Source organism: Carica papaya, chromosome 6, assembly GCF_054855325.1.
Source record: "Carica papaya isolate Zhongbai chromosome 6, ASM5485532v1, whole genome shotgun sequence".
In the NCBI taxonomy this organism is placed as follows: Eukaryota; Viridiplantae; Streptophyta; class Magnoliopsida; order Brassicales; family Caricaceae; genus Carica; species Carica papaya.
In genome coordinates this window covers 2,925,176-3,043,752 of record NC_142314.1, presented here as the reverse complement: position 1 = coordinate 3,043,752, position 118,577 = coordinate 2,925,176, and the positions used below count along the sequence as shown (strand labels likewise).

Here is a 118,577-nt window from a genome sequence, read left to right as displayed (position 1 = left end):
CACGTGGCAAGATCGCGTCACTCCGAAAGGAGCCACGTTGGCGATCCGCGTGGGTGCGATCCGACGGCCCAGATCAATCACGCGATCGGACGGCCCAGATTCAATCGCACGGACGGCCCAGATTCAATCAAAAACGAACGGCCCAGATTAAAACAAAATGAACGGCTGTGATCAAAAGGCAAGGGGTTATAAATAGAACCCCCACACCAGACCACAAACCCTAGCCGCCAGCCGCTCGCCGGAGAAGACGAACCAGAGGCCGACCGCCGCCACCCGCCGCCACTCGCCGCCGCACCGGGGAAATTTCCGACCGCCGATCGAGGTAAATTTCATACCCCCGACTCGTTTTTCCCCACTGATTCCTCCTATGGCCAAATCGAAGCCGAAATCCCGGCCAAACGGCCGGAATACGCGGCCGAAGCCCAGCGGCGCCGCCGCGCCCCCTCTCGGTTTTTGCCTCCGACGAGGCCCTTCCCGGCCTCCGTTCGATGCAATTTTTATATCACCGTGATCACCATTCTTTTCTCTACAGGTTGACCGGAGCCGAATCACCAAAACACGAACCTCGCCGGAGAGCCGCTGCACCCGAGAGCGCCGCCGCCGGTAAGCTCCGTTTTTTCCGTGATTTTTGGCCCCCCGAGGGCCCTAGGGCTGTTTTCTGACAAGGACCAATGCGAGTGTGGCCGAATTCGGCCGAAAACGGCCGAAAACAGTCAACCCGAGGCGACTCGCCGCCGCCAGCGGCGGTGCCGTCGCCGGAGCACGGCGGAGCCGCCGTGCCGGAGTTGCGATTTGGTCCGAAAGGGGCCCTGGGCCTAATTTGGATTTTTTTTGGAACACGTGCAGGTACTGTTAGTGTGTTTCAGTTCCCCGGGAAAAATTCAGGGAAAATTAGGGAAGGCCTGCAGGCGCACTGTGAATCGTATTCGGATCTCGAAAACAAGTAAGGACCCCTCACCCTATTTCCTATCACGGTATTAAAGTTCAAAATGATAAAACGGTATTTCTTGAATTAACGCATGTGTGAAATTGCTTAAGGTTGCTAATGGAGCCCGAGTCTAGTGTGATTGATGATTTACTGTTATTTGGCCTGTTTACAGCTTTAAATGCAAAATGAGGTTTGATGTGTTCATTTTACAGATTTGTGTGCATGTACTACGTTTTTATTAATTATGGGTTGAATGACTGAAAAAAAAACTGATATTGTATGTTGTCTGTTGGTATGATTTAAGATTTGCTTGTTTAAATGTGAATTGATGATGTTGATTGAGGAAAAGGAAAATGAAAGATTGTATAGACTGATAATTGTATTATGGGGGTCAGCCTGACTAGATATCCTGGGAGATGGTGGACGGACCGGGTCCGTAGGGAACCCTACCGGGATTGTGGTCTCACATGCCGGACGGGGTATGGAGATCTTATGGTTTTGGCGCCCATACCGGACGGGGTATGGGGACGGCCCGTTTCACCCTCATACCGGACGGGGTATTGAGGTTTATGGTTTTGGCGCCCATACCGGACGGGGTATGGGGACGGCCCGTTTCACCCTCATACCGGACGGGGTATTGAGGTTCATGGTTTTGGCGCCCATACCGGACGGGGTATGGGGACGGCCCTGGAAACTGATTATGAATGTTAAAGGTTAACGGGTAGCGGAACTCCTATGGACCCCCACGGATACTAGTAGGCTGGTAAATGAGAAAAAGATATGTTGTACAATGATTGAATTACAAGAGGCGTGATAAGTGTTATGTTTTACAGCTTAGATTATTCAATGATTATGATGATGTTATTGTTTTTCTCATATTGTTTTCATAAATTCCACCAAGGTAAGTGGATGGTAAAAGTTTTATTATTGATAAAAGGTTTTATTGTAAATTATGCTCCATTGGTCTTTTGTGTTTTTCTACCCACCTTTACCTCCGTGACGGTGAGATATCGTGATGTTCTTACTGGGCTAGTGTAGCTCACTCCTTATTTAACCATTTCAGATCAGGAAGACATGGTTCCCGAGCCCGTTCCGCAGGAGGATGACGAAGGGGATACCTAGAGACTCTGTAGTCATACTCATAGTTTTATTTTCGAGTTTCTCTCTTAGTTAGTTTAATCTTTTATATTTTAAGTACGTTTCTGGTTTTTCGTGTAAGGGATGTTAACTGAAATTTTGATCTCGCTTCCGCATTTGATATATTTAAATACTCATTTCATTTTAATATTTACGGGGCCGTTACATGATCAAGATTCAGATCCCGATCAATAAGAATGTTGTGAATAGTTCACTACCCGAACTCCTTCAAAAGTTAGTGAAGATTGTCTTATGATACTCAGTTGTTTACTTTTTGTTTATTTTTTTTATTTTCGTTTCTTCGTTTGGAACGGACATTCTCGTAGTGCTATTATGTATTTTAAACTATTGTGTAAGTAATGTAAACTCTAACTCTATTATTTCGCTTCTACATTCAATTTATGACTTTATTTTTTAAAAAATTTTAGGTCATTACAAAATTAACTCGGTAGTAGACTCGTGAAAAAATATAATTTTTATTTTTGTATTTTAGAATTTAATTTCGTAAGATAATATGGGACAGTTAAATAATAAAAAATTTTAAATTTAAAATTAAATTCTTTTATACATAAATGATATGAATTATTTAAATAAAAAAATTTTAAAGAGCGAACAATCAAAGTTATTACTCGCTATATCAGATCAAGAATTTTTCATTTGATTCTATTGGAACAACATTTATGTATACTTTCATTTGAAGGTTGCATTCAACTATATTTTGATTGTTGTTAACATGTAATAAGGGAAGAGGACCAATAATCAAGATTTATTTATCATGGAAAGTAAGAAAATAAAGTTTCAACAGGCCCTAATTTGTGCACAAAAATCCATATACGTATACATAGATATAGTCAATACTTGTGTGTGTGTGTGTGTGTGTGTGTATAATGTCCTTATGGTGGTACCTTCAAAAGAGTTGCGTTACACAAAATCATGACCTCCACCACAACATGCATGGCCTTTAGGTACAGTCCATGACTTCAGCAGAAGGATCCCATTACTTTTATAGATTGAATGCCATTACCAAATTAAGTTGAACAAATTTTTCTGACTCTGACATGATTGATGTCTTTTAATACAGTCGAATCTATAAGAATAATTCTACTTTTTTTTTTTTTTAAATGGGAAATTATCAATTTATCTACTGAATTATTTAAATTATGTTATAAACCCAAATTTTTAAAATTTAATCAAAAGAGTTCAAAAATGTAAATTTTTTTTTAATTAATAGTAAATTAAAAATCCAAAAAATATATATATTAATGCAAACTTTTTTTTGTTATATTAACTTCTAATTTATTATTATAAAGTTGATCAAGATTATTCTTTAAATATCATAACATTATGATAAAATAAAACTTATATTAGCATGAGGAATAATTTAAAAATCAAATAATATATTGTTCACTTTTTAATAATAATTAATGATTAATTGGATTTTTAAAAAATTAATGAAAATAATTAAAAGAAAGAGGAAACTGGGGACAGAATTCACATGCAGCTGTTGGAGAGGAAAGAGCAGAGTGTCAAGTCTTTCAAATCACCCTTTCACATAATATGAGTTGTAAACTCGTTAATTCTGCTTCTGCAATATTTGTTCCATGTAAATTTCCCAGAAACATTCCACCACCGGTGAGATTACATGTTTGTTTATAATGTTCTATTTCGTACCGATTAAAATTTAATTTATTAATATATTAATAATATTATAGTGATTAAATTAAATTTTTTATTTATAAATTATTATAATTTGAATAAAAATAGTATTCGATAACAATTCAGATAAAAATAATATTCAACTGATAATAATATTAAACGGTAATTATATTTTTTTAATTATAATAGTTATAATAGGTTAATACCCGATTTAAATTTTGTTAGTAGATCCTTAATCCAAGTATTTCCCACCACTCAATTACTCTCATATGGTCCCATTTCAAATTAATATACACAATAAATATACTATTTTAAAAATTAATACATTATGCAATTAATATTATAATTAAATGCTAATGAAGAAACAATTATGGAGCATTAAAAAGAGGATGATAAGGACATTAATCAACGGTGGTTGAAGAATCAACTCTCACCCCAAAAAAAAAAAAAGTATGATCAAAACCTACCCCAGCTTTAATATAACATATATATATATATATATATATATACACGTACATATATATATACACACACTATTTTCCATGTCATTTTGAAAGTACATCCACAGTTCTTTAAAGAAAAATAATTGTTCCACAGTAAATTAAAGCATAGAGTTGACACCAATGAATGTTTAGGTGTTGATTTCGTCTTCCCATAATTTCTTAATTATTTCATATTATCATACCATATAACATGAACGTATCATCACTAAGAAACGTACACACACACACATATATATATATATACTGCGTAAAAACACGTTGATCTCACTTCATATACTAACGAGAAATGATGTGCATATACATTAAAATGAAAATATATATATATATACTGACACCCATAACAATTCCTAACTAGGATTCGACTACATTTGTAGTAAACTATGTATATGATTACTCACACACACACACACACACACACACATATATATATATATTTCATATACACATAATATGTATGTAAACATATGCCAATCACAAAGATTAGACCTGCGACATTATTATTTACGAGTGTCAAGTGATCTATATATCCATAAACTGCACAACTGGCCCTCCTGTGTTTTATCAATGTCGGTTCATTCGTATGTATGTATATGATATATCTATATATCCCATCAATTAGTATTAAGAAAATACTAATGAAAAAAATAATAATAATAACTCTCTTTCAAGTAGAGCATATTTTATATAAGAAAACTCCCATCAAATAATAGATAGAATTCGAATTAGATAATCCTCCTAGAATTAAGAATCTAATTATTGATTTTGATGCTTTAATTATATTTAGCTAGCTAGATCCCACTAAATGCCAGCAATGAACTAAGAAGCAATATGGATAAACTCATAAAAAGTACTTAATTATAGATATTATAATATTATCTAATAATATATAATTAGGTCTAAAATTAAGATAACTAATGGTTATTAGTAATTAAATCATTTAAGTTGGGTTTCTTAATATCACCTTTAATTCTTGGACTAGAACAATAATAATTAATTAATTTTTTTGTATAAATTAAATGAATGCATGAAGAGTGTCTGTATATTTATGCTTATAATTGGTTGCCTTTAGAGTTTGTGATGTATATATTTTTTTTAATTTATAATTAAATATCTATATATATGTACGTGTATGTATAGGTGAATATCGGGTCATTTTCTTGGGAAAATTCGGTGAAGAGAAACAAGTGATATAGAGAGGTGGGGATGGAGAAGACAGGTGGGACTCAAAATATATTCTGAAGAGATACTATGTGTTGTTTTTGTCTCCCTCCTTGTTGGGATCTTTCTCTCTTTTCATTTTCCTTTTATACATATACATATATATATATATATATATACATCTTCCCTTTTCTTTTTCTGAGAGTGTATGTATATATTTTGATATTCTCCACCCACAAATTTATATATACATTAATTTACTAGTAACATAACTGATATCTCCTGATCAATTCCAAAAAGAAAATGCAGCTGTCTTTTTCTTTACGTATACATATATATATATATATATTACAATTAATTTATATGTAACATTAACATCCTCTGTTGCTAAGTACTTGTCCTAGATCCAGATATATATATATATATATATATATTTGTATATGTACTATAGCCATGTGGGGGCGTTGAGTGGGTTCCTCCTTGCTAACCTTCCTACACTCCTCAAAGTAACTATGTATAGACCACAATTATTCATCATATAATAATTAATAAATATGAATATATATATATATATATATACACTACCCTTTTTGGAAAATAATTCAACAACGTAAAACCCATATGTATAAACACATGAATGTATGTAAATATAATAAATTTTATACAAGGACGTTATGGTATATGTATATATTTTCTGTTGCAAGTCCATAACATTTCGTATATATGTAAATTTATCAAAAAAATTATATATAGAAAATTTGAATGTACAACTATGTACCTTACGTGTACAATTCTCATTAGCTGTTTTCCAAACCAATGTAAGGTTCGTATTTAATATTAGTCAGTTTTTTTTCTGGATTAGGTACGAAACGGCCCCGTTTCAGCTTCCTGTGTGGTTCTGCGTGCCTGGTCTCGTCCTCAACTTGCCTTTGCGACGTCGTTTTCACACGACAGAATATTCTTTTCCGCTTCTACCCAAATTGTCCCGACCACTGCATGAGGCCAGGCTTTGATAAAACCCCATCTCCGCTGGGGACAAAATCGTCTTAGTACCAAAGTACGAATTTGTACTGTGCGGCGCATGACATTTGTAACTTAATTAATTAATTAATTAAAAACAGAAATAAATAAATAAACAACGAATTGCTGTCGGGCATTGATACTCTCACCTGCCGTCATCTTATCACAACGGTTACCGGCAAAATAAATGGCCGAGCCAAAACGGCAACGTTATGTCAGTGACATGGGTAGGATGGTAGCGGTGGTATTAGCATAGTTAATACTTCTGGATGTGGGTCCCACATCTTCATTTAACGATTTATGGGTGAGGAGCACGTGATCGATACCCCACGTTGCCTTTTTCTTTTTCTCAATGATTTGGACGTGCTATGTGCCTCCACGTGGCCTTCCTGCTGCGCCCTAAGACGTATAGCCATGCATGCATCATTTCCATCCATGCATGCATGACTCCATATATTTAAGGAAATATAATATGTATACGTATATCTGGTAATTTGGTGGGACCCATTTAACCTCTTTTTTTTAAGTTTTGGAAAAAAAAAAAAAAAAGGGTTGGGATTAGCCACAAGCAATTCCATCAAACCCAATGGTGGTCCCTCCTTAATTACAAAGGTTTATGTGGCTTACTGGCTTTAACTGTCTGTACCGTTGCTTCATGCCTAAGCTTCTATTACTTGTACTTTCTGTACTCTTTTGTGGGCCCCTTATCTTAATTTTTTTTTCCTTAAATTTTCTAAATTTAAGTTGGGTACTCTGAGAAAATAAAGAGAAAGTACTAATTAGGAAAATTTTATTAAATTTTTAATCTTGATTAATAATAAAATTTTAAACTTTAGGAGAAATAAAATCTTATTATTTTCTTAATTTAAATTTTTACCACAATATCACATATAATTTTTTTTTTTTAAAAATCCAATTTTCCAGGGAGATTGAAATTTACCTTCATAGAAGAGAAGATGTGAGGAGAGACAATAACTTGATTGATGGTCACATCTATTTCATTATGGGGGATAAGATATGTTCTTCATCTCCTTTAATTTCAACCTATTTTTTTTCCTTTTTAAAAAAAGTTTATACTAACAGATCAAAAAATGGGCTTTAAATCATCCCATTTCTTATTGGGTTGCATTATGTAAGGCCCATAAATTACAAAATTGGTTCGAATCCTAATTCTAAAGAAGGAACAATACAATTGACATATACTAAAAAATTTGTTTATTAATTTTATGTTGAATTTAGATCTTATATTTTGTTATTTATTAATGACATATAAAAGCATAGTGTAACGACCCCGAAAATTCAAAAAAGAAATATATAATAATTTAAATGCGGAAACGAAATAAAATGTTAAAGTTTACATCCCTTATACAATAACTTAAAAGTATTAAACAAATATTACGAAATGAATTCTCTAAAAGGAACACGAGAAATAAGAAAAGTAATGAAAAATAGAAAGTATCTAACATCTACTTGCAATCTTCCTGCGGATCGGGCTTTGAAACCAGATCCTTTTGATATGAAATTGTTAAATAAAAGATGAGCTACACTAACCCAGTAAGGAAATCACACTATATCACCCGCACAAAAGTAAATGTTTGTATAAAATCAAATCAACTAATTGAGCACTAAATTTAGCAAATTCGTTTATCAATCATAAAATCATTTATCATTCACTTACTGTAGTGGAATTTATGAAAACAACCTATAGAGACAATAATATCATACAGATCATAACTTTATGAACAATCAGCAACATAAAACATATCATAAATTCATATCCATTAACAATAAACTAAATCATAACTTTTTCTCATTTCACCAGCCTACTAGTATCCATGGGGGTTCATAGGGATGTCTACACTACACATGAACCATTTCTTTTAACAATCTCAATTATAGGGGCGTTCCCATATACCATCCGGTATGAGCGCCAAGACATTAAACCTCAATATCTTGTCCGGTATGAGGGTAAAACGGGTCGTCCCCATAACCCATTCGGTATGAGCGTCAAATTACCAAATCTTTATACCCCTTCCGATATGAGACAACGTTCACGGTAGGGTTCCCCATGTACCCGATCCGTCCACCATCTCTCAAGATATCTAATAAGGCTGTCATTACATATGTTTATTTGATCACACCTCTTTTATGTTTTTCTTTAGTCTCTATTACCAAATCAAACATAATCACATAAATAAATAAACATGCATCCGGTAATACAATCATGTCTCAAATCCCAAATCAAAGAATGGTCCAGTAAGACACTAATACATGCATTTAAACCATAAAATAGATAAATCATATATTATCATGCTTTTAGATTGTAAAATAAATCAATAGAGAACAATGTCCGGTTCGGGCTCCATTAGCAATTCGAAATTAGTTATGCACATCTATTTAATTTGTACAAAATACTGTATTATTATATATTTAAACTTCAATTCCATTATAGGGAATAAGGTGAGGAATCCTTACTCGATTTGACGTCAAAAAGTTAAACGGTTTAATGTGTAACACCCAAATTTTTATTTTTTATTATTATTGGAATTATTTTGATTTTATTTTATTTTAATAATTAATTTATTAGGTAATAATTATATAGTTTTAATTTAATTTAATAGAATAAAAATAATAATAATGATAAAAATGGGTAAAATTATTTTTTGGATTTAATTGAAAATGATTTTAGAAAAAAGGGGTGAAAATTTAAATTCTGGGGGTGTTTTTGAAAAGAAAATCGAAAACTAATGGTCAAAACGCAATTTAAAAAAATTACACCACGTCAGCAGCCACGTCAACAGCCCGGTCAGCAGCTTCGGCCAACCAAGACACGTCGTGTGGCAGAGACGCTGACGCAGGAAGGCCGCGAGGAACGGGCCACGTGGGCGATCCGCATGCGCGCGATCGGACGGCTGAGATCCGTTCCCACGCGCACGGACGGCCCAGATCAAACGCGCGCACGAACGGCCCAGATTGCACGCGTGCGAACGGCCTAGATTTAATCACGCACGGACGACCCAGATCGCATCGCGATGGACGGTCCAGATTCATTTTTAATTTAATCGCGATCGGACGGCTCAGATTAAATCGTGATGGACGACTCAAATTAAAAGGAAAGGGTTATAAATAATCTCATCCACATCCAACCCCAAACCCTAGCCGCCAGAGCCCTCGCTAGAGAAGACAGCCCTGCCACCGGAGGAACCGACCGCCGCCGCACCGAGGCACTTTCCGACCGCCAAACGTGGTAAAATTTTTCCTCTTGGCTCAGATTTCGATGTTGAACCCTCCCTGTGGCCAAATCAAAGCCAAACCATTGACCAATTGGCTGGAAAGTGCCACTGAAGCCCAGCGGCGCTGCCGCGGATTTTTTCAATTTTTGCCTCCGATGAGGCCCTTCCCGATTCCCGTTTGATGTAATTTTTATACCACTATGACCACCGTCTTTTCCTCTACAGGTTGACCGAAGCAAAACACCAAATCGTGACTCGCGCCGAAGGAGCCGCTGCACCCGAGAGCTTCGCCGCTGGTAAGTATCGATTTTTTGAGTTTATTCGGCCCACCGAGGGCCTTACGTGTGTTTTATCACATGAACCAATGTAAGTTTGGCCGAATTCAGCCAAAAACAACCAACTCAAGGCGGATCGCCACCGCAAGCGACGACGCCGTCGCCGGAGCACGGCGGAGCCGTCGTGCCGAAATTTCGAAATTGGTTGAATAGGCCCTGGATCTTATTTGGGGTTTTTTGGGGACATGTGCAGGTACCGAAAGTGTGTTTCAGTTTTCAAAAAAAGATTCAGAGAATCTAGGGACTGCCCGTAAGCGCAGTGAGAACCCGATTTCAGACTCCGAAACAAGTAAGGATCCCTCACTCTATTTCTTATCACGGCATTAAAGCTTAATAAATGATTAAACGGTATTTTATGAATTAATAGATATGTATAATTAATTATGATTGTTAATGGAGCCCGAACCTGATGTATTTGTCGGTCTGTTCCTATTTGATGTATTTTACAGTCTAAATACAATATAGTATTTGATTGTTTATTCTGTGATTACGTATGCATGAATAACTGTTTAATCGATTATGGTTTGAATTATTATGAACCCGATGTTGTGTTGCCTTATTTGGTGTGCGTTACTGGTTTACGTATACATGTTGATTAGGTAATTGAGACTAAGAAAAATAAGGATGGTATGTGAATTTATAAACGAATAAGTCGACAGCCTCACTAGATATCCTAGGAGATGGTGGACGGACCGAATCCATATGGAACCCAACTGGGAACGTGGTCTCTCATATCGGACGGGGTATGGAGATTTTAAATGCTTTAGCACTCATACCGGATAGGGTATGGGGACAACCCGCTTCACCCTCATACCGGACGGAGTATTGAGGTTTATGGTTTTGTCGCTCATACCGGACGGGGTATGGGGACGGCCCTGAAATTAAGGTGAATGATTCACGTGTAACGGGGACCCTTATGGATACTAGTAGGCTGATAAAAGAGGAAATATTTTGCCTGATGATTGAAATACAAAAGTATGATATGTGTTATGTTACAGAGTGTGCATGATCTTATGATGCTTATAATGTTATTGTTTTCATAAATATCACCAAAGTAAGTGGACAGTAAAGGGTTTTATTATTGATAAATGAATTTGTTATAAATTATGTTCCATTGGTCGTTTTTGTTTTCTACCAACCTTTACTTCTGTGATAGTGAGATAGTGTAACATCTTTACTGGGCTAGTGTAGCTCATTCCTTACTTAACCATTTCAGATCAGGAGGACTAGGTTCCCGAGCTTGTTTTGCAGGAAGACGGCGAGTAGAAGTCTAAAGATTTATTAGTTTTCCTTATAGTATTCATTTATAGTATTTTTTTAGTTAGTTTATTCTTTCATATCTTTAATACGTTTTGATTATTGTGTAAGGGATGTTAATCATAATCTATTTTATTTCGCTTGCGCACTGAGAATAAATATATACGTTTTCTTTTAATTTCCGGGGCCATTAAATACTGCGCCTACGAGCGGTCCCTAGGTTCCCTGATTTTTTTTCGAAAACTGAAACGGCTTATAGTACCTACAAATGTTTCAAATAAACTCAAAATTAGTCTCAGGGCCTGTTTGGCCAATTTCAAAAATCCGGCACGGTGGCGGGGCTCTCCAGTGCGACGACTCCTCCATTTCATATTGCAGTTTGGTGTTTCGCTTTGGTAAACCTATAGAGAAGAAAACAGTGATCACAATGGTGAAAAAATTACGCTAAACGGGAATTAGAAAGGGGCTCATCAGAGGCGGTTTGTGGAATTCCCCGCAGCGGCACCGTCGGACTTCGTCAGTATTTTTTGGCCAATTGACCAGTTCTTTCACTCCAGTTTGGCTATGAGTGGGTTTAAAATTGAATTTTGTGCAAAATGAGAAATTTTTATCTTTTTTGGCAGTCGGAAAGGGTTCCGGTGCGACGGCAGGTGGCGGCGGTCAGCTCCTCGGCAGCTGGTTGTCTTCTCATGCGAGGAGTTCTGGCGACTAAGGTTAGGGTTTGAGTGCGGATGGGGTTATTTATACCCATTCGCTTTTGATCTAGACCGTTCGTCACGTTTGATCTGGATCGTCCGATCGCGATTAAATAAGGAGTGAATCTAAACCGTTCATTGTGATCTAATCTTGGCCGTCCGTGCGTGATTCACTTTGGGCTGTCCGTGCGTGCAGGAACGGACCTGAGCCATTCAATCGGACGAACGCAAATCGCCCACATGGCTCCCCCCGCGTCAGTGCCTCTTCCACTTGGCGTGTCCTGGTTGGTCGGGACTACTGACCGGGTGTCTGACATTGCATAATTTTTTTAAATTACGTTTTGATCTTCCGATTTCTGATCTTTCTTTCAAAAATATCACCCGAACCCAATTTTTCACCTATTTTTTCTAAAATTATTTTCAATTTAATTCTTAATAATTTTTACTCCTTTTTTATTAAATTAAAATAAAATATAATAAAATAAATTAAATTAAACAAATAAATAATTGTGTTTATTAATAAAAAAAATTAAAAAAAAAAAGTTCTGGTGGTTGTTACACATAGAATATGTATTTCTATCATTAAAATAGTTTATATGAATGATGGTTCATCCTAAAGGGAAAAATAATGATTGTTCATGAACTATTACTTTTTTATAAAAAAACTGTCCATTGTCTAAATTGTAGTGAAATTAATTCGTGTACTTTTGAAAAGTTGTTCTTTAATGAGCTTTGAACATTATTAATTATGATATCACAAGTTAATTTTAATAATATGTGATATTTTTTAATTAGTCTCTATATAAATAAATATTATATTAGATATCATGTTATATTTTACATGATATTTAAAAAAATAAATATGAATTAATTTTAATTAGTCTAAAAAATATTTTCTACTAAAATTCTTCATATTCTATTATATTCTGCATCTTTATGTAGACCACCGTTACAATCGATAGAGCATCCATCTAAAGAAGCAACCTGTGAGTCCTGAAGGACCTTGTGGCTCTCAAACGAGCCTTCCGATTATCGGCCCATCCCACTCTTGATTCGGACAAGTCGTTCCTGGAGATTTTCATCGCTATGGGAATTCTTATCATTTGTATTTGCTACCAACTAAATCTACCTGGATCGACATGATTTTAAATTAACGAATTATCTTATAACAGGAGTAAGAAAAAAGAAGATAGACACGTGGGGGAGTATTTTTTTAAAAGTATCAAGTTGAAACGTCATATGATATCTGATATAACATTCACTTACACATTGTTCAATTATATGTTATATGGTGTTAGATTTAACGTGTAACGCGTGTCCTAACAACATTAAAGATGGATCAAGAGAGACTAAATCAATAATTTTTTTTTTTTCAAAACATAAAGACTAATTCAATCAAAAATTGGGGTTGAGAACTAATCTAAATACATTAACAAAATCAAATCATTTTTTTTTAAATCTAACATTAAGTGTAATTAATTTGGGTGGTTAAAAATATCAGGGGGGTTGATGCCAGTTGGCGTTGGTGAATAACCATGCTTTCATGCACCACAAGTCTACAACAACTATGAAATATTGAATGTAACACCAACAAGATTAAACACAAATTGATTAAATTACGTTGATTGATTTATAATATTTAATTATTGATAATTTATTTTATTAATATATTAGTAGAATTATAATAATTAAATTGTCTTAAGTAATAAATATTTTATGGTGATTAATTTTTTTTTTAATTTAAGTAATCACAATAGATTAAAATTTTAATTTTATCTTTTAATTTTTAAAAAAAAAAAAAATTGTGCTGATGTTATATAAGTTGTCAATATGCCATGTCCAGCTAATCACCACGGAATATTGGTAATTATAAAATAAAGAAATTTAATTACATTGGGAAATTAATTAATTTACACATAGCTACCTTATCTAATATTTATTATATAATCAATAAGGTTGGTTTAATTGGTGGCTTCTTTTGACTAATGAAACCATGATGGGAGTATTATAAATATATATATATATATATATATATGTATGTATGTTATTATTATATAATTGCAATTATAAATTAATTAACATTAGAGCATGAAGGTTGCTTTCGTGATATAAAGCTAAACATAATCAAACACCATTTGCCCTTAATTAGAGCCTGACCTAAATATAAATCAAGAGTCGATTGATTACACATGAATTTTTAAATATTTGAAACTAAATTAATTTAGTTTACGATCTTTAAAACAGTCAATTTAGTATTTAATTGACAATTTAAATCGTAAATTAATCTAAAATTTGTGGATTTGAGAAAAGATTAGGCCTTAATCAAAGCTTATATTATTATAAAATAGATTGTGTAAGTCTCATAATTTTGGTTTTATTAGAGTGATTGAGACCCAAAATGGGTTATGTTAAAAGAATCCGCCCCTCACCCACGCTCTTCTTTTACAAAATTATATCCTCCTTTGTCAACTCACTTAAATAACTCAAAATATTAATTTAAATTTAATTGTATTTTGTTTATATTATTTTTTTTAAAAAAATTAAATAATTATGTCTAATGTGTAAATAAAAAAATTATTTTTATATTATGTAATTAAATAATTAATATTTATAAAAAAGTATAGATTTAAATCAAATAATTCTTCATATGTATAATGTATTTAAAATGATTTATATTATATATATAATTTTATAAATGAATCTACCAATGGGCCTGTGGCCTATACACATGCACAAGGAGTATCTAAAAAGCCTAACTTTTTTTTTTTTTTTTTTGAGGGCACAAAAGCATAACTTTTTGGGTGTGATTAGTCGCCAATTCTTCCTTTTTTTAATAATAATAATAATTATTATTATTTAAAACAAATGCGACCGTTTAAAGAGGCTTAATTCCACTTTATTATTATTATTTTTTTTTTAAAAAGAAAAGTTTAATATTACTTTTTAAAATAATTATTATGAAAAATAAAAAAAATGGTAGGGTGGGAAAGGACAACTTTCCGTGAACACTATCATCATGGAAGCACTTTTTTCAAGATGCATAGGTACAATACAATTGATCACTTGGTCAAATTTTTCTAAATTGGCCCCACCTACAAAATCTTAATTTAATTTTAATATCATGATTATCATAATTAAAAATAAGGGTACTAATTTCATTAAATGGGTATTTTAAAAATAAAAAAAAATTAAATTAAATAAATTTTTTTATGTAAATTAAATTGTTCTTTTGGTTCAATTTTTAGAGTCTAATCAAATTAATCCGATAATCTAAGTTAAAACATATCATTAAGTGTTAATTATGATTTACAAATCATGTGGTTGGTGTTTTGATGAGTAACCGAGCATCGAGTATGTAAATATTTAAAAAAAAAAAAAAAATTCATTACATAATGTAAATTAATAATTGACAGAAGAAGAAGAAGCACTATGTGGGATGATTATAAAGTTCTTTTTTTTAATCAATGCCTTTACCCTTTCTATTACTATTTTTTCAACATTTTATCACTACTCGAATCTTATCTTATCTCGAGTAAAAGATTTTCAATATTAAATTACAATTTTATTATTTAATTCTCTCATCTTTACATACAATTTTCTTTTTTTAAAAAAAAATAATAATAATAATCATAAATACAAAATACCCAAAACGTAACATAAAATAATAACAATCATAATTGCATCCTAAACCATATCATATACATATAACATAAAATCAAAAGGAAAAAAAAAAAAAAGGTAATTAGGGATATTATACTAAAATTAGTTAAATCGAATTGCTGAATTTTTTACATTGAACAACTTCTTCTTTTCATAATTTTCTCCGATTCAACTCGGGATGACTCGGATACCGGAAAAAAAAAACACCCACCATTTGCCATCTCCTTCAAAATCCAACTATATGATTCAACGTTAAAAAGTTCGGATCTTTTCTCATCTTTTTAACGCCAAAAAGAAGTTGGAAATTTAAAAAAAAAAAAAAAAAAAATCTGCTAAAATAAAAATTTGTTAGCAAGCACCATGAACTCAACTCACTGACTCGGTTGAATCTACCCGACACGTTCGATTAACATACTGACTTATCGGCGAATCCATAAAGCAAGGGTCGAGATTCATTGAGAAGATCGAGTTTGTTCTTCACATCGACGTGACAACATCGCTGAAAGTCTTCGAGACTGAATGAACGGCCCGATTTGGTCGGGTCAGATCGGGATACGACTCGGACGATCTCCTCGAAGAGTGACTCGTCGCAGGGGATAGTGAGCGGCCCTACGTTGGCGAATCCGTATTCCTCCTCGGCGCGTACAAGGAGGCGCTTGAAGATCGGGTGGTTCAGGTGCGTCGCAGGAACGATGAACCTCCGGCAACTGGAGCCAACGCAGACCGCGAGGTGTCCGGCGGGGACATCGGAAGGCGTTCCACGCGCCGCCGTGGTGTGAGCCTTTCTGCGCCAGCGTTTCAGCATTTGCCGGATGCGAACAATGTGACGGATCTTCTGGGAGTTCGCTGTCTCGGTCGCCGGCATTCTGTTTGGTTCGAGGGAAAGTGATGGGAAGTTGAGTGGAAACGGAGCGGCGGTTGGTTTGGTCTGGTGGATGGCTGCTGAGAGAGAGAATTATATATAAATATTTTTTGAAAGTTTTGATTTTGAGGGGAATATTGCTGGGAGTTTGGGTATTATAAGGTTTTTTTTTTTGTTACGGAAATGCCCTTGAAGTTTTAGATATTTACGAGATTGTGTCTGTTGTATTTGATGCGGTCACGTACATGTGACCAAACAAGGCTGTGACAGTAACGTGCGTCTTCAAACCTTCTGTTTTTATTTATTTAATAAAATCATTAATTGATTTGCAAATTAATATATGCTTTTTTATTAAATTAATCTATAAAAATGTTATCTTAATATTTTTTTTAAAAAAAAAAATCAGTCTCCTTGTATGAATTTACGAAAAATATAATTGTTATAATAAATTTATTTTTAAAATAATAATTATCAATAAAATTAAGTAATTTACATAAGAAAAATATTTTAGAAAAAACAAATACAATGAATCGTGTAAAATTTGTTTATTTCAAAATATGATATTTATAAATATTTTTTTTTTCCTTTAATGTCATGTCATGAGATTTTGCTTGCAAAATCCTCTCTTTTAACAGCTGATATCCATTACAGCTACCAATTTGCTTAACTTTTTTTTTTTTTCCCCAATTCAGTATTTTCTTTAATCTTGTGGAATAGAAAATAAAATTTACCTACAATAATATATTTATAATCCTAAATTTAACATGAGATTACAAATTACAACAATTACTGGAAATGACCAAACCCATAAGTACATATATTATTTCTTATATTAATTCAAATTATTACGATAAATTTCATCTATAAACTTACTATAAATAAGTGTCTACTCTGAATGTTTTGAATAAATTATAATTTAATATAATATTGTGTCTATTAATTTATTAGTTTATAGTTCTTTTTTAATTAAAAAAATATTATCATGTGTTTTTATTTTGTTGTAATTATTTTAATTAATGAAACGTAACTGTCACATAATGTATAGTTCGTTCGGATGCATCATAATTTAATAATATTAAATTTAATTTAATCACTGTAATTATATTAATATATTATTAAGTTGAGTTTTTAATATCAATAAATTTTACCAATATATTATATATTAGTACTTATAATATATTTATAAAGTGACAAACTTTATATTTTAAATAAAATTCGAACGTGTGATTATCATGTTACTGGTTATATTAATTTGGAGTTGTTAAGTTACGATTAATTTTCTTATTTTTTTAAAAAAAAATTTTAATATCATAAGACATATTTAATATAACATAATAATAATGTGGATATACAAATGATTTGTTTAGATTCTGTTTGTCTACAAATGCAAAATCCAATGCGATATGAAAATCAACTGCCTTTTGTTTGCTTGCTCTTAATCCTCCCTAAATAGATCCTTAATTTGACCTTTAATCAAGGCACGTATAAGGGAGACCAGCACGCTAATTACCAATCATCATATTCTAATTACTTTTACCTACCATAGACAATCATAATTTTTTTTAAAAAAATTTATAAATTTATATACTTCAATAATTATATATAATATATATATATCAACTATCAATGTAATAAATAATTAGTAGATAAATGTATTATTTGTTTCATATCATAAATTAAATTTTTTTATTAATTTCATAATTAGTTAGTTTAAAAATTAGAAGATGTAATTAAGCTTAATTTGGCAGCTATTAGTCACTAATGTTTTTTTTTTTTTTGTTTCTTTTTGCAAATGGGCAACTAGTCAATGTGTTTAGTGTTAATTATATGGGTGAACAAAAATGATTAGTTTGGAGAAAGTTATAGATTAATCGAGACAATGACACACACACACACATATATATATATATATGTATGTACACTGAATATGTAATATATATGTATATATATATATATAGATATATGTAGATGTTATATTTTTGTAATTTTGTTTACGAATGGTGGGTTGATGTGTTGTTTACTTCTACTGCCATGATCTCTTGTCTCCCACACTTTTTTTTAATCTTGATTAATTTGGTTAATAATGCAAGATTTAGAGAATATATGCTGGGACCTGCTTGTAAACTTGATTAGAAATGGGTCCATTCTCATTTTCATATTTAATATATATATATATATACATACATACATATTTATATATACACTTTTTTCCATCACGAAGTACATAAACTAGTCCTTTTTTCCCCCACGGATGAATCAAATGAAACTTTATACTGTTCGATATCAATCATACATATATATATATATTCGATTACATCATATCAAATTATCAATTTAGTTTCCAAAATTTGTCATTTATTTTGATTTATTTTAATAAATTGTCCGTCATAATTTAATATATTACATTTTTTATTCATTCTAAACGTTAAATTTCTTTTATTTTTTAATAAAAAATATTTGAGTGCATTCAAAAATATATCTCAAAACTGAATTTAACAAATTAATTAAATTTAATAAATTAACAAAAATATCGAGTGTATTTTATTAGTAGTTTAGTTAATTAACAAAAATTATTATTTTTTAAATACCCATCAGTAAATTAAAAAAAGAGAAAATAAATAAATAAACATTTTTAGTAATATTAGAAATTAAAATTTAACGAGTAATAAATTTTATATACTAATTTAATAATTTATAGTAAATATAAACATCATAAAAAAGAAAAAATTATATTAAAAAAAGTTATTGGGTCATATTATTAATTTAATTTATTTTTTAAAAAAGATAAATCTAATTTTATTTAATTTAATATTTTTGTAAGTGGCAACCGTACTAACCAACATGATGTCTATTTTTGGGAACAAAAGCAACCTACTTGATCAACCATCATAACCATAACGTACAATTGCTTGCAGTCTGTAATAATAATGCTTTCCCTCTCTTTAATTTTAAGACTAATTTGCTGTTAATCTGCCGTTTTCATTTATAATAATCATGTTTTATTTTCATAATTACATTTTCTAATTAACAATTTTTATAATTTAATATTTTAATTTTAATATTTTAATTTTTTTTTTTTAAAAGGACCCAATCATATGGTTATTTAAAACGTCAACAATTTCAATTTTCCATTTTAATTTTTGGTGGGTGTATATAATTAATAAAATTGAAAATTGGTCAAATAAAAATAAAATAAATAAATAAATAAATAAAAGTGGGAGTTGAATTTAGGATGTCCATTCCAATTTGGTCCGTGTTTGGGTACAGGGATAGCGAGGAGACAGTGACTGCACAATTCACAAAATTAGAGCATGTGGGTAGGGTTTCATTACTATCCGCAGTTAACGCTTGACTAATAATAATCGTGTTTGGGAAACTGCACATGCTATATATCTATCCTACGCTACATTACATATATTGCCCTGTATATACGTCTATCGACCTCTTTTATTTTCTTCCATATAATCTATATTTTTAAATTAAAATATACTTTTATTCAATAACAATAAAAAAAATATAATTTAATTCGAATTTATAATTTTTTATAAATAAAAAAAAAATTAGTCACTAGAAAACATATATAAAAAATAAAATTTACCATTTAAATATCATGTATACATATATTGTAGTGACTGGAAAAAAAAAATGGAGGAAACAATGCCGTTTTAAAGAGGGGGAAAACGACGTCGTTTTTTGAAGGAGAAAAACGACGTTGTTTTGAGTAAGCTGGTAGAACATAAATAGGGGTCGGGAAAGGGAAGAAAAGGAGAGGAGAAGAAAAAAAAAAGGAAAAGAGAAAAGCAGAGAAGGAAGAGAGCGGGAAGGAGAAAAGAATAGAGGAAAGAAGGTTCCAGAAAGAGAGAGAGAGGGGAGTCGGAGCAGAGAGGAGCGAAAAGGGAGAGAGAAGAAGGCTGCGAACAGTGACGGTGATATCGGCAGAAGGAAGGAAGATGGAAATGGGAGGTACGGTAAAAGTTTTGGTTGCGTAGGTGTTGTGTGAGTTGTAAAATTGTTTGCAGGTTGCGGAGGCCAGGTAGTCCGTATGTAGCATGGCGGAGCTGAGAGGTGGAGGTAGGCGGTGGAGTGTATGACTGAATGGCAGAAACGTTTGCGGAGGAGGCCGTGGGAAGGGAGAGGATGGCGATGTTGGGGCATACGGGAGATCCGTGGGAGAGAGTGGAGGTTGTGTGAGCACAGAGGGAAGGCCACTAAGAGGAAGAATGAATGAGGAATTTGGCGTGTGTGGGGGATCCGAGATGACGGGGAGAGTTGTGTGCGTGAGTGGAGGTGCGGAGGGAGTTGCGAGCGGAAGGAGAAGGAAGAGTGTCTTCGGTGAGTGTCCAGTGAGAGGGATGAGTGTAGTGATGGTGACGGTGTGAGTCGGGATGCTTCGAACAGCCCCTGGGGAGGCAGAAGAATAAGGGAAGCGGGGCGTGAGGGCTATGAGGGAGATGAGAGTTCCGGATTGTGCGATGGAGGAGACTATGATATAGGAATTGATGTGTATGAAGAGATTCGGGTGAGGGAAGAGGCGTATTATAACAGTAGGGAGCGGTAGGTTTGGAGGGGGCGGAGAGTGTAGTTGCTTGATATTAGGATGACACAGGAGGGGATTATAGAGTGTGGTTTAGGATGGGAGAGTAGGGGCATGTTGGTAGTTGTGTAGTGTGAGTGTGTGGATGGGAATAGATTGGTATAGCTGCTGTAAATTTAGAGGTTGGCGAGGGAACCTTGCCGGCGTATGCGTGTAATGGTACCTGTGTGTGTGTGTGGTCTGATAAGGTCGAGAGGTAGAAGAGTGAGTATGAGTCACCGATGTTGGTGACGTGTGGTAATGGTATTTGTGTGTGTGTGTGTGACCTAATAAAGTCGAGAGGTAGAGGAGTGAGTATGAGTCACCGATGTTGGTGACGTGAGATAATGGTACTTGTGTGTCTGTGTGGCCTAATAAGGTTGAGAGGTAGAGGAGTGAGTATGGGTCGCCGATGTTGGTGACGTGAGGTAATGGTATTTGTGTGTGTGTGTGGCTTATTGGGGTCAAAATGTGGAGGAGTGAGTATGAGTTGCCGATGTTGGTGATGTGAGATATAATGGTGTCCGTGTGTGTGTGTGGCTTATTGGGGTCGAGATATGGAGGAGTGAGTATGAGTTACCGATGTTGGTGACGTGAGATATAATGGTGTCCGTGTGTGTGTGTGGCCCATTAGGATCGAGGGGTAGAGAATTGGGTATGGGTAGTCGATATTGGTGATGAAAGTGAACATGGGTGCTCAGGGTATGGCTTCGGCCAAGGGGGGCCACATTTGATATGTAATATGAATAGTCTACCGAGATAAGTGAGGCTGGTGTTGTACTATGGCAGTGTTAGAGCAGGATGTAGGTGGTATAGATAGGGTACCTATGGGAGTATTAGATTTGTTATTGTTGTGTGTGCTATTGATAACTAGAACTGGTCTTTTAGGGTAGGTTATTGACGGCTAGTTGTAGGGAGGTTCTATGGTATGACTTGGGTTGTGTAGGAGAAATGCATATAGACATTACTGAATTTCTTGTCACTGCATACTATACCTGCAACTTGATTTTTATCGTATTGAGTTATGTGAACTCACTTTTTATCATTAACAGATGAAGTAGAAATGGAGCCGGGATCTGAATTGCTAGTTACGGAGCCTAGTCTTTAGTGCCATAGGGCACGGGTTTTCTTTGTGGCGGGTTGTAGTCTATAAAAGTTTATCTTAATATGGATACTGATTGCTGGAGATGTATGATATAGTTTTGTCATGTGATGTATATGTAGAATTGTAAGTTTACGTTAGGTTTGAACAATGAACTGTGGATAAATTTCTTTTATGTGTGATTAAATTGACATGAGATTTGCGTGTTGGGTCATGAGATTGTTTTATCTTACGCCGTTAAAAAAAAAAAAGGGTGTTACATATATATATATATATATATATATATAAAGGGTTATTTTTTATTTTATAGTGTCTAATTTTGATTAATATTTTATACTAAGTATCCATTAAGTTATAAACTAAATTCATTATTAAAAATTCTTGGTGTTTATAATATCAAATTTTCAATGGAGAATTTTATAGTTATGACGTGAATAATGATTAATAAAATTTCGTGATAATTTAGTATCAGGTGCACAATAAAATAAAATAATTATTAGTTTAGTTTTAAACTTATATAGCATAAATTAATAAAAATTACATTTGCTTGTATTTAAAATGGGTTATATATATATATATTAACCAACACGTATATAGATTTGGATTTTGATAGGAAGACGAAAGACAAGGGTTAGACAAATATTTTGATGGCGAGGGATTTAGTTCATGTAATCAATCACATGAACTAAAACGTATTAATTATTAATATTTGGTAATTAAGTAAAGACATGGAACTAATAAAGATCAAATCTTTTATATAGATTTGTTTTTCATATATATATATATATACACACACAAGTGGTTCGAATATATAAATAGGTTCTAAATATGCTTTGTTTTAATTATATTTTTATATTATGGTTGTATTTTTTTAAAATAACATAATATTATTTTTAAATGATTGTAACTTAAACAATGACAGTACCAAAATTCATTAGTTAAATTATTAGAATCAACTCAAACAAGTTCCTGAAAAGAAGAGATGGAGATCCAGTAAACTGACCACCACGTTACGTTAATTTTTTAATGGCTTTAATTTATTTTATAACATATACTTATTTGACTGGTCACGAACCTCTTACTGTTTTTCTCTAATAACAAACACATATATGTTATATATATAAAATTATCATAAAATATTTATTTCCTTTAATAATATAATATAATAAATTCAGTGAGATTTAATTAAAATTATACTAACACACTATTAATTAAGAGATTATTCTAATAATTTCACATTTAAGTTTTTTTTTTTATTATTCAGTAATTATGCTTTTTTTTTCTATAAAATAATTTTATTTTTTATTAGTTATTAAATAAAAATTAAAATAGTAAATAAAATATATAAAATAAATCAATACATATAACACTATAAAAAAGAGAAAAAATATTACAGTAACAAGATAAAGAAGAAGCCCAAGTGACTGGTTCAAGCCCACTAATTAGGGCACAGGTGTAATGAGTTCATAACTGAATTTACCGAAATACCCTCAGATATATTTTGCTGAAATTCTCTCTTCAATCCACAAGAAGAGATATTGAAAATGGAAAATTTAGAATTAAAACAGAAAACAAAAAAGAAGCTCGACGAATTGAAGAAGAAGAAGAAGAAGAAGCAGAGGAGTAATCCAGTAGAGCAATGCCTCACGTACTTCTCCACTATCGCCAACCTTATCTTGCGGCTCATCACCTCCACTCTGTGCCAACACCAATCACAACCCTCAGTTCCAATTCGTCTCGCATCTTCACCTTGAAACCAACGGTCTCGATTCGCTTCCGCACCAATACGACGATAGGCGGGAGTGTACAATGCATGGCGAATCCGAGGAGAGTGAAAATGGTGGCAAAGCAGATAAGAAGGGAACTCTCGGACATGCTCCTCACAGACAAGGTATTACAGTACGCTATCTTACCAGAAGCTGCCTTAGGCGCCGACCGTTACCTCTCTTCGCTCACCACCATAAGCGATGTAGAAGTTTCCGCTGATTTACAGGTATCAATCATGTTACATGTATATATATACGCTCTTATGTAAAGAAATCTTTTCTGGATGTGCATTAGTTTTTCGATTAACTTGAGATTTTGAGCTAAATTTAGTGTATTTCAAGTTAGATTTAGTGCTTGAATTAATTTTTTTGGCACCATGCTATTTGCTCGCTGGCATAATTGTGAAAAAAATGAGAATTTCTGGACAGTATTATAGTTTGGGAATGGGTTTTTTTTTCTTAATAGGTAGTGTTGTTTTTGTTTGTAATGCAATAGGTTTTGTTTATATTGGACATGTGAATGTAGGTCGTGAAAGTGTATGTATCTGTTTTTGGAGATGATAGAGGGAAGGAGGTGGCTATTGCAGGGTTGAAATCAAAGGCGAAGTATGTTAGGAGCGAGCTGGGGAAGCGAATGAAGTTGAGGTTGACGCCAGAGATTCGGTTTATTGAAGATGAATCTTTAGAGAGAGGAAGCAGGGTAAGATTTTATCACTTCTTTCCATTTTATTTATTTTTGATAGTTTAATATAAGGGCAAGAATGAGAATGTATTATAATGAGAGAATGCAAGGTAAATGAAATAGAAATCTGAATCAAACTAGTATTCCAGTTCCAAGTAATGCATACTCGATTCAAGTTAGCTTTTTATTTTTTTGTGGTTCTTTCTTTAACTAGTGGAAAATACAAATTCATTATTGTGGAATTAAATATATAAGTGAAGTTCATTCAATTGTGCATCAAATATAATAAATCATGACTTCCACATATCAATAACTAGGATTTAGAATTAAATAAGAATAGAATAACAATTTAATCAAAGTTATCCTATTCGTTGTACACACCTCTTTGATCAAGATGATCTAGGGGATCTTATTCCATATGAATTCATAGGAAAAACTGGATTGAGATCTGATTTTGGACCTAGAGGTGAGTTTATCAGGCAACAAATATTATCGAGATAGGGCTTCTGGTGTAAGGCCTTGAGATTCTTGCTGGTTATGTAGATTTGGTTTGTCCCCTTTGGTGGGATTTTATGAGATGTCCCTTTTAGAACAACTATGGCCAAGAAAGAGTAACGTTTAATTATGGTGTTTGCAGGTGATTGCAATATTAGATAGGATAAAGGCTGAGAAGAAAAGTGCAGAAGATGAAGGAGAAGAGCAGTTTGGAACATCTGACTTACCTGAAGTGGACAGAGATTGGGAGGGAGATGATCTGGATGACGACATTATCTATGTGAAGTGATTGCCTCCTTAAGCAGCAGCTGTTCAAATGCTTTGTGCTGAGCATCATCTCATGTTGTTAGAGGTGATTCCTATACTTTTCTCAGTTTAGGTTCAGTGCGACTGCGCCTACTCACTTTGATATATTGACTTAACACTTTAGAAGAATCTTGAGATGAGTGTTTGAATGCCAATAGTTCTAGTTTATAGGCTAGAATATTGCTTTCCCTATTGAAATGAAATTTGAATTTGTCCCCAATAGCTTAATTACCCTCAAGGATTTTGTATCTATACGAGCCTACATATATAGGTATAGTAGTCATACATATGCAATGTGTCTCAGTGATGAGTTTTAATAAATTTGCATAACCTTAAAATCTGACTCCAAGTTAAACAGAAGTTGAAGTTAGAACACAAACTTGGGTATATCAATGGTAATTTCCATTATCCAGAATCATAAGTTTTGTTGGTACGAAATGCGTTGAATCTAGGGTTTCTGCTCTGGATCTATTCTGTCTTACGAGGATGGTTATGTCTAAATTACTATTTGCCTATATTTATTGGTATACTCATAAATATATATAAAAATATTTCTAGTTGTTGAAATGAAAACAAAATTTAGAAACTAGTGAAATTATGAATAGTTTTGTACTATTATTTTTCAAACCCATGTCATACTTTGTAGTATTATGTTTCATTTTCAATGTGGGTTTTCTTTTAAGTATCAAACATAAGGAGTCAAAATTGTTTTTGGGGGGAGGGGTTAATATTAATGAATTGCCTAATGTACGATCATTTTGCTGGATGTAGATGATTAGCTCTAATAGGTGGCTAACAAGGATGTTACTTTTAGTCTTCCACTCGCTCCAGCACTCTTATGTTTAAACTATATCCCTTTCGAAGATATTGAGACTTTGCCATCTGCTCTGGGTGTGGTTGTCTACTACTGTCAAATGTCAAAGCCAGCTTGATGGATTCTCTGGAAGTTGAGAAATTTTACTTCTATCATGTAAACATTTGTTAGTATCCAACAAAAAACACTTGTCTCAGATAATATTTGTAGAATTTTTTTTTCAATTCTGTTCGGAACATTTTTTACATCAATGCAAAGTACTAGCCATGAAAAATGTACAAAAACTTTAGAGAAGTTCTTGTGAAATTGTTCCTTGTGTCGAAGTCAGTACTTTTTTTTCAGAACATTCCAATCTTTAACCTCCTAGAGAAGAATATGAAAAAGTAAACCACTTGGTGTAAATGTGTTCCAGCTGTTTTATTTAGTTTGTAGTTAACAACAAAATAATATTATATTTATATTAAGTAAATTTTTAAAAGAATAATTAATCAATTATTTTATATTTCCTACAGCAGATTTAAATTAACAAGGTAAAACTTTCTTCCCTTTGCTATATAAAATATTGGGAATAAACCAATTCTAAACCAAACTCAATTAATATCACCTAATCATGTTTTGCAAAAACAAAAAAGATAACATGAACAGAGTGGGGATTCTAAACTTTACATGCTACCGCTCCTTATTCAAGTCTCCATTCACAAATATAGCTAGATGCAGGATGCCCACATTTAGCACAAAAATTTCAGTCCTTCAAAAGAAAATGACAGATACTTCTGAGCTGAAAACCACCACACCAACAATCCTTCATGCCAACGCCATCAACAAGCTCAGGCTGAGGCCTGATGAAGAATTCATGGACTAAACTATAGAAACACTTTTTTTTTCAAATGGAATGATGTCACAGTATCCCATTCCATTACTGCAAGGTCAATCGATGCGGAAATGAATGACAAGAAGCATGACAGATTTTTCAAGCCAAAAAGTAATTGAAAGAGTATTATTTGGATAAGGGAAGGAGTATCCCCATTTTTCACCCGAGCTTTGAAACTAAAACATCAATGGCATGGGCCATCCGCAACTAATTGAATAATTCTCGAATGACTAAGCAAGTACAAAAAATTGCAAAGATGAAAGGTTCAGGTCTATAATACTGATCAGGCCAAAATGGGAACATGGTAGAATTCCAAGCTGTGATGCATTATTTCTATATCTAACTCAAATCCAAAGAATTCATCCAGATCCCACAGCTTCAAATTGAAACCACATTCTCAATGATGCGCCTTTGCTTCAGCTTTCTTCTGAGACTTTGCTTTCGCCTGCAGGAGGAACCAAAGCAGTGTTATAAATTTTGGGTTCTTTTTGAGAAGTATAAGCACATAGGATATGAGTTTGAAAACAGATAGAAAAGATAATTATAGTAAAACGTAGTTTCATGAAGTTATGGCAAACAGAAATAGTGTTAACTACATTTTCTTGTTACATCAGCCAACAGATGTTTTTCTACCAAAAACAAACAGACAATAAGAAAAATAAACAGAAGGGGAGCATGAAGGTTAAGAGTCTTTGGCTCTCCACCTGAAGCAGGGTTCTGAATATTGGTACCCTTTTCGGAAAACAAAACCAAACAAAACACTCCACTTCACACACTCGTAGTCATTCAGGCATTTGATAGTGAATATCTTGAAGCCCACAGATAGACTCCATGAAAAGCCCCGGCAGTTGAACAAAATAATAACTTCCGCTGGACCAAGTTCAGTTGGAATAAGGCATTAATCACATTTCTCAACGCATATTTCCAGCAGATTAAACGTAAAGTAATCTATATAATATGGAATTACCTCTGTTACCTAACAAGAAACTATAATCAATCAGCAGGTTACTTCAAAATCAGCTAGGTTTAGGGATGAAATTCAATCAGCTAATAAGAAGTTTGAGCCATATTCTTAACTAACGAAACTCCGAATTCCAATATAAGGTAGAAAGACACATCAATTCACTCTGCATTACCAATAATCTCACCCGGGATTCATCAAATGAACTTATAAACTTCTGAAATGCATTACACATCTAACCACAAAGAATGCATCACAACAATGCCATAAGTTTCTAGAAGTTTCTAAAAGTTAAGCAATGAAAGAGACTACCTTGAGGTACTTGAGTTTCATGCTGCCATAGACGAGACCAAATGAAAAAGCAGATGCACGAGCCACCTATTGGCCAAAAGACCAAACAAAAAAAGTCTCATCAAATTACTGTTGATATTAAATTCTAATTACAAACTGATTTGATTTCTTAGAAGGGGGAATTTAATGGAATCAATCGAGATCTGAGATCTTTGTTAGAATTTCACGCTCGTTTTCCTCCATTTCCTAGGGCAGCAAACAGAAGGATGATGAGAAAATTTACCAGAGCCAGAGTGCTGGTGCCGGAGTATGGACCTAGAGGCGGCGTCATCTATACTTTTACTCTGATTCGCTGTGCTGGGTGCTTGTAGGTTGATGAGAAGACGAGAGCTATGAGAAGAATCTGCAAAGGCTTAAGCCCTAGAAATTGGGATTGGGACTAATGAAAACCATGGGCTGTGTTTGGCTACGGTCGAGTTTAGGGTTAGTATTTCTGGACCTTCGCTATCGACGGTTCGATCTGCAACATGTACGCTACGAATATCTCCTTAAACCATGTCACTCGGACCTGGTCGCTTAAAAAATCCTTTTTTGTTTAACCTTCTTTGCAAATAATTAAATTTAATTCTTCAAATTTAATTTTTGTAGTTTAAGAAATTTTGTTTTATTTTATTATTGTTTATAATTTATATTTTCATATTTATTTATTATTATTAATATTTAAGACTATAATAATTCATTGATAATAATTTATAATTAAATGGTAACAAATAATAATTTAAATATTTCCAAAGTATAAGTAAACTATAGCAAACTACAAAAAATTTATCAAACAGCCAAATAGTCAAATATATAATAAAAAGAATAATCTATATTTATAAATGTCTTGAAATAAAAATTTGACTAAATAATTTGGTTTGAATCTACAAAAATTGTATTAACACATGGTGTAAATAATTATTATTTATAGATGAACAAAAATGATGTAACGACCATGAAAATTCTAAAAGAAATAAATTATAAATTTAGTACGGAAGCGAAATAAATAGTTAGGGTTTACATTTATTACACAATAACTGAAAGTACCAAATAGGGCTTATGAAAATAATATTCTAAACGAACAACTAATAACCAAAGAAATAGATTAAAAATAAACAACTAATACCTGATTGATTGATTTTATAGTTTTGAATGCATGTATTGCTTGACTTATGTGATTACAGTTAAATTAGAAAACTGGGATGCGATTGTATTCCTTTTATGCATGTTTTACTTTATTTTATATGATTACGGTTGAATTGGGAAACTGAAAATTAAAGGTAAATGAAAAATTGTTTGATTAAGTAAATGGATAAAACGAAAGTCTTACTGGATATCTTGAGATATGGTGGACGGACCGGATACATAGGAAACTCTATCGTGAACGTTGCCTCATGCCGGATAGGGTATCGAAATTTGGTAATTTGATACTCATATCGGACAAGGTATGAGGACAACCCGTTAATTAAAAATGTTAAAGAAAAATATTCACGTGTAGTGGGGACATCCTTATGGACCCCATAGATATCAGTATGCTGATAAAAGAGAAAATTTACTGTTCCAACTGATTGCATATGAAATTATGATATATGTTATGTTATTGACTCTATAGGTTGTTTTTGTAAATATTATTACGGTAAGTAGACGGTAAATAATTTTATTTATGATAAATAAATTTGCTTAATTAAGAGCTCTATTAGTTATTTTTATGATTTCTATCAACTTTTATTTTTGTATCGGTGAGTAGTGTGATATTCTTACCGGGCTAGTGTAGTTCATTCTTTCATTAACAATTTCAGATTAAGAGGACGAGGATCCAAAGTCCGATCCATAAGAGGATTGCGAGTAGGACGTTCAGTTTGTTTATTTTTAATTTATTTCTTTATTATTAATTGCTCTTTTAGAATGGTTATTCCCGTAAGCCTTATTTGGTACTTTCAGTTATTGTGTAAAGAATGTAAATCCCAACTATTTAGTTCGCTTCCGCACTAAATTTATAATTTATTTCCTTTGAAATTTTCGAGATCGTTAACAGTTGGTATCAGAGTCGCGTTCTTCAGAACCATTTCTTACACAAAATCTTTAGGAAACACAAAAAATAATGAACTATTACTTAACCATTCCTCGTGAAATGCAGGTATAAATAGCTGAGGAGAGGAAGACCCCCACTAAACCGAGCAGTCTGGGAGGGTTCGCTTTGAGAGGATGTTGACCTATTATTTGAGATGCTAAAGAAACTCATCGCTACCCAACAGGCCCAGAAGGAAAGGAGGGAGCTACTTGATCCTCCCTCGCTGCCACAGGTTGAGCCACCCCTACAGCGAGAGGATCCCGAGCCACCCTAGTACTACCCTGCTCCTTCACAGTACCACCCGACACCACCATAGTATGATCAAGTGGTTCAGCCATAATACCCTATGGCACCACCACAGTGTGGCCCGGTGCCCCAACCGCATCATCCAACACCACCACAGTACAATTCAGTGCATCCACCGTATCATCCATTACCACTGCAGGGCCATCTAGTCCATCCTCAGTACAATCCAGTCTCTCTTCCATGGGATCCAGTTCCTCCCATGATGGACCCAGGCTATATTGAGAGGTATAAAAGACTAAACTCATCTACTTTTATGGGGGATCCTCATTTGAAAAGACTGAGCACTGGTTAGCTGAGATAAAGAAGACATTCACGACTCTTTGGGGTGATTCCTGAATAGAGAGTCATCCTTACTACCTACATGCTGGTGGGAGAGGTAGACTGCTGGTGGCAACTCTAGCAGGCCACCCTACCTGTTCCAGTCACTTGGGAACAATTCTTGACGACTTTGCATGCAGAATACCTTCCAGAGCATCTTCGACATCTGAAGGAAATAGAGTTTGCATACCTGGTCCAGGGGGACATGAGTGTATCAAAATATACTCGAAAGTTTCTAGAGTTGAGCCGGTATTCTCCTGAGAGCATGATGGATGAAGGCAGGAAGAATGGGGTCTCCATCCTAAAATCAAACAATAGTTATATGTGTTTGAGCTCAGTACTTACTCGGCTGTTCTGGCGAAGGCACAATTAGTGGAGAGGAATCTTCGCATTTTTTCCTCCAACAGTGGGGAACCTCAGGCCCTCGGCTCCACACCGCAGACCAGCACCTATTGCACCTGTTCAAACGAACAAGAGACCTAGGCCGATGACTCAGGCTCCCCCTCAGCATGTGGCAAGGATCATGGGGACCGACCCTGCTATCGTCTCAACAACACTTACCACCTATGTGGTAATGCCCAGCATTACGCAAAGGAGTGCCCAAGGAACCAGAACTAGGGTAGACCTCCTATTTAGGGCAGGGTTTACAACTTCACTCAGAAAGATGCAGAAACTAACCCAGACATGATACAGGATATGTACACTATTTGTAATCATCTTGTACATGTTTTGATTTATACTAATGCGTCACATTCATTTGTTTAACATGTTTTTACATTTAAATTAAATGTATTAGCTGAAAGACTTGATTATATATTGTTTGTGCCTACTATTGAGAGTAGGACACTACTAGGAGAGATTATATACAAAACTTGTATCATAGATATAACAGATAAAAAATTAAGTGTAGAGCTTATAGAAATTGACATGAGAGATTTTGATGTAATTTTAGAAATGAACTGGCTAATAACGTATCACACCACCGTAGAATGTTTTCATAAGATGGTTGTATTCAACCCTCCTAATGAGGAGTCATTTATAAATTAATAAAATTCTTTAACATTTACTCCCTTATAGCAAATTTTCTTATTATCAAGTACTTTAACCCGACTGTTTTCTCTAATTAGGCAAACTCAAGAAAGAAATTTGTATTCAAGAGATTCTGGTAATTCGAGACTTTTTGGATGTATTTCTAGATGAACTGCATGGACTGCCAGTGGACAGAGAAGTTAAATTCACCACAGACCTTCAGCCAGGCACCCAGCCTACTTCAGTTGCTCCTTATTGCATGAGTCACGTTGAGATGAAGGAGCTGAGAAAACAGATAAATGAATTGCAGGACAATGAATTCATCAGATATAGTGTGTTTCCTTGGGGTGCGGGAGTCACATTTGTAAGAAAAAAATATGGGACATTGAGGTTATGTATTAATTACAGAGGTTTAAATGGGATCACGATCAAGAACAAGTACCCCCTCCATTGGATCGATGACCTTTTTGATCAGTTACAGGGCGCTCAAGCTTCTCCAAGATAGACATGCGTTCAATTTACCATCAGGTAAAGATCAGAGTAGAAGATATTCCCAAAACAACCTTTTGAAGTAGGTACAGATACTATGAGTTCTTGATCATACCATTTGGGCTAACTAATGCACCAATCATCTTCATGGATTTAATGAATAGGATTTTCAGATAATTCCTGTATCAGTTCGTCATTGTATTTATCGATGATATCTTGATTTATTCTAAATGCAGAGAGTAACACGTTCACCATCTGACTCAGGTTTTTCAGGTTCTCAAAGAGAAGAAACTGTATGCAAAGTTGAGTAAGTGTGGGTTCTGACTTGAGCAGACTACCCTAGAGCACATCATATCAAAGGATGTAGTGTCAGTGAACCTCGAAAAAGTTGAAGCAATGCTCGACTGGGAAGAATTGACCTCAGTCAAGGAAATTCGTAGCTTTCTAGGGTGGTAGGTTATTACTGCAGGTTTTTGGAAGGATTTTCTAGCCTAGCTGCTCCTCTGACTCAGCTAACAAAAAAGAACGTCAAGTTTGAGTGGAACGAGGACTGTGAAAGAAGTTTTTCATAACTAAAGAAACAATTGACTACTGCACTTGTGTTGGCTTTGCCGAGCGGATCAGATGGATATACAGTTTGTAGTGATACCTTCTATCTAGGGTTGGGTTGTGTTCTGATGCAGCATAGGAAGGTCATAGTCTACGGGTTCAGACAGTTGAATAGTCATGAGAAAAACTACCCACCCATGACTTAGAACTTGCCACAATTATCACGCCTTGAAGATTTGGCGTCATTACTTGGGAGGCCTTTCATATCTATACTGACTATAAGAGTTTAAAACATATATTCACTCAAAATGATCTAAATATGTGTCAAAGAAGATAGATATAACTCCTCAAGGACTATGATTGCAACATTTTATATCACCCGGGTAAGTGCAACGTAGTAGCCAACGCACTCAGTAGAAAAAGTGCAGGTATATTAGCTCACTTGATGGTTTCAGAATGCAGGGTAATAGAGGCCGCACAATAGGTACGACTTCAGGATCTGAAGAGTGTCACATGTTTGACCCACCTGACTGTTCAACTTGAGTTGATCCAAAAAATAAAGGAAGCTCAGTCTGCCAGTTCCACCTTAAAAGTTCTCAAGAAAGATGCAGAATAAGGAGTTAATTCAGAATTTCGAGTCTCTGCCGATGGGTTGGTTAAATTTCAAGACAGGGTATATGTTTTAGGTAACAATGAGTTGAAAAGAGACATCATGACAGAGGCCCATAACTCAAAGTTTATCATACCAATATTTGTTTGGTAGCTGTTGTTGTAGGCGAACTCTATCAGGGGTAGAAGGTCATTCCAATGGCCCCTGAAGTCAAGAACGCAAGCTCAGAGGATATCCACAAGGGTGCGGATCGTCCTTTCTGATTGTCCATCAGTCTGAGGGTGAAATGCAGTACGAAGGGACAGTTTCATTGCCATGGCTTGCTGAAAGCTAGATCAGAACCGAGAAGTGAACCTGGGGTCCCTGTCGGACACTACTGTCATTGGCACTCCATGTAATCTGACTATTTTCTGGATGTATATTCTTTCCAACTTGTCTAAGGGATCGGTTATCTTGATGGACAAGAAGTGGGAAGACTTGGTAAGTCGGTCAACAATTACCTAGATGACATCATGTCCTGAGCGTGCCTTAGGCAATCCTGTCACAAAATCTATAGTGATATGCTCCCACTTCCACTCCAGAATTGATAATGGTTAAAGCAGCCCACCTGAGTGTTGATGCTCTGCCTTGACCTGCTAACATACCAAACACTTGGAAATAAAGTTAGCTATATCTCTTTTTATCCCATTCTACCAAAATCGAGATCGTATAATTTGAAATATCTTAGTGCTTCCAAGATATATGACAAATTTTGAGCTATAGGTCTCTGTCATGATGTCCCTTTTTGACTCACTATCACCTGAAACACATATTATGTTCTGAAATCTGAGCAATCCATCGGCAGAGACTCGAAATTCTGAGTTAACTCCTTATTCTGCATCTTTCTTGAGGGCTATTAGGGTGGAATCGGCGGATTGAGCTTCCTTTATTCTTTAGATTAACTCCAGCTGAATAGTCAGATGGCCCAAACATGTGACTCTCTTAAGGTCTTGAAGCCGTACCTGTTGTGCGACCCCTATCTGCCTGCATTCTGAAACCATCAAATAAGCTAATGTACCTACATTTTTCCTGCTAAGTGCGTCAGCTACCACGTTGCCCTTACTTGGGTAATACATGATGTCACAATCATAGTCTTTGAGGAGTTCTATCCACCTTCTCTTACGCATGTTGAGATCATTTTGAGTGAATATGTGTTTCAAGCTCTTATGATCGGTATAGATCTGAAAGGTCTCCCCATACAAATAATGGCACCAAGTCTTCAAAGCGTGGACAATTATAACAAGTTCTAAGTCATGGGTGGACTAATTTTTCTCATGAGTCTTCTACTGCCTAGACCCATAGGCTATGACTTTTCCATGCTGCATCAAAACATAACCCAACCCTAGGTAAGAGGCATCACTGTAAACTGTATATCCACCCAATCCACTCGGCAAGGCCAACACAGGTGTGGTAGTTAATCGTTTCTTTAGTTTTGAAAAGCTTCTCTCACATTCCTCATTCCACTCAAACTTAATGTTCTTCTTTGTGAGCCGAATCAGAGGAGCAGGTAGACTAGAAAACTCTTCCACAAACCTATGGTAATAACCTGCCATCCTCATAAAGCTACAGATCTTCTTAATCGAGATTAATTTTTCCCAGCCGAACACTACTTCAACTTTTTCGGAGTTCATTGATACTCCATCATTTGATATGATGTGTCTTAGGAAGGTAGTCTGCTCAAGGCAGAACTCACATTTACTCAACTTTGAATACAACTTTTTCTCTCTGAAAATCTATAAAACCTGAGTCAGATGGTGAACATGTTCCTCTCAACTTTTTAAATAAACCAAAATATCATCGATAAACACAATGATGAACTAATATATGAATCATCTGAAAATCCTATTCATCAAGTCTATGATGATGACTGGAACGTTAGTTAGTCCAAATGGCATGACCAGAAACTCATAGTGTTTATACCTGGTTTGAAAGACTGTTTTGGGAATGTTGCCCTGATCTTTACTTGATGATAATCTGAACGCATGTTTATTTTGGAGAAGATCTGGGCACCCTACAACTGATTAAAGAGATCATCGATTCTAGGGAAGAGATACTTATTCTTGATCGTGATCTTGTTCATACCTTCGTAATAAATACATAATCTCAACGTCCCATTCCCATTTCTTGCAAATAGGACTCCGGCACCCCAAGAGGACACATTATGTCGGATGAATCCTCTGTCATCCAATTTAGTGATCTATTTCCTCAATTCCTCCATCTCAATGCGGCTCATACGGTAAGGAGCAACCGAAATCGGGTAGGTTCCTGTCTGAAGGTCTACGGTGAATTTGACTTCTCTGTCCACTAGCAATCAAGGTAGTTCATCCGGAAGTACATCTGAAAAGTCTCGGACTACCGGAATCTCTTGAATATGAATTTCTTTCCTGGGTTTGCCTAGTTAAAGAATATAGTTGGGTTAAAATACTTGATAATAAGAAAATTTATCATGAGGGAACAAATATTAAACGATTTTATTAATTTATAAATGACTACTCATTATGAAGGTTGAATACAACTTTTTTGCTAAAACAATCTACAGTGGCGTGATATGCCGCTAGCTAATTCATTCTTAAAATTATAGCAAAGTTTCCCGTGTCAATTTCTATTAGATCCACACTCAATTTTCTATCTGTTATATCTATGACATAAGCTCTGTATACAACCCCTCCAGTAGTGTCTTACTCCTAAAAGTAGACACAAACAACACAGAATCAAAATTTTCAGGTAATATATTTAATTTTGACGCAAAAACATGTGAAATAAATGAATGCAATGCACCAGTATCAATTAAAATATGAGCAATATGGTTACAGATAGTGTACATACCCTATACCACATCCGGGTTTGCTTCTGCATCCTGTTGAGTGAGATTATAAGTCTTGCCCTGAATAGGAGGTCTGACCTAGTTCTGGTTCCTCGGGCACTCCCTTGCATAATGTTCGGCGCTATCACATATGCGGCAAGTATTATTGAGGCGATAGCAAGGTTGGTCCCTATAATCCATGCCACAATGCTGATAGATCTTACCGCGTCCTGCTGCTGGAACCTGAGGGGGAGCCTGAGTCATCGGCCCGGGTCTATTGTTCTGTTGAACAAGTGCAGTAGGTGTTGGTCTGCGGTGCGGAGCTGAGGGCGTGAGGTTACTCACTGCTTAAGAGAATGTGTGAAGGCTCTTCTCCACTAACTGTGCTTTGGCCAGAATAGCCGAATAAGTATTGAGCTCAAGCACAAACAACTGCTGTCTGATCTCAGGACGAAGACTCCATTCGAACCTTTTAGCCTTCATGCCTTCATCCATCATGCTCTCACGTGAATATCAGCCCAACTCTAGGAACTTGCGAACATATTCTGATACGGTCATGTTTCCCTAGACCAAATGCGCAAACTCCATCTCCTTTAGATATCGGAGAACATGGAGGTATTCTACATGAAAGGCCGCCAGAAACTGTTGCCAAGTGACTGGAACGAGCATGGTGGTTAATTTGAATTGCCACCAGTGGTCTGCTTCTCCCACTAGCATGTAGGTAGCAACGATGACTTTCTGTTCGAGAATCACCCCAAGGGTCTTGAAGATCTTCTTTGTCTCAACTAACCGGTACTCAACCTCTTCAAAATAGGATTTTTCTGTAAAAGTAGATGGATTTAGTCTTTTATACATTTCTATATAGCCTGGGTCCATCATGGGAGGAGCTGGGTCCCGTGGAAGAGAGACTGGACCGTGCTGAGGATGGATTGGATGGCCCTGCAGTGGTACTTGATGATACGGTGAAGGCACCAGATTGTATTGTGGTGGTGTCGGGTGATGCGGTGGATGGGGCACCGGATTATACTGTGGTGGTGCCGAGTGGTACTATGGAGGAACAGGTTCATATGGGGTGGCTCAGAATCCTCTCGCTGCAGGGGTGGCTCAACCTGTGGCAGTAGGGAAGGGTTAGGTGGCTCATTCTTTTCGTTTTGGGCCTATTGGACAACAATGAGTCTCTCCACCATCTCAAAAAACCGGTCAATATCCTCTCAAAGCGAACCCTCTCAGGCTGTTCGATTTAGTGGGAGTCTTCCTCTCCTCATCTATATGTACCTACATTTCATAAGGAATGGTTAAGTGACAATTTATTATTTTTTGTATTTCCTAAGGATTTTGTATAAGGAATGAGTCTGATGAACGCGGCTCTGATACTAACTGTAATGATCCTGAAATATCCAAATGAAATAAATTATAAATTAAACGTAATAGCTTAAAGTACCGAATAGTGTTACTGAAATTGCTGTTTTAAAAAAATACGAAAAAAATAAGAAAATAAGTAAAAAATAAATAAAACTAGCATCCCACTCACAACCCTCTTGTGGATCGGGCTTTGGATCCTGGTTCTCTTGATATGAAATAGTTAAATAAGAAATGGGCTACACTAGTTCAGTAAGAATATCACGCTAACTCACAGACATAAAAATGAAGGTTGGTAGAAAATTAAAACAACTAATGGAGCACTTAATTAAAACAAATGCATTTATTAATAATAAAATTATTTATCGTCCACGTACCCTAACGAGATTTATAAAAACAACCTATAGAAACAATGACATAGCACTTATCATGATTTCATATTTAATCGGTAACATGCACACATTATAAATCTATAATCAATAAATCAAACAACAATTGTCACTTTTCATCAGCCTGCTGGTATCCATGGGGATTCATAGTGATGTCCCCGCTACGCGTGAACCCTTCCTTTTAACATTCTCAATTACAGGCCATTCTCATACCCCGTCCAGTATGAGCACCAAATTACTAAACCTCAACACCCCGTCCAGTATGAAAGTGAAACAGGCCGTCTCCATACCCTGTCTGGTATGAGCGCCAAATTACCAAGTCTCGATACTCCGTTCGGTATGAGACAACGTTCACGGTAGGAATTTCTATTGTACCCGATCTGTCCACCATCTCCTAACATATTCAGTAAGGTTCCATTTCATCCATTCACTTAATCACACAATTTTTCATTTTTTTTTAATCTCCATTTTCCAATTCAATGGTAATAACATAAATTAAACAATACATGCATTCAAAATTATGAAATCGATCAATGAAATACTATCATGCAATTAACTGTAAAATAATTCAATAAAATCAACAATAAATAACTTCTAGTTCTGACTCCATTAGTAACCTGTAATTAATTATAAATATTTTCTAAATTACACAAAATACCGTATTGTTATTTATTTAAACTTCAATTCCATAAGAGAGAATAAGATGGGGGATTCTTACTTAATTTAATGCCCGAAAGACTAAGTTATTGATTGCGCTTACTGGCGGTCCCCGGGTTCCCTGAATTTTTTTTCGAAGATTAAAATGCCCTACAAGTACCTACAAATATCCCAAAAAATCTAAAAACAGTGTCAGGATCCCTTTTTGGCTAATTCTGGAATTCTGGTATGGCGACTCCGTTGTGCTCCGGCGAGCGGCGGTGGTCCGTCTCAGGTCGGCTGTTTTCGGTCGAATTCGGTCGATTTTGCATCAATCCCTACGAGAAAATACGTTAAGAGGCCTCGGTTGGCCCAAAAAATATAAAAAATCTAAACTCACCGGCGATGGGGCTCTCTGGTGCGATGGCTCCTCCAGCTCACATTGCAGTTAGGTGTTTTGCTTCGGTCAACCTATAGAGAAGGAAACGATGATAACAATGGTAAAAAAATTATGCATAATGGGAATCAGGAAGGGCCTCATCGGAGGCTTTTTGTAAAATTTTCTGCGGCGGCACCACCGGGCTTTGCCCGTAGTTTTGGGCCAATCAGCCAGTCTTTTTGCTCCAATTTGGTCACAGGAGTGTTTAAAATTTAATTCCTAGCAAATAAATTTTTTTTACCTCTTTTGGCAGTTGGAAATAGTTCCGGCGCGACAACGAGTGGCAGCGGGTGGGTCTTCTTCTCTAGCGAGGGCATCCGGCAGCTAGGGTTAGGGTTTGGTGTGAGGAGGTTTTTTATATTCATTTCTATTTAATCTGGACCATCCATCGCGTTTGATCTGTACCGTTATATCATGATTAAATAGAGAGTGAATATGGACCGCCAATCGCGATATAATCTGAGTTGTCCAATCGCGTTTAAATAGGAAATAGATATGGACCGTTAATCGCATTTAAATCTGGCCGTCCGATCGCATTTGGGGAGGGAACGCATCCACACCGTCCATGCGCACGGGAACGGATCTGGGTCGTTCGATCGCGGGCACATGGGCCTCCCACATGGCACTGCGTCAGCGTCCGTTGCCACGCGGTGTGTTCTGGTTCTTCGGGGTTGCTGACCGGGCATTTTACGTGGTACAAGTTTTTTCTAAATTATATTTTGACCTCCGTTTTTCGATTTTTTTTCAAAAAGACACTCAGAACTCAAATTTTCACTCATTTTCTCTAAAATCATTTTCAATTTCATTCTCCATCAAATTTTCTTCATTTTTACACTTAAATTAAAATTAAAAAAAATTAAAAAATTACATTTATAAATTAATTTAATTTACATTAAATTAAAATTGGGCATTACATTTTTTTTAGTTTATTATTATCATTAAATTATTCAAGGCCTATTTTTCGGGCCCTGGTATTACATTAACAATTTTACTAAATCAAAAATTATAAACGAATCATCATAAACTTATAACACATCCTCAAAATAGTAAACTTTACATGTTTGGTGAAGTTTGAACTCATGACCACACGCAAGGGTAATAGCTCATGATATTTAACAACATATGTAGTAAAAAATATCCTTTAATTTTATTAAAAATATTAATTCTTATAATATAATTTTTGAGCTTACTCTCTCGAATTAAACTTGTTAAATTCACATCTCTTTCTCCTTCACTCAATTGGGAGTTATAATAATGTGGGGAAATAAATATAAAAATCCAAGTGGGAAATAATTAGAAGATGAAGAAAAATATGAAATGGATATGGAGCTATATATATATATATATATATATATATCCCTTTGGTTGTCATGTAGTTGGGAGTGTCCCCAAATTTGTTAGCCATTTCTATTGGTTCTAAGTTGCTCATGCTTCATTCTCCAATGCCTTTTGCCTAATGTCTTTTGATTGAGACCCTTTCCCCACAATTTCATTTGCCAAGTTTTATTTTCCCTTCCCTAAATATGTACGTACACATAAATATACATATATGTATGTGTACGTGTATACGACCCAAATAGTAGTTTCAATTCATTTTGTATTTGTATCGATTCAAATAACAATCTTGTCCTATATGTAATTTAGTTCTCTTTTTCATTTTCTATGCAAACATTGGTTTTCTAAGTTTTTTTCTTAATTTTAATTTACTTAATTTGGAATTTCCATATACCACATTTTTTTAAAAAATTAGATATAATCAAATGTATAACATATGTACATGGAAACTATAATCAATTTATTACGAAAATAACAACATTTCTAAATTGCAGCAAGAGTTAAATACATTGAAACTAAATTTCTCATAATTAATTTTAAAAGGGTATTTTTTTTTGTCCACGTATTTATCGTTTTATTCTTAAAATATTACTTATGATATTTAAATTTAAATTATTAAAGATAAAAAAAATGTACATTCTTACGTTTAAAAATTAACATGCTTCATGAAAAATAAAGTTTATTTATAAAAATATCAAAATTATAATGCATTTAAGGTTAACATTTTCATCCATAATCATTTATTTTTTCATTAACACTTTTAAATAAAACGTGGGTTTATAGTGAATTTACATGTGCATTTATAGTTGAATATAAATATATGTGTGTGTGTGTGTATATATATATTATATATAATGATTAAATGTAAATGAAATTTGAATTAGAGATAACCTCATCATCTACAGATAATTTGATGCGTGTACATCTTCAGCACGACTTATTCTCTGAATAATAATCTTATTTAAAATAATATATTATTTTCTTTTTCCTTTTTTAAGCTTTTAATTTATAAAAAAAAATTTATTTATGGAAACTAAAGAAAATAAAAAGGGCAAAAGAATCGGCGTGTTTGCGGATGACGTCGGCGAGGGGGGCGCGTTGCGCGTGGGGTCATCTTGATAGTCAAAAGAATTATTACCGGCCGTCCGCCACCAATTTCTCAAACCCCAAATTCGAACCTATTTTCTTTTTCTTCTTTTTGATTATTAAAATATTTTCTAAATTATGATATGTAAAATAGACAAATATTAAAAAGTAAAAAAATTAAATTTTTATATACATGTATTGTTGCTTATATTTAGTAAAATTGAAATTAAAATGAAACCAAATCTACATTATACAAATTTATTTCCAATTTGAATACTAAAAGAAATCCCTAATTGGGGGGGTACCAAGACTTGAGTGTGATGATTAAAAAATTGCTTATTGCCTAAAAATATATTATTTTGCTCATACCATAGTGGGTTCGAAGAGTAAAGCCGGTGGAAGTTACCTCACAAGTGAAATTAGCCAATAAGATTCTTTCTGTGAGATACTTACCTCACCGCCGTGTTAACATAATCAAAACCGAACAGCATTTTCTTTGCTCTCTCTCTCTCAAAAACCTAGAACTACTTCCTCCAAAAAAAAAAGTTATAGAATTAGTCCGTTTCAAAATCAAAGTTCGTTTACTGTGCCTCTCCCTCTCTCTTTATAGTTACTTTCTTCTTCTCAGTTCTCCTCGCAAAAGAAACAAAACTTTCAGAGAGCAGGACATCCATGGCGACCACAACTAACATATGTCCTCTCTCTTCCTCTTCCCTCTCGGTTAACCCTAAGTACAAACCCCAGAAAATCACTTTCCCCGAAACCCTTCATAAACCCTTCTATTTTTCTCACAAGCTAACCTCCCTCTCACCGCCATCCGCTTCGCCGACCCAGAAAATCTCTCTCGCCGTCTCCTCCCAAAATCCCATCACTGAGTTTTATTCCACAAACAAAAACAACCCAGATGACTGTTTTAATGACGATGATGACGACAAGCCTCGGGAAGAGTGCGGCGTTGTGGGAATCTACGGCGACCCAGAAGCTTCACGCCTTTGTTACTTAGCCCTGCACGCACTGCAGCATCGCGGACAGGAAGGTGCAGGTATTGTCGCGGTGAGTAACAAGGTACTTCAATCGATTACAGGTGTTGGATTAGTCTCTGATGTGTTTAGCGAGTCCAAGCTCGATCAATTACCAGGCGACATGGCTATCGGCCATGTTCGCTACTCGACGGCTGGTTCCTCCATGTTGAAAAACGTGCAGCCATTCGTCGCCGGCTACCGGTTCGGCTCCGTCGGCGTCGCGCACAACGGGAATCTGGTAAATTACAAGTCTTTGAGGGCTAAACTTGAAGAAAACGGGTCAATCTTCAACACCAGCTCCGACACAGAAGTTGTTCTTCATTTGATTGCGATATCAAAAGCCAGACCTTTCTTTATGAGAATCATCGACGCGTGTGAAAAGCTTCAAGGTGCTTATTCAATGGTGTTCGTCACAGAGGACAAACTGGTCGCCGTGCGCGACCCATTTGGTTTCCGCCCACTAGTTATGGGTCGGCGTAGTAACGGCTCCGTGGTCTTCGCTTCTGAAACTTGCGCGCTCGATTTAATCGAAGCAACATATGAACGAGAAGTCTATCCAGGCGAGGTTCTAGTGGTGGACAAAGAAGGGGTAAAATCACAGTGTCTCATGCCTCATCCTGAGCCAAAGCAATGTATTTTCGAACACATTTACTTTTCTCTTCCAAATTCCATTGTCTTTGGTAGGTCTGTTTATGAATCCCGCCGTGCCTTCGGCGAAATTCTCGCCACAGAGGCACCTGTTGATTGTGATGTTGTCATCGCCGTACCGGATTCTGGCGTCGTTGCGGCACTTGGGTATGCATCGAAGGCCGGCGTGGCCTTCCAACAAGGCCTTATTAGATCGCACTATGTGGGTAGGACCTTCATTGAGCCCTCCCAGAAAATTAGGGACTTTGGTGTAAAGCTCAAGCTTTCGCCAGTTCGTGGCGTTTTGGAAGGGAAGAGAGTTGTTGTTGTGGATGATTCCATTGTGAGAGGTACCACATCTTCTAAAATTGTTAGGTTACTGAAAGAGGCTGGTGCTAAAGAAGTTCATATGAGAATTGCAAGTCCTCCAATGATAGCTTCATGTTATTATGGAGTTGATACTCCAAGTTCTGAGGAATTGATTTCAAATAGGATGACTGTTGAGGAGGTTAGAGATTTTATTGGGTGTGATTCTCTGGCATTCTTGCCATTTGATAGCTTGAAGAATATGTTGGGTCACGATTCGCCTAGCTATTGCTATGCTTGCTTCTCTGGGAACTATCCTGTTAAACCTACCGAGCTGAAAGTCAAACGGGGTGGTGATTTTATCGATGATGGACTCACTGGAGGGATTGAGAACATCGATGGAGGATGGGTTCGATAGCAGAATGACTCACTGGAGGGATCGAGAACATCGATGGAGGATGGGTTCGATAGTAGAATGATGTGGTGGAGATAATCATACTGGTTTCTGGATCAAATGGTGCAGAATTGAGAATGTTAAGGGTTATCCAATTTTGTTCAGTCTTTATTCTTTTGTTTCAATTTTGAAAAACTTTTGGTTTAATATTTATTATATCAATGCCATAGATTTCCTGGAACGATAGAGAGAGACCCAAGTACAATTCGGTGTATATATATATACCTATGATTCTTTTTTCTTAGCATGGATGTTTATACAGGGAAAATATGGTGTTTGTGTGTGTGTGTGTGTGTGTGTGTGTTCAATTCTGCAACACTTCAAGAGTTTATTGATTAATTGATTAGTGAGAATCCTTGTTGCTTGAAGGTCTGATAAGTGGTGTTAGAGGTTTTTTCAGGCTTGAGTGACTTTTCTAATAATAATAAAAAAAAAAAAAACTCTCATGTTCATCATCTTATGAGGGATAAGACGCTCTTGGTCCCAAATTCTTCTCTGTTTTTACGCTGGTAGTGGTTCTTGGATGGATTTTCAAATCTACCTACAGATTCTCCATTGCTGGACAACAAGAGTTGGTGATGCGATGAACGACCTCTATTCAGTTCAGTACTCAGGCCTAGAGAATAGTATTAGGCAAGTAACTAGCAGGCGAGAAAGAGTGTGCAGGCTTGTGTATAAATTATAATAATATTTATGTATTACGGCAGGTATAAAAGTTAGTTAAAATCTGTCTAAACCTAGTTTGACACGATATAACTGGTGGAGGAATATAGCGTCGAGCCTATTTGTCAGTACTTCAATCATATTTACTAAAATTAGATCCCGAAGACATATTCCCATATGCAAATTCCTCGCAGGAAGAACGCAGCTTAAGATTTTTCTGTTGAACTTAGGAGTTGGAGGAACATATCCTCTGCTAAACCTGTCAGGCTGTCGCCATCCAACTATATTTTTAATGTAATTTTGCCAACAAAAGAACTATAGATTGCGTGTATATATATATATATATTATTTATGTGTTACGGGTAGTTTGGATATTACAAAAACATATTTTAAAATAATGACAACAGAAGTAGTTTATTTCAAAATGGCAAAGAAATGAAAGAGTTACAGAGGAACTTACAGAAAGAACTCAATTGTGTGAACATTGCCATTATCAGAACTGCCCATCCTAATTTATTACAGGACAACAAAGAATAGAGTTTTGTTGCGTAAAGCAATAAAAAAATAAAGCAGGAACTCAAAAGTGCAAATTGCAGGGTGTATCAACAGAAAAGAAATTGCTATAGATTTCGAACTGCCTATAAGGTATTAGATAACAACATGATTATTTAGTACTATTCAAACTCGTACGTTCAAAGATTATTATGGTAACGCATAACTCGTTATAAACTTACGATAATAGATCATAATACTTAATTTAATAAAATAATCAAATCAAAATATATCTAAATTAGTCTATTATATTTTTAGACCTAAAAAAAAATATTTTTAAATAATTAAATTAAAATAGTTACTCAAAGTAAGATGGACATTAGATATTTGCCCTATATACAGATACATATCTTCTTGCACAAACCGTTTGAAACTACAAGGAATGACAAATCTAGTTTTTCTTCCACCGCTTTCAATATTTTACCATTCCAAGTCAGTCAGAATATTTTGTCATTTTGCAAGATATTACTACCTCCCTTCTACCTCAAATAAATGTAAACTTCTATATTAACTCTATGTTCCAAACATAAGCAACAGAGCAAGTACGAAGCATAGTATTATAAAAAGCTTGACATTATTACAAAGTAAAATTAAAAAACCTCCTTAAAATGACTTGAAAAATTACCAAAAGACTGACTTACACAGTTAAATTCTGTGAACTCAGCTTTCCTGTAATATCTCATTGTTTCCTAAGCATATTGAGAGTGTTTAAAAGTAAACATTCATTTTCTTTTTTTCTTTTCCCCCCGCAATCTGAGATAAAAATCTTCTGATCACAAATAAGGCGTGGTTTCCCTATATAAATTAAGTTGGTAGCACCTAGAAGAAACAAGCATAAGAATCCTGCAGTGTGGATGTGGAAAGGCAATATGCCACCATGAGTTTCAGGCATCAACTCTTTACAGAGAAAGCTTGAAATGCTTGATTTACCAATGACATCTGGTACCTAAACCTACAGCTTAGCAGACAAGCAAACAGTTCCCCTCTTCAATGGAAAATAAATAAAGAAGAACTCAGCCATTTTCTGGCCGCTCATAAGCATTAGATTTATGCTTTGGAGCAAAAGTGAAGCCAGCAGGAACCTTGCCAAGCAACATCTCTGATATCCTAATCTGCACAGAAAGAATTAACAGGTATATAACTGCGTTGCACCTCATAGCAATGTTGAGCAAATGTAAACAGCATACCCAGTCAGCTGCAGAGTCAGAAGCCATCAGCGTCTCCAGGTCATCACGACCATAATAAGAGGGTGGACGCCAGTTCAAACGTTGTGGAATGATATCTAGAAGACCTACAGGCACATACCTACACGTGTAGCTAAGCCATTCAAGCAAGAAATGTCTTGTTGTCTCTACTCCTGTAAGGAAACATGGGCATCAAGATCCAATGGTCATGATTTAGCACATCTTTGAACAGCAGAGACATTAGAAAGTCTTTGGATAGAGATCTTGAGGCGTAGAATGCAAAACTATTTTTCCATTGCTTCCATTTCATTGTATTGACAATATTAGCTTGTTGACAACCCAAAATAAGTTGGACAAAGGCCTGTCTCTCAAATTCTGTTCTCTCTATATCTTCCCTCTTTTCTAGATACTCTTAATTGTTGTGGTTGGTTCTGTTCCCATTGAATTTTCATCAATTCCAAAATATATTCATCGATCCTCATGCATAATCAGAATACGATTACCATAACTCCCCCTTCTTTAATAGTAAGAATTCAACTCAACTCCTCCTTTAATAGTAAGAATTCAACTCCTACCTTGAAAGGTAGGAATAGAATTCCTACTGTTAAAAAAGTCCACACTGATGGTAGAGGTATAACTCACACACAAAAAGTTGTTCTATAATTATAAGTCTTCTACCCGTATAAAAATTAGAACTGGAAAGCACTGACGTGTCTTGGTAGTTTAGCATTCTGCATACCTAGAGGGTCACATCAACTATGCACGATTATAAATTTGACAGATAGCATAGACAATATTGGATACCTTTCATGTCTGAGCCCCAGTGTTCAAGGCCAAATCGTGCAAAATCCTTCAAAATATTTAACCGCTCCCCTGACGTGATGTCCCAATGCCTCTGTTCCTTTAATTCAGTAAATATCCAAGGCTGCAAAACAGAAAAGCTATTGTTATTCACTTATAATAAGACAGGACATTATTCAAAGAATTAAGTTAAATTCAAAAGAAATAATAATGACTAAAGCATGCGAGAAACATCAAGTAATAAGAAGACATGACCATGGAAATTGCGAAATTTCAACACATACCTTAATTAAGGCTCCTCGAGCAATCATGCAAGTAGAGAGCTCAGGGCAATCTGCCTTATGCTTGTTCCAGTCTACATATGAAAAAACATCTCCATTACCCAGGACTTGCAGAGCATCAGAAGCCTTTCCAGCACACTGATATATGTAATCCCAATCAGCAAGCTTGCTATAGCGTTGCTGCCGTGATCGACCGTGTATTGTCACTGCAGTGGCACCCCAGGAGCCAATATCTGAAATTAATGAATCAATGCGGTTTTTCCCCTCAAAATAACCTGTTCGGACCTAGTGCCAGAAGAAAGGCAAATAAAATAAAATTAAAACCAAAAGAATCAACAAAAACAAATATTTTGTTTTCTAGCTAAAGCTTGCTAACCTAAAACTAGAAAAACTAATTTCAGTTGCATTTGCACAAAGCAAAGATCTATTATACGTTATTGCTGACCTTGACAGTTATAGGCGTCTCCACGATACCCGACGCTACTTCAATAATGCTTTTCATCCGCATCGGTTTTGTGAGAAGACATGATCCAGCACCTTTGTTAACAACTATATCGATAGGGCATCCCATATTAATATCAATAAAATCCACTCTGCATTCCTGATCTATAAGCTCGATAGTGCGTGCAATAGTGTCTGGGTATGCCCCACAAATCTGGACACCAAACAAATCCTCAGAAGAATGCCGTCTCAACAGAGCCCACTCTGAAGCTTGACCCTTTTCCAAAAGCAAAATAGCACATGCAAAAGAAAAATTGACATCAACATCATATATACAGAATAAAACACTACGAGGATGATAGTTTGAATAAGGGAATATAAATCCTCAGAAAGCATTGATGAGAGAAGGAAACATAATATCATTTAATGACTTAGATTTATATGATTATTAATATATCATCTCTTTTCCAACAAATCTAATCTAATTTCACCAATAAAAATCAAACAAGATGCCGGGCAAACTATTATAATACCATGTTAGCACAGAATATGTTAAGCTTTGTGTCATAGCCACCCTTAAGAGTTTTATAAAATAAAATAAAAATGATTGCCAGTGAATCGCACCCAACAAGTACATCGCACCCATGCACTCTGGCCACAGCCTGCTGGAAAACCATTGCTGCAGTGGCTGGACCGGAGGCCTGGCACCACTCAGGACCGGTGGGGTAGGGGGGCTTAGGTCCCTAGATACTTGTCACCCAGATACTTGTCACCCACCGCGAGGCAAGAGCCTAGCACAGTCACCCTTCGGAGTAGAGAGTTATTCAAAGAGAAAGAAACACTTGGGTATATAAGGAATAACTTCTTAGAAAGGGGCTGCATATTCCATATTTTAAACAACCATAGTTGTTGGCCAGAAAAAATAAGACCTAAAACTCTCACATATTCCAAAGAGAATCCTTGCATGGTAGAAGCAGTATTTTGTATTAAAACAACCTTGTTTGCTGTTCCATCATCAATTACTAACGGTAAACTACAACAGTAACATAATACTGATGAACAATTATATTCATAATTAACCAGAGCAATGGACAAAGGCAAACCTGCAAAAGATTTGAACACATGGCCATTTCACCACATGTTATATCTGCTCCTAAGGCTTTGCAAAGCCTCCGAAAAGGTAGATTCCCTACAGTCGTCAGGGGCGCAAGATACAGCTTTTCTCTAAAATCAATTAGCTTCTTTTCCCGAGGGTGTAGTTTTAGGCTCTCATCACTATCTGTGACTATAATATCTTCAACACCCTCTTGCTCAGCTCGTGCATTATCTTTCTTCAAGACATCCACATCTGTTGAGATAGATTAAAATTAAGCAACAAAAATCTCTGATGCCAAGCAAATTATTAATGGATGTCATCCAAAAGAACAGAAGCTTGACCAACCATCATTAGATTTTGCTTTTTTCAGGGGTGGTTCATCAGTTGCACATGTCTCATTAGGATTAACCCCTGATGGAGCTTCCAGAGCACTTCTGGTTTCAGCTGTGGAGTTACTAACTCTAGTGCAATCATTTTCATCATCACCCAAAGATCCATTTGACATAATTTGATTTGCTTCCTTCTTATCTTCCAACATTTTCTTGGAATAGGCTTTACCCTACATAATTATGATAAGGGCCTATGACGAATCACAATAAACTATGGCAAAATATGAAGATAAGAATAAATGGATTTTGCAAGGCATACCTGAAGCCCAAAAGATTTTAGTTTGGCATCTGCCTTGGGGAACCGCACTTTGTTTTTCCACAGAAGCTTCTGAAAATCTTTGTTCAGAATATTGATCTCAGAACTTCTCTTTCCTAAAGTTGAGAATCCAACTTGACCACCATCCTTATGTGTGCCCGCAAATCTGCAGGTCACACCATAAGGGCATGAAGCTCCAGGGCTCATAAAAGGACATTCTCCCTCTAGATCAACTGGTTTCTGCAGTCAGGAGAAAACTGCTATTTGAAAGATGCATATACAGAACAAAGAAAGAAAAACTGAGTCTAATTAGTCATGGTTCTGTCAAATACAATGCCCAATCAAATACCTGAGCATTAAAAGCTTCCAAGTCATGGCTAAAACGGCACTTATCTTTATAAGGGCATGCACTCGTATCTCCAGTCTTAGCAACTTCCGGACAGAGGTTCATGGCAGATTTTTTTTCCTGAAAGTTCAAGAACAGTCATCATTTCTATCAGTTAATTATTTCACAAAATTCTACTGAGCTTGTTCCATTTAACATTCTATTCGGATAAATTTTAGTGATGGTTAATTAATGTATAATAATAACAGTAATTAGATGGCAATGACATAAGATGGGGATGACAAATTTTTTTTATATTTGAATGATTATATATTAATGTATGTTAATGACATATTTTTGTTTGGATAATAAAATGTTATGATTGTATTTTCAGTCAAATTACTAATTTATTTCTACTTATTTATTTAATAATAAGTGTTATTAGAAAAAGTATATAATAAAAAAAATTAAATTATTTATTAATATAATTATATTTATATTTAAATAAATAATTATTACATATTAAATTTTTATATTTAATAAAATAAATAATAAATTATAAAAATAAAAATAAAATTAAATATATTATACGAGAATATAAAAAAAAAAAAAACTGATATTCACTTACCATCGTAATTTTAAAATTCATTACAAATTTGACAGTAAAATACCGTTTGTTAACATTGAAAATTGAAACAAATATGATTTTCTCATGCTCAATAATAACATACATTAAAATCCTATCCTTTATTACTATCCAAAGAGAGTGTAAAATTACTACTCAATTTGTTGATAAACCTAATCAGTGATTGGGCTTTCTTTGCTCGAATTCCCTTAAAACTATGAAATTATTAGTATTAAAATAAGTTGAAGATCCAGTCCGTGAAAGAATTAACAACAGTAATTATAGAAGATTTTCACACATAACATAAACTGCAGCATGTACATAATGAGGTTTAGCTAGAGAGAAAATGAACCTCACGGCGCTCTCGTTTGAGTTGGCGTTTAGATTTTTTCTCCTTGAGCAAACCGGGCTGAGAAGGCTTCGCCTGAGCCTCCTGAATAGCGTCGTTCTGCTGCTTGGTTGTCCTGGAGGGTGGAGGACGCAGGAACTCTCTCTTCACCGGAGCTATAGCTCGAGAAACGAGCTCTTCTGGTGTCGCCTGACCGAAACCATTTGAGTCTTTTTCCATCGTTAGTGCTGACGGCGGATTGTCTCCTTCGACCAGCGGAAGATCGGCGACCTCGGCCGCAGAATCTTCCATCTCGGCTGATAAACTCAGCAGTGAACTCGACTACTGAGTGTAACAACAGCAAGAGCGGGTTCGATTATTTCAGGTTCTGATAGGGAAGAGGGAAATGGAAATAGGGTTTTGTTTTAAAGTAGAATAAAACCGTCGTTGAACATGCAGCTGAAGGTGGTTTCAGCGTATCGTATGGGCCAAAAGCCCAAAGCGTAGAAAATGGGATCGAAATCAAAAGGCTGTAATATATGAGGATTTAGAAATATCTGCATGGGATGGGAGCAGCAAAAACGGCAACGTTTTTAATTGTCCAAAACAAAGGTGGTAAAAACCTTCAGTCTGACGACTTAAGACCCCCCTAATTCCCTTAAATAAAACTTTTACAACCAAAGTTCCCTCATTTATTTCTAACACAATCTTCTTTGGTATTTATTTTTTTTCAAATAAGGACTCATTTGATGAGGTAATATTTGGTATTTTAAGATCATTTAAATAATAAAAAATTATAACGTTAAAAAAATAACTTTTATAATAAAAAAATACATGCATTGCATTTATCAATTAGATAATATGTAAATACTAACTACCCAACAAGACAAAATAAAACCACTAACAGAAATAATAAAACATAGTCGAGCTCAAACTCAACATTTCAATGGACTAATACCGAAACAATCAACCGTGGCAGTGGCCGTGGCCGTGGCCGTGGCCACGGGTGTGTACTTCACTCCTCCGGTGCTTGAAGTATGAAGTGATGATAACAGATGTAACATACAACTCAGAGAAATAAACCAACAAAAACAAGTATAATAACAAAATACCATTCTTCACTGAACGAAACATGAAGAGTTCATTTCAACTCTTCTAAAGTTTGACTGATAGAAGAGATGACCATCTTATGAAAAAAGGTTTACACCCAAATATAATTCTTTTATCTACCAGGAATAAATAAATTTTGATAATAAAAATCTATAGTTATAACCCATATATAACTATTAAGGCCTGTATATGACTCTGCGACTTAAAATGACAACTGGACATGGATTAGCAAATACAAACTGAATCTGTGGTTATTGCTAATCCGACACTAATGATGGGAAACTAATGGATTCGCAATACACACTGAATCTGTGGGTATTGCTAATCCGACACTAATGATGGAACTAATGAATGAATGCATCAAAACGAGCTTTCATCAAATACCATGCAGTGATAACTAAGAAAGACGATTGGTGGTCTTTCTCCAACTTTCATAATCTAAGGGTTTGACTCGGGTTTTGGAGTGTTGCTCCCATTCTGCTGCTGTGGTGGTGGTGTCTGCTGCTGCTGTGGTGGTGGTGGTGGCTGCTGGGCCTGTGGTGGTGGCTGCAGCTGATGAATGTTGAGCTGGGCAGCCTGCTGCTGTTGCATCTGAAAAAGCTGGGCATTGATCAGCATGGCCTTTGATTGATCAGAATCACCACTCAGTTCTGTAGCCAGCTTAAGTCGCCGAACCTCAGCCGTTAAAGCATCATTCAGAGCTGTCAGATTTCGAAATGACAAACATTCATTTTTTCTATTTTATGAGAAAATGTGGAGATGAATAAAACAATGTACAAAATGCGGCATATGGACTTCCAAATGCTATATTTAGGAAAACTAAAAAAATAAATAGCAACTAGCTATTAGCAATTTTGGATTTGGTTCGAATTTTAATCATATGAAATGGGAAGGAGATTAAATAGAAATATAAAGATTGTTATAAGGAAAGTAATATCTAAATTCCATTTTCAATCCCAATCAGATGTTTTGTGATTTTCCTATTGACAAGTAAAGTCTGTCAATGCAAATCGATCTGTTCTGGAATGGAAAATATGAGTGGAATTTGTTTAACTATATATTAAGTATGTAGATCATAGCTAAATCCTACATGTCAAATATTTAAGATCTAGAAGTAGAACAGAAACATATGCTTAATCAAGCGCAATAATTGAACAGAAAACCACCGCGAATAAGAGAAAGTACAAAATTGGCAATATGATACCAATAAAAAAGTAATACAAGTATCTTCTCAGAATCCCGTAAACAGTTCTAGCAAATGAACGAAAACCAAATATAATTTAGTTCTTCTAATCTTAAAAATACTTGCTATAGAACTCTTGGTTCAAGTAAAATATTTTTTTTGGGTATACAAGATGCAGGATAAGGCTTAAGAGATGTTATTAACTCATCTACCTTGGACCCTCAATAACCTAACAGCAGGAAGACTGAAAAAACCAATCAAATACCAAGTTATCAATCTACAAAAACATCTGCCATGAAAGCCGACCTATGTAAGGACAACAACAAGACAATCACTCAAGGTATCGATATGGTCCACTTGATGTTGTTAGACAAGAAATATACTCCAATTCACTATTGACATGTGATTTTACAAGACACCCAAGACATTGAGAAAAATTTTCTTATTTTTACCAACCATGAAGAAAGAACTCAGAATAAGTTTTACATTGCACAATGGTAAAGATAAGTGTAGTTTCGAGGAGATTAGAAGAAAAATGTTACATGAATTTGAAATTGCAGAAGCAAGCTCCCACCAGATTCATGCAATGAAAACCAGAAGTGTTTTCCACATATATATCCATGAAAAGTTATAAACTTGTTCATGCAACAGAAAAAAAAAATTAAATGCAACAAAATTATTTTAAGAGGCAGAATATTAAGATTATACCATCCCGAAGTTGTGCTTGTTGCTCCATGGCTTGAAGACGAAACTTCAGCTCATTGTTCTGGTTTGTGAGTCCAACAGAGTCCCTCTGGGAATAATATAAAGAAGAAAAACACACATAAGAAACAGAAGACCAGAGGTGTCAAGGACAGACTTTAAGCACTCCGGATTCTCACCTGTAAGAGTGTGAGCTGTGCAGACAATGTGGTAGCTTCTGTCTGAAGAGTCTGCACCTTATGTTCCAACTCCGAAATGTAACGCATCTTCCGCTCTTTAGAGCGAGCAGCTGACTGACGATTTGCCAAAATCCTATAATCAAAACCAAATACACAAGTAAAAATGTATAAGGTAGGTTTTTCAGTTACTAATAAGGCTTGAAATTCGTCAATAAATGAATTTTAGATTTTTCATTTACTAATAGGATCCAAGATTAATCAATGAATGAATTCAATAAATTACCTTTTTGCTCGCTTTGGATCAGTTAGAGCAATCTCGGCAAGTTTCTCATTTGCCATAATTTTCTTCAGCTCGGCCCCACTGAACTCCCCATTTCCAAATTCCAAACTGAAAGCATTTGAGTTACCATCAATGGAATTAGTTGGTGACAGTTGCCCTGGACGAGTTCCAGGTGAGGGTGGGAGTTTTGGTGACTCATCACCGAAGTTCAACTTGCCCATGAAACTGTCCATGGACATACTCCTGTAGTGTCTAGTAGTTGGAGCAATATCACCCCCAGCACTCCTCTTAACCCCTTCACGTTTCTCAGTTGACAAACTCATTCCCGCTCCCTGCCCCTGCAAGCTGTTGCCATTTTCATTTACACTACTTTCAGCTTCATTATCGCTGCTGTCACCTCCATTGGTTTTGGTCCCACTAGCTCTACTATCCAAATCTTCACGATTCTCATTTCCCTTATCATCAGTCCCAGAAGAATTCAAAACATCAATGTTATCCAAATTCATATAAGCAGAAAATAAATCATCAACAACTTCTCCTTCAGATTTTCTCTCACCCATCCCTTCTGCAGTGCTGTCACTGCCTCGTTCCCAGCTCGATTCTCTTTTAACCAACTGAGCTGGCTTGGCCACTCCAGAATTTTCCCTCCCTGGCATGGACCTCTCCAAGCCAACTGAACCTCTTAAAGGAATAAGGGGTGGTGATGAATGCATCACTGACCTAAACCCAAAGGGAATATCACTATTAGACCTCCTATGGGCCTTCCGGGGAGGTAAAGCCTCACCAACCCTAGGTGAATTACTCCGTGCGAAAGGTGACGGAGGCAACAAAGAATGTGAACCTCCAGCATCCCTGTCCTCCATGGACACATCAGTAGAAACATGGTCTGGTATAGTGGCTGAATGGGGGTCACGGAAGGGAGATGGACTCAGAGGAGGTAAGGAGTCAAGCGAGAAAAACGATGAGGGCTGTGATAAAGATCGCGAGTGAGAGGGTCCCGGGCTCAAATTCTGTGAACCCACTTGAGGGTTTGCAGGGCGGGACACCGGGATCTGAGAATACGGCGAAATGGGCGGGATCTGGCTGGGATGCGAAGGTGGTATCCCGACTCTTTTACTACTTTCCCCACTGTTCAGAGCTTGGGAATATTGCGGGAAATGTCTAGGGCGGATTTGATTAGGGTTGAAGTGGGGTATATCGAGTTGATGATTCATTGACAAGGTTTGCTTAGCAATGGAAGATGATACTGCACCAAATGAGTTCTGAATCTTCTGCATCATATCAATGTTACCCTCTTCAGTATCTCCCATTTCCTTCTCTTCCCAAAAACTATAATGCCTCTAAAACCCTGAAATTAAACCGATAACAAACAAATAACAAAGCTGATTAACTCTCAAGCTCAACCGAGTTCAATTCCGATCAAACCAAAAACCAAACAACTAAATCATACCCAGTTAATCTGCAAAACAAAACGAGTAAAAACAAAAAACGTGACACGAAAAAGAAAACCAGTCACAATGCAGAAAATAAAATAGACGAACATGTTTTCCTCTCCATCCTTCTAATCCACATAAATAAAATCAGTTAAAACATAAAGGACCCCTTGTAGAAACCCGATAAACTCTTTTCCGTAATCAACGAAGCAACACCTACAGGTCCCCCCCCACCCACCCCCCCACCATAGTCAATAAAAATTAAGCTTCTACGTTTACATACCTTTGACAGACGAAGCTTTGTGTCACTCTGAAGACGAAGACATGAACAGTGTTTGAAATGATTTCGGTGAAGTGGATTCTCTCAATCTCTCGCTCTAGAAAAGTGGCGCTGTGACTGTGTGAGAGAAGGTCGACGAAGGGGAGACTACGACACGGATTTCATGACAAGTAAGGACGACGCGTGAATTTAACAATCCTTTGTTTTTTTTTTTAAATTTCATTTTCATTTTCTCATTTGGAATTTGCATTTCGTCTGCATTTCAATTTCATTCCGGCCGCATTTCATATTCCTCCCTGTGTTTCCGCAGCTTGTCTAGCATTTAATTTCTCGTTAAACTAACATATTGACCCCCCGAAAAAAATTAAAAGCATTTTTAATGTTGTTAATTTTGGCGAAATAAGAATACCTTTTCCCAATCGCATGTTAAGCGCGTGCGATCATGTGAAAAAATTGCCCATCTATTAGATATTCCTGACCATCACATTATTATTGTTAGTAATATATAAATAAACTTTAATTATATTTAATAAATTTTTTATGTTGTTTGTCTTAATTTAAGTGTGCATTATTTAATTTGTCTATTTCAATTTTTAGAGTATAAATTATAATTATTAATTAATTAATATTTACTTGTTATAATATCTCATTTATACTGATTATATTATTTATATTAATAATAAATTAAAATTTTACAATTTTTTATTTCACTTAAAATAAATTTCATACTGACATAATATTAATTACACTAATATCGTCCATACATACATATATATATATATAAGATTACCTCAGCATTAAGAAAGCGCGTGTGCTTTTGATTCTCTTAAGCCTTTACGACTTAATTTGACAAATACATTTCATCACTGGAAACAATCTTGTAACTTGATTTTTATTTTTATTTTTTAATTTATGAGAATATTATTTTCCTAATTTATATAATAAAATTAATATTTTTCAAAAATATACAACATATAGATATAAGTTACTATTATAATACTTTTTTTCCTATGCGAAGTGCAAGTGCAAGTGCAATGACTCTGCGGCCAAAACCAGACAAAGTCATCTTGATTTGTAAAAGTGGTTTATAATTATAACTCTAGATTTTGAATAATATATATCCAATGTATTTATACTTTATTTTAAAAGTTAATTAGTACTTTAAATAGAAAGATATTCATATTAATACAAATATGTGATAAGATTATATTTACTTTGTTTATTAAAAAAAAATATCTAAAACTAGATTATTAAGAAATTAAGAGAGGATTATAATTTCTTGATTTACTTCATTTCTCTTTAATTGGGGTGATTATATTATCTAATTGGGTTTTATGTCTAAACAAAATGATTTTGTGGGCAGCACATTGTTTTTCTTCATTATTAATTTTTACTATATTTTGCCAAATTTATTTTAAGAATTAATTTTTAAAGTTAATTATCACTCTATTTTATCGATTTTATGATATTTATGTATGAATTTTTATATGTTTTCATAAGCCCTTTTAAGATTCAAAAAAATTGACAAATTTATTTTCTTATAAACACGTAAAAAACTCATCACAGTAAAAAAATAATAATATTAAATTCGTGATTAACTATTTTATTTATAAATTTTATAATAATAAAAATATATTTCATACTAAAACGTAATTTATGATTTATTATTACGAACGAAAAATATAATTTATTTTGACTAATATAAAAGTCTAATTTACATTGCATTTTTGGTAAAATCCTCTTTCAATAAAATTATTTTTTTATTATATGATTAAAGAAATTTTGTCCGTATTAAGGCAATTAAATTAATTTTGAAAAAAAAAAGTAAAAGAAATAAATGTCTTGGTCTAACCCTAATTCAAAAATATACAAAATTTATATTATTACAAAACAATATTATTAATTTAATAGCAAAATCTAACCAGTCCAAATTAATATTTATTTTTAATTATATTACAAAATTTATCACATAAGTTGAACCCAAGATTAAGTTATAATTAGTCATTAAATTATCTCATTTAATAATGTGTTATAATTTTAAGATTGACATAATAATAGTTAAACCCAAATCTTAATGTCTCATATATTTTAATTATAATTATTATTGACATGGAAAAATGAAAAAATCTAATAAAGTATTTAAAAAAAAATGATGGCTGAAAATGGGAAAAATTAAAAAAGTGAAAGCTTTTCTGTTTGATTAGACAAATTATCTCTTAATCAACTATTTTATTTTAATGTAAATATATTTGTTGGATATTATAATAATTAGTGGAGTATAAATGCAACCATGACCATACATCGACTTTATTACATGTGGTATTTTTTAAATGTCTTTATATTCTATATGTTTATAACTTTAATTTTGACATTCCATTGAATCTATAACCATTTATATCTCTATATATACATGTATTTATAGTTTTAAGAGGTAAAAACATTATTGTATTAATTTATTAAATTTAAATCTCTTAACCAAATATATAATAAGTAATTAAATTTTTATAATTTTATAACATATGTTAAAAAAATTTAATGTTTTCAATCTCAAGTTTTTCAAAATGAAAATTTGGTCCGACTAATTTTTTTTTTAAAAAAAGGAAAAAATCAAGAATTTCACATGTAATTAATTTTATTTTATTTTTAAATTCTCTTATGATTAAAGAATTTCATATATAAATTTGACACGTATTGCGTGTGTGTGTGTGTGCATATATATATATATATGTTATAAAAATATTATATATACTAATTTAATAATTTATATATAATGCATACGGAAAACACGAAATTTAATTAAAGAAATAAGTCATTGTCTAGCTTATAATGATTAACAGGGATTGTCTTAAAGGCAATCTTGTGGTCAATTTAACAATTTAGCTAGCATCAAATAAAAGACTCAATCGTGTATAACATATACATGTATATATATATATATATATATATTTATATATCTATATATGCAATGCATTCATGCACGTCTCCTCGCAATTAATAAATTAATCTCCCACTTTTTAAAACAATTATTCCCTAATTTCTTGTACAAATAGGAATTGTCTTCTTTATGTTTTATTTAATCAGTACTAGAAGGTAGCTTAATTACTCTAATTATTGGCATATTTTGTGTTGTAATAAATTATTAGTATTAGATATATAAATTTATTAGTTAATAAAAAAATTTTAAATCTAAATTATATTTATTTTACCACATTATTATTAATGAATTTATTGTTGAACAATAAGATAATTATACTTAAAAGCATGTAATTAAATATTAATTATCAACTTAAATTAAATTACCAGCTTTTGATATGTAATTAATGTTGATTGTACCACCTGCCACGGTGATAGTGCGATCAGCAGGAAGAAGGAAAATGGAAATGGGAGGTACGGTAATTTTAAGTTTCCTTTTAGTTGATGTGGATTTGAAAACTTACCGTAGGTGGAGGAGTTGGTGTGAGTGTGAGTGGAGGTGTGCAGAGGAGACCACATAAGGAGAAAGAAGAAGAAGTGTGGCGTGGGAAAGAGGTATGTGAGGGAGAGGTGAGGTCTTGTGTGAGCGGGGGCGCATGGAGAAGACTAGGCCGCATGAGGAGAGAAAGGAAGGAGTGCGATGTGTGTGAGTGTGGTATGTGAGGGAGAGGAGATGTGGTGTGTGAGCGGGGGCGTATGGAGGAGGTTGGGCCGCGGGAGGAGAGAAAGGAAGGAGTATGGTGTGTGTGAGTGCGGTCTGTGAGGGAGAGGAGATGTTGTGTGTGAGCGGGGGCGCATGAAGGAGGCTAGGCCGCGAGAGGAGATAAAGGAAGGAGTGCAGTGTGTGTGAGTGCGGGCTGTGAGGGAGAGGAGTTGGTGAGTGTGAATGTAGACATATGGAGGGGGACCACAGGAGGAGAGAAAGGGAGATGTGTAGTGTGTGAGTGAGGTTCGTGAGAGGGATGAGATGTTGTGTGAGTACAAATAGAGGTTTGCGAAGGGGACCGCGGGAGGATAGAGAGGTGATTTTGGGATTTGAGAGTGGAGTATCTAAAGTAGGTCGCAGAGGGGGAGAGAATAAGGGATTTGGTGAGTGAGGTGGATATGTGTAAGGGAGGAAGTAGTGTGTGTGGATGTAAAAAATTTGGGAAGAGGAATGAGAGGCCGTAGACCGTGGGAATGAAGTGTCAGAATAGAGGTGTGGGGGTGTCTCTGTGTAGGGAGAGGGGATGAGTGGTGTAGCTGTGTGGTGTGAGAGTATGAGCTGTATGTAGGTTGGTATAGCTGCTGTAAATATGATAGTTGGGAAGAGAACATTACAGGTGTGAGTGTGTTAAGTGTTAGTGCGTGTCTTATGCAAGGACATGATGATATTGTGTTGAGTTGGTAGCATTGGGGGACGCCGATATTGGTTGTCGCTACCTAGAAAAAGTAAGTTGATCGTCGATAGTGGTGATGGTCGGGGGACTCCGACGGGAAGGGGTTTGGTCGCTGATATTGGTGACGGAAAAGTATGGTATTTGTGTGTGTGTGTGGCCTATTAAGGGTCGAGAGGTAGGCGGATTATTGGTGGTCGCCGATACTGGTGACGGGTCAGAATATTGGTACGCTTGGGGTGACGTTGGGAGACGGTCACACATGGTATGCATGATATTCAAGATATCGGGGTACATTTTAGTCCTGTGTAGTCCTATAGTGATAATAAGGTAGGACTTAGGTTGGGTGATAGGGTACATATAGAAATACTGGGTTTCATATTTGTGCATATCATATTTGTAAACTTAATTTTAATTGTACTGAGTTATATGAACTCACTCTCTATTATTCACAGATGATGTAGGAATGGAGTCGGGATCGAAGTTGCTGGTTCCTGAGCCTAGCGTAGAGAGCAACATAATAAGGATCTTTATTAACAGAATTGAATGTGTAAAAATTGGTAGTAGAGTAGATAGTATGTCTATTGATAGTGTATATGGTTGTATTTCACGTGATATTACATGTATGGTTGCATGTCTATCTTGATTCTGAACAATAAATGGTGATAGTTTTTCTATGTGCATGACTGATTTGAAACGAAATTTCTGTATTTAATCATGGATTTGGTCTAAACTACGCTATTAGAAATAAAATAAAAAAAACTGAGCGTTACATATTGTGTATTTGATGATGTAACATCTTATGTGACAGATTTTAAAAATTTGAAAACTTATTAATCGATATAGATAATATAAAGAAAACTAGATGAACCAACTTAACAATGAGTAAGATTACATACTGAGGTATAACATGAGCTTAACAGTAGATTAGTCATAGACCGAGCTTACCATGCATTGACTCATACTGTAATCTAGTGGCACAGTATAGCAGAAAAAGTTAGCGACGACAAACAAGAGACAGATGACAAAAATAAAATGACAGGCATGTTGAATCTAATGGCGAAGCATGCGGCGTTGGTGTTAAATAACAATAAAGACTGCCACATATTATATCAAAGTATAACAAAAAAAGTATTAACTGCATGAAGAAAAACATAACATGACACAATAAAAACATCAGTGTAAAACCCTAGTTCATACTATAGATTGTGTAGATATGCATCTAGTATTTGTTACCATTTGTTTTCTCTATTTTAGGTATGTGTATTGAAACTTGAATATTGTATTTTATAACAATATCACTTATGTCAAATATATTTTAGGTGTGTTTAGTAGAGAGTATTTAAATTTTCAAGATCTAAAACATGAATAGAATATAAGATTTAACATTATTGAGTCAAATTTAAAGGAAATCTTTCTAAGTGATAATTACAAAAATACCTCAAATTAAAATTGGAAAAACTGTTTATTTATTGAGAATAGAAAATTGAATAAGTTGAATCTTTCTTTCATTAGATACAACAGTAACTATATATGTTTCAACAAAATCTCTTTCATTTTCCTTTCATTTTATTTATTGAGAACTAAATATAAAGTATTCTTCAAATCATCATATCCATGCATTACTATGAATTGAGAGAAATCTATAGCGATCTTACCAAGGACAAAAGAAATAGTAAAATTGCGGAAAACAAAGCACACAAGTTCATCTGTTTTGAACTGATTCTCTTTTTATCTATTTGAATAAGTTCGTAAATTTTTTAATTTTTAAATTTTATCACATCAAATGTCACGTTATTGGGTACATTTCATATGTTATGATTATCGATCAAACATAATGAAATACATGCTCAACTATTTGTGACGTTATATGTAACGCCCCGAATTTAGCCTCAGCAACGTTACGATGACCCTGTTAGCATACGTAGCATAACATATATCATTTCGTAATCAATCGGTCATACCATATAGATAAGGTTTAAATCAAATCATTCAAATTTCTAAAGTTACTTCATTGTATATTCATCAATTGTAGATTACAATTTCATAATTTCTCATTTCAACAGGAGCTACTTTCTACTAACTATATGAGTATTCCGTTTCATTATCCGTACTCCCTATTCCGTCTCCTCTATACGCTATGTAGCACCCGGAAAGGAGGAGAAAAAAAAAAAGGGCCACGTCAGCAGCCACGTCAGCAGTCTCGGCCAACCGGGGCCTGCCACGTGGCAAGACCGCGTCACTCCGAAAGGAGACACGTTGGCGATCCGCGTGGGTGCGATCCGACGGTCCAGATCAATCGCGCGATCGGACGGCCCAGATTCAATCGCACGGACGGCCCAGATTCAATCAAAAACGAACGGCCCAGATTAAAACGAAATGAACGGCTGAGATCAAAAGGCAAGGGGTTATAAATAGAACCCCCACACCAGACCACAAACCCTAGCCGCCCGCCGCTCGCCGGAGAAGACGAACCAGAGGCCGACCGCCGCCACCCGCCGCCGCACCGGGGAAATTTCCGACCGCCGATCGAGGTAAATTTCATACCCCCGACTCGTTTTTCTCCGCTGATTCCTCCTATGGCCAAATCGAGGCCGAAATCCCGGCCAAACGGCCGGAATACGCGGCCGAAGCCCAGCGGCGCCGCTGCGCCCCCTCTCGATTTTTGCCTCCGACGAGGCCCTTCCTGGCCTCCGTTCGATGCAATTTTTATATCACCGTGATCACCATTCTTTTCTCTACAGGTTGACCGGAGCCGAATCACCAAAACACGAACCTCGCCGGAGAGCCGCCGCACCCGAGAGCGCCGCCGCCGGTAAGCTCCGTTTTTCCGTGATTTTTTGGCCCCCCGAGGGCCCTAGGGTTGTTTTCTGACAAGGACCAATGCGAGTGTGGCCGAATTCGGCCGAAAACGGCCGAAAACAGCCAACCCGAGACGACTCGCCGCCGCCAGCGGCGGCGCCGTCGCCGGAGCACGGCGGAGCCGCCGCCAGCGGCGGCGCCGTCGCCGGAGCACGGCGGAGCCGCCGTGCCGGAGTTGCGATTTGGGTCGAAAGAGGCCCTGGGCCTAATTTGGGTTTTTTTTGGAACACGTGCAGGTACTGTTAGTGTGTTTCAGTTCCCCGGGAAAACTTCAGGGGAAAATTAGGGACGGCCTGCAGGCACTGTGAATCGTATTCGGATCCCGAAAACAAGTAAGGACCCCTCACCCTATTTCCTATCACGGAATTAAAGTTCAAAATGATAAAACGGTATTTCTTGAATTAACGAATGTGTGAAATTGCTTAAGGTGGCTAATGGAGCCCGAGTCTAGTGTGATTGGTGATTTACTGTTATTTGGCCTGTTTACAGTTTTAAATGTAAAATGAGGTTTGATGTGTTCATTTTACAGATTTGTGTGCATATACTACGTTTTTATTAATCATGGGTTGAATGACTGAAAAACTGATACTGTATGTTGTCTGTTTGGCATGAATTACTGTTTTGCTTGTTTGTATGTGAATTGATGATGCTGACTGAGGAAAAGGAAAATAAAAGATTGTGTAGACTGATAATTGTATTATGGGGGTCAGCCTGACTAGATATCCTGGGAGATGGTGGACGGACCAGGTCTGTAGGGAACCCTACCGGGATTGTGGTCTCACATGCCGGACGGGGTATGGAGATCTTATGGTTTTGGCGCCCATACCGGACGGGGTATGGGGACGGCCCGTTTCACCCTCATACCAGACGGGGTATTGAGGTTTATGGTTTTGGCGCCCATACCGGACGGGGTATGGGGACGGCCCGTTTCACCCTCATACCGGACGGGGTATTGAGGTTCATGGTTTTGGCGCCCATACCGGACGGGGTATGGGGACGGCCCTGGAAACTGATTATGAATGTTAAAGGTTAACGGGTAGCGGAACCCCTATGGACCCCCACGGATACTAGTAGGCTGGTAAATGAGAAAAAGATATGTTGTACAATGATTGAATTACAAGAGGCGTGATAAGTGTTATGTTTTACAGCTTATATTATTCAATGATTATGATAATGTTATTGTTTTTCTTATATTGTTTTCATAAATTCCACCGAGGTAAGTGGATGGTAAAGGTTTTCATGTTAATAAACGAGTTTGTTGTAAATTATGCTCCATTGGTCTTTTTGTGTTTTTCTACCCACCTTTACCTCCGTGACGGTGAGATATCGTGATGTTCTTACTGGGCTAGTGAAGCTCACTCCTTATTTAACCATTTCAGATCAGGAAGACATGTTTCCCGAGCCCGTTCCGCATGAGGACGACGAAGGGGATGCCTAGAGACTCTATAGTCATACTCATAGTTTTATTTTCGAGTTTCTCTCTTAGTTAGTTTAATCTTTTATATTTTAAGTACGTTTTTAGTTTTTCATGTAAGGGATGTTAACTGAAATTTTGATCTCGCTTCCGCATTTGATATATTTAAATACTCATTTCATTTTAATATTTCCGGGGCCGTTACACGCTAAGATTGGAAGAACGCAGTAAAGTAAATGATAGTTAATGAGTATACACAAACTCAGTAAAGTAAATTCAAATCATAAATATAACATGAAAATCCAGTTAAATCTCTGTTCTCCTAGGTCTCCACTTCCATTAGTCATGCCATCCCTCTTACCCACACTCTCCTCCTCTTATTCACCTTACCCTTCTTATAATTACAACATCTCCTTGAAGAAAAATCATCAACCATTCCCACTTTTAATTGCGTGAAGTCACCACAATAGGCCACTCCAACATTTCCCCACATACCTAATGTACTTGTCCACTTGATGCTAATCCGGCCACACACTCACACTGTTACTCCTAGATCAAACCCCCAGCCACCACTAATATCGACGACTCTTTTTTTTTTGTTACTACTCGACCCCAACTGGCCACCTACTCACACAATTACCCATTCCTTCCATCATCAATATCGACGACTCAACTCATCCCCACCTCCACCAAGTCTCGACCATAAATTAGCCACACACTCACACAGTTACCCTTCTGGTAACCCTTTAACCATCACCAACATTGGCAACCCCACTCCTCCTTCAGACCAACAACTATTAATAACCAACATCGGCGTATCCAGCCACGACAATACTACAAATATGGTTATACAATTTTCACAATTAGAGTCAATCATAATACATGCATGCATATTCAGTAAACACATGGAATAGTTCATACAGGCACACATATTCAACAAATACATAAACCAGTTCATTTCACTATCCACACACATGTTCAACCAACAGAATTCCTACACATACTCATTACACTTATCTCACAATGCGCACACACACACACACACACACACACACACTATTAATGCACATTTTCACCACGCCGTCACTCACTCTTTCTATCTTTTTATCATTTGTATCTTTCCCTATCATCTCAATTGACAATACCTCATCAGACCACTCCCTCTCACTGGTATCTCTTTCTCTTATCTTCCTCAAGTGTCTCTCTCAGACCATTCCCTCTCACTAGTAAATCTCTCTCTCATCTTCCCCATCCCTCTCAGACCACTTCCGCTGTCACAATCTTGTTCACAAATCCATTCACAACCTAACCTCAGTAGCCTCTAAGCTTCCCCTCTTTTTGGTGCTATCCAGTATGCCCTACACATTTATACATTTCCTTGCATAATTCCTACATCCTTCATACTTCCTCTCCTGCTAATAATATTCTGTTATATATATATATATATATATTGATACAGAGTTATACAATTGTTTCATTCGAAATTCCCGTTTATACTTCCTGCACAATACTTTCATTCTTTCTTCTACCAAACTTTTCATTCCCTATTCACTTCCTAACCTACTCTCCTATAAGAGTTATTCCTCTTTTACGGCTCCCTATCCTCTCTGTGATCCAATCCCTCTCATCTAACACACATGTATGCATTTCCAATATTAAAATTTAACTACAATTTCCATTTCAATGTTTGAAATTTAAATTTACCATACCTCTTATTTTCATCGTCCTCAACACAGCCCCAACTCACTCAATCCTTAATCATCTCCTCCTTCTTTGGTTCTCTTTCAAGTCCTCGACCGACTGTCTCCTATTCTCTCTTTTCACCTCCTCTTTCTTTGGCTTTCTCTCAAATCCTCGACCAACTGCCTCATCTTCTCTCCTCTCCCCCTCTTTTCTTTTCTTTTCTTTTCTTTTTCCTTTCCTTTTTTTTTCATCCTATTTATATCTACTCTACTAAATCATCCCAAGTGTCCATTCTCATCCCTTAATCTGAACCATCTCTTCTCACTCTTCCCCTTATATATATATATATTATTACTATTATTTATTTATTTATTTTTCTATAATAATCCAGTTATTACATTATACTTCTACTAATAATGTGAGTGTGTATTAATAGCCAATAAGTAAATTATAAAGTTTTTGAAAGTATAGAGACTAAAAATTCGAAAACGTAGTACATAGATTAATTAAATATTTTAAAATAAATTTTAAAATAATACGATGACTTATTTAACGTTTAGGCCATTGATTGTTTGGACTAATTCAAACTATAGAATCCCATATTTTATGTAATTAATTTTACATGTGAAGTACTTTTTTAAATTATACATAAAATTTTAAGATTTGATATATTAAACTAATTAAATTTTAGTTTTATACATATTTTAGTAAGACATAAAAATTAAACCTTTATCTTTTTAAAGACAAATGTAGTTTTTTTTTATTATTTATGTTATTTAAATATTTAAATTGATAATAATTATTTAATTAATTATTTATATTCTAATAAAAAAATAGACCTCTATAATATTATATAAGACAATTAACTGAAATGATTATATATAATATACGCTCCAAAAATAAGCTGCCAATATATAATTATTTTCTATTTCCTTAACTTATAAGCTACGTAAAAAAAAATATTTTTTTTACGTTTACTGATTTTAATTAAAAAAGTTTTCATCATAGTTACCAAAAAAATATTTATTATTTATATTAATTTTATTAACTTTTTAATTCATAATTTTTTGTTTCAAAAAATACTATATACTACACAAGACATACTTTTTACTTAATTTGTTGGGTATAAATTTCACAGGTTTATGAATTTTACTCTACTCCTCTCTCTCTCTCTATATATATATATATATATCAGTTTAGAGTTTGTGATATAAGTAAATTTTAATATAATTTACATGTAAAAAAATTGTAAAGGCTCGGAACTTAAAAGGAAATAAAGTCATGAATTAAATGCAGAAGCGAAATAATAAAGTTTAAGGTTTACATTCTTTACACAATAATTTAGAATGCCCAATAGGGATACGAGAATGTCCATTCTAAAAGAAATTATGAAAATTAAGGAAGTAAATAAAAAATAAATAACTGAGTATTTTAGGATGACCTTCACTAGCTTTTGAAGGGAGTCCGAGTGGTGAACTATTTACAACTTTATTGTTGATCGGGATCTGAATTTTGGTCTTTTTGATCTGAAATAATTAATGAAATGGTGAGCTATACTACCATAGTAAGAATATCACACTACTTACCGATACAAAAACTGAAAGCTGGTAAAAATAATAAAAATAACCAATGGAGCTCTTGGTTTAAGTAAATTCATTTATCATAAAAAAAACTATTTACTGCATATATTTACCGTTTGCAAGATTTTTAAAATCAACCTATAGAGACAATAACCCAAATAATATTTCAATCTTATATTCAAGTGAGCAAGAACATTAACTTTCCCTATTTATTTGCCTCCTGGTGTCCTTGTGGGCCATAGAGATGTCTCACTATGCGTGAACAATTATTCAATATTGTCAACTAACCGGCCGTCTCCATAACCCGTCTGGTATGAGTGCTAAGAATATCATTTCTCAATACCTCGTCCGGTATAAGGGTGAAACGGCCGTCTCGTTACCCCGTTCGGTATGAACACAAAAAATATCAATTCTCAATACCTCGTCCGATATGAGGCGACGTTTACAGTAGGGTTCTTTATGTACCCGGTCCGTCTACCATCTCACAGGATATCCAGTAAGGCTAGCATTCATTCATTCACTTAACCAATCAATTTTTCGTTTACATTTAATTTTCAATTTCATAATTTAACCGTAAATCAATGCAAGACAAACAATACATGTATCAAGAAAACACAATTGAACCATTTAACCAATTCCAGTATATTATCATGCATTTAAAGCTGTAAAATTAAATAATCAGTAAAACATGACAAACAATAATAAATAACCGATTTGGATTCCATTAGTAATCTGTAATTAATTCTTGAAGTTTTTTAAATTACACAAAATACCATATTATTGATAATTAAACTTTAATATTATGATAGGGAATAAGGTGAGCGATTCTTATACGAATCGGTGTTTGAAACATCGAACTTTCAGCTGCGCCTACTGGCGGTCCCCAGATTATTTAAATTTTTATACAGAGATTAAAACACAATTCACATACTTAAAAATACCTCAAAAAATTTAAAATCAGTGTTAAAAGCTTTTTCAGTCAATTTTAGAATTCAGGCATGTTGGCACTGCCGTGCTTCGACGACAGCACTACCGTCTGCAGTAGTGATTTGCCTTAGCCTGGCCATTTTTAGCCAGTTTTGGCCAGTTGCAATATGTTTTATACCAATCCGTGCGAGAAAACACGTTAGGGGACATCGGTTGGTAAAAAAAAGTCAAAAACATAAAACATACCAGCAGTGAGATTTTTTGTTATATGGCTCTGCCGGCTCACCTTCGTGGCTGGACTTTTTCTTCAGTCAACATGTAAAAAATATAACGGTGAACACAATGGTAGAAAAATCGCACGAAACGGGAAATGGGAAGGGGCTCATTGGAGGTGGCTTCGGATTTTTCCCATAACAGTACCGTTGAGCTTTTTCTGAGCTTTTGGGCTCATCCACTGTTTCTTTTACTCCAATTTACCATGGGAGTGCTTGTAATTAAATTTCGAGCGGATGAGATAATTTTTACCTTTTTTAGTAGTTGGAGGTGACTCGGGTGCGGTGGCGGGCGGCTGTTGGCTCCCTTCTCTGATGATTGGTTCTTCTTCTCCAGCGGGAGGCTAGCGGCTAGGGTTTGGGTTCGATGTGATGCGAAATATTTATATTCGTCTCCCTTACATCTGGGTCGGTTTCATCGCATTTGATTTCGACCGTCCGATTGCGTTTAAAGAAGAAATAAATCTAGACCATTCATCGCGATTTGATCTCGACAGTAAGATCGCGTTTAAAGAGGAAACGAATCTGGACCGTTCATCGCATTTAATCACAACCGTCTGATTGCACCCAAGACGACCCATCTTGGACTGCCTTGTTCAGTAAAGGACCTCATCTTCTAGTGTCTTTGTACTTATTTTTCATAAGAAATGGTTGAACAATAGTTCGTATTTGGTGTTTTTAAATCTTTATGTAAGGAGTAGTTTCGAGGAACGTGACTCTGATACCAACTGTAAAGGCCCAAAACTTAGATAGAAATAAAGTCATGAATTAAATGTGAAAGAGAAATAATAGACTTTAGGGTTTACATTTCTTACACAATAATTTAAAATGCCCAATAGGGCTATAAGAATGTCCATTCTAAAAGAAATTAAAAAAATCAAGGAACTAAAATAAAAATCAATAACTGAGTATTCTAGAACGACCTTCACTAGCTTTTGAAGGGAGTCCGGGTAGTGAATTATTCATAACCCTCTTGTTTATCGGGATCTGGGTCTTGATCCTCTTGATCTGAAATAGTTAATGAAAGGGTGAACTACACTATCCCATTAAGAATATCACACTACTCACCGATACAGAAACTGAAAGTTGGTAAAAATTATAAAAATAATCAATAGAGTTCTTGATTTAAATAAATTCATTTATCATAAACAAAATCATTTATTGCGTATATTTAGCGTTTGTGAGATTTTCAAAATCGATATATAGAGATAATAACCCAAATAACATTCTAATATTATATTCAAGTGAGCAAAAACAGTAACTTTCTCTCTTTATTTGTCTGCTGGTATCCTTGGGGGCCCATTGGGATGTCCCACTATATAGTAACTAAAAAAAAAAGAAAAAAAATGACGTCATTTTAAGAGGCAAGTAAGGTATAAATAGGAGAAGGGAAAGAAAAAAAAAAGAAGAAAAGAAAAGAAAAGAGAAAAAAGGAAAAAGGGAGGGAAGAAAAAGAAAAGAGAAAACAGAGAAGAGAGAGAGCGGGGGGGGAGGGGAAGAAGGTTCGAGAAAGAGAGAGAGAGGAGCCAGAGCAGAGAGGAACAAGATGGGAGAGAGAAGAGGAAAGATGATGGTGACAGTGCGAGCAGCGGGAGGAAGGAAGATGGAAATGGGAAGTACGATAATTTTAAGTTTCATGCATTAGTTGATGTGGATTTGAAAATTTGCCGTAGGTGGAGGAGTTTTTGTGAGTGTGAGTGGAGGTGTGTGGAGGAGACCGCAAAAGGAGAGAAAAGAAGAAATGTGGCATGGAAGAGAGTTTTGTGAGAGAGAGGTGATGTCAAGTGTGTGAGTGGGGGCGTATGGAAGAGGTTAGCCTGTAGTAACTGAAGAAAAAAAGAGGGAGGGGGGGGGGGGGGACGACGTCGTTTTGAAAGGGGGAAAAGGATGTCGTTTTGAAAGGGGGGAAATGACATCGTTTTAATGAGGCAAGTGAGGTATAAATAGGAGATGGGAAAGAAAAGAGAAAACATAGAAGGGAGAGAACGGAAAGGAGAAAGAAAAAGAGGAGAAGGTTCGAGATAGAGAGAGAGAAAGAGAGGAGCTGGATTTAGAGAGGACTGGGAAAAAAGAGTGAACAGGAAGGAAGGACCGAAAGAATGCGAGCTACAGGAGGAAGGAAGATGGAGATATGAGGTACGGTAAAAATTTTGAGTGCTTGTATAGGTGTAGTGTGATTTCAAAATTTTGGTTTTAAGTTGAGAAATCTAGGTGTTAGTTAGTATATAGAGTGACTGAACTAAAATGTAGAGATCGGCAGTGTGGATGGCTGAACCGTGGAGACATTCACGGAGGAGGTCGCGGGAAGAGAGAAGATGAAAGCACTGGGGAGTAGGAGAGGTCCATGAAAGGTAGTGGATGTTTTGTGTAAAATGAGTATAGGTAGATGGTGAAGTCGCGGGAAGAGATAGTGAACGAGGAGGTTGGTGAGTGAGTGAGATCCGGGATGGCGAGGAGAGTTTGCGTGTGTGCGAACGGGGTGCACGGAGGAGGCTGCGAGAGGAGAGAGGAGGAAGAATGCATTCGGTGAGTATTCTATGAGAGGGATGAGTATTGGTGATGGTGAGTGTGTGAGTTGTGGTATGTCGAATAGGCCGTGGGAGATATAAGAAGAAGAAAGGTGGGATGTGAGGCCGTGAGAGAGAGAGTAATTTATGATTGTGCGATAGAGTGGGCTGTGGAATAGAAGTTTGGTGTATGTGAAGAGATACGGGTGAGGGAAGATGCTTGGTATGACCGTAGGAAGAGGTAGGTATAGAATGGGAGGGGAGTGTAGATGCTATAAATTGGGAAAGTAAAGGAGAGGCCTGTAAAGCGAGGTTTGAGGTATAGGAGTAGGGGTGTGTTGGTAGTGGTGTGGGTGAGTATGTGGGTTAGTTATAGGTTGGTATACCTGTTGTAAATTTAAGGGTTGGTGAGGGAACATAACCGGTGTATGTGTGAAATGTTGGTGTGTGTCATACGGGGGGATGTGTGTAGGGTCGGTATGCCAAGTAAAGGAATGGGTGAGTCTCAAGATAACATGGTGAAGCAAGTACAGGATGATGTGGTCTTTGAATGGTAGCTTGGGGGATGTCGATACTGGTGTCGCTACCTAGAACAAGTAGGTTGATCGCCGATAGTGGTGATGGTCGGGAGACCCCAACGGGCAAGAGATTGGGTCGCCGATATTGGTGACGTGAGAAAATGGTGTGTGTGTGTGTCCTATTAGGGGTCGAGAGATGGAAGATTGAGTGTTGGTCGCTGATGTTTGTGATGAGTGAGGACATGTGAGCTCATAGTGTGACCGCGGAAAGCGGTCACGTTTGATTTGCAGTATAACTAACTTAACCGGACAAGTTGAGTTGGTATGGTTCTTGGGTGGTGTTAAAGCAGGACTTAGATTGTATAGATAACCTATGGGCATACCGGGTTTTCGGTTGTCGTATGTGCTACTAGTAATTATAACTAGAGTTCGGGATAAGTTAAAGATGACTAGTTCTAGGGTGGTTTATAGTTGTGGCTTAAGTTGTGTAGATGAAATGCATGTAGACATACTGACTTTCTTATTATTGTATATTATACCTGCCACTTGATTTTTACCATATTGAGTTATGTGAACTCACTTTTTTATCATTAACAGATGAAGTAGATATGGAGCCAGGATCTGAGTTGCTGGTTTATGAGCCTAGTCTATAGCGCCGCAGGGCAAGGATTCTCTTTGTGGGCGGATTGTAGTGTGTAAAAGTTTATGTTAATAGGAATAATGTTTGTCAGAGGTGTATGAGATTGTCTTATCATGTGATGTATATGTAGGATTGCAAGTTTACACTGAGTTTGAATAATGAAGTGTGGATAAGTTTCTTTATGTGTGATTGATTTGACATGAGACTTGCATGTTGGGTCATGAAATTGTCTTAGATTGCGTCGTTAAAGAAAAAAAAAGGGGGCGCTACAATTGGTATCAGAACAAACTAAGAATACTACTAATTGGTATAACTATTCTGTAGGTGGATCAAGGGAGGTGACGAAGAAAGGATGGGGCCGACCCCGTCGTGAATATGCTCCGGGGGCGCAAGGCTCACCAGGAGCCCCTCGACGAGCACCAGGGTTCCACCAGGTGCCACTCACCGCATTTCAAAGGCCGCCCCCGTACCACACCGTGCCCCTTTCCGTGTAGCCGAGACCCGCTCTTGGTCCATCGGCAAACCAGGCAAGGCAGGCCGGCGTGCAACATGAGGACTTTAATGGGCTTTGCAGAGTAGTTGAGAGTCTGGCTATGATGATCAGAGATAGAGAATTACGGTCGGAGACAGCCTCGGTGCCACAACAGGGAGTTCATCAGGGTATAGTGGATACAAGCAACATTGAGAAATACCGAAGGCTAAACCCTCTGCTTTCAATGAGGGTTTCAACCCATTAGTGGCGGAAGATTGGATAAAAAAGACAGAAAAACTATTTGAAGTGATAACTGTGACCACTGAACAGAAGGTACAACTGGCTATGTTCATGTTCAAAGGATTCGTCGAGCGCTGGTGGAAATTGAAAAGGAGAGCCCTGATCCCCCCAATCACTTAGGAAGTGTTTCTAGAAGCCTTCAATGCAAAGTATTTTCTAGATTTCTTAAGGCAACGGAAAGAAATAGAGTTTTTCGAACTTAGACAAAGAAGATTGTCGGTGGTGGAATATGCTAAGAGATACATAGATTTGGGTTGGTTTGCGCCCGAGGTTATGATGAATGAGGCAAAAAAGGCTCGCAGGTTCGAGAAGGGGTTACGGTCGGAATTGTATTATCAGGTGGCTGTGTTTGCGTTACCCACATATCAAATGATATTAGAAAAGGCACAATTAGTAGGGGCACTGTATAAAGAATAGGTTGAGAATAATAAGGGATCTTCCACTTATAGACGCCCACCACCATCATCCGGCCAAACAGAGAAAAGGTAGAGGATGGCACCAGATTCCGCTCCAAGTCATCAGGTGTCCCTGAGTAATCTGAATTGCACGCAGTGCGGTAAGAATCATGGGGATCGACCATGTATGAGCGGCGGGCGGGGTTGTTATCGGTGCGGAAACACTCAACATTTTGTGCGTGATTGCCCGTTGCCGAAGGAGCCGGGTAGACCGTGGGTTCAAGGACGGGTGTTCGCCATCACAGCGCCAGAGGCGGCCGCCACTTCCGAAATAATACAAGGTAACGAGGATAAGAGACTTACACTCCGAGAGATACCAGTGGTAAGAGATTTTCCAGACGTTTTCCCAGACGACCTTCCGGGATTACCACCCAATAGAGAGGTCGAATTCGCCATCGAACTCCAGCCCGACACCCAACCAATCTCTAAGACCCCATACAGGATGGCGAGATCAGAACTAATGGAGTTAAGTAGACAGTTACAAGAATTACTGGATAAGAAATTTATAAGGCCGAGCGTATCACCGTGGGGAGCCCCAGTACTGTTTGTTAAGAAGAAGGATGGATCCATGCGAATGTGTATTGATTATAGAGACCTGAATCAAGTGACAATAAAGAATAGGTATCCGTTACCTAGGATCGACGATTTATTTGATCAATTGCAAGGGGCACAAATGTTTTCAAAAATAGATTTGCGTTCGGGGTATCATCAGCTACGGGTAAGAGCCGAAGACATTGCCAAGACAGCATTCTGCACCAGGTATGGTCACTATGAATTTTTAGTGATGCCTTTTGGACTAACGAATGCGCCTGCAGTGTTTATGGACTTGATGAATCGGGTGTTCCGACCCCTGTTGGATCGCTATGTCATTGTCTTCATAGATGACATATTAATTTACTCAAGAGATTTGGGAGAACACGCAGAACATCTGACTACGGTCCTGGGGATGCTTCGAAAAGCTAAACTGTATGCAAAACTTAGTAAGTGCGAGTTCTGGTTGGATCAAATTACCTTCTTGGGACATATCGTGTCGAGAGATGGGGTATCAGTAGACCCAATGAAAATAGAAGCGGTGGTAAAGTGGGAAAGACCAAAGATTGTCACAGAGATCAGGAGTTTTCTGGGCTTAGCAGGATATTACCGTCGGTTTATGCGGGGGTTTTCTAGTATTGCAGCACCTCTTACCAAGCTGACAAAGAAGAATGTGAAGTTCGAATGGGATGAAGGGTGTGAGAGTAGCTTTCAGGAATTGAAACATAGACTGACTACTACGCCAATATTGGCCATCCCATCGGGGGAGGGTAATTTTGCAGTATATAGCGATGCATCTCATGTTGGGTTAGGCTGTGTATTAATGCAACAAGGGAAGGTTATAACGTACGGGTCGCGACAATTGAGGACACATGAAAAGAACTATCCGACACACGATTTGGAACTAGCTGCAGTGGTCTATGCTTTAAAACTGTGGCGACATTACTTATACGGGGAAACATTTGAAATTTACACAGATCATAAAAGTTTACAATACTTGTTCACGCAGCGGGAATTGAATATGCGACAGAGGAGATGGATGGATATGTTGAAAGATTTTGACTGCAGAATTAAGTGCTACCCGGGACGGGGGAACGTCGTGGCAGATGCACTCAGCCGTAAGAGTACTGGGGTGTTATCTCATTTGATGGTGTCGGAGTGGGGTATACGGGAAGCCATGCAACGATTGGATATTCAAGAGGGGAACGATGGCAGATATGTGGCTAGTTTGAGGGCACAACCTACTTTGGTTCAGAAAATAAGAGAGGGACAATTGGGGGACACTGAGATACAGAGGATCCGGGAGGGAGTGGAACAGGGTACAGTGGGAGATTTTGGGTTGGGGAACGATGGGATACTCAGATTTCAAACCAGAATGTGCGTTCCCAGTGATTGTACACTCAGAGAAGAGATACTCAGTGAGGCTCATGACACCAAACTTGCTATACACCCGGGAAGTACTAAGATGTACAAAAATTTGCAGAAGAGCTTCTGGTGGAGGGGCATGAAGAGGGATGTGGCTGAGTATGTGTTAAAGTGTTTGGTATGCCAACAAGTCAAGGCAGAACACCAGCGGCCTGGGGGGTTGTTACAACCCCTACCTATACCCGAGTGGAAGTGGGAACATGTCTCTATGGACTTTGTGACCGGGTTGCCAGGTAATCGTAAGAAACATGATAGTATTTGGGTGGTGGTTGATCGTCTAACTAAATCTTCCCACTTCTTGGCAATGAAAGTGACCGATCCAGTAGAACGGTTAGCGAGACTGTATATCAGAGAGGTAGTGAGATTACACGGCATTCCTGTGACAATTGTCTCCGACCGGGATCCCCGATTTACTTCCAGATTTTGGAGAGGGTTACAACAGGCTTTGGGTACTAAATTGAGCTTCAGCACAGCTTTTCACCCACAAACGGACGGACAAACGGAGAGGACGATACAAGTGTTGGAGGATATGTTGAGAGCCTGTGTCATCGACACGGGAGGAGATTGGGAAGACATACTACCCTTAATAGAATTTGCATACAATAATAGTTATCACACCAGTATCGGCATGACTCCTTATGAAGCTCTGTATGGTCGACCCTGTAGGGCGCCGGTGTGTTGGAGCGAGGTGGGGGAAAGACAGTTGTTGGGGCCGGAGATGGTAGAGGAAACCACAGCTAAGGTGCGGATGATACGACATAATTTACAAGCTGCCCAGAGTAGACAGAAGGGGTACGCAGACAATCGTAGGAGAGAGTTAAGCTTTGAAGTAGGGGATCATGTGTTCCTGAAAGTTTCTCCCATGAAAGGGTTATTGAGGTTTGGAAAGAAAGGGAAATTAAGTCCCCGGTTCATAGGGCCGTTTGAGGTTTTGGAAAAAGTGGGGGTGGTTGCGTATAGGGTAGCGCTTCCTCCTCGGTACAGTGGGGTTCACAACATATTTCACGTATCACTACTACGAAAATACCGTCCGGATCCCAACCACATTTTAAGGTATGAATCGTTGCCATTGGAGAAGGACTTGTCTTTTGAGGAGGAGGCAATCCAAGTTCTCGAACGACAAGAAAGGAAGTTGAGGAGCAGGGTGATACCTATGGTGAAGATACAGTGGAGACATCATGCCAAGGAAGAGGCAACCTGGGAACGGGAAGACGAAATGAGACGGAATTATCCAGAATTGTTTGGAGGTAAGGTAACAAAATTTGAGAGACCAAATTTTTTTTTAGGGGGGAAATGTTGTAAGGACTAGAAAGTAGAAAGAGTAGAAAAAATAAATAAATAATAATAATAATAATAATAATAATAATAATAAAAACGACGTCGTTTTATAGAGGGGAAAAACGACGTCGTTTTGAAAGAAAGAAAAACGACGTCGTTTTGGGATGTAGGAAAACGACGTCGTTTTGGGATAGGCTGGCAGAGTATAAAAGGAGGTCGGGAAAGGGAGAAGGAAGAAAGGAGAAAATGAAAAAAAAAGGGAAAGAAAAGGAAAAATAGAAAAAGAGAAAAGGAGGGAAGGAGGACAGCGGAGACGAAGAAGAAGAGGAAAGTTCCAGAAGGAGAGAGGAGAGAGTCGGGGCGGAGGGGAGCGAGAAGGGAGAGGGAAGGATGCCGTTGACGGACGACGCGACCGGCAGGAAGAAGGAAGATGGAAACGGGAGGTACGGTGAAAATTTGAGCTGTTGGTGTGGTGTGTGTGTGTAGAGAATTTTGTGCAGGTGCGGCGTCGGCAACGGCGCGACGGAGTGGAGCAGTGAAGGTAGGCCGTAAGCGTGGGGTTGTCCCGCGCGCTCACGGAGGTGATCGGGGAAGGAATGGAAAGTATGGCGGTGTTGGAGGCGTGTGGGGAGCCGTGGGGAAGGATGGGGGTGGTACGGGTAGAACAGAGTGAGGAGGATGTGAGAGAATAATCTAGGGGGCGCGGGTGGGATAAAAACTCAAGAGGACAGAAGAGGTGTGTGCGTGGTGTGTGCGTGGGTGAGGATGTGGAGGGAGCCGCTAATAGGCGGTGATGTGTTTCCCCGAAATGCACGGTGGTGAGGGCGTGTATGTGGTGTGAAACGGTGCAAGCTGAGAGGTTAATCGCCCTAGGTAGGCAAAAGTGTATAGGAACCGGGAGGAGGCAGGAGGATGGGGGAGGTAGCGGGTAGGGGGCAGTGGGAGAGGGAAGGGAGCTGGAAGGTACGGCAGTGGGGACTAGGAAACAGGATTTGAGGGGGATTGGATGGGAGAAGGGGAGTAATGTGGTCAGTAGGAGTTAGCAAGTTAGAACGCTTGGGACTAGCATGGTATAAGGAGAGATGGGAGCATGCGGTTTGGGAGGGGGAATTTGGAGGCCGTTGGTAGGGGCGGGTTGAGTTGCCGATGTTGGTGGAGCAGGGAGGGGATATGTATGTGAGTGTGGCCTAGCAAGGCCGAGAGGGGTAGAAGGGTGCATGAGTCACGGATGGTGGTGACGGGAGGTGGAAATGTTGTGTGTGTGCGTGGCCCAACGAGGTCGAGAGATGGAGGAGTGAGTATGAGTCGCCGATGTTGGTGACGCGAGACGATGGTATTTGTGTGTGTGTGTGGCCTCTTTAGGTCGAGAGGTGGAGGATTGAGCATGAGTCGCCGATGTTGGTGACGCGAGACGATGGTATTTGTGTGTGTGTGTGGCCTCTTTAGGTCGAGAGGTGGAGGATTGAGCATGAGTCGCCGATGTTGGTGACGCGAGACGATGGTATTCGTGTGTGTGTGTGGCCTCTTTGGGTCGAGAGGTGGAGGAGTGAGTGTGAGTCGCCGATGTTGGTGACGCGGAATAATGGTGTGTGGGTGTGTGCGTGGCCTATTAGGTCGAGAGGTGGAGATATGGGTATGAGTCGCCGATATTGGTGACGTGGAATGAAGGTGGTTGGTCGGGGTTTGCAGCGATAACTTGGTATATCTACTATACGACCATTAACTAAAATATGTCTATGGTTAACTAATTGGCGGGCTTGAGGAATAGTCAACGCCATGTGTGTGTGTGTGGCCTCGTGAGGTCGGGAGATGGGGGGAAGAGTGTATGAGTCGCCGCTGTTGGTGACGGGAGTTAATGGATGATTGTTGGGTGGGTGGGGTTGTTTAGCCGTGCTATTTCCTTGGAATAGGACCTTGATAATTAGTGTAGGGAGAGGGTTATGAGTTGTTTGGGGGTTGGGTAGGATAAATGCATATAGACATTTCTGGAAATTCTTGTCACTGCATATTACACTTACAACTTGATTTTTATCGTATTGAGTTATGTGAACTCACTTCTCACCATTCACAGGTGGAGTAAGAACGGAATTGGGATCCGAGCGGCTGGTAACGGAGCCCCGTCGGTAGTGCCATAGGGCACAAGTATTGTTTGTGATTTAAAGTAGTTTGAAAGGATGGTTTAGTCTGGATATTGAATATCTAGGAATGTTTGATATTGTATTACTATGTGTTGTAGAGGTGGAGATGTATGTACAATTGATTTGGAACATGGAAGGTGGACCAATTTCTCTTGTGCATGGTTGGAATAATATGGATTTCGGTATTGTGTTGTATGAGTGCTTTATCGTACACCGTTAAGAAAAAAAAAACGGGGTGTTACAGACCATGTATGAGTGGTGGTCGGGGCTGCTATCGGTGCGGGAACACTCAACATTTTGTGTGGGATTATCCTTTGCTGAGGGAGCCTGGTAGACCGTTAGTTCAAGGACGAATGTTTGCCATGACAGTGCCGGAAGCAGCCATTACTTCAGAAGTAATACAAGGTATACTTTACATTTCAAATATTCCTGCTAGAGTACTAGTTGATCCTAGTGCCACACATTCATTTGTATCACTTAGGTTCGCGTCTAGAATAGGGAGGGAACCTCGGGTGTTGGATTGGGTATTATTAATAGCTACGCCAACCAATGGTGCTTTATGTACCGATGTAATGTTTAACTCATGTAGCGTAGAAGTAGAGGGGAGAAAGTTTAAGGTAGATTTAATTTTACTAGACATCAAGGACTTTGGTGTGATACTAAGGATGGATTGGCTTGCGGCACAACATGCTCATGTAGACTGTTTCTGTAAGAGGGTAGTGTTTAAGATCCCTAACAAAGAACGTTTTTCTGTATGGGGAAAGTAAATGAATAAATGAAGTTTTGCGTTAACATAATGTGTTAGAAAGCATATATATATACATATGAGTTACAACTTTATCTATGTCCTTGATAGGGAATGGGAGTAAGAGGCTGACACTTCAAGAGATACCAGTGGTAAGAGATTTCCTGGACGTTTTTCCGGACGACCTTCCGGGACTGCCCCCCAATAGAGAGGTCGAGTTCACCATAAAACTCTAGCCCAATACCCAGCCAATCTCCAAGGTCCCCTACAGGATGGCAAGATTAGAATTGTTGGAGCTAAGTAAACAGTTACAAGAGTTACTGGATAAGAAATTCATCCGGCCGAGCGTATCACCGTGGGGAGCCCCGGTGTTGTTTATGAAGAAAAAGGATGGGACTATGAGAATGTGTGTTGACTATAGAGAACTGAATCAAGTGATAATAAAGAATAAGTATCTGTTACCAATGATCAACGACTTGTTTGATCAGTTGCAAGAGGCACAAGTATTTTTAAAAATAGATCTGCGTTCGAGGTATCACCAACTACGGGTTAGAGCAGAAGACATTGCTAAGACAGCATTCTGCACCAGGTATGGGCATTATGAATTTCTAGTGATGCCTTTTGGATTAACGAATGCTCCCGCAGTGTTTATGGATTTGATGAACCGAGTATTCAGACCTCTGCTGGATCGTTATCTCATTATCTTCATAGACGACATATTGATTTATTCAAGGGATTCAATGGAACATGCAGAACATCTCGATACCCTATCTAATATGACCGGTTTTGACTAGTTTTGGCCAGTTTCTTGAATTTTTCTGCGAAGATTAAAACACGCTTCACGTACATAAAAATACTCCAAAAAACCTAAAATCGGCGTTTTTTCGGCCAATTTCAGAATTCTGGCATAGCGGCACTCCTGTGCTTTGGCGACGGCACCGACACCCACAACGGTAATTTGTCTCGGCCTGACCGTTTTCGACTAGTTTTGGCCGGTTTCGACTGATTTTATACCCATCCGTGCGAGAAAACACATTATGGCATATCGATTGGCCGAAAAGGTCAAAAAATAAAAATCTACCAGTGGCGGGATTTTTTGGTGCAGCAGCTCCGTCAGCTCACCTTTACAATTGAGTATTTTTCTTCGGTCAACCTGTAGAAAATATAATGGTGAACACAATGGTGGAAAAATCGCACGAAATGGGAAACAATAAGGGGCTCATCGAAGGCAGTTTCGAGTTTTGCCCGCGGCGGCGGCGTTGGACTTTTTCCATAGTTTTCGGCTCATCCGCTATTCTTTTTACTCCGATTTGGCCATGGAGGTGCTCGGAATCAAATTTTGAGCGGATGAGATAGTTTTTACCTTTTTTGGCGGTCGGAGGTGACTTCGGCGCAGCGACGGGCGACAGTTGGCTTCCTTCTCCGGCAACTGGTTCTTCTTCTCCAGTGGGAGGCTGGCGGCTAGGGTTTGGGTTCGGTGTGATGCGAGATATTTATACTCGTCTCCCTTAAATTTGGACTATTCATCGCGTTTGATCTCAACAATCTGATTACGTTTAAAGAAGAAATAAATCTGGATCGTTTCATCGCAATTTGATCTCGACCGTACGATCACGTTTAAAGAGGAAACGAATTTGGGTCGTTCATCATGCCTGATATGAGGGAACATATCTGGATCGTCCATGCGTGCGAGAACGCATCTGAACCATCCGATTGCGAGCACGCGGATTGCCAGTGGCCTCCCGCATGGCATCGAATCAGCGTGCCTTGCCACGCGATGCGCTCCGGTTCGTCGGGACTGTTGACTGGGTGATTCTACATGGCGTAATTTTTCTTAATTGCATTTTGATCTTTAGTTTCTGATTTTTCTTTTAAAAATACTATCCGAATGTATTTCCAAAATTATTTTCAATTTCATCCTCAATCTATTTTTTTTTTCTTAATTTTACATTAAACAAAATTTATAAATTATATTTTTATATATTTTTTTAAACTTTAAAATTAATTCCGGATCAAATTACGAATTCAGATATTACAAAAATGATAAATTAGTGAAATAGCTAATAATTTTTTTAAAATTTTAAATTAATCTTTTTTTAATAATTTTATGATATACGATAAAATAAATATATAATTAAAAAAACCCGTATATATGTTTCCTTATAAATAATTAAATTACTAACTATCAAATTAATCAACAATTTCTATCAATTTATACCTGATGGAGTTAATAACCAACTTACGTGACAACATGGAGGGAGATTGCATGTCTCCTTGATAAGAAGCTACCAAGCAGAAAACTCAACAATTCCATGCATACATTAAATACAAATAATAATCTTCGTGTAAATCATGAAACGCCACAATGTGCCGCATTGAAAACTTGTTCCTATATAATTATGCCAAGAAACAACAAATGGGTCCTCATGATATATAGTGTCCAATTTTATTCTAACCCAAATGGACAACCAAATTTTAGAGTCCCCCTCCATTTTGCATCCATATGTGTATACATACATACATGTATATATCTATATATATATATATATGTGTGTGAAGACCCATTTGTTCATTTTGATTTGCTCATACTACGCGTTTGTCCAAAACTTTGATGATCAATGTCACCAAAAGTGAGACCATGGCATGAGTAAATGGCTCAAGTTTCTTGTTTTCATTAAAAAAGAAAATGACCCATAATCAAAATGTTAAGAAATACAATAAAATACTCACAACAATATTTTATATATATATATATATATATATATATATTGTAAAAAGTCAAGAGAAAATACACTCGCTGAAATATATATTTATAAAACAAAAAGTGAAATTATAAAAAAATTAATTGTATTAAATTCATTTGATGTAAATGAGTTGCCTTATATAAACGTAGAAATCATATTTCTTATTACTAATTTTTTCACTAATCAAACCATGTTCGTTTATTTTTTACTATTAACTTTCATACTCACTAAATCATGTCTTTTATTACTAATTTTTTTAGTGATTAAATCATGTTTTTTTATTCTTTATCACTAACTTTTTTATTAACAAGTATTCAACAAGTTTATTATGGTATATATTAATTTGATATTGTAACTTTAACAATATATACATTATAATTTAAAAATATTACATATCAAATTATAACAAATCTCTTTTTTAGTTTTATCTCCTTTGATGGGTAAGTTTATATGCAGCTTAATTTTGTAGCTGCAACTACCGTAGACACAGAATTTCAAATTTGGAAACTTGTCTGAAATGTTAGCCACAAGAGGGAGTCTAACAAATGACATGTTTGGAATGTGAAGAAAATTTTAGGCGTATTTTTTATTTTTCTGACTGAACATGTTGTCTGAATTTTTCTGAGCACTTGCCAAATGTTAGAACCGCTTGAGTTCATTGTTATCCATGAAAATCTTGAAATAAGGTCTCTTTGTTTGTAAATTGGGACTACCATGGAAAAGACACCATGCCAAACGAGGTTTATATGGGTCCCTATTGATTTTGTACAATATATATATGTATGTATGTATAGTTTAAAATTCATAATTATTTTAAGTGATAGTGATAAATAATAGTGATGGGTTATGTATATCCCGAATGTGTGTTATTGTTATGAGGTGGTTTTGGTTTTGAATATTTTTATATGGATTGTATTATTATTAGTGTATAATTGTAATCATAATTAATAAAATATATAAATTTTGTAATTTATAAAAGAATCTGACTAATAATATATATATATATATATGTTTTATTTGTGGGTTGTTGTCCTTTTTATATTATATTTCAACATAACATAAATATGATTAAAATTTGAATAAAAATAATATTTTTAGTTTGAATTTAATTTCATATCTACTTTAATTAGACCATATAAAATACGAACAGATTAATTTCATTGCATTTTATATTTTAAATAATTAAAATTCAAAATTAAAAGAAAATAAAATTAATTTAAACTAAAAAATCTAAAACGTATTTTAGTAAATGATTTTAATGGAACCTTAGAACAAATTAGGATATTAGAAATTTTAAAAAAAAATTATGCACCAAAAAAAAATAATAATTATCCTCAATAAACTCCATAATTATCAGGTGGACCCTACAGAGCCTCCTTAATTCTATCTCGTGATCGTAACTCCCGACAACTGCGCGATGTTCTTCACGTGGCACGACCTCGGACCGTTGGTGACGTTAGACTGTTGACCTAAGCCTCAGAGGGACATGCGAATGGACACGTGTCAGGAAAATTGGCGGAGTCAGTTAAGGGGACACGTGGCAGACATTCACTGCTTAAAGGAAAAATCGGAAGCTTATCCATTCTCACGTTTAACCAAACTTGTCAATCGCCAACAGGAAAAAGTGAATGCGGTCCGCTTTAGTTTATTAGGTTGGGCCCACTGAAGATTGGGCAGAAAATATTAATGGGAAAAACCCGTGTTATCCTTTGCGTTTTGCTAATTATGCTCAAACGTTGTCGTTTTGGATTGTACTTCTTTTTATTATTATTATTATTATTTTTGAGATGGACTTTTTATATTATTTTTATTTCATAAATAACTATATGTGTATATATATAGATCTTATTATTATTGAAAAAAATCCAGGTTGCCAAGTCCTTGATGAGAATAAATTCCAAATACCTGATTGGGGAAAGAAGAAATATTAGCTTTGAAAATGGTGGGTCATGTTTAATCACCATCTTTCAATTCAATGCACAAAAGGAGACTCTAATCAGCCGTTCATATGATTATATATATATATATATTATAATTCGTAGGGTTACAATTTTTATAATACATATACACATGTATGTTATAATAAAAGAGTATGATTAGTCGTGAAACTGCTTCCAAGAATAACATGCAACATAGTCGTGGATGAAAAGTGAACTCAGACGTTGAAACTCCGGTCTATTTATGTGTGTGTGTATATATATATATATATATATAAGCACCCAAAAGCTCCAAATGTGATGGAACTTATCAAATTAGCTTTTTTAAGTTGACTCTTTATACCTAATTATCCATAAGCTTTTTACCCACAAGGTTAGAGATTAGTGTGCTCGACGATTGGGATTCGGTAGTCAACTGGCGAGCTGCATTTTAACTTTAATGGTAGAACATGTATATGATGTTCTTGTTTTGTGTGCGTGTGTGTGTGCGTGTGTATATACACTATATAATACAAAACCTTTTTTCAAGATTTGAGAAAACGTAATCAAGTCAAGATGGACCCATTGAATTGTTGAGAATTATTTCAGTCAATGATAAAGATAGTGATATTTAAAACTTGAATATAATCTTTATCACCAAGGTCATCTCTTTAATTAATCTCTGAAAGATTATCATTAAGCTTCTGGTAGTTAAATGAAAACAGAGGTAATAAAAATAAAAGCACTGATGTTGGTTACCCATAAAGATAGCTTGTTTAAGGAACTTGTTCTTCACCTTTCTTCTGAACTGGTTTAGTAGTTTGGAAAGAATTTTTGTATTGGGTTTGAATGACAATTAAAAAAGAAATTTTGAAGAGTTCATCCCACTATTCTTTCTCCTATCAATGCAGAACACTTTTAATCAAGTGAAAAACTATCAAAATCATTAAAATTGCAAACGTCTCCAAGGCCTAAAGCTTTTCTCCGCTTCAAAGGCAAGAAGCTCTCTGAAGTTCACAATACCAAAACCGGCCAATTCGTATTTAAAAAACCAGGTCCATTGTCTGGGTTCAGTCATAGCTGCCCTGCCCGCGAACTCTTTGTACTTGCTTCATCAAAAGCATCGCGTGGATTAAGTTAATAGTCTGCTCAGAACCGTAGGTATTCAGCATTTCAGCTGATAAGATATCCAGATTCTTCTGATGAAAACCGCAGTTAAATGAAGAATTGCCATGTAGAGTGGCATACATCATAAAAAGAAAATAGCCCTTTGATCTGTCCAACTAAACTGCCAAATTTACAGGTAGTTTAACAAAATCTCCCGGGTACAGGGAAGATATTCCGAGTCAAATTACAGTAGCCCTAGAGAAACAAAGGAGCATGGATAGCACACTTCATCAAGAAGCAGCCCATCCTTTTCATGCAACTCAAAATCCTAACTGCTAAAGATTTCTGATCGATAACTAAACACAGAAGCGGACGGCAAAGAGATATCACACTGCCCTACAAGTTAATTTACTTTATGGTGATGTAGCGATTTGTTCCATGTCTAGCCCAGTAGTTCTTGAGGTCTAGTGGGATTGCCAGATCGTGCCCCTCACCTGCCAGACGACTAAGCAACCTCGTAAAAACACTGCCACTCATCTTTCGCCCACCTACTCGAGCATGGCGCTTATTTGGCATTTGTGGTAGTGGGTATGATGACATGGTGGTGGTGCAACAAGATGATTGCCAACCACCGCTTCCCCATTTGTAGCATTGACGGGGAACTCCTGTGCATGAACAAACCGGCACTGGCATTGTGGTCTCATCGAAACTGACCAGGTTCAACCCTACGTCCTGACTATCCCATTCAGATCTACATTTCTTCCCAGCAGAAGCTACTTGCTTGTTCAAATCCTCACCCACCTTCTTAACCTTCCGTGGTGACTTCAAAGGCTTCGCCGTAACAGCATTGTTCTCCTTTGTTCTTTTTGTTTGGCGTGACTTGGCGGCTTCAGCAGCAATGGTTGTTATGGGGAAGGCATCGGTCACTTGAATTTCTCCTGTGCTCAGACCTTCAGTCATATCAGAAGAATGACATGCAGAGTGGTTTGCACGCTTTCCTCCCCGCTGAACAGCAACCAAAGGAAAATTGATGGAATTTTCCCTATACTGAAGGGCAGCTAAGGCATTGTCTCGCTCTGCAAGTGCATTATCCCTCTCGGCAAGTGCTTTATCTCGCTGCTGGAGTGCCTCATCTCTTGCAGCCAAGGCTTCCCTCTTTTCAGATAGTGCTTCATTCCTCTCTCGGATAGCAGCATCTCTCTCAGCAAGTATGGACATAATCTTCTTGTTCATGACTAAGGCATTATTTTGCTCCTTCACTTGATGCTGGGGCATCATATTCCACTGCATATATAAATAATAACAGCTGAGACAAGTGCACCAGTAAAAAAAGGGATGCCAACAAGGATTATCATTTATTAGAAAACATTTTCCATTTTAAGGCTGTTTCTATTCAAACCGTCGAGTGTGTCCCCTTGTAATAATCCAGCTTATACCGCCCGTTTTCATATTGCCCATTGTTATCCATTCTAATAAGCAAAGAGGAACCGTCTTCAAGCTGCTCTCTGAAGCTCAATGCTTAGAATTTCAATCAATCAATTCCAGAGAGAGAAACATGTTTCTGTTTTCAGATAATAGGAACAAAAAATTGAATGTCAGATCAACATGCAAGCAAAGGAAACAAGTGATTTCACCACTTATCTTAGAAAGAGAAAGAAGCAGCAAAAATCAGCACAACTATATAGCTCCAGAAAATGACTACATAATAACCATGCAAAAAGCAGCCGTTCCGAGAGAATAGAACCAAGGTTCATATCATCAGGAAAACCAGGTTTCAAAAATAGTTATTAACAAAACTACGAGTACAAACTTGATACAATGACAATAGGCAACTAGATAAATGTACGGTACAAGAGAAAAGCTGGTCTTGAGAGGAAAAATTCCATCCAAACGTAACTGAGCAATTGCAAACATTCAGTTTGCTTCAAGGTTCATCATCTACATACAAATAAAGCATCATTACGCTATATTTGGAATAAATTAAGAAATTTCATGAAATCCATTTGTAATCCTATTTAATTCAATTAGAAAAGGATGTAAATTCTATTAGAAATGATATGAAACTAAAGTTCCGCCATCTTCTGGTTGAGCTAAGTGTGAATTGCAAATAAATTCCATAAATTTCTTAATTTGGTTTAAACATAGCCTATATATAAACATTTTTTAAATTAAAAGAGACTTCAAGCTTGTTACAGCTCAACAGATTGATGTTAAGTTATGTTTGGAACAAATTCCAAATTTGTGTACAATTCATTTATAAATCCATACATATTTAAACCAGAGGATGAAAGTCCTATCTAAAATGACAAAAATTAAACTTAAATGGAATTTCATGTCAAATTAGAACAATAAATTCTAAATTCTAATTAATTTTGGTGAGCTCAAGTTTTATCATCTCCTAATACACTTTGCATATCTTATAGTTAAAATAAATATGGATTTGACATGACTTCTATAAAAGTATAGATTTGTTCCAAACAATAACCTTAACAAAAGAAGTATCTTTTATGTGGAAGAAATAGTAAGTACAACATGTTAATTGGTCAGACATCTTAAAAGTAAATAACTAAAATCCTTCAGTTAGGGATTTAGTTTGGGGTGTCTACAATTGAGTCTGGATCAAAAAAGAGCAAAATACACTGAATGGACCGGGCCAAACTAGACCAAATTGGTCGAAAGGTGGGAGGACTAGAAATTTCGGTCTAGTCTGGTGGGAGTATGGTTGCAGGAGTGAAACCTTAAAGAATCAACAAAAGGGCAGAAATATGAGAGCTTAATTTGACTTAATGTGGAAAAACATACTAGGTTCAGACATAATAAGGATTGACAGATTGAGAAGTAGAATTGCAGCTTAATGTGAATTAACACGAGAGTGCTTTTTAGATCCAGATATAGCAAGGTTGACAGATTTAGAGCTCTTTCTAGATCCTTTGAGCAGTGGTGCATAGTCATTCTTAGTTAATGAAACATTTGTTTGGTTAATTCTGTCAATTCCCTTGAACCTACTAACTAGCTCCATGGTGGTAACCATGAATGACCAACTTCTAAGAGAGATTATGATTGCTTAGACCAAGAAAGTTTGAGGCAGTAACAAGCCTGTGATGCTCTTAGATGTAATGGGCCGCATGCACGATATAAACTGATGTATTCGACGAGTTCATAATAGGCGAAGAATCAAGTAACCTTCGAAATTTCAATGTGATGGGAAATCATTGTAATTATTGGTCTTCAATGAGAAATTCCTAGTAAAAATGAATCACTGGTTTGCACTGCTTACATTCCCTGCCCCTTGATACATATCGTCCATCACACCTATAAATTGAATGGTCTAGTTAAATGTTTGGATAAACAGAGATTTGTGCGGCTTACCACCACCAACGTTCTAAGAAGTCCATCAATCTTATCTTTTAGAGGAACTAGAATTTCTACCAAATCTTCCCAAGATAAACCTACAAACAGATCATTTTTGAAGCCCTTATAGCATAACAACTTGAGAATCAATTGCGATAGCCGGGAAAAAAAGGCTCCCAGGCCTGTTGTCTCCGGCATAACTAGGGCAAAAGCAGTACCTCCTCCCCATCGTGTCACCGCGAAGAGGGATACAAATTTCTCTTTTCCCATGCACAGTTAATACAAACCTCAGAGCGGAAAGCACAAAGGAACAAAAACAAAAGAAGACTCGTCCATTGCATCATGTTCAGTGCACACGGGATGATGTGCTGCCTTCTAAAATCAAAAGCGGCTCTCAATGATGGATATCTCAGCAACAAATCAAAATTTTCTAAAATATTTAAATACATTCTAATTAAAGATTGATAATAGATGAATTATTGTTTGTTTTATTAAATCTCATTAGCTATCCTGTCGTAAGCTCATTGTAAACATGAATCTGTTTAAGTATTTGGTAATTTTAGGTGGGACGAGCAAGCAGGTTGACTAAATTGAGAGGGCAGGGCGGAACAGGGCAGGGCAGGGCAGTATTTATTTATGATTAAAAGAATAAATCTACTCGAGACAATGCTGGTTTCGTTTCACCGTAAACCCATGTGGTGCGGAAAAGAAAACCAGGGCAGGTCCAGGACAACATATTCTCTGCCCAGGGTGGGTCCAGTTTTGGCAAAACATGAACCGTTGTCATCCCTAGATCCCTCGGTACCTTTTAATACATATGCTCTTTTCTCTAAGGAAGAAAATCAATACCTAAAAGACTTTAAATAGCACAGAGAGCTACCCAATTATATTCACATGATCAGTAAATCATAGCATTTAGCTTACCTTCATATCCCAATCATTATTTTTTTCTTTAATTAAAAAAGTTCCATTTCAAATCCACTCCTTGCATTTAATTGTTAGAATATAATGGTTAAAATTGAACATTTTCTGTCCACTTAAAACTTTAGGCATTTCTGGTCAATAAACCAATTATTTAACATATCGGAGCAAGTTATCTGAGTTGAGACCCTAAACTCTCACCCTTTCTTTTTATTTAACCATTAATCTATTTGGCTACTACCATTGAATTTTCTTTTCATGTCCAGACCTTCTATCTGGTTTGGCTTGCTAGTGATGTCTTTGAGCGTGAACTATAAATGGAGGCACTTTCCTATCACCCAAAAAACTATTTAACACAATCTTCTCTTTCCTCACTGGTAATATACTATACGTTTTATTCGGGAAAAAAAAGGAGATGAACTACAGAAACTAACATGTATCACATGCTAAAAACAAAAGCTATAAGTCCAATATCACCACTAAAACCCCACCTTTTCAACACCAACCGTCCCTTCTTAACCTAAAAAATACTACGTTAGCAATTTTACAAGCAAAACAACTGTAAGTATCTGAAACACTCGCATACTAAGCTTTAAAAAGAAGAAGAAAGAGATTCAATCTTTCAGATACCAGTTTGCTGTGTTCATCCACAAAAGATATCCGTAATTACACATTAACATGTCAAGTTAAACCCATTTCTCAAACTTTTCTGAAGCAAAAAAGAAACAAACATAATCGATCATCCATGAATTGCAGCAACCGTAAAAGGAAAGGTAAATTTTGACTACGAAAAAGTTCTGATTTAGAGTAAAATTAGGGTTTTTGTACTTTAGGCACAGAATCGAAAGGCAAAAACTTCCAGACCACAAGAAAACCTAAAAATGCTTGAGACATAGACGAGTGCATTTTGATAATTACAGCTTCAAAGAGATAATAACGGGAAATTGAAGATTAAGAGAGACGAAAGAACTCACAGATTTGCATTTTATTGAAGAAACGGACATCGATTTGAAAGGAGAGAACCTGAAAGTATGAGAACAAAACGAATGGATAGTCACAGAGATGAGTGGGGTGGGAGGTTAACATGAGGGAATTGATAAAAAGCACCCCATAGTTTCGTACATATTTTAAATTTACCCCATAAAGTTTGATATCAACCCATCATCCGTCAATGAGAATACGTTAGTTTAAACGAAATTTAAAGTACAGAAATATCCATGAGGCAAATTAGGGAGACGCCGTTCTCTCTTCTTTCTCTCTCTGTTTCACAACCTGAGCAAAATTTCTGAAGCTCGAATAGTTCAAGGGTTCTCCGCAAACGACATCGTTTAGGGCGGCTTTCCGAACTATGTCGTTTCTGGGTCTCGAGTTTCTTTTTTTTCTTTGCCAAATGGGCCTTAAAGCGATCCGGCTCACTTTCTGCTACAACGCACCGTTTTGGGCTGTTGCTTGTTCTTCCCTGTACACACAGCACCAGAGGAGAGCTGATGAGCCCCGCATCGAATCGCTTCAGAATTCAGGAGAGTCGCGCTTTCTACAAAGTTCAAAGCACCTCGTGCTTCCTTTGACTCGTGCCTTTTAAAACTTTTGATTCGCATCTGGAGCATTCAATTTTCAGCGTATTATTTCCGTTATTGGATACCATCGTGATTTGCGATACGCTTTAACTATGGCGACTACTGGTAACTTGATCGAATTTTATTCATTGATTCCAAACAAACTAGCGTTATACGAGCTTTGTCTTCAATTGCGTTTTTGTTGAAAATGGAGTTTGGGCTTGTTTGGTTGATGAGAGCGGGTTGGATTGCTGCTCTCCTGCCTATCGCCATGGCTTCAATACCATGTCGCAGGCTGAGCTCGTTGCAAGGAATTTTACTGGGGTTTGCTAAGAGAGGAAAGACAATGCAATCTTCTTCTCAAGTAAGTCTTCGAATATTTCTTGTTCGATCAAAAGTTACTTTCTTTTTATCTTTACCTTCGGTGTTGGATACTCTTTGTTTGATTATATAGAAAATAAAGGAATCCTTTTGATCCTGTCTTGTTACTCTGCATTAAAATATTTAATGATGACTTGGTCCGACCCAGAAAACTATTGCATTATAAAACTTCTTCATTTGTTATGATAGTGGAAAGTTTTTTTGGCGGTATTGCCCATGGATGTAGATTGCCCGTGGATGTAGGTATCCTTCTCGAACCACGTAAATTTTGTATTTTTTCTTTTTTACTTTTTACTTTGTGCGATTGGGATTAATTTTTCAGAACGAAAACATTGTGTATGTTTATGTATGTGTTTTCTACTTTTCTTTTGTTGGATACTGTTATATATACGCATTATATATACGGAGCTCACTGACTTAGTTTCTGGGCTCCAGAAATTTACTGTTCCTCAGAGATTCTTCAGCCATTTCTATGCGGTTTCTGTGCTCTGGACAACGCTCTTGCTTGTTACAACATGGGTATATGCATACAAGACATCACCATTGGTTTCTGAGCAGTTTCAGTTTTCCGATCTGGCTAGCCAGTTGACTGGCGGTTCACATACCTTGTCATTTCATAAATCTCAATTGACTCCATTGGAGCATCGATTTCGTGTTTGGTGCTCTGTGCTTCTGCTTTTGTTGATGGAAGTTCATTCCTTGAGACGCCTCATTGAGTCATTGTATGTGTCCAAGTACAGCCCTTCAGCTCGGATGCATATTAATGGTTATCTAGCTGGTTTGTTGTGAGTTCTCTGGAATCCTTTGTTTATTGTCTTTTCTCTTCATGCTCTACGGATATCATGCAATGCTATTGCTCAGTCATTGTTCAATGTTTTGTTTGATTTTGAAAATCTATGCTGTGTTTGGTTCAATTCTCATTTAATTCATTGTTCTAATTTTCATATTAGTTTTCCAGTACAAATAATTTGTTGTATTTGAATTACTATCATCACCATCTTGAAGGCAAGTTCCTACCATCAGAAATTCAAGCAGGTATTTGGTAATCTAAGAATGACGCTTTGTGCTCTAATAAAGCATGCTAAAACTAATATGAGAAGTAGGAATCGATTAGTAATTAAATGAGAATTGAACCAGACACACCTTGAGGTATTTGAATCAAATCAGACTGGTTAGGACATTCATATTATTGGAGAAAAGAAACTAATCTGTTCTTGCGAGTAATGATAATATCTTAAAAGCTACAACGTTTGCTACAAATTGATACTTGAGAAACATTTCTCTAATGCAGAAGTTATTTCGAATCTGTCAATTTGCTTTTTCGTAATGCAGTCTTATTATCTTCTATTAATTTTCTTTTAAATTCCCTTATTTGGTCAGTTATTATGTAGCAACACCTCTGTCGCTATGCTGTAGTTTTGCACCTGAAGTGAGCAGATTCACAATGAATTTAATGGCCGAGTTTGTTGCTAAAGGAAAGAGTCAAATGTCAGCTCCAGAATTTCATTGGGAATATGCAAGTCCTCTATTGAAGCTTGGGTGGTGCCAGTGGATTGGCGCAACCATATTTCTTTGGGGTTGGATTCATCAGTTTCGTTGCCATTCAGTTCTTGTAAGTCTGATTGATTTGTGATTATTTTGGTTATGGTTTCCTACATGTCTTTTACTCTGTCCCAGACATTGTAGTTTGTTTTGTCATCTAAGGCAGACCGTTATTAGGGTTGCTCTAGTGATAGAACTTATTCATTTGTTTCAATTCTCGTTAAATTCCTTGTTAATGTCATTAAAGCATTAATGAGGATGTATTTTTCGTATTTGAGATACCACCGCCCCAGTGCAGCGTTACTTGTCATTGATCAAAATAATTCTTTCTTTGCTTTGTAGGTTTTGGTTTCCCCTAACAAGAATCTTATTTATTTATTTATTAGAATAGATAGAGAGTATATTGGATTTTAAATTTACCATGTGGGTTTATATGTGTAAATTATTGTGTATAAAAAACTATCAGATTAATTGGGCCCAGTTAGAAGTGATCCGATACGGGTAAGAATATATTGAGTCTTAATGCATCAAATTAAAATGTGAACTTTATTTTATGTGTAGAGATCAAATTTATAATTTCTAATTTTGTGATAAGTTAAATTAGGAATATAGAAAATTTATGAGCAAAGTTTACTTATAAATAGGCGGTTATGATCTCCAAATTACACGTAAAGTTTTTCTATTCTGATATTCTCTCATCAGAAACAGAGAAAGTGTGAGAACTCAAAAAATTACGTTCTAACAAAATAGTTATCACATTCTTTGCAAATTCTTCGACTCTGACTTTCATGTCATATTATTTTTCTTCATTGAATATCTGGGTCATTGAATTGTTCCGCTTCTAAAATACGTCCATGAGAAACGAAGCCAGCAGGAAAGTATAGGTCGAGATTGTATAGCTTATATTTGCTCATTTTGTAGCTTTTATATTTCTAAATTGTATGCATAACTAACGGTGATCCTTCTTGTTTGCCTCACAATATTTATCTCACACATAAATCTAATCTTTAGAAATAGACTCTGAGGTCAATTTTTAGAACATAGTTGAGTTAAATTTGCATCTGAAATTTATGATGATATGAACTAATATGCATGCAAATATCCAATTTTTAGAGCTTAAGCAGCTATTTGGCTATCTAAACTTTATCTATATTCTGAACATAATGCTGGAAGAAAAACCTTACAACAAGCTATTACATTTTGCCCATGAATTTATTTAGCTCTTCTGTATTCTTCTTGCTTGATTAACAAAAGACACGTACCAGGGTTCATTGCGGCAACATGCTAACCACGTCAATGAATATGTAATTCCTCACGGAGATTGGTTTGAACTTGTCTCGTCACCGCACTATCTTGCAGAGATTGTAAATCTTCTCTCTCCTTACCATCCATGCCATGAGAGTCTTCCATTCAGTCTTAGCAGGCAGTTGCCAATGTTTAATGTCTGTATGGTTACATTTGTCTTTTGCCAATGTACAGGTCATTTATGCAGGTCTCTTGGTTACCAGTGGAGGAGCTGATCTAACCATTTGGTTACTTTTTGTATTTGTGGTATTATTTTCCGAAATACCCTGAAACTTGTTGCTTGCTTTTATTATTGCGCTTTTAGTAATGCATCTTCTTTATTGGGCATTTGCAGGCTGGAAATCTGTCACTCGCTGCAGCAGAAACGCATAGATGGTATCTTCGTAAGTTTGAGAATTATCCAAGGAGTCGTCATGTTATTATTCCATTTATTTTTTAACATTTTTCACAAAATCATAGAACTTTGAATTTTCCACGCGTACTTAAATTATCATAAAAGTTTTTGGCTCATCTTTATCTCAAAAAGGTTATAAGTTGTTGAAGTGTTTATGTAACTCGAGATTGTAAGGTGTACTAATTTATTATGTATTTGATAAATATATAATTGATATGTTACTTTTGTTTAATCACCAAAAAGGGCACCTTTAGGAAAATTAAAAAGGAAGACAGATCATGTATCTGTCAAATTTTTTGATAAAGATATAATTGGCAAATTTCACTATTGAAAACTCCATAGCCAAATTGTTCTCTTAACTTTCTAGTCATTCTTTGAATTATTTATACTGAAGGAAAAAAGTATCATGGTGAAAAAGTATCTGCAGTTTATTTGTTAACACTCCACTAACAAGTTATCATATGATGTCTGGTCACTAAAATTATACACAATGTGAGTGATTATTTATAATATTACTGAATTACTATAAAATGTTAGAAGATTATTCAGGAAGCATTCTAAATTTTGACAAATAACAAATGTTCTTTGCTAATGTTTTATTCCCATTTGAGTGTATATAATAAAAATGGACAAGAAATAAAAAGAGAGAAGGTTCATGATAGTCGGATCATTTTAAGAACTTCAAGAACTATCCGATCTATTGGATTCATGATTCTGAAAGGATGTTTCTCTCTCTCCCCCTCAACATAGAGTACATTCTTCTTGCGGATATTTTGCATGAATGATCGACTGCCTTATGCATACAGATCAATGCCCCAAAACTTGGCAGGTTGGTTGGTCCGGTACTTCCTGTCTATGCTGTTAATCAGGTCCATGTCCTCTTTGGCCAACTCAAAATCAAAAACTTGGAAATTCTCCTTTAATCTCTCGAGTTTTGATGTTTTTGGAATGATAGCTGTGTTTCGTTGAATACCCCAACGGAGAACAACCTGAGCCACAGTCCTTCTGTATTTCTCAGCAAGACCCTGAGCTCAAAAGAAGGGGAAGTTTGAGGCTAAAAACAATCCTGCTAAAATATAGCTAGTAAAGATGGCGCATGTAGTGATGCAACCATTATACTGACTAAGAAAGAAAGAATAACTTACTTTAAGAACTTGATTCTCCAAACATGATACCGTACCGAACCATTCAGCGTTGGCATCAGCACCTCCTAAAGGGGTGTGGGCTGTAACGCAGATTCCATGCTTCTGACAGAATTTGACAAGAGAATCACGTTGGAAATATGGGTGTGTTTCAATCTGATTTACAGCGGGCTTCACTTTGGAGTAAGCTAAGCAATCTCTAGTTAGAAAGATGTCGTAGTTGCTGCAAACAATTTTCCCATCAGAATTCCAAAATGTATTAGATCTGGAGAAGTATATCATGAAAAAGAAAATGAGGCTGCTCCTTACAGTTGGAGAATCCATTCTAAGCACAAAAGTTTCAGTAACATCCAATTTTGTATTGATAAGACAACGTCAACCCCACTGGTTAATCTGGGTAACATGTTCTATTATGGCTAGAAGCAGAGATTTAAGACAAGATGGAACTCTGAACCACAAAATAAGACCAAAAAGTGACCATTATCAAGTACGTGAGATGAAGCAAATTGAAGCTGACTTGTCCTCATACACATTCATATATCTATTTACACAGTATTTTAAAATGAAAAGGGATACATGCTGGCGATTATCTGTAGAAAAATACTAAGTGATACAGACGATTTCTCCGGGTCTAATTGACACTCATAGGATATACAGGAAAGCACTGACCAAGCAGCATATTGATTTGATATTGTAAAAATTCTTCTACTACGTTATAGAAGATGAACTAGTATGTGAAATATTATCAGATGGTCTTTAATACAAGTTAAAAAAGAGAATTACAACAAAGTACCTGAACATTTTGGACAGCATTATATCAAGTTTTACTACAGGTAATCAGGATCTGACAACGGTGATATTTGAATAATGATGTACCTGATCCCTATGCTGCGAACTAATCCCTTGGAAACCAGATCTTCCATAGCATGCCAGGTAGTTTCCAGTGAAATAGTTGTGTCTATGTCCAGCACCCCATCCTCACCGATAGCGCTGTCTGTTGTACCAACTCCTGTAAGCATGTAGAGTAGAACAGCTAAGCAAAATGTATCACCATGAAGGATGATCCATTCCCAGTTGCTTTAATACCAAAACGGCAAAACAGAATATTTCCTCAATTTTATAATTTGGAGGCAGAAGCATGTGGCATTGGTGCACTTGTTATTGAACAATATAACATGACTTATAAACCCATGTCAACCAATGTCAAATTTATACATCTAAGACACATGACCTATGCAAAAGAAAAACAACTCATCTTTAATAACGAAAATCCCAAGACATTCCTGATGACTATTCCATTAAGCACACCCCAGAGTAAATCAAGAAGTCATGCTGTCCCAATTGTGGGGAATATCCTTCCTAAACCATTTAAATGCGTATGGATATATTTCTTGAATGATTCCACTTATCTCCGTAAATAATTTTTTTTAAGAAAAAAAACTGTCAGGTTAACGACATCCTGCAGTACATGAGGAAAGAAGCCGAAAAATGACCAAAACAAGTAAGAATCACCAGTGTGTCTCGTGGCTACAGGAAAGTGAACAAGGTACAGATCCAGATAATCTAGCTGAAGCTTCTTAAGACTGTCTTTACATGCCTCAGCAACATGTCCATGATCTGAATTCCAGAGCTGCAAATAATGCAGAATAGGAAGTGAAAAGACCTGTCAAGTGATCTGAAAACCAAAACAAACAAAAAATTCAGACTAAAAGCACAATTAAACTAGCCTTAGTAGTAATGAATAGATCGTCCCTCTTGACAAGTCCACTCTTAAATGCTTCAGCAAGGGCCTCTCCAACTTCTGCTTCATTCTTGTAATCAGCTGCAAGCAAATATTAAGTTAACCAGTCAAAAGATCACACACCTCACAAACATTTCTATGCAAGACCCAGACAAAAGCATCAGAAATACTTGCCAAAAAAGCAAGAAATGAAGAATGGCTACTTTAAAAGTACATATTCCTACTTTCAAAGTACTCAGGGTCCTCCAATTCCCAGATGAAACCCTATAAGCACCTAATTCATCGACACAACACATACTTAAATACCATAACGACATCCCAGTATGTTTCCTCAGAATATGGTAAAATCAAATTTAAAAAACTGACGAGGAAATTGGTAACTATACTAATAAGATCTCTTGTACTGACAGCAAATTTCATAATAAAGTGGTTTCCTAGTCTAAGTAACTATGATAAATCAAGAATCCCTTAGAAACAGAAGCAAAATGACCTTACTCGGTAGGTATATATAAATATAATATATATATATATATGCACGAGAAAGAGAGAAAGAGAGAGAGAACCGGCGCAGTCAAAATGGCGGTAACCAATCTTGATGGCGTTAATGATAAGATCTCTAATGTCTTTCCCTTCCATTCTCCAAACACCGAGACCGATTATCGGCATCTTGAATCCATTGTTGAGTGTTATTGCCATTTCGTTCGCGTCTGATAATCGGAGCTCCTCTCTGATTCGATTGTCTCAGTCTGTGGCTTCGATGTCTTCAAGCCAAATGATGTGGATGGCTTCAGTAGAGTGATAATTATATTGGAAGATACTTCGATAATATAGAGACCAGGTGGAGACTGTAGATGGTCTAATTTTTTTAATATTATTTTATTTATATTAGCAGACAATCGGTAAATTTAAATAGCTTATCAATATTTTAAATATTTTCTGTAAATTAAATTATTTTTATAAAAAATTATATATTTAAATTAAATTATATATATTCGTCTGTTTTTATTTTAAAAAAAATTATGTTATAATAAGTGCATATATGTTATATATAACAAAATAAATAAATTTATTTTTTAAATTAAAAATGGGCAATTTGTGCATAATGTAATAATTTAATTATTAATTCTTTGTAATTTATTTGTTCAAGTAAAAACATTTGAACCAAGAATTCGACTATTAGTTTGTTTTCCAAAGAAATGAATTAATAATTAAAACTTTTAATTTGTTGAAATTCTAATTTTTAGAACACAAATATAAATATAATAAATTATAAGGAAAATTTGATTGAAAATAATAATTTAATTTTAATTTAATTCAATATTCAAAATTTAAGTTTATTTTATTTATTTATTTATTTATTGATATGTTCAAATACAAAGTAATAGTTACAAAATTAAAAATGTAACTTATTAAATATATAAATTGTAATTAATTTTTACAAATAATATGGGAACCAAACCCAACCCATTGGCAGCCCAAATACTAATTAAAAATGTAACTTATTAAATATATAAATTGTAATTAATTTTTACAAATAATATGGGAACCAAACCCAACCCATTGGCAGCCCAAACTGCAAACAAATGGGCCCGGGTCGACCCATTTTTGATACCGGTCTAAGCGAATATAAAACCGAGGTGTACGATCGTTTTCTGCTTCTTGCTTGGCTGGCTTGTCTGAAACATAACCAGAGAGATCAAACACCAAAAAATCTCTCTGCGAAACGTGAACGCGCGAGCTTTCAGTTTCCAGATCTAAACGACGTTGCTTTAGATCCACCATCTTCAATGGCCTCTTCATTCAGTGGCGATGAAACTGCACCTTTCTTCGGTTTCCTTGGTGCAGCGGCTGCACTCGTCTTCTCCTGTAACCAAATCCTAACTTGAAGCTCTATTCTTATGTTTGTCCTGATGTTTATTGATGTGATGTTTTTATTTCGGTACGTAAGTGGAAAATGGACTGATAGGAAATTTATTATGCGATAGATCGTTGGATATTGGGGATTAGTATCGCACATGCAACCGATTGATGAGTTTTGCTTTTAATTAGGTTTTCCATTTTTAATGTTTATAGGTTTGTGATTAAGTGGGATGGTTATTCAATTCGTTTGTTATTGGCTATGTTTCCAAGCAACTAAACAGAGATTCGATCGAGTAGTTCTTTTGCAGATCTACCAAAATCTTATTTCTAGAATTCAAACACAATCCATTGATTAGCTGCTCTTGATGCATATATTTTGTTTTTCTGTGCGTGGAAGAATTGCTATACTGGAATTTGATGATTAGATTTTAGTCTTCAAGCATTCTTTTATATTAAACCAAAAAACACTAAGCATTTTATTTTTCTTAAAAATGGATTTATATTTTGTTCCTGTGATATATATTAAGGAGTTTATTGATATTTAGGTATGGGAGCTGCTTATGGAACAGCAAAGAGTGGTGTTGGTGTGGCTTCCATGGGTGTGATGAGGCCTGAGCTGGTGATGAAGTCAATTGTTCCAGTTGTTATGGCTGGTGTTTTGGGTATTTATGGGCTGATTATTGCTGTTATTATCAGTACTGGAATTAACCCAAAGGCTAAATCTTATTACCTTTTTGATGGTTATGCACATCTCTCATCTGGTCTTGCTTGTGGTCTTGCTGGGCTTTCTGCTGGCATGGCCATTGGGATTGTTGGTGATGCTGGTGTAAGGTATGGTTTCCATTTCTTGCTTATATACAACCTTTTCTTTTTTGTTGTATGATAGTCTATCGTGGTTGTTTATTTTTTTTAGTTATTTAATTTTACAAGCTTAGAGCCTTCCCACAATTTTCTGGATATGGAACCATTATTTGAGAACTTGATTGGGTGAATTGGGTTCTATCTCTTGTCTGGTTCCTAAAATCCAGTGTTTGCATATGTTATAAAATACACCTCTTTAAGATGAATAGGTATTGTAGATGCTTTCCATCACCCTGAAAAACTGATTTAAACCGTAGCTACAACAGTATTTTATGTGCACCTCCCCGATTCACATTCCTGCATATTTACACAAAGGGTATAGTCTTCTAATTCTGTATTTCTTTTCAAGGAAAGGGAAGTATGTGTTTCTCTTAGCTGTTGCTAAAAACATTATCTTTCAATGAAATGTGAGTTTCAGACATGCTCACTTTATCTTTTTCACAATGAAAAAAAACGTAAAAAAAAATTAAAAGAAAAAGGAGTTTGAAACACCTTCAATTGAAGTGGCTTTTAGTTTGCTTTCCTTTTGTTGCAAGAAGCAAGTCTATGCAACAAGCGGCTTTGCAGTGGGACCATTTCCATGCAAACTTTATCGATGAGAAGATAACATTTAAGTTGGAATAGCACTTTATTCAAACTTTATAAAGTGGTAGAAATTGTAGGGGTAAGTTATCGTTATCTATGTTGTTTGAACTTGGCACAAGTTTTTGGTATGGCTATATGTCCAAGTATAAATATGTCTTACTTTGGATCCTTAATATCTATGTAGATAGCTTATGACTTTTTCAAGCCATATGATGAGTCCCAGAATAGTATTGCTACTGAGCATTCTAATTTAACAAAAGTTCAATCTGATGCTCAGACCGCATTCTCTTGTTTAACAATCAAACTAATATGCAACTTCACATATTGTCTGAACCTGTTAGCTCTTACACTTGTTAAAGTTTTGTCCCATGAAAACTGTGTTTTAACATGGATTCATATCACAGTACACATGTTGTTTCTTTTTTCGCAGAGCTAATGCACAGCAGCCAAAACTTTTTGTTGGGATGATTCTTATCCTCATTTTTGCTGAAGCTCTTGCACTTTATGGCCTTATTGTTGGCATCATCTTATCTTCTCGAGCTGGTCAATCTAGGGCAGACTGAGAAGGAAGTGATGGCTCTTGATACTCTTCCATCTTGTCTATTTGTCTCACTCATGAGGAAAGAGTTTTAGCAATTCTCTGATTAGTCGATGTGGACTGCATTTGCAGGGTTCTCAAGATTTTTCATGGAGGTAATATTCCTCTGCCATTCATTTGGTGGTTCCTCTGTCCTGTTTGTAGCATTAGGATTGAGTTTCTTTGCTTAATAAAAGGTTGGAATTTGAAAATCCATCTGTTCAGATTCATCTTATAGTGTATTTTGCAGAAGTAATATCTCTTGGTGGGAGTTTGATACTTGAACCATTGCATGTATGAGATCTTATTAATTGATTTGCTTGTATCTTCAAGTTTACTTATCTGTTGTTAACATTGCTTTGTCCCTCTCCTCTTGTTTGTGGTTGCTTATAAATTGTATTGGCAAGCAGTGTTAGAATTTGATGACTCACAACTAAGAATCTTTAGGGTCTGTTTAGTGTTTCATTATGGTGCGTCAAAGGCATCCATGCCTTCAAGTAATCCTGTAACAATTCATAGTAACTTGGCAATTTTTTTATAGATTAGTGTAAATTGCTCAGGGATTACGGCTTGAAGTTATAAGTGGTCTCTTAATCTGGATGATAGTATCTTGGTAGCTGTAAGATTTATCTTCAGTATGATAATCACAAACTTGTAAGATTTATTTTTACTTCATCAATGGGAAATCTGAAATTTAATTTTAAGAAGTTGACTGTCAGAACAGCTATGATAATGGCAGATGCAGTGTATCTGTATTTGAATATAATATTCATGTCATCATGGGAGCAAATGCGAAATTATGCTACACTTGCACATGCGAGTAAATTTCAATGTCTGATCTGTTGATTCATTACCATTAGGATCTCTTTAGGTTTTCACTATGGTGCTTGAGAGGCACCATGCTATGCAATTTTCTATCATTTTGTTGTTCAATTTATGTAGAATGTTACAAAGCTAATGTCGAGGCATATGTAAATATCTGTCATCTTATGGTGTATTTGGTTAATTGGGAGGTGGGGAGGAAATACGAGTTATTGGTTTCTTTGTTGGATGGTAGTATCCTGGTATGGTATGGTATCTGTTGAATATTTCATTATATGATTTAAATTTGCGGTACTATTACATATAGAAAGGGTAAATGTATGTTTATTAAATGTAGAGTCTATAAATTTCAATTATATACAGTTATCTGAGAGTAAAATAATGTGACTATGATTTGATATGATTGTGAGATTGTAAGCTTTTTCAATAATTAGTTTTGACATTAATAACCAGATTAGTAATTTTTATTTTTATTTTTGTTTTGAAAAATTAAAAAATAAAACAGAAGAATAAGATGGTATTTTTGTGAAATAATCAATTCATGGAGGGTCGTTAATAATTGTGAAAATAGTTAAAATTTTCAAAAAATAACATGTTCGTATGAAATCCCATCCCATGTAGATATCCACAGTGTAAAACGTGACTGACAAGTTCATCTTTTTTTAATTTTTTTTACAGTTTAAATTTTGATTCTCTCTTTCTTTTTTTACAATTCAGTAAATTATGGTTTGATTTTTTTGCTATTATCTATCTGCCAAGTTAATTAGTTAAAATTTATTGATTCGAAATTTTTTTGGTGTTTCTTTTGTAATTTTTATTCGTTCAGCTTAAAATTTTAATTTTTAATGTGCTTTTGTATTCTGAGGCAAATAAATGTCTTAAACCTTAATATTTCATAAAAAGTGATAAAGCATCAAATTATAAAATAGTAAAATATGTGAACAAAATGGTTGTTTAGTTATTAAATTTTTTACGTCTTAAGTTATTAGTTTTTTATAGGTTAACGACGTCGATCCATGTATAATATTTTATTGTAATAAAATTAATAATATAAATTATTGGTATGTTATCAAATTACACTTAACTAAGTTGAGTTGAGTACAATAAATTAAATTTTTTATTAAAAAATATGAAAATAAAAATAGATACATAATTTAGACTGTTAAATAAATAAAATAGTATCGTTGCTCAGAAAACTTGAGCAGATGGGGAAGCAAAAAATGAACAAAGCCACGTGCGTATGTATATATCAAGTTGCTGACTACATATAGGTATGCTGAATTAACAATACACGCACGTATACATGCGTACATATATGTAGTATATCATTCTTGGCCACCGAGAAAATAGCATCTCAAGGCCGTGACAATTGAAAGAGACTAATTGATTTGCGTAATCGATCTTTGCTTCTCTATAATCAATGGTTATAATTCATGTCAATTACTTATTGTAAAGGGCAAGTCATGTTTGCCTTTTTTGAAGTTCGTTATATCATACAAAAATTATGTGACACGGGCCTTGTGCTTCTCAGCATGTCCATTCGGTCCACGTCTAAATTGGATCAACCCATAAAGATCGAAAATTAATTAAATAAATAATTTAATATTATCCTATAAAAATTATTTCGAAAATATTTATAAACTATATTGTTCTTTAAAATTATTTAAATAATTAAGCTAATAGAAAATAAAATAATTAATATTTCAATAATATTAACTGTAAGTTGTAAAGGTTCGGAATTTAAAAAGAAATAAAAATATGAATTGAATGCGGAAGCGGAACAATAGAGTTAGAATTTACATTCCTTACACAATAATTTAAAATATTCAATAAAGTTACAGGAATGTCCATTCTAAAAGAACAAACGAAAATCAAATAAATAAACGAAAAGTAAACAACTGAGCATTTTAGCACGACCTTCACTACCTTTTAAAAGAGTCCGAGTTGTGAACTATTCACAACCCTCTTGTTTATTATGATCTAGGTCTTGATTCTCTTAATCTGAAATAGTTAATGAAATTGTAAACTACACTATCCCAGTAAAAATATTACTCTACTCACCGATACAGAAAATGAAGATTGATAAAAATCATAGAAACAACTAATTGAGCTTTTGATTTAAGTAAATTCATTTATTATGAGGAAAACTATTTATTGCATGTATTTACCGTTGTGAGATTTTTAAAATCGATCTATATAGATAATAACCCAAATAACATTTCAATCTAATATTCAAGTGAGCAAGAACAATAATTTTTTTAGAAACAATAATTTTCCCTTTTTATTTGTCTACTGGTATTTTTGGGGGCCCGTAGGAATATCCTACTACGCTTAAACCAATCTTCAATATTATCAACTAACCGACCGTCCTCATACCTTGTCCGGTATGAGCGCAAAAGATGTCATCCATCAATATCCCGTCCGGTATGAGGGTGAATCGAGTCATCCCCATATCTCGTCCAGTATGAGCGCCAAAAATACTATTTCTCGATACTTCGTCCGGTATGATGCAACGTTCACTGTAGGGTTCATTTTGTATCCAATCTATCCACCATCTCCCAGAATATCAAGTAATGCTACTATTTATTAATTCACATGACCAAACAATTTCTCATTTACATATTAATTACAAATTTCACAAATCAACCATAAATTACGCAAAACATGTAATATATATATATATATATATAAATGAAGTACAGTTGAATCATTTAACTATTTCAGTATATCATCATGTATTTAAAGCTGTAAATTCAACAATCAATTACATAGAACAACAAATAAACGACTAACCAGTTTTCGACTCAATTAATAACTTGTAATTATTCTCAAAATTTTTTAATTTACACAAAATACTATACTATCGATTATTAAGTTTTAATTCCATAATAGAGAATAATGTGAATGATTTTTACCCGAATCGGTGTCCGAAATACTAAACTTTCCATTGCGCCTACTGGCAGTTCTCGGGTTTCCTGAATTTTTCTGCAAAGATTAAAATACACTTCACATACCTAAAAATACAAAAAAAAAAAAAAAAATCTAAAATCGATGTTAAAAAACTTTTTTCGGCCAATTTTAGAATTTTGGAAAGGCGACACAGCTGTCCGCGGCCACGATTTACTTCGGACTGACTGTTTTTGACCAATTTTGGCCAGTTTCGACATATTTTATATCCATCTCTGCGAGAAAATACATTAAGGGGTATCAGTTGACTGAAAAAAGTCAAAAAAATAAAAACTTACTAGCAGTAGAATTTTTTGGTGTGGCGGCTCTGCTGATTCACCTTCGCAGTTGTGTGTTTTTCTTCGGTCAACCTGTAGAAAAAAGAACGGTGAACACAATTGTGAAAAAATCGCATAAAATATGAAACGAGAAGGAGCTCATCGGAGCGATTTCGGGTTTTACCCGCGGCGGCGCCACTACACTTTACTCGCGATTTTTTAATCATTCGCCGTTCTTTTTGCTCCATTTGCCCATGGGGGGTGCTTGAAATCAAATTCCGAGAGAATATAAGGATTTTTACCTTTTTTAAACTGTTCATCGCGTTTGATCTCGACCATCCGATTGCGTTTAAAAAGAAAATAAATTTGGACCTTTCGTTGTAATTTGATCTCGACCGTAAGATCGCGTTTAAATATGAAACAAATATGTACCATTCATCGCGTTTAATCGCGACCGTCGGATCACGCCTAAGGAGGGAACAGATCCAGACCGTCAACTCACACGGGAATACATATTGGCCGTTCAATCACGGGCACGTGGATTGCCAGTGTGGCCTCCCGCGTTGCACCGAGTCAGCGTGTCTTGCCACGTGGCATGTTCCAGTTCGTCGGGGCTGCTGACTGGATGGTCCTACGTGATGCAATTTTTGTTAATTACGTTTTGACCTTTTAGTTTTCGATTTTTTTTCAAAATTATCGTCCGAACTCAAATTTTCACTATTTTTAAAAAATTATTTTTAATTTCATACTCAACTTATTTTTTTTAATTTTACATTAAATAAAAATTTAAAAATTATATTTTTATATATTTTTAAAAATAACTTTAAAATTAATGCCAGATCAAATTCTGAATAAAGATATTATATAAATAATTATTTAAAAAAATAGTATTAAATTAAGATAGTATTAAACTATAATTACCACATAAAAAATGGGAACACTTTTGAAACCAAAGCGTACTTTTATTTAATACTCATATTATTATGCATTAAAAAACATACCTCTTTTGAGTAAAGAGAAAAAGTATTTCATATATGTATATACAACATGTAAAATATATAATATATTAATCAACCGGATAATATTACTCAGGAATTAAAAAAAAAAAAAACTAAAATTATTTCTTTACCGCATAAGTGGTTAATACATATATATATATATAATATGTGTATGCATTTATGTATGTATACACTGGATAGTTAGTGGCCGGGAATCAAGATCCTTGATGATGTATTTCTGGATTGCAAAATTAGGTTTTGGTGGATAACCAGAAAAAATTAGGTCATGGCCTCATAGGAACCTTTTTTAGGGCACATTTTTTCTTGGGTTTTTAGGTCATGGTCCTTCCCGTTTAATGAATTTGGGCAATCGAATGCTTTCCTTTTTAGACCATTACGTCACGAATGACACCACATATTTATCTATACAAATAAATTTTAGAAATAATAATTATCACAAATAATATAAAATTAATTTCCCAAGACTTTATATTTATTGTCAATTAATACAATTTAAATTTGGTAATTATTAAATAAAATAGTCGATTATGAAATATTTAAGTAATAATATATAATTACGTAGTTTATACATATTTTTTTTATTTTTATTCTACTCACATCATAAACTAATAAACCCAAATAAAAAATACATCTAAAAGTAAAAAAGTACCGTTTGAAAAATAAGAAACATAATAACATATAAGTAATATAAATATAGCTGTACAATCGTTTCTTTTTCGTGTATATATTGTTTATTCAATAAATATTGTACAAAATATTTTGAGGAAATAAATTAAGTAGATAACCACTTTCCTAAATTGAGTGGTTTAAAAGTACTATATATTTATATACACGTACACACATACATACATACATACATACATACATACATACAATATAAATATATTATAAGATTGTAACCACATCCTCAACCACATGAAAACATTTATTTACTTGCTTCAATTTATAGAATAGATGAATTCTCTAATTGGTGAAATACACTTGGATATATATGTTTTAGTTTGCAGTGTGGAAGTTTGTGATACTCCACATTCATTAAATATATATATATATATATATATATACACACATGACAATTTATAATCCAATATCATATAATTCAATGTCCCTTTTTCCATAATAAATATAATATATTAAACTTACAAAAAATTAAGATATGATTTAAAGTTTCAATACTCACCATTAACATTGTAAATTGAAATCTGTAACAAAATTTTAAAGTTCATTGGTTACTGTTACTAAGTGACACCATTAAAATTATAATATATTTTAAGTTTAAATAATTAAAAACTTACAATTTTTATTGAACGAGTTCCCTATAAAATTAAACTTATAATAATTAAATTATACATTAAAAAAAAATGTAGTGAGACGAGCATAATTAAATAATTATATTTGAAATTATAAAAACAGAAAATCTATACAAATATATAAATTAGAAAATGCCCTGTGCTTTTATTTTGTATATTGGCTTTTGGCTTTTGGCTTTTGGCTCTTTAAGACTTCAATACTTTGAAGCATACTTAATAAACTAAAGAACAATAATTAAAAAACATTAAGTAATATATATATATAGGCCCCGCTTGAATATGCTTAGTCTATTCATGACATAATTTATCAATAATAAATTTCACGACAATTTAATAATTTATCATGACATACATTGCATGATGATGTTACAAAAGTGTCCAACAAATTAATAACTAATTAATATTTGTGTGTGTGTGTGTGTATTCGTATATGTGTATATGCGTATACATGTATACGCCATGACGTAGATTCGATGTGATTAGATACTAAAAGAGAAGTCTTTTATGTCGATGTTTAATTGGACCTTAGATCTTAATTAATTAAGTATAAAATTTTGAAAAAAAAAAATATTTGTAAATAAAATTTTACATTCTTAATATGGTAGCTTTTTAGGGTTTTAATAAATTATACTATTATTAAAAATTATTTAAATAATTAAACTAATAGAAAATAATATAATTAATATTCCATTAATATTAATTATAAATAGTAAATACTCGTAACTTAAAAAAAAATAAATATATAAATTGAATGCATAAGCGTAATAATAGAATTAGAGTTTACATTTCTCATACAATAATTTAAAATATTCGTCATGCGATGCGATGTTTTAATATTCATCCTGTGTCAATCTAAACCGTCCGTTCAGGGACACGTGGAGTGAGGAGGATTGTTTGATAATTTTTTATTTAGGTTGATTGCGTTAACGAATTTGAACCGTTCATTGCGATCATTCTCGTTCGTCCGATCGCATCTAAAAAGAGAATGAATATGGGTCAAATTTTATCTTTTCATGATTTAATCTATTATTTTTAAGTTTTTTTAAAAAAATATTAATGAGATTCAAAATTTTGCTTGAGTTTTTTAAAATTATTTTTAATTTCATTTATAATTTATTTTTTTCAAAATTTAATTTGATTGAAATAAAATTATGTTAATTATTTATATAATTTTTATAAATAAAAAAAATTATCTGCAAGAGTCCGAATATTACAACTCAAATAAATATAAATAAAATATTACAACTCAAACAAATAAATATAGATTAAACAAAGAGACGAACAGAACACGTTTAATAAAATTAAATATTTATACGTTATAAAAATAATAAAGAACCAACTTTATATATATAAGAAGTAAATGTATTTATGATTTGACAATATTTTTCACGTGCCAATTTCTTCTTCTTAGTTGGTTCGTTACATTAAATACGATCCGTGGACTGACGAAGTTTTAAATTTTATTTTCCTCAACACGTGAAAACCTCAGTAAGTAAAAAACAAATGGCTAGTCAAAGTCCAACAATCCCAATTCATATATATATATATATATATATACATACATATACATATACATATACATACATGTACACATGTTTATATGTAATATGCATTATTATGTCTAATTATAGAAATTCGATTTGCGTGGTCGAAATGCGAAATTAGATGCTCCCATGTTGCCATGTCTCACGTAATTAGTAAGTTAATTATTTTTTACAATGTAATTTTTACGTCATGTAAATATTTGAGATTTTTTAATTCGAACTTGAACTAAAATTATTAGAAACTTTTGTTCGATATAATATATATATATATATATATATATACAGACACCATAAACGGCTACATTTTGAATAAATATATTATATATTTAATACATACACACATATATATATATGTATATAGAGTATGGTGTGTGCTTTTGGGCATGAGGCCCCCTCTCTCCAAATATCACGGGTATATGTTACAGCATTGGAAAGGACAAAGCAGGAAAGTAGTTTCCCAGACGGTGAAGAATCTTCTGGGCCCCACTTCTCGTTGGGTCCCACTCTGAGCCAGTGGGCCCTCTAATTCCTCCGGAATAACCGCTAAAGTGAAAGGAACCTAATAGAAGATTGCTTGTGGATTCCTCCGAACCTATAAGATGCTGCCACGTCAAAAACTTAACCTCCCGTCGAACCTATCATAGTAGACCACGTCATAAAGCTCCACCCCTCCTCTACTACTTTTTTAAGCAAATAGGGATCATGATCTTCGCACCACCGTAACGTGGCTCACGGGCTAAGTTCCAAAGTGGAAAAACCAAATTCTCTTACCTTTTTGTTTTTTGTTTTTTTTTTTTTTTTTTTATCCAAATATTATTTTATTATTTGTTAATGACAATCTATATATATATATATATAAAAGAAAACATACTAGTAACTCCAATAAACCATCTTTATTTTTTTAAAATGGTAAAATTATAGTTAATTTATTTACTCAATTTTATAATAATTAATTAATATTTCCATCTACTCTTTTATAATATAAATTAATTAAATGCTCATAATATTAGAGTATCAAATTTATTAGGTACTCAATGAAACAATCAATCTAAGCCGTTGAAAAAATAACATCGTGGGAAAGCAAAATGGAGGACCATATTATAACGTCGATATAAAGCAAGTGGAGCGTTTCCAAAATTATCGTGGAGCGTGTCCAAACTTGCTAGTCAAATAGTCAATTGCGATATGGGTTACGGGTAAAGGAGGATAACGTCTTCTCTCAGTCGGTCATCCCCCAGGCACAGAAAAGTCCACCACCTCGGTCTACATGTTGACCTTACAAATTTTTTTTTTCTCCATTCAAATTCAAATTTATGAGCATTTAAATAAAATTATTTATTCCCAAACTTGTATTTTCGGATTTAATTCTTCGTATTATTTTCGTTATAAGAGGAAGTCAAATTTAATTATCAAGTTATTGTGTCGATTTAATAATAATTAAATTAAATATTTGTATTATGAAATGCTAGTAGTTAATATTATATTATTTCATTTAAAATTTATGAATTTAAATTTTATTAATAATAAAATTCATTATTTTATTAATATATTATGAATTAATATTAATTATTTATAATATTTAATTTAATTTATTAATATACTAATGATATTATATTAATTATATTTAACTTCATATCAATAAGATATTGTATTTCTATAATCTGTAGCATATATATATTTTTAGTTTATGTAGTTATAAGATATTTCTGATTGAACTAATATTTTATCATATTACGTGATATGGGGATATGCACTAATTAAGTTGGATGATCTTGGAGGAATAAAATTGTTTTTGTAACACCCAATAAATTCTTGATTTTATTTATTATTATTAATTTTATTTAGTTTATTTATAATTTTATTATTTTAATTGATTAATTTAATTTAATTTAAATTGTTTTTTTAAAAAATAAAAATAATAATAACTGTAAAATTAGGTAAAATATTATTTGGATTTAATTGAAATTGATTTTGGAAAAAAGGGGTGAAAATTAGGATTCTGTGGGTATTTTTGAAAAGAAAATCGGAAACCGGGGGTCAAAACGCAATTTAGAAAAATTGTGCCCCATCAACACCACGTCAGCAGCCACGTCAGCGGCCCAGTCAGCAGCTCTGGCCAACCAGGACCTGCCGCGTGGCAAAACCACGTCGACCGGGGAACGGGCCACGTTGGCGATCCGCGTGCGCGCGATCGGACGGCTCATATGCGTACCCGCGCGCACGGACAGCCCAGATGCAAGCGCACGGACGGCCCAGATGCACGCACACGGACGACCCAAATTTAATCAAAATGGACGGCTGTGATCAAAAGGCAAAAGGGTATAAATAGAACCCCCACACATGACCACAAAAACCCTAGCCGCCTGCCCTCGCCGGAGAAGACGAACCAGACGTCGGAGGAGCCGGCCGCCGCCACCCGCCGCTGCACCGGGGAGTTTTTCGACCGCCGATCGAGGTAAATTCATACCCCCGACTCGTTTTTCCACGCTGAGTTCCCCTGTGGCCAAATCGGAGCCAAAATACCGGCCAAACGGCCGGAAAACACGGCCGAAACCCAGCGGCGCCGCCGCGCCCCTCCTCGGTTTTTGCCTCCGATGAGGCCCTTCCTGACCTCTGTTTGATACAATTTTTATATCACCGTGATCACCATTCTTTTCTCTACAGGTTGGTCGGAGCCGAATCACCAAAACACGAACCTCGCCGGAGAGCCGCCGCACCCGAGAGCACCGCCGGCGGTAAGCTTCGGTTTTTCGTAATTTTTTGGCCCCCCGAGGGCCCTAGGGTTGTTTTATCACAGGGACCGATGCAAGTGTGGCCGAAAACGGCCAACTCGAGGCGAATCGCCACCGCAAGCGGCGGCGCCGTCGCCGGAGCACGGCGGAGCCGCCGTGCCGGAATTGCGATATTGGCTGAAAGGGGCCCTGGGTCTAATTTGGGATTTTTTGGGACACGTGCAGGTACTAGTAGTGCGTTTCAGTTCCCCGGAAAAAAAAATAGGAAAAATTAGGGACAGCCTGTAGGCGCACTGTGGAGCCGTGTTCGGACCCCGAAACAAGTAAGGACCTCTCACCCTACTTCCTATCACGGTATTAAAGTTCAATAAATGATAAAACGATATTTCATGAATCAATAGATGTGTGAAATTGTTTAAGGTCGCTAATGGAGCCCGAGTCTGGTGTGTTTGTCTGTTAGCTGTTGTTTGGCCTATTTTACGGTTTTAAATGCAGTATGAGGTCTTATGTTTTCATTTCATAGTTTCGTGTGCACATATTACTGTTTTGTTGATTATGGGTTGAATGATTGAGGACCCGATGTTGTATGTTGTCTTGTTTGGCATAAATTACTGGTTTGCTTGTTTGTTTGCAAATTGATGATGCTGACTGAGGAAAAGGGGAATGAAAGGTTATGTAAATTAATAATTGTATAATGTGGTCAGCCTGACTAGATATCCTGGGAGATGGTGGACGGACCGGATCCGTAGGGAACCCTACCGGGATCGTGGTCTCTCATACCGGACGGGGTATGGAGATCTTATGAGTTTTGGCGCCCATACCGGACGGGGTATGGGGACGACCCTGGAATCTGATTACAAGTGTTAAGGTGTAGCACCCGGAAAGGAGGAGGGAAAAAAAAAAAAAAAAAAAAAAAGGGGGGGGGGGGGGGGGGGGCCACGTCAGCAGCCACGTCAGCAGCCGCGTCAGCAGCCACGTCAGCAGTCCCGGCCAACCAGGGCCTGCCACGTGGCAAGATCGTATCACTCCAAAAGGAGCCACGTTGGCGATCCGCGTGGGTGCGATCCGACGGCCCAGATTCAATCAAAAACGAACGGCCCAGATTAAAACGAAACGAACGGCTGTGATCAAAAGGCAAGGGGTTATAAATAGAACCTCCACACCAGACCAAAAACCCTAGCCGCCAGCCGCTCGCCGGAGAAGACGAACCAGAGGCCGACCGCCGCCACCCGCCGCCACTCGCCGCCGCACCGGGGAAATTTCCGACCGCCGATTGAGGTAAATTTCATACCCCCGACTCGTTTTTCCCCGCTGATTCCTCCTATGGCCAAATCGAGGCCGAAATCCCGGCCAAACGGCCGGAATACGCGGCCGAAGCCCAGCGGCGCTGCCGCGCCCCCTCTCGGTTTTTGCCTCCGACGAGGCCCTTCCTGGCCTCCGTTCGATGCAATTTTTATATCACCGTGATCACCATTCTTTTCTCTACAGGTTGACCGGAGCCGAATCACCAAAACACGAACCTCGCCGGAGAGCCGCTGCACCCGAGAGCACCGCCGCCGGTAAGCTCCGTTTTTCCGTGATTTTTTGGCCCCCCAAGGGCCCTAGGGTTGTTTTCTGACAAGGACCAATGCGAGTGTGGCCGAATTCGGCCGAAAACGGCCGAAAACAGTCAACCCGAGGCGACTCGCCGCCGCCAGCGGCGGCGCCGTCGTCGGAGCACGGCGGAGCCGCCGTGTCGGAGTTGCGATTTGGTCCGAAAGGGGCCCTGGGCCTAATTTGGATTTTTTTTTTGGAACACGTGCAGGTACTGTTAGTGTGTTTCAGTTCCCCGGGAAAAATTCAGGGAAAATTAGGGACGGCCTGCAGGCGCACTGTGAATCGTATTCAGATCTCGAAAACAAGTAAGGACCCCTCACCCTATTTCCTATCACGGTATTAAAGTTCAAAATGATAAAACAGTATTTCTTGAATTAACGCATGTGTGAAATTGCTTAAGGTTGCTAATGGAGCCCGAGTCTAGTGTGATTGATGATTTACTGTTATTTGGCATGTTTTACAGCTTTAAATGCATTATGGGGTTTGATGTGTTCATTTTATAGTTTCGAATGCATATATTACTGTTTTATTAATTATGGGTTGAATGACTGAAGAACTGATACTGTATGTTGTCTGTTCGGCATGAATTACGATTTGCTTGTTTAAATGTGAATTGATGATGCTTATTGAGGAAAAAGGGAAATGAAACATTGTATAGACTGATAATTGTATGATGGGGTCAGCCTGACTAGATATCCTGGGAGATGGTGGACGGACCGGGTCCGTAGGGAACCCTACCGGGATTGTGGTCTCACATGCCGGACGGGGTATGGAGATCTTATGGTTTTGGCGCCCATACCGGACGGGGTATGGGGACGGCCCGTTTCACCCTCATACCGGACGGGGTATGGGGACGGCCCGTTTCACCCTCATACCGGACGGGGTATTGAGGTTCATGGTTTTGGCGCCCATACCGGACGGGGTATGGGGACGGCCCTGGAAACTGATTATGAATGTTAAAGATTAACGGGTAGCGGAACCCCTATGGACCCCCACGGATACTAGTAGGCTGGTAAAATGAGAAAAAGATATGTTGTACAATGATTGAATTACAAGAGGCGTGATAAGTGTTATGTTTTACAGCTTAGATTATTCAATGATTATGATGATGTTATTGTTTTCTCATATTGTTTTCATAAATTCCACCAAGGTAAGTGGATGGTAAAGGTTTTCATGTTAATAAACGAGTTTATTGTAAATTATGCTTCATTGGTCTTTTTGTGTTTTTCTACCCACCTTTACCTCCGTGACGGTGAGATATCGTGATGTTCTTACTGGGCTAGTGTAGCTCACTCCTTATTTAACCATTTCAGATCAGGAAGACATGGTTCCCGAGCCCGTTCCGCAGGAGGACGACGAAGGGGATACCTAGAGACTCTGTAGTCATACTCATAGTTTTATTTTCGAGTTTCCCTCTTAGTTAGTTTAATCTTTTATATTTTAAGTACGTTTCTGGTTTTTCGTGTAAGGGATGTTAACTGAAATTTTGATCTCGCTTCCGCATTTGATATATTTAAATACTCATTTCATTTTAATATTTCCGGGGCCGTTACATAAGGGTTCACGGGTAGCGAGACCCCTATGGATCCCCATGGATACTAGTAGGCTGGTAAATAAGGAAAACTATGTTGTGTAATGATTGAGATGCAAAAGACGTGATAAGTATTATGTTATACAGTTTTTATGATTTCGTGATGATGATAATGTTATTGCTTTCGTATATTATTTTATGAATTTCACCGAGATAAGTGGATAGTAAAGGCTTTTATTATTGATAAAAGAATTTGTTGTAAACTATGCTCCATTGGTCCTTTTGTATTTTCTACCCACCTTTACCTCCATGACGGTGAGATAGTGTGATGTCTTTACTGGGCTGGTGTAGCTCATTCCTTATTTAATCATTTCATATCAGGAAGACATTGTTCCCGAGCCTGTTCCGCAGGAAGACGGCGAAGGGGACGCCTGAAGACTCTATAGTTATATTTATAGCTTTTATTTTCGAGTTTCTCTTTTAGTTAGTTTGTTCTCTTATACTTTGAGCACGTTTTTTATTTTAGTGTAAGGGATGGTTAATCAAAATTTTTATTACGTTTCCGCATTTGACCTTTTTAATACACATATTTCATTTTAAATTTCCGTGGCCGTTATAGTTTTGAAACCGGAAACTAATAACTCTTTTAGATTTTTTAAAAATCTCTTTTTGAGAACAAATTTAATTTTGTGGAATTAATTTAATATAATATTTAAGCAAGAACATTAGATTTAAACAATATATTTTAAAATTTATTAATTTTGACAAAATAATCGAATGCATTGTTTAAATTTAATTTTTTTTTATATAATACGTATTAATTATTAGTAATACAGATATTTTGAGACTAATTATATGTACACAAACTAAATCGAATGACTTTCAAAATATAATTGTGTATACTACTTTAGTGAATTCGAAGTTTTTATTTTTTAATGTTATACCAACAAGAAAAAAAGTTAGGTATGTTTTATAATAACTGTTGCTATGTAAATTACGAGTATTATATGGTTGAGTTTTGTTTAAACATTAATTTCATATGTTACATAAATAAGAATAAAATAAAATTTTAAATACAAAATACAAGTTAATTTTATGTGTGATACAAGTTATGTGTTTTTGCTATTTCCTTGTAAAAATACAAATTAATTATTATAAGATATTGGTTAATTATATATTAAATATGTAAATTATAAACAGTTATAATATACAAAAAAAAATACGAGTTTTAATTTGTAACGCCTTGTTTTGTTTTCTTAATGGCATAAGCTACAACAATTCAACGGCCACATATGAACGCGTCATTCCAAATCCACCACAAACATAGAAACTTTACCGCAATCTATTATTCAGAGTCACAGTAAACCTGCAACCCTACATGTAATATCACAGTGAAAAAGAATCTCACAGACTTCCAGCAGACACACTATCTACCCTAGTACTAGTTATTACACACTCAATCATGTTAAATAACGAAAGCATTATTGCCATGTTCCTCTATCCGCTAGGCTCGAAAATCAGTAACTCCGATCCCGACTCCATCCCTACTTCATATGTAGATAATAAGGAGTGAGTATATACAACTCAGTACAGTAAAAATTAAGTTACAAGTATCATATAGAACAATAGGGAACTCAGCGGTCCTATATGTACTCCACCTACTCAACCTAATACCTACCATTGGTAATTTTTAAAAAATATGCATGTTAATTGTGACCGCCCCTCGACGTCCTCTAACCGTACAAATACTATCTCTCATCACCCGTATCAGCGATCACCAATAAACCGCCTATCTCTCGACCCCTAATAAGCCACACACACACACAGAAACCATTCTCACCCACCACCAGTATTACCATCCACTAATAAACCGCCTATCTCTCGACCCCTAATAGGCAACACACACACAGATTCCATTCTCACCCGTCACTAGTATCGATGACCACCAATAAACTACCTATTCCTCGACCCCTAATAGGCCACACACACACACAGATTCCATTATCACCCGTCACCAGTATTGGCGACCACCAATAAACTGCCTATCTTTCGACCCCTAATAGGCCACACACACACAGATTCCCTTCTCACACGTCACCAGTATCGGCGACCCCCAATAAATCGCCTATTCCTTGGCCCCTAATAGGCCACGCACACATCCAAATACTATTCTTTCCCATCACCAATATCAGCGACCAAACCCCTTCCCGTCGGAGTCTCCCGACCATCACCACCATCGGTGATCAACTTACTTCTTCTAGGTAGCGACAACCAACATCGGTATCCCCCAATGCTACCAACCCAAAAATAATATCATCTCGTTCTTACTCCACCACCTTATCTTGAAGCTCTCTTATACCTTTAACCTGTTTACTTAAACCACACGCGTCTCCCCATTAGA

At 36.0% G+C, this 118,577-nt stretch overlaps 10 protein-coding genes and 1 pseudogene across 13 annotated transcripts; 5 read left to right on the top strand and 6 right to left on the bottom strand.

Moving 5' to 3' along the window:
* Positions 1–15,673: 15,673 nt before the first annotated feature.
* LOC110808212 (protein SMALL AUXIN UP-REGULATED RNA 12 pseudogene) lies at positions 15,674–16,606 on the bottom strand (annotated as a pseudogene).
* Positions 16,607–23,657: 7,051 nt separating this feature from the next.
* Positions 23,658–26,584, top strand: LOC110808173 (ribosome-binding factor A family protein). Its single transcript, XM_022033565.2, has 4 exons — positions 23,658–24,112; positions 24,412–24,585; positions 25,205–25,414; positions 26,140–26,584. Exons 1-3 carry the CDS (start codon positions 23,759–23,761, stop codon positions 25,349–25,351), a joined length of 675 nt encoding a protein of 224 aa, XP_021889257.1. The 5' UTR covers positions 23,658–23,758; the 3' UTR covers positions 25,352–25,414; positions 26,140–26,584.
* A 564-nt stretch (positions 26,585–27,148) lies between these two features.
* On the bottom strand, positions 27,149–28,747 carry LOC110808171 (uncharacterized). The gene is made up of 3 exons (XM_022033561.2): positions 28,589–28,747; positions 28,327–28,392; positions 27,149–27,498 (listed from the first exon to the last, which is right to left on the bottom strand). The coding sequence occupies exons 1-3, from the start codon at positions 28,634–28,636 to the stop codon at positions 27,451–27,453; spliced, it is 162 nt and encodes a 53-aa protein (XP_021889253.1). The 5' UTR covers positions 28,637–28,747; the 3' UTR covers positions 27,149–27,450.
* A 13,534-nt stretch (positions 28,748–42,281) lies between these two features.
* LOC110808217 (amidophosphoribosyltransferase 2, chloroplastic) lies at positions 42,282–44,392 on the top strand. The gene has a single exon (XM_022033631.2). It carries the CDS (start codon positions 42,475–42,477, stop codon positions 44,173–44,175), a length of 1,701 nt encoding a protein of 566 aa, XP_021889323.1. The 5' UTR covers positions 42,282–42,474; the 3' UTR covers positions 44,176–44,392.
* Positions 44,393–45,953: 1,561 nt separating this feature from the next.
* Positions 45,954–51,600, bottom strand: LOC110808209 (FMN-linked oxidoreductases superfamily protein). 2 transcript variants are annotated; one of them, XM_022033621.2, is made up of 10 exons: positions 51,177–51,600; positions 50,224–50,340; positions 49,878–50,114; positions 49,575–49,788; positions 49,237–49,481; positions 48,138–48,410; positions 47,696–47,977; positions 47,415–47,535; positions 46,614–46,783; positions 45,954–46,538 (listed from the first exon to the last, which is right to left on the bottom strand). In XM_022033621.2, exons 1-10 carry the CDS (start codon positions 51,462–51,464, stop codon positions 46,440–46,442), a joined length of 2,046 nt encoding a protein of 681 aa, XP_021889313.2. In that variant the 5' UTR covers positions 51,465–51,600; the 3' UTR covers positions 45,954–46,439. The 2 variants fall into 2 exon arrangements, with proteins under 2 accessions (XP_021889313.2, XP_088079626.1); XM_088223500.1 differs by lacking the exons at positions 49,575–49,788; positions 49,878–50,114; positions 50,224–50,340; positions 51,177–51,600 and having other exon boundaries at positions 49,237–49,497.
* A 648-nt stretch (positions 51,601–52,248) lies between these two features.
* LOC110808196 (Basic-leucine zipper (bZIP) transcription factor family protein) lies at positions 52,249–56,499 on the bottom strand. Its single transcript, XM_022033601.2, has 5 exons — positions 56,323–56,499; positions 54,610–55,954; positions 54,327–54,459; positions 54,154–54,238; positions 52,249–52,963 (listed from the first exon to the last, which is right to left on the bottom strand). Exons 2-5 carry the CDS (start codon positions 55,914–55,916, stop codon positions 52,701–52,703), a joined length of 1,788 nt encoding a protein of 595 aa, XP_021889293.2. The 5' UTR covers positions 55,917–55,954; positions 56,323–56,499; the 3' UTR covers positions 52,249–52,700.
* Positions 56,500–79,921: 23,422 nt separating this feature from the next.
* Positions 79,922–80,437, top strand: LOC110808197 (uncharacterized). Its single transcript, XM_022033602.2, has one exon. It carries the CDS (start codon positions 79,922–79,924, stop codon positions 80,435–80,437), a length of 516 nt encoding a protein of 171 aa, XP_021889294.2.
* Positions 80,438–86,327: 5,890 nt separating this feature from the next.
* On the bottom strand, positions 86,328–91,893 carry BPC4 (basic pentacysteine 4). Of its 2 annotated transcripts, none has more exons than XM_022033600.2 (4): positions 91,577–91,893; positions 91,429–91,477; positions 87,582–87,743; positions 86,328–87,466 (listed from the first exon to the last, which is right to left on the bottom strand). In XM_022033600.2, the coding sequence occupies exons 3-4, from the start codon at positions 87,648–87,650 to the stop codon at positions 86,591–86,593; spliced, it is 945 nt and encodes a 314-aa protein (XP_021889292.1). In that variant the 5' UTR covers positions 87,651–87,743; positions 91,429–91,477; positions 91,577–91,893; the 3' UTR covers positions 86,328–86,590. The 2 variants fall into 2 exon arrangements, with proteins under 2 accessions (XP_021889292.1, XP_021889291.1); XM_022033599.2 differs by having other exon boundaries at positions 91,592–91,893.
* A 40-nt stretch (positions 91,894–91,933) lies between these two features.
* On the top strand, positions 91,934–95,864 carry LOC110808172 (3-oxo-5-alpha-steroid 4-dehydrogenase family protein). Of its 2 annotated transcripts, none has more exons than XM_022033562.2 (6): positions 91,934–92,374; positions 92,827–93,176; positions 93,808–94,003; positions 95,199–95,297; positions 95,413–95,484; positions 95,573–95,864. In XM_022033562.2, exons 1-6 carry the CDS (start codon positions 92,219–92,221, stop codon positions 95,675–95,677), a joined length of 978 nt encoding a protein of 325 aa, XP_021889254.1. In that variant the 5' UTR covers positions 91,934–92,218; the 3' UTR covers positions 95,678–95,864. The 2 variants fall into 2 exon arrangements, with proteins under 2 accessions (XP_021889254.1, XP_021889256.1); XM_022033564.2 differs by having other exon boundaries at positions 91,937–92,374; positions 93,772–94,003.
* A 330-nt stretch (positions 95,865–96,194) lies between these two features.
* Positions 96,195–99,330, bottom strand: LOC110808220 (NADP-dependent D-sorbitol-6-phosphate dehydrogenase-like). The gene is made up of 6 exons (XM_022033633.2): positions 99,079–99,330; positions 98,502–98,596; positions 98,287–98,404; positions 97,651–97,783; positions 96,778–96,997; positions 96,195–96,657 (listed from the first exon to the last, which is right to left on the bottom strand). Exons 1-6 carry the CDS (start codon positions 99,209–99,211, stop codon positions 96,427–96,429), a joined length of 930 nt encoding a protein of 309 aa, XP_021889325.1. The 5' UTR covers positions 99,212–99,330; the 3' UTR covers positions 96,195–96,426.
* An 830-nt stretch (positions 99,331–100,160) lies between these two features.
* On the top strand, positions 100,161–102,739 carry LOC110808211 (V-type proton ATPase 16 kDa proteolipid subunit). The gene is made up of 3 exons (XM_022033623.2): positions 100,161–100,381; positions 100,921–101,206; positions 102,252–102,739. The coding sequence occupies exons 1-3, from the start codon at positions 100,303–100,305 to the stop codon at positions 102,382–102,384; spliced, it is 498 nt and encodes a 165-aa protein (XP_021889315.1). The 5' UTR covers positions 100,161–100,302; the 3' UTR covers positions 102,385–102,739.
* Positions 102,740–118,577: the final 15,838 nt, after the last annotated feature.

What these genes read in the sequence shown, in the direction of transcription:
- LOC110808171 (XM_022033561.2), bottom strand. Translation starts at nt 28,636, where the DNA reads ATGACGCCGCCTCTAGGTCCATACTCCGGCACCAGCACTCTGGCTCTG. An exon ending in GCACCAGCACTCTGGCTCTG is followed by an intron (nt 28,393 to 28,588) that starts GTAAATTTTCTC and finishes TTTGGCCAATAG; the next exon opens with GTGGCTCGTGCATCTGCTTT. An exon ending in TGAAACTCAAGTACCTCAAG is followed by an intron (nt 27,499 to 28,326) that starts GTAGTCTCTTTC and finishes TTCCTCCTGCAG; the next exon opens with GCGAAAGCAAAGTCTCAGAA.
- BPC4 (XM_022033600.2), bottom strand. Translation starts at nt 87,650, where the DNA reads ATGGATAACAATGGGCAATATGAAAACGGGCGGTATAAGCTGGATTAT. An exon ending in ACAAGGGGACACACTCGACG is followed by an intron (nt 87,467 to 87,581) that starts GTTTGAATAGAA and finishes TTATATATGCAG; the next exon opens with TGGAATATGATGCCCCAGCA.
- LOC110808196 (XM_022033601.2), bottom strand. Translation starts at nt 55,916, where the DNA reads ATGGGAGATACTGAAGAGGGTAACATTGATATGATGCAGAAGATTCAG. An exon ending in GATCCAAAGCGAGCAAAAAG is followed by an intron (nt 54,460 to 54,609) that starts GTAATTTATTGA and finishes TTTTGATTATAG; the next exon opens with GATTTTGGCAAATCGTCAGT. An exon ending in ACAAGCACAACTTCGGGATG is followed by an intron (nt 52,964 to 54,153) that starts GTATAATCTTAA and finishes GAAATCTGACAG; the next exon opens with CTCTGAATGATGCTTTAACG.
- LOC110808173 (XM_022033565.2), top strand. Translation starts at nt 23,759, where the DNA reads ATGCCTCACGTACTTCTCCACTATCGCCAACCTTATCTTGCGGCTCAT. An exon ending in AAGTTTCCGCTGATTTACAG is followed by an intron (nt 24,113 to 24,411) that starts GTATCAATCATG and finishes ATGTGAATGTAG; the next exon opens with GTCGTGAAAGTGTATGTATC. An exon ending in CTTTAGAGAGAGGAAGCAGG is followed by an intron (nt 24,586 to 25,204) that starts GTAAGATTTTAT and finishes TGGTGTTTGCAG; the next exon opens with GTGATTGCAATATTAGATAG.
- LOC110808209 (XM_022033621.2), bottom strand. Translation starts at nt 51,464, where the DNA reads ATGGAAGATTCTGCGGCCGAGGTCGCCGATCTTCCGCTGGTCGAAGGA. An exon ending in TGTGTTCAAATCTTTTGCAG is followed by an intron (nt 48,411 to 49,236) that starts GTTTGCCTTTGT and finishes CTTTTGGAAAAG; the next exon opens with GGTCAAGCTTCAGAGTGGGC. An exon ending in CTGGGGCTCAGACATGAAAG is followed by an intron (nt 46,784 to 47,414) that starts GTATCCAATATT and finishes GTTTCCTTACAG; the next exon opens with GAGTAGAGACAACAAGACAT.
- LOC110808220 (XM_022033633.2), bottom strand. Translation starts at nt 99,211, where the DNA reads ATGGCAATAACACTCAACAATGGATTCAAGATGCCGATAATCGGTCTC. An exon ending in CCGCCATTTTGACTGCGCCG is followed by an intron (nt 98,597 to 99,078) that starts GTTCTCTCTCTC and finishes ATTTGCTTGCAG; the next exon opens with CTGATTACAAGAATGAAGCA. An exon ending in TGGAGAATCAAGTTCTTAAA is followed by an intron (nt 96,658 to 96,777) that starts GTAAGTTATTCT and finishes TTTTGAGCTCAG; the next exon opens with GGTCTTGCTGAGAAATACAG.
- LOC110808211 (XM_022033623.2), top strand. Translation starts at nt 100,303, where the DNA reads ATGGCCTCTTCATTCAGTGGCGATGAAACTGCACCTTTCTTCGGTTTC. An exon ending in GGCTGCACTCGTCTTCTCCT is followed by an intron (nt 100,382 to 100,920) that starts GTAACCAAATCC and finishes ATTGATATTTAG; the next exon opens with GTATGGGAGCTGCTTATGGA. An exon ending in GTTGGTGATGCTGGTGTAAG is followed by an intron (nt 101,207 to 102,251) that starts GTATGGTTTCCA and finishes CTTTTTTCGCAG; the next exon opens with AGCTAATGCACAGCAGCCAA.
- LOC110808217 (XM_022033631.2), top strand. Translation starts at nt 42,475, where the DNA reads ATGGCGACCACAACTAACATATGTCCTCTCTCTTCCTCTTCCCTCTCG.
- LOC110808172 (XM_022033564.2), top strand. Translation starts at nt 92,219, where the DNA reads ATGGAGTTTGGGCTTGTTTGGTTGATGAGAGCGGGTTGGATTGCTGCT. An exon ending in CAATGCAATCTTCTTCTCAA is followed by an intron (nt 92,375 to 92,826) that starts GTAAGTCTTCGA and finishes TCTGGGCTCCAG; the next exon opens with AAATTTACTGTTCCTCAGAG. An exon ending in GGTTACTTTTTGTATTTGTG is followed by an intron (nt 95,485 to 95,572) that starts GTATTATTTTCC and finishes GGGCATTTGCAG; the next exon opens with GCTGGAAATCTGTCACTCGC.
- LOC110808197 (XM_022033602.2), top strand. Translation starts at nt 79,922, where the DNA reads ATGAGTGGTGGTCGGGGCTGCTATCGGTGCGGGAACACTCAACATTTT.